Source organism: Anomaloglossus baeobatrachus, chromosome 4 (assembly GCF_048569485.1).
Source record: "Anomaloglossus baeobatrachus isolate aAnoBae1 chromosome 4, aAnoBae1.hap1, whole genome shotgun sequence".
Taxonomy (NCBI): Eukaryota; Metazoa; Chordata; class Amphibia; order Anura; family Aromobatidae; genus Anomaloglossus; species Anomaloglossus baeobatrachus.
This window is the reverse complement of record NC_134356.1, coordinates 169,153,021-169,291,437: the sequence shown is the minus strand read 5'-3', so window position 1 is coordinate 169,291,437 and position 138,417 is coordinate 169,153,021. Positions and strand designations below refer to the sequence as shown.

At 46.9% G+C, this 138,417-nt stretch overlaps 1 protein-coding gene and 1 long non-coding RNA gene across 3 annotated transcripts; both read right to left on the bottom strand.

Annotated features, from left to right (window-relative positions):
- Window positions 1–37,659: 37,659 nt before the first annotated feature.
- LOC142303315 (E3 ubiquitin-protein ligase RNF14-like) lies at window positions 37,660–90,959 on the bottom strand. Of its 2 annotated transcripts, none has more exons than XM_075344586.1 (8): window positions 90,787–90,959; window positions 82,520–82,680; window positions 79,413–79,564; window positions 75,883–76,386; window positions 71,199–71,460; window positions 46,589–46,755; window positions 43,055–43,182; window positions 37,660–37,912 (listed from the first exon to the last, which is right to left on the bottom strand). In XM_075344586.1, exons 2-8 carry the CDS (start codon window positions 82,671–82,673, stop codon window positions 37,888–37,890), a joined length of 1,392 nt encoding a protein of 463 aa, XP_075200701.1. In that variant the 5' UTR covers window positions 82,674–82,680; window positions 90,787–90,959; the 3' UTR covers window positions 37,660–37,887. The 2 variants fall into 2 exon arrangements, with proteins under 2 accessions (XP_075200701.1, XP_075200702.1); XM_075344587.1 differs by having other exon boundaries at window positions 71,232–71,460; window positions 90,787–90,958.
- Window positions 90,960–94,165: 3,206 nt separating this feature from the next.
- LOC142301339 (uncharacterized) lies at window positions 94,166–94,868 on the bottom strand. Its single transcript, XR_012752773.1, has 4 exons — window positions 94,783–94,868; window positions 94,494–94,704; window positions 94,336–94,410; window positions 94,166–94,255 (listed from the first exon to the last, which is right to left on the bottom strand). It is a non-coding gene; the product is annotated as an uncharacterized LOC142301339 (long non-coding RNA).
- Window positions 94,869–138,417: the final 43,549 nt, after the last annotated feature.

The window sequence follows — 138,417 nt, the reverse complement described above, 5'->3', positions numbered from 1 at the left end:
CGCAGTGTATCCAAGTGGAAGGCTGTGGCTATAAAAGGGATTTCTTTAAGCCACCAGGTGGTTGTGGATGGATGCTGATGGATCCAGTCTAAGCTCTTAGGAGCTGACTAGAGGATCAGGATATCTTATGGCTTCAATCTAGGGACTCCGGTCCCGGTTGGAGACCATATCCACAGTCTAGGGATTTTGACTCCGGCTGCCAGGATTGTATCATCATACCAGGACTACCTAAGGAGGACACTCAGGTTGGGACAGTTCAGTCACCTGTTACAGACATTGCAGACCTCAGACAGCTTCCTAAATCTGGCATTATTCCTTTCTCGGTGGGTGCCCACCAAAAGCAGGGTGCTGCTGGATTGGAGTAAATAGCCCTGGAACCTCTGAGGCATGGACATTCTAAATCCCTGGTGAGCCAGCGGAAGGGTGAGACTCTGTTGCCTGTTACATTTGTGCTTTGCTGGTTATGTGTTATGTGCCGTTAATTGTTTGGGGATCCAATAAAGTCTAATTATTGTGGTTCCCTCACCCTGTGTTGTCTGAGTAGTGTTACGCCCACGGTTAAGGAGGCCAGCATTCAGTTGGGATGACCCCTGAGCCACGCTGTCTTTCTAAAGGCGGCGGGTTTTAGTGGACAAGAGCACCCACTGAGCCCCGTGTCTCCACAATTGGTGGCAGCAGTGGGATACTACTCAGCCTTGTTTACCCAGGGGAGCTGCAGCGGACTGGTGTTCGTGGACACCGTCCAGGGCTCAACAACCAGGGAGGCACATAAGCATACCCAGCAGACCATAGGGGAGGCATTCAGGTTTCAGACGCTGCCATGTCCAACCCCACCAGCTCAGCCATGGGACAAGAACCAGAGAGGAGTTACGACCGCAGCAGTAAATGGATGCTACAGGATCTGTGCCAGAGGCGAAAGATTATCTACTGGAACGCTGAGACTCGGTCGGACTTGATCCAGAAATTAGTCTGTTGGGATGCCCAGAATGATGCAGAGGATGATGAGGATCCCGCCGATATTGACCCAGAGGATTTAAACTATGTGCCACATCATGGATCTAGTAACAATCGGGAATCAACTTTGTCCAAAATGGCCCAAGCCACAGCATTGTTGGATGCATTGGGGCCTAGATCCTCAAGAGAAGAGAGGGCTTGGGTTCTGGAATATGTTTATGGGATTCCAGCTGCCGTACTGCTAGCACCAGCCGCTCGAGAAGGATGGTCCTGCTACCCAGCAGAAGCTGCACCAAAACAAAGAGGCCGCATGCTTGGAGCCCATCTGCCACTCCAACCAGTCAACATATGCCGAGATGAACCAACGAGACCTGAGGAATGCTACTCCCAAGAAACACCAATAGCTGAGGAAGTGGTTTAATCAGTCCACACCCTATCTGCTGCCCGGCCCCTTTCCCTCGTGATCGGCTGCTCGTCCCCTCACCTCCGTGATGTGCTGCCAGTCCCCTCCACTCAAGATCGGCTGCCCGCTTCCTCCTCCCTTATGTGCTGCCCGGCCCCGCCCCCTCTCCTCCGTTATGTGCTGCCCGGCACCGCCCCCTCTCCTCCGTTATGTGCTGCCCGGCCCCGCCCCCTCTCCTCCGTTATGTGCTGCCCGGCCCCACCCCCTCTCCTCTGTTATGTGCTGACCGCCCCCTCCCCTCCCCTCTGTTATATGCTGCGCGCCCCCTCTCCTCCGTTATGTGCTGCTTGCCCCCTCACCTCCGTGATATGCTGCCCGCTCCCCCTCACCTCTCACCCCCGTGATCGGCTACCCGCCCCCTCCCCTGTCACCCCCGTGATGTGCGCTCCCTCCTCTGTCATCCCCGTGATGTGCGCTCCCTCCCCTGTCACCCCCGTGATCTGTGCTCCCTCACCTGTCACCCCCGTGATCTGTGCTCCCTCACCTGTCACCCCGTGATCTGTGCTCCCTCCCCTGTCACCCCGTGATCTGTGCTCCCTCACCTGTCATCCGTGATCTGTGCTCCCTCCACTGTCACCCCCGTGATCTGTGCTCCCTCACCTGTCACCCCCGTGATCTGTGCTCCCTCACCTGTCACCCCCATGATCTGTGCTCCCTCCCCTGTCACCCCCGTGATCTGTGCTCCTTCACCTGTCACCCCCGTGATCTGTGCTCCCTCACCTGTCACCCCCATGATCTGTGCTCCCTCACCTGTCACCCCCATGATCTGCTGTCCGCTCTCCCTCACCTCTCACCCCAGTGATCTGTGCTCTGCTCACCTGTCTCCTCCTTGATCTGCGCTGCGCTCCCTCTCCCACCTCTCACCCTCCCCGATCTGCCTCCCTGATCTCCTGTGATCCAGCTGCCTAGATCCATCCTGTAGGGTAACTATCCCCAATCTCACCTCCCACTCCCCTTCCCACCCATCCCCCCTTCCCCCCCATCCTCTGCCGCTCCTGCATCCACTGCGCCCTCTCCCATCCGCCCCCACCCTATCCCAGCCGCCTCCACCCTATCCAAGCCGCCTCCGTCTCACAATCACAGATGCTCCCTTTATATGCCGCTCCCCCCCATCTGCCGCTGTTCTGATCCATCCTGTAAGTATTGTTCGTGGCTCTTTTCTAACTATCCCCAATCGCATCTCCCACTCGCTCTCCCCCCCCCCCTCCTCCACCACCTGCTTGCCGCCAAGTGCTGATCAGGTACGTAATTGTTGCTCTAGTTTTTTCTTTTTTTGTGCACCCCAAATAAAAAAAAAACAAAACAAAACTTGAACAATTAGGTACCTGATCAGCAATCGTCCTGCAGTCGTACTCGACTTTGGACAGGACTTCTTTTTTCCATCCCACCTAGTCCCCCCCCCTTTTTTGTAGAACATTTGTGCGTGTGCCCTGTTTTTTTTTTCTATGCCATGGGGGGGTCTAGTTTCCAAAATGGGGTCACATGTGGGGGAGCGTTACTGTTTCGGCACCTCAGGGGCTCTCCTAACACAACATGAAATACGCTAATTATCCCAGACAATTTTTCGTTTGAAACGTCAAATGACGCTCCTTGCCTTACGAGCCCTGCTGTGCGCCCAAACATTTGATTTCCACCACATATGAGATGTCTGTGTACTCAAGAGAAATTGCACAATACATTTTATGCTGCAATTTTTCCTGATACCCTTGTGAAAAAAAAGCTACCTGGTTGAAGTAACAATTTTGTGGTAAATTTTTTTTTTTATTTTCACGGCTCAACTCTATTAACTTTTGTAAAGCCCCCAGAGGCTCAAAGTGCTCAATAAACATCTAGATAAATTCCATGAGGTTTCTAGTTTCCAAAATGGGGTCACATTTGGGAGAGCTCCACTGTTTCGGCACCTCAGGGGCTCTCCAAATGCAACATGGTGCGGCTAACGATTCCAGCTAATTTTCTGTTCAAAAAAGTCAAATGGCGCTCCTTCCCTTCCGAGTCCTGCCGTGCGCCCAAACAGTGGTTTTTCGCCACATATGAGGTATCTGCGTGCTCAGTAGATATTGCCCAACAAATTTTGGGGGTTCATTTAATCCTGCTACCCTTGTGAATATGCAATATTTGAGGCTAAATTAACATTTTTGTTGCAAAAAGTAAAATGTTCATTTTTTTGCTTCCACATTGCTTTAGTCACTGTGAAGCACCTGAAGGGTTAATCACCTTCTTGAATGTGGTTTTGAGTAGCCTGAGGGGTGCCGTTTTTGGAATGGTGTCACTTTTGGGTGTTTTGTGTCATATAGACCTTTCAAAATCACTTCAAATGTGATGTGGTCCCTAAAAAAAGTGGCTTTGTAAATTTTGTTGTAAAAATGAGAAATTGCTCATAAACTTTGAACCCCTATAACTTCCTTAAATTTTTTTTTTTCCCCCAAAATTGTTCTGATGTAAAGTAGACATGTGGGAAATGTTATTTATTAATTATTTTGTGTCATATCTCTCGTTGGTTTTAGAGCATAAAAATTAAAAGTTTGAAAATTACAAAATGTTCAAAATTTTCGCAAAATTTCTGTTTTTTTCACAAAGAAACGCAAAAAATATCGGCCTAAATTTAACACTAACATGAAGCCCAATATGTCACGAAAAAACAATCTCAGAATCACCGGGATCCGTTGAAGCGTTCCAGAGTTATAACCTCATAAAGTGACACTGGTCAAAATTGCAAAAAATGTCCTGGTCTTTAGGGTCAAAATAGGCTTGGGGCTGAAGGGGTTAACCATGGGCGTAACACTACTCAGACAACACAGGGTGAGGGAACCACAATAATTAGAATTTATTGGATCCCCAAACAATTAACGGCACATAACACATAACCAGCAAAACACAAATGTAACAAGCAACAGAGTCTCACCCTTCCGCTGGCTCACCAGGGATTTAGAATGTCCATGCCTCAGAGGTTCCAGGGCTATTTACTCCAATCCAGCAGCACCCCGCTTTTGGCGGGCACCCACCGAGAAAGGAATAATGCCAGATTTAGGAACCTGTCTGAGGTCTGCAAAGTCTGTAACAGGTGACTGAACTGTCCCAACCTGAGTGTCCTCCTTAGGTAGTCCTGGTATGATGATACAATCCTGGCAGCCGGAGTCGAAATCCCTAGACTGTGGATATGGTCTCCAACCGGGACCGGAGTCCCTAGATTGAAGCCATAAGATATCCTGATCCTCTAGTCAGCTCCTAAGAGCTTAGACTGGATCCATCAGCATCCATCCACAACCACCTGGTGGCTTAAAGAAATCCCTTTTATAGCCACAGCCTTCCACTTGGGTACACTGCGTCCTCATCGATTGGTTGGACAAGATCGCCTCTCCCATTGCATGAATCTCAAGCTGCATGGACAATGTTCATCCAAATGATGTCTACAGAAAGACTGAGGGTATACAAGTAGTCTGGAAGTCACCGACTAGACAATGGCTACTAAGGTAATTACATTAGTAATACACAACTACAATACAATGATTACTGGAAGAGTCTGGAGAAACAATACGTCTGGCTTTCAGTGGCCAACACAATTACATGAGTCAACAAGAGTCTTGTAAAAACAATGAGGGACTTATCCCCCGTCTATAAACAATCTATCATCCTGTCTGGCTGAATGTTAAGAAACTTTAACCCATGAGAGTCCATGTCGTCACAGGTGTACCATGGTTGGGCACAACTGGTGCAATTATTTACAATGATACAAGTTTGTGTTGGCTGCTGCCAGTCCTACAGCCTGGGTCCATTTGTGTATCAAAGCATTTAACTAGTAACTTTTTCAATTGTCCATTTACACAACAATCAAAAGACAGGTTGAATTAGCATTTACATTTTTACATATTTACATTTACTGTTGTACATTTTTGCTTTACTTTCTGTACTTGAGCGGAGGTTGACCTAGGTTGGTACGTGTAGACCTACGGAAACCTGGTGTGTCAATTTGCCTCTGCAGTGCTCTGGTATGCAGTGTTTGTGTCACTCTCGTGATACTAAGTGTTTGTCTGTCACTTCTCAATCTTCTGGGTTGAGTGTCTTGAAGTGTACTTTCTGTAGGCTCTTCTGAGGTTGCTACAGCTGGTTCTTCTGCAGTTGGGATTATTTTATTTGGGTTTCTTCCACTTGTTGTGGGAACGTCAACACTTGTACAAGGATTGCTCCATTATATTGAGGCCAGTTATCAGGAAAATCTCCAACTATTGTGTGTATCACCTTTTCTTTTGGTTCTTGTACTTCAGGAATACTGGGAATCTCTTCTTGACGTCTTAGCTGTTCTGGACATTTCTTTAAATGGTCTCTAGATGTAGTTTTTCCTTAATCTTTGTAAATGGCACAGGTTTTCTTGTTATCTCTGTTTGAGGGTAACACTGTGTAAGTTCTGCTTCCCATTGATCATCTAGTTTATGTATTATTCTCTTTCTTTTTAGTACTATTTCTCCTGGTACAAAGGGAGCAGCTTTTGCTTTCTTGTTAAAGCCATTTTCCTGTTTTTCTTGACTCTGGTTCAAGCTGTTCTCAACGCATTCTTGGATCTTCTTGTATTGCGCTTGGCGGATAGTATTCCAGTCATTTTCAGAGGATTCAAGTTCTGCCATTTCTAGATCAACTGGTAGCCTTCCGGGTCTTGCTCTCATGAGATAAGCTAGTGTACAGTTTGTTGAACTTATTGGGATGTTATTGTAGATATCCACTAGGTTTGGTTTGGTAGCTTCTAAGGCCACAGGTTTCTTTCCTCTAGTGGGAGAGTATTCAGTAATTCAGTAACAATCTGGTTCATGCGTTCACACATGCCATTGCTTTGTGCATGGTACGGAGTAGTGCGAATCTTCTTGCATCCGTACAGGTTGCAGATCTCCTGAAAGATCTCAGTTTCAAAAGCAGGTCCTTGGCTGTTAATACCTGTTCAGGGTATCTATGTGGTCTGCAGATATGTGCTTGAAAGGCTTTTGCTGCTGTTTTTGCCGTTAAGTTTTTAACTGGGATGACCACCATTAAGAACCTAGAGTAATGATCTACTATTGTCAAGGCATAGGTGTAGCCTGATCTACTGGGTGTCAGCTTCACGTGATCCAGGGCTACGAGTTCCAGAGATTGTTTGGTAAAAATAGAATGCAGGGGTGCTTTCTGGCTGTTGCGATCATTTCTTCTCAGTGCACAAGGACCACAGTTTCTGCACCAGTTTTCTATGGAGTATCTCATTCCAATCCAATAGAATCTGTCTCGCAGCAATGCTTCCAATTTCTTCCAGCCAAAGTGTCCTGCTCGATCATGGTAAGCTTCCAACACCATCTGGATGTGGCTTCTGGATATGACCGCTTGACACACTCTTTCATGAGTCTTTGGGTTGGTAACACTTCTGCATAGTTTACCTCTGTGAATGCATAACCTGCTTCTTTCTTTCCACAATTGTTGAGCTTCAGGTGGAGCATCAGGTCCTAGGTGTGCATCTGGTTGAGTGATAGTTCCTTGACCAACTTCACAGCAGGGTCACCATCCTGAGTCTCTTTCCAACCATGGTGAGGTAACGGGTTCAATGCAGCCTCTTGATGCTTGTTATAGACTTGTTGGTACTGGAAGGCATTAGGACGGTGGAATGCTGGTAACTCGATTTCTTCCAATTCATCCACATCTTCTCCCTTTTCTGGCATGTGAGGCATCCTGGATAATGCATCTGTGTTGGCATTCTTGTGACCAGCACGATATTTGATGGTGAAATCGTAATTTGCTAGTCGAGCTACTCACCGCTGCTCCAATGCACCCAATTTTGCTGTATTCAGGTGGGTCAGAGGGTTGTTATCCGTGAACACGGTAAACTTCGCGGCTGCCAGGTAATGTTTAAACCTCTCTGTGACAGCCCAGACGAACGCCAACTTGAAGGAACTGTAATTCTCAGGGTTCCTCTCCATAGGGCGAAGCTTCCTGCTTGCGTAGGCAATCACTCTCTCTTAACCGTTCTGCACCTGGGACAACACAGCTCCTACTCCCACGTTGCTAGCATCTGTGTATAGCACGAAGGGCAGATTGTAGTCAGGATATGCCAGGATTTCATCACCAGTCAGGGCTAACTTCATCTGTATGAAGGAATTTTCTTCTTCCTCACCCCACTTGAATGGAGGACCAGAAGTTTTCCCCTCTTTGCTTTGACCTACCAGGAGTTCCAGTAAGGGCGCTGCCATCTTCGTGTAGCCTTTGATGAATCTCCTGTAGTATCCTACCAGGCCCAGGAACTGATGGACTTCCTTGACAGTAGTTGGTCATGGCCAGTTCTTGATGTCACGTTTTCTGGGCCTGGTGCCACTCCTTCTGCACTGACAATGTGTCCAAGGTATTGGACCCTGGGTTTCAACAGGTGACACTTTGATGGTTTCAACTTCATTTCATACATGGATAGTGCCTCCAATACCTCATCCAGGTGTTCCAGGTGATCCTTGTAGGTCTTCGAGTAGACAATTACATCATCCAGGTAGAGTAGGACTGTCTCGAAGTTGCGGTGTCCCAGACAACATTCCATCAACCTTTGAAACGTTCCAGGTGCATTGTAGAGTCCAAAGGGCATGCTGTTAAACTCACACAATCCCATCGGGGTGGCAAATGCAGTTTTCTCCCAGTCCTCTTCTGCAACAAAGACTTGCCAATAGCTACTGGTGAGATCTAAGGTGGAAAAGGAGTTAGCAGACTTCAATGCAGCCAGGGATTCTACTACTGTATACGGGGTAGTGGGTAGGCATCCTTGTGAGTTATCTGGTTGATCTGCTTATAGTCCATGCACATTCTCATGGCGCCATCCTTCTTTTTCACTAGAACCAATGGAGCTACACAGGGGCTACAACTGTCTCTGATAACCCCAGTCTCCTTCATGGCCCTCAGCATATCTTTGGCACACTGGTAATGTTTAGGTGGTATAGGTCTGTACCTTTCTTTAATGGGAAGGTGATTCCCTGTGGGTATGTGATGGTGTACCCCTTTGATTCTCCCAAAGTCTAGTGGGTGTTTACTAAAGACTTGCTCATATTCCTGCTCTACCCTGTAAACCCCGTGTTTCTGGTGTGTTGGTGTGGAGTTAGTACCTACATGTAACTCTTGGCACCAATCTTCTAACTGTTGTTTGGGGTTGTCAATCTCCGCTGGCTCTGATGGTACCAGGGATTCCACTGTCTGGATGGAGTCATCTGTTAAGGCCCTCTTACACGCTACGATTTATCTGACGATCTCAGTAGCGATGTGACACGCCCAGATCGTAGTTACGATTTGCTGAGATCGCACATAGGTCGTTTAGTAGCGGTCACACGTACACATCTCACAAACGATGCTACATTGTTCAGCGATATATTGTTTACCAGGGCGGTTGTGTGGATGTTGTTCGTCGTTGGCAGGGTGTCAAACGTAGCAATATGTCTGCTGTGTTCCAAATGACGAACAATATTTTGAAACTGAACGACGTGTCAACGATCAACGATTTTAAACCTATTTGCGATCGTTCGGAGTCGCAGGTAGGTGTCACATGCAATGACGTAGCTAACGATGATGGAAGTGCATCACGGAAACCGTGACCCCGACAACATATCGTCAGGTAAATTGTAGCGTGTAACGGGGCCTTTACTGTAAACAATTTGGCAATGGTGGCATACCTGGTCAATTTGGTTTCCTCCTTGCCCCCAAAATTTAATACTCGCACGGGTACTCTTCCCCGGCGGACATCAACCATTCCCCTGGCTGTCAGAACTATGGCCCAATTTTCTGAATAGATTGGCTCCACTACTGCCTCGTAGACCTGCCCCCTTAAGCCTATGGCTCCCCGACACCAGATCATCATTTCATTTTGGGTGGTATTACAATGGGGCCAGGGTCTATTACCCGTACATTACCAATTTCTCCACCAGACAGGGTTACCTATTGTCTTTGCAGGAGGACGCAGATTTATCTCTGCAGGACCCTCTGCTGCCCAGCACCTGCAGTTTCACCAATCTGTTGGAGCAAAAACAATACTTCTAAACAGTTTTCAATGACATTGGTACCTAGAATCACCTGTGGATTTATGTGATTTACATCACTTTCGACTACTATTAGGCTTTAGCCTTTTAATTCTACCTTCCCCACTTTTATGGTGACTTCTTTAAAATTGGTAGTCCATTTACAGCATAAATAGTGGGGCCCAAGTCCAGGCGGGTAAGTTTAGTGTCTGACATAGGGTATGGTGGTTACCTGGGAACCGGTATCCAGCAATGCTGAAGTGATGATCCCATCCAAGGTGATGGACAGGATCAGTCATCCTCCTACATACTGGTCTCGCCAGTCAGCTGGGCCTTGTCTCCTTAATCCTGGGGGTTGGCCCTTGGCCCCAGGGTTTGCCGGTTTAAAGGACACCTGCGTGCAAAATGTCCGGCTTTGTGGCAACGACGGCAGATGGGTTGCCCGGATGAGTCATAGCAGTCACTGCTCCTCCCTCTGGACGACAGGTTTCTCCTACCTCTCATCCAGGGGACACCATCAGGGCAATCAGCTAACTGGATCTTTTCCAATGGCTTGGATTCCGGCTGGATCTGCTTCACTTTCAGGATCCTAGCAACGTCTTTGCTCAGCTGCTGTACCTGAGAACATAAGTCAGTTGGAGCACCAGGGGGCACAGCCTGCTCATTAGCTGATGCCACAGCTGAGGAAGGGGGTCCATCCGCACGGGTGAAGCAGTGGTTTGCCAGGACTGGGAAACAGAGTCTGTGGTGGCAGGGGACTGCAGGGCTTTTATAGCTGTCTTTTAAAATGTCAAAGTCCAAGTTTGGATGTTCTAGAGCCCACAGACGCAGTTATTTGCGGTCCTCTACAGATTGTAATCCTTGCAGGAATTGTTCAACCATCATTTTGTTTCCTGCCTGGTTATCAATGGGATCTATGTGTTTCAAAGCCCGTAGTGCAGCTTGCAATCTTAATGTGTCGCGGGCGGAGGAGGGGACGCCGCGCTCTCCCTCTGCTCGGGTCCGGCTGCCGCGGCTGCTGCGGCCTGCTGCTGCTCGGTGGCTCGAGCGATGGGCCGGATCCCGGGGACTCGAACGGCTGGAAAGACGGTTCCCACGGACGGCTGCACTTGCTTTCCCCAGTAATTGACGGTGACGGTCCCTTTTTCCTGCACCTAAGATGATGATGGTTGCGATGGGTTCCCACCGGTAACCCGCTCCCCGGCTCCCCGCTCCCTCAACAGCATCTCCAGCTTCTTCCACCCGAAGTGGCCGGCACCATCATGGTACGCCTGCAGAACAGTGGGTACATCAGCTTGGGGAATAACCAACTGGCGGATTTTCTCATGGGTCTTCGGGTTGATCAGCTCATGGTACAACCTCCCCTGGTGTAGACACAGCCGGGTCCGTTCCTTCCACAAGCGTTGGGCTTCAGCTGGGGCGGCAGGGTCCATCCCAGAAGCGCCTCGCTCCACCAGGGTCTTGACTAGGTGGACAGCGGGCGCCTGATTTTGAGCTTCCTGCCACTCCTGACTGGGCAGCGGATCCAGGTTCACCCGTTGTTGGTGGACATGTACCTTCTCAGTTGGTGGCCAGTGGAATGCAGGCAACTCGATCTCCTCGAGGTCATCATCCTCGCACCCACCTTCTGACAAGTGGGGCATCCGAGAGAGGGCATCAGCATTAATGTTGACACGACCGGCCCTGTATTTGATGATGAAGTCATAGTTGGCTAGTCTGGCCACCCACCGCTGCTCCAACGCGCCCAGCTTGGCCGTGTCCAGGTGAGTCAACGGATTGTTATCCGTGAAAGCGGTGAATTTTGCTGCGGCCAAGTAGTGGCGGAACCGCTCGGTGATAGCCCACACTAGTGCCAGGAGCTCGAGCTTGAAGGAGCTGTAGTTCTCAGGGTTCCTTTCAGTCGGCCGGAGTTTTCGACTAGCATAGGCAATCACCTTCTCCTTTCCTTCCTGGACCTGGGACAGGACTGCTCCCAAACCCACATTGCTGGCGTCTGTGTAGAGGATGAATGGGCAGCCGTAGTCAGGGTACGCTAGGACCTCTTCTCCAGTCAAGGCCGCTTTCAGCTGATGGAAGGATTCCTCATGCCTGTCCTCCCACACCAGTGGGGCTCCGATGGGTCTACCACCTTTGGTCTGTCCCAAGAGGAGGTCTTGCATGGGAGCAGCCATCTTCGTGTACCCCTTGATGAAGCGCCGGTAGTACCCCACCAGACCCAAAAACTGCCTTACTTCCCTCACGGTGGTTGGTCTTGGCCAGTCCTGGATGGCAGTGATCTTCTCAGGGTCGGGGGCAACACCTTCCGCACTCACCACATGCCCCAGGTACTGCACTCTGGGTTTCAGCAGGTGGCACTTGGAGGGCTTCAACTTCATCCCGTATTTGGCAAGGGACGCGAACACCTCGGCTAGGTGCTCCAGATGGGCTTCATACGTCTGAGAGTACACAATCACATCATCCAGGTATAACAGGATGGCCTCGAAGTTCAGATGTCCCAGACAGCACTCCATCAGCCGTTGGAAGGTTCCAGGGGCATTGCACAGCCGAAACGGCATACTATTGAATTCACAGAGCCCCATTGGGGTGGTGAAGGCGGTTTTCTCCCGGTCTTCCGGGGCCACTGCCACTTGCCAGTACCCACTGGTGAGGTCAAGGGTAGAGAAGTAATTTGCGGTTCTCAGTGCGGCCAAAGACTCTTCAATACGGGGCAGAGGGTAGGCATCTTTATGTGTTATCTGATTGATCTTCCGGTAGTCCACACACATCCGCATGGTACCATCCTTCTTCTTGACCAGTACCAACGGAGCGGCCCAGGGACTACAACTGTCCCGAATAACCCCTGCCTCCTTCATATTCCTCAACATATCTTTGGCACACTGGTAATGTGCAGGGGGAATAGGCCTGTACCTCTCTTTGATAGGGGGGTGTTCACCGGTGGGGATGTGGTGTTGGACCCCTTTGATCTGCCCAAAGTCTAGTGGATGTTTGCTGAAAACCTGTTCATATTCCCGCACCACCCTGTATACCCCTGCTTTGTGATGTGTAGGGGTATCATCAGTGCCCACGTGTAGCTGTTGGTGCCACTCATTTACCTCCCCTTGAGGCGGGGAAGTGCTGGTAGTAGGTGGGGAGACTGAGGGAATGGCTTCGTGGATGGTGTGGGGATCCAGGGTGAGCAGCTTGGCAATGGTGGCATACCGGGGAAGCCTGACTTCTTCCTCCCCACAGTTCAGCACCCTCACGGGCACTCTCCCCTTCTTTACGTCTACCACCCCTCGGGCGGCCATTACAGTGGGCCAGTGCTCGGAGGGGATGGGCTCCATCATGGCAGGGTAGTCACGCCCCTGAGGCCCTACTGCTGCCCTACACCAAATCATCATCTCACTCCTAGGGGGCACAATCAACGGAGCAACATCCATCACTCTCACTCCACCAATCTCTCCTCCTGTTGAGTTCACATGCTGGCGGTACATCAAGGCTCGGATCTCACGCTGCACAGCTCTCTGTCGGCTCCCCGCCGCCGTGGCGGCCAGCTGTTGCAGTAGGGCCAACACATCACCCATACAGTGCTCCATCACATTAGTTCCCAGCACTATCTTCGGGTTATGATCACTGGGTTCATTCATGATCACAATCATACCCTGGTGTTGCAGTTCAGCTTGCCCCACTGTCATAGCCACCTGTTTATACCCCACTTGGGTCAATGGGAGTCCATTAGCAGCAATTAGCGTTATACTAGTATCTGGGGGTGCCAGCTCGTCTATCCCCCAATACCGCTGGTACAATGTGTATGGTATGGTGGTTACCTGTGATCCAGTGTCCAAGAGAGCCATCACTGGTATGCCGTCCACAGCCACGGGGATGATGGGCCGGGCCCCGATATACCGATCCCGCCAGTCTGGGGGGCCACGGGGTTCTACTCCTGAGGATTGGCCCGGGGCCCCAGGGGTTGCTCGTTTAACGGGCACTGTCGGAAGTAATGCCCAGGCTTACGGCACTTGTAGCAGGTTGGAGGTCTGCTCCGCGGGTTGTTAGCACTTCTCCGCTGCATCCAGGGGACATCCTCAGGGCTGTCGGCAAGCTGTATCTGTGCTGAAGGCTGAGATCTGGTCAAAGGAATCTTGGCGAGGTCTCCGTCCATGCGACAGACCTGGGCTGCCAGTTCCTCCATCGTGCTGCTTGGGGCGGTAGGTGTTAGAGAGGTTGGTAGGGCAGGGGCCACCACAACGGGGGCCGTCTCAATGGGCCACGGGGCTGGCTCCAAGATTTCTGAAGCTGGGGGCTGTAGTGCTTTAATGGCCCGTTCCTTTAACACAGCAAAGTCCACATCAGGGTGTTCTAGGGCCCAGAGCCGGAGTTGTTTGCGATCCTCAGGGGATCTCATCCCCTGCACAAATTGCTCTATTAGCATCTTGTTGCTGTCCGCCTCATTGATAGGATTCACCTGCTTTAGCGTGCGGAGGGCGGTTTGCAGACGTAAAGCATAGTCCCGAATGCTATCCACAGCCCGTTGCCGGCACTGGTAAAACTGCATCCTCAGCTCAGCTTCAGTCCGGGTCTCAAAGGCAGTCTGTAGCTTCTCAAAGATGGTGGCTACAGAGAGCCGGTCCCCCTCGGCCCAGGTCTCCGCCTCCTGCTCAGCCGCACCGGTTAACTGGCCCAGCACTACCGCCGCACGTTGCTTATCGGTCAGGGGGTACAGTTCTAGCAACGGGTTAAGCTTTTTCCGGAAGACCTGTAAAGCATCAAGTTTCCCGTCATACTGCGGTAGCCAGGTAGCTCCGGACGCATAGGGCAAGGAGAACGGCATCACCTGAGCGAGCGCGGGGGGCCGCGGCACCTTCCGCCAGTGCGGCCGGGACCTGGACAGGCCCATTCCCATCCACGGGTGCCACTGCGGCTGCGACCACCGCTCCTCCAGCGGCTCCGTCGGGCGCAGACATCTTGTTTCCGTCCCCCTTAGCTTCTTTCCGGCCCCTCCTCTATTGGGGCGGGGTTTTGGCCTTCGCGCCTCTGCTACTCGAGAAGACGCTCGAGCGGGAACTTTTCGCGCCAAAGATGGCGACTTCTGAAATTTTTCAGCCGGATACCTCCGGCGGTCACAAGGCGCACCTCTACCCAACGGCAGAGCGGTAAGATCCTGTTCGTGACGCCAAGTTGTCGCGGGCAGAGGAGGGGACGCCGCGCTCTCCCACTGCTCGGGTCCGGATGCCGTGGCTGCTGCGGCCTGCTGCTGCTCGGTGGCTCGAGCGATGGGCCGGATCCCGGGGACTCGAGCGGCGCTCCTCGCCCGTGAGTGAAAGGAGGTTGGGTGTTTTGGGGATAGTTTATTGTCCGTGACGCCACCCACGGTTGTGGTGATTATGTGGACACCACCGCTGCTCTGGCTGGGGATCCCGGGAGTGATGGTATGGAGCAGCCAGTTGTTGTTTTGCCCCTCCGTGGGTAGGGGGTGGTTGTCCCGGGGCCCAGTGATGGGGTGGGTGATGAAGGGCTTGGTGGGGTGCAGGGACGCGAGGGCAGCTCTGTGCCTTGCGGCACTGTGGTACTCACTCAGCCTGAGACGATGACACAGATCTCGGTAAAACACACGGCTGGAAAGACGGTTCCCACGGACGGCTGCACTTGCTTTCCCCAGTAGTTGACGGTGACGGTCCCTTTTTCCTGCACCTAGGATGATGATGGTTGCGATGGGTTCCCACCGGTAACCCGCTCCCCGGCTTGGATATGGGCCTGAGGAGCCCTACTTTGCCCGCAGGCGCTGGCCCTGAGAAACTGGTGCCCTGGCGGTGGCGGTGTCTCTCTGTTATGGTTGGACTGTTGCCTTCAATTGGGACTTGGTTGTTGGGAGACAGTCGTCCCCTTCACTGACGGATTTGGCAAATTATGGCGACTCCTAGCCTTGCCGGGATCCGAAAGGCCCCTGCCAAGGTGCTGAGTGCTCTTCGTATACCACTCCAAACCGCCGGGCCACCACCCGTCCGCGGTCCTTCCAGCAACCTCCGAGCAGTTCCCCTGCAGACTATCACCGCCGTCTGCTGACCTTGCTGTCACTGTCCGGGGCACACACCCGGACCAACTTCAGGCTTTACAACTGTCACTTTCCACTGTCTCTACTCTCACTGTTTACTCCTTCTACCTCTTCCTCCTAAACTGCACTGCCTGGTTCTCCCGCCTCCAGGGCTGTGAACTCCTCGCTGGCCCACCCCCTGGTGTGGACATCAGCCCCTGGAGGAAGGCAACAAGGATTTTTAGTTAGCCTTGGTGTTCCTAACTGGGGTGTAGGGTGTGGTGGTGTTATGACCTGTGACCCCTGGCTTGCCCAGGGCGTCACAAATGCATAGTCTCTCATGTTATCCTGGGGCCGCTGCCTGCAATTATAAAAGTCTATCCGCAGCTCTGCTTCTGTTCGGGTTTCAAAAGCAGTCTTTAATTTTTCAAAGATGGTGGGCACAGATTCCTAATCCACATCTGACCAGGTTTCCACCTCCAGTTCTGCTGCACCCGTTAACTGTACCAGCACAACAGATGCCCGTTGCTTACCAGTCATTACATACATGTCCAACACGGTACATATTTTCTTTTTGAACCCGGGTAAGGGGTCTAGTTTGCTATCATATTGGGGCAGCCATGACACTGCGGGGACATACTGCAGGGTAATCGGCATGCTCTGTACCACCGCTCTGGCTCCGTGTGCTACCGCTTGATCTACTGGAACTGGGCCCGCTGCATTACCGTTGCGTTCCCGCTATCAAAAGCCTGCATTTTCCGTTCCCCCTTGGTGTTTCTCACCACTCTCTAGCGGGACTCGAGCACCTCTGGGAACTTCCGGGTCAAGTTTCTGCCTTCTTCCGCCCGCGCTTAATAATAAAATAATAATAAATCTTTATTTTTATATAGCGCTAACATATTCCGCAGCGCTTTACATACAGTTAGGTCCAGAAATATTTGGACAGTGACACAAGTTTTGTTATTTTAGCTGTTTACAAAAACATGTTCAGAAATACAATTATATATATAATATGGGCTGAAAGTGCACACTCCCAGCTGGAATATGAGAGTTTTCACATCCAAATCGGAGAAAGGGTTTAGGAATCATAGCTCTGTAATGCATAGCCTCCTCTTTTTCAAGGGACCAAAAGTAATTGGACAAGGGACTCTAAGGGCTGCAATTAACTCTGAAGGCGTCTCCCTCATTAACCTGTAATCAATGAAGTAGTTAAAAGGTCTGGGGTTGATTACAGGTGTGTGTTTTTGCATTTGAAAGCTGTTGCTGTGACCAGACAACATGCGGTCTAAGGAACTCTCAATTGAGGTGAAGCAGAACATCCTGAGGCTGAAAAAAAAGAAAAAATCCATCAGAGAGATAGCAGACATGCTTGGAGTAGCAAAATCAACAGTTGGGTACATTCTGAGAAAAAAGGAATTGACTGGTGAGCTTGGGAACTCAAAAAGGCCTGGGCGTCCACGGATGACAACAGTGGTGGATGATCGCCGCATACTTTCTTTGGTGAAGAAGAACCCGTTCACAACATCAACTGAAGTCCAGAACACTCTCAGTGAAGTAGGTGTATCTGTCTCTAAGTCAACAGTAAAGAGAAGACTCCATGAAAGTAAATACAAAGGGTTCACATCTAGATGCAAACCATTCATCAATTCCAAAAATAGACAGGCCAGAGTTAAATTTGCTGAAAAACACCTCATGAAGCCAGCTCAGTTCTGGAAAAGTATTCTATGGACAGATGAGACCAAGATAAACCTGTACCAGAATGATGGGAAGAAAAAAGTTTGGAGAAGAAAGGGAACGGCACATGATCCAAGGCACACCACATCCTTTGTAAAACATGGTGGAGGCAACGTGATGGCATGGGCATGCATGGCTTTCAATGGCACTGGGTCACTTGTGTTTATTGATGACATAACAGCAGACAAGAGTAGCCAGATGAATTCTGAAGTGTACCGGGATATACTTTCAGCCCAGATTCAGCCAAATGCCGCAAAGTTGATCGGACGGCGCTTCATAGTACAGATGGACAATGAACCCAAGCATACAGCCAAAGCTACCCAGGAGTTCATGAGTGCAAAAAAGTGGAACATTCTGCAATGGCCAAGTCAATCACCAGATCTTAACCCAATTGAGCATGCATTTCACTTGCTCAAATCCAGACTTAAGACGGAAAGACCCACAAACAAGCAAGACCTGAAGACTGTGGCTGTAGAGGCCTGGCAAAGCATTAAGAAGGAGGAAACCCAGCGTTTGGTGATGTCCATTGGTTCCAGACTTAAGGCAGTGATTGCCTCCAAAGGATTCGCAACAAAATATTGAAAATAAAAATATTTTGTTTGGGTTTGGTTTATTTGTCCAATTACTTTTGACCTCCAAAAATGTGGAGTGTTTGTAAAGAAATGTGTACAATTCCTACAATTTCTATCAGATATTTTTGTTCAAACCTTCAAATTAAACGTTACAATCTGCACTTGAATTCTGTTGTAGAGGTTTCATTTCAAATCCAATGTGGTGGCATGCAGAGCCCAACTCGCGAAAATTGTGTCACTGTCCAAATATTTCTGGACCTAACTGTACATCAGTAACACTGTCCCCATTGGGGCTCACAATCTAAATTCCCTATCTGTATGTCTTTGGAGTATGGGAATAAACCGGAGTACCCGGAGGAAACCCACGCAAACACGGGGAGAACATACAAACTCCTTGCAGACAATACGCTTACAGGCGTCGTGGGCGGGGTTTCTTTTTGCGCCTTTTGGTCTGCTGTGGCGCAGTTATTTTTCACAGCAAAATGGCGGCAGTTTTTCAAACAATCAAGTTCAGTCCATATAATACAATTTTTAAGGCACACATCACCCGGTTCGACCGGGTCCAGTTCAGTCCTGTTTGTGACACCAGGAAAAAGGTTGTAGCACCCAGGGATATGGGGTACTCAGTTCCGGGTAGTGTACATTCTGGAGATCTCACGATGGTGGCCGTTACCCGGTTCGTGCCCTGGCCCTTTTTGTAATGGGATTATTTACAGGGGATTTGTGAATAAAGTTATTTGTGACGCCACTTGCGTATTGCGGCTAAGTGTAGGGAACCGCCGCTGCAGTGTCTCTACTGGAGCTGATGGTATTGCAGCTAGTATGGTAGTCTCTCCGCAAGTATGGTACTGCCCCAGCGGGTGTATGGTGCGGTAGATGTCGGAAGAAGGAGTCCAGACAAGTATTCAGTGCAACTGGTTTACTCACTTTTCGGGTGTTAACTGGTTGCCCGAGGCCGGCTGGTTTCGCCTCCAGGTCCCCTTCGTCCCAGTGCCAGTCTGGTTCTCTGGTACCTTCTTCCCCTGCACCTGTCTCTGGTAAGTGGGTCCCCGTGGTATGGAACACTGGGGGTCCCCGGGTTGTGGTTTGTCCACCTCTGTCTGCCTGACGGTAGCGTGAGCCCTGTGGCGTTGGAGTCTCTGGTCCAGTCCCCAGCACTCTCTTTGCTACTAAGTCTTCGGATTCTTTAGGTCAGCAAGGTCCTTGATGGTCCCCTTTGCTGTGCAGGTTTTAACAGGTCGGCTTGAAGCTCTTTCCTGTCCTAGGGTCTTGTACCCCATCAATGCGTAGTTCCGGCAGTACTCCACCGTACTCCACCGGCAACCACCTCTCCCGGGTACCAGGTCACCGTTAATCCGAGTCAGGGTGTCACTTCTCTTCCACCTTCACACTTCTACAGTCACTACTCAACTGACTACTCTCCACAGTCTTCCCCTCCCACCTGGTCAACTAGTGGAGTGGAGTGGCTCCACCTCTAGGCGGCCATCCATGGTCCCACCCTAGCTAAGTTCCATTGTATGGGGGATTGTTGGGGAAAACTGGGATTACCTGGGTTTTTGTTGGTACTGGCACTGAGGTTCTGGGTACCTAAGGGAGTAGGTCCTGCATCCTTGTGGGGATGCAGAACCTTGTAGCACCCTGATGGTCTCAGGGGCGCTACATACACAAAATTAGAGGACCTTAAACAGATTTTAAAATGCCCAAACGTTTACTTACTCTTTAAACAAAAAATCACTGTGTTGAAGTAAAAGTTCAATTATCTCACCCATAAGATCTGGCCCCAAATTTTGACATTTTATGTTTTCACTATAAATTTTATTGCACTATTTTGTGATATGTCGCTTACATGCATGATGGTGTTAAGACTGTATGATCCATTGTATATAGCCATACAGTCTTCATGCAGCTGTGTAATCTCCATTAAGTCCCGTGTGGAGTATATTGCATAGATTTGTCAAAACTGTAAAACTGACTTTGATTCTTATAGCAACCAATCAGAGCAAAGCTTGCATTTTTTCACAGCAGTTTAACCCCCTTAAAGACAGTCTATTGTTTTAGTGCTTTTGTGTTTCCCTCCCTTATTTCCATGGCCCATAACGTTTTTTATTTCTCCTTTCTTTTTCAGGTTGAATTGTGGTTCTGAATGATACTATTAATTTTACCATAGAATGCCTTGAAAATCAGGCAAAAAACAATTCCATGTGTGATGAAAAAAATGCAAATCAGCGCTTGTTTATTTTTCAAGACTGTACAACTTACAACAAACTTACATATATATATATATATATATATATATATATATATACAGTATATTACAAAAATTAGTACACCCCTCCCATTTTTGAAAATATTATATTATACCTCAATAACAAACAGCCAATCATGTAAAAATGGCAATGGCAACAAATGTGAGTACACCCCTAAGTGAAAATGACCAAATTGTGCCCAATTAGCCATTTTACCATCCTCTCTGGATGTGACTCATTATTGTTACAAAGTCTCAGTTATGAATGGGGTGCAGGTGTGTTAAATTTGGTGTTATCGCTCACACACTCTCTCATACTGGTCACTGGAAGTTCAACATGAAACCTCATGGCAAAGAATTCTATGAGGATCTGAAAAAAGGATTGCCGCTCTACATAAGGATATAAGAAGATAGCTAACACCCTGAGGCCCCCTTCACACGTCCGTGTCTCCGGTACATACGTGTTAGGTCTGTTTCCGTATGTACCGGAGACACGGACACACGTACTCCAATGTTATTCAATGTATGGAGTTACACGTACGTTTTTCCATAAGGTGCGTGTGTCTGTGTGCGTGATACGTTTGTTTGTCCGTAAAACACGGATGCATGTCCGTTTTCTGCACGGAACACGCACACACGCACCCAATGAAAGTCTATGGGTCCGTGAGCACACGTACGTGACACGGATGCATCTCCGTATGGTCCGTGTACGTTTTGTGCTTTTTTGAAGCGATGTCGGTCAATTTTTTTTTTCTGTGTATGTCAGACAATCTCCCTCAGTCCGTCGGTCGGTCTCTCTCTCTTGTCTGTCCCTCTCTAAGTCTGTCGGTCAGTCTCCCCCCTCTCTCATACTCACCGTTCCCCGATCACCGGCGCGGGGCTGCACAGCTGTTAAAAAAACTCCGGCGGCTTTTACTATTTTGAAAAAGCCGGCCGCTCATTATTCAATCTCGTATTCCCTGCTTTCCCCGCCCACCGGCGCCTATGAGATTGACTGCAGTGAGACACGCCCCCACGCTGAGTGACAGCTGTCTCACTGCAACCAATCACAGCCGCCGGTGGGCATGTCAATATTGAGCAGTAAAAAAAATAAATAATTTTAAAAAAATGACGTGCCGTTTCCCCCCAATTTTGATACCAGCCAGGGTAAAGCCAAACGGCTGAAGGCTGGTACTGTCAGGATAGGGAGCCCCACGTTATGGGGAGCCCCCCAGCCTAACAATATCAGCCAGCAGCCGCCCGGAATTGCCGCATCCATTAGATGCGACAGTCCCGGGACTGTACCCAGTTCATCCCAATTTGCCCTGGTGCGTTGGCAATCGGGCTAATAAGGAGTTAATGGCAGCAGCCCATAGCTGCCACTAAGTCCAAGATTAATCATGACAGGTGTCTCCCCGAGATACCTTCCATGATTAACCTGTAAGTTAAAAAAAAATAAGCACACACAACGAAAAATCCTTTATTTGAAATAATAAACAAAAAAAAAACGCCCTTGTTCACCACTTTATTAAGCCCCGAAACCCCTCTAGCTCCGGCGTAATCCACCGAGGTTCCGCGACACTCTCAACTCTGCTACATGAAGGTGACAGGAGCTGCAGTAGAACACCGCTGCTCCTGTCAGCTCCACGCAGCAACTGAGGTGAGTAGCGCGATCAGCGATGATGTCACTCAGGTTACTCGCGGCCACCGCTGGATCCTCCAAATGTGACAGCAAGTCGCCCGAGTAACAGCGATCAAGTCACAGGTGAGTTGCGGTCTCGGGTGGAGGATCCAGCTAGCCGCGGGTAACCTGAGTGACAGCAGTGCTAACCGCGCTGCTCACTTAAGTCACTCAGGGGATTAGCGGTCACCGGTGAATCCTTCACGGGTGACCTCTAATCAGGACGCGACACAGACAGAGCCGCGGGATGACAACGAAGTTCACCCGAGTTCATTCTCATCGCGCGACGCTGTCTGTCTGCTGTCAGCGGGCATATAGCAACGTCATTGTGCATCACACACGGAACATTTCACATGGACAACACACGGACATTACACTTACGTATCTCATGCACACACGGACATTCCACACGCACACACGGCTGGCATACACAATCACACGGATGTCACACGTACCAGAAAAACGGACAAAAAAACGGAACACGGACCCGAAAAATGGCACGTAAGACACGCACGTGTTTTTCATGGACGTGTGAAGGGGGCCTGAAACTGAGCTGCAGCATGGTGGCAAGAAAATATAAGGATTTAACAAGGCAAGTTCAGCTCAGAATATGGCTCACCATAGTCAACCAAAGAAGTTGCATGAACGTGCTCAATGTCATATGCAGAGGATGTCTTTTCAAAATAGACATGTGAGTGCTGTCAGCATTGCTGCAGAGATTAAAGAGTGTGTGTGTGTGTGTGTGTGTGTGTGTGTGTGTGTGTGTGTGGGAAGGGGTGGGGGAGTCAGACTTTCAGTGCTCAGACCATAGGCCACACACAGCATGAATTTGGTCTGCATGGCTGTCGTCCCAGTTCTAAACATGAAGCACAAGAAAGCCAGCAAACAGTTTGCTGGAGACAAGCAGTTTAGAGATATAGATTACTGGCACCATGTCCGGTGATCTGATATGAGCAAGATAAACTTATTTAGTTCAGATGGTGTCAAGAGTGTATGACGGTAGAAGGTGAGGAGTACAAAGACAAGTGTGTATCGCCTGGAGTCAAGTATGGTGGTGGGAGTGTCATGGTTTGGGGCTGCATGAATGCTTCCATCTGTTGAGAGCTACAGTTCATTGAGTGAACCATAGATGTTAAAATGTACTCAGATTCCTTAATAACAGGGTCGGTACCACAGGACTGGCGCATAGCAAATGTGGTGCCAATATTCAAAAAGGGGACAAAAACTGAGCCGGGAAATTATAGGCCGGTAAGTTTAACCTCTACGGTTGGTAAAATCCTTGAGGGTTTCTTGAGAGATGCTATACTGGAGTATCTCAAGAAAAATAACTTTATGACAGAGTATCAACATGGGTTTATGAGGGATCGATCCTGTCAAACTAATTTGATCAGCTTCTATGAAGAGGTAAGTTCAAGCCTGGACCAGGGAAATGCAGTGGATGTTGTGTATATGGACTTTTCAAAAGCTTTTGATACGGTGCCACACAAAAGGTTGGTACATAAAATGAGAATAATGGGGATAGGGGAAAATATGTGTAACTGGGTTAAAAACTGGCTCAGTGATAGGAAACAAAGGGTGGTTATTAATGGTACGTACTCGGACTGGGTCTCAGTTCATAGTGGGGTACCACAGGGGTCAGTATTGGGCCCGCTTCTTTTCAACATATTTATAAATGACCTTGTTGGGGGCATGCGGAGTAGAATTTCAATATTTGCAGATGATACTAAACTCTGCAGGGTAATCAATACAGAGGAGGATAATTTTATATTACAGGGGGATTTATGTAAATTGGAGGATTGGGCTGAGAAGTGGCAATTGAAGTTTAATGTAGATAAATGTAAGGTCATGCACTTGGGTAGAGGAAATAACATTTATGATTATGTACTTAATTGTAGAACACTGGGTAAAACAGACACAGAAAAAGACTTGGGTGTATGGGTGGATGGTAAACTTCACTTTAGTGGACAGTGTCAGGCAGCTGCTGCCAGGGCTAATAAAATAATGGGATGTATTAAAAGAGGTATAAGTGTTCATGAAAAAAATATACTTCTACCTCTGTACAAGTCACTAGTGCGACCGCACTTAGAATACTGTGTACAATTCTGGTCACCGATATATAAGAAGGACATAGCTGAACTGGAGAGGGTGCAGAGAAGAGCCACCAAGACTATTAGAGGAATGGGTGGGCTGCAATACCAAGACAGGTTATTAAACTTGGGGTTATTTAGTTTGGAAAAACGAAGGCTTAGGGGGGATCTAATCACAATGTATAAATATATGAGGGGACAGTACAGAGACCTTTCCAAAGATCTTTTTACACCTAGGCCTGTGACTGGAACACGGGGGCATCCGCTACGTCTTGAGGAAAGAAGGTTTAATCATAATCATAGACGAGGATTCTTTACTGTACGAGCAGTGAGACTGTGGAACTCTCTGCCGCATGATGTTGTAATGAGTGATTCACTACTAACATTTAAGCAGAGCCTGGATGCCTTTCTTGAAAAATTTAATATTACCAGTTATGTATATTAGATTTTATGACAGGGTATTGATCCAGGGAACTAGTCTGATTGCTGGATGTGGAGTCAGGAAGGAAATTTTTTCCCCATTGGAACTTGTTTGCCACATTGGGTTTTTTTTTGCCTTCCTCTGGATCAACATGTTAGGCTACGGGTTGAACTAGATGGACTTAGAGTCTCCCTTCAACCTTAAAAACTATGATACTATGATAGTGAAGTAGAGCATGATCCCCTCCCTCAAATGGGCCGCTGGGCAGTATTCCAACATGATAATGACCCCAAACACAATTCCAAGATGATCACTGCCTTGCTAAAGAAACTGAGAGTAACAGTGATGGACTGGCCAAGCATGTCCTCAAACCTAAGCGCTATTAAGCATCTGTGGGGCATCCTCAAACAGAAGGTGGATTAGTGTGACACCCTGGCAAAACCAGTTAGTCACAAAAGTGTTCATCCTCCATGTCACCACCAAAAACCTACACCCAGGTACAACACACAGCCATTAAAGCCTAGCCACGCCCTCATGATAATAAGGGCACACCAGTGGGCAGGATCAGGCAGATGAGAATGCCAACCTAGGGGTCCTGAGGTGTCAGGGGCGGGAACACAGTAGATGAAGTTTGAAGTTTGAACAGTTTTGACAACAGTCAAACACAGTAGTAGTGAGTGGAAGTCAAGTGCAGACTGTGCAGTGTAGTCAGGGGTAGGGGCCCTTGGACTACCCAGCTAGGTGGCAGACGGTGAACAGGGCCACAGGCGACGGAGATCCGGTTGCGGGAAACCTTAAGTGGACCGGGTAGGGTCGTAGCTCGCCGGTGACGACAGCGGGAATCCGATCAGGAGGCCGTGCCCAGACGGGGTGCCTGGACCCTAGGACGAGGAAGGTTGCAAGCCCTTTGTTAATTAACCAGCAGAGGACGAGGTTCCAGGCCTTGTTCTCCCGAAGCCCAGAGAGCGAAACGGAAGCCCAGCGCGGGGGATAGGGTGTCTGCCAGAACCCACAGAGATCCCACAGGTCAGATTTCGTGGGCTACAGCTCCCAAATACACATAGAACCGAGAGTAGACTTCTCCATTCCATGCGAAGTCGTCCAACAGGAGAGACAAACATAACGTGCAGGAGGAAGACACACCTGTTCATTAACTCGGGTGTGGGACCCGAATGCACCCTCCAACGGCAGCCGGTCACTGGCAATTTGGTTTACCACTGGACTTGTGTGAAATTACTGAACTGGAGTACACCATTGTCCCCCGGTCCAATCCGGTGCGCCACCTCCAGCAGCCGTCACTCCTGTGTGCGGACTGCGGGCCCCGGGACTACATCTTCCCTACCCGTGGAGGGGATCCCATCTTGCTGCCCCGCTCCATCAGCAGCAGGCGCCCCATCACCAGGCAGCGGCGGTGTCACCATCCCTCACCGCAACCCACGGGTCACGTCACAACAAATCCCCTGTAAATATCCCCTTTCCGACGGTTGTGAGAACGGTCGGCCGTGCGAGCCCGGGTCCAGTGACCACTCGAGCCGCAGCAACGAACCCCGGATCCGAGCGGGCCCAGAGAAGCGGCAGTGGCCTCCGCCCGCAACATTAGCACAAGGTCCCTAACTTCCACCAGCTCTGTGATGTCATCATGAAGGAGTGTAAGATGAGTCCAGTGGCTCCTGTGAAGCTCTAGTGAACTCCAAGACCAGAAGATTTATGGCAGAGCTTGAAAAAAAATTGGTGGCCACAAAAAATATTGACACTTTGGGCACAATTTGACCATTTTCATTCAGGAGTGTACTCACTTTTGTTGCCAGCAGATTAAACATTAATGGCTGTGTGTTAAAATATTTAGAACGCACCCCAAATTTACACTGACTATTTTATATTGTATCAAATTGTCATATCTTCAGTGTTGTCCCACGAAAAGATATATTACGATCTTTACAAAAATGTGAGGTGTGTACTCACTTTTGTGATATACCATATTTCTTTTTATTTAAATGGTAAAAAATATTTTGCAATTTGTAAAAAAATGCGGTTTCTGAGACCCAGTAAGTTTTTTGCTTTCCCTTCAATGGAGCCATATGAGGGGTTTTTGTTTTATTTTGCTTGATGAGCTGACAGGTTTACTAATACAAATTTGTAGTAGATATGACATTTTGATAGATTTTTATTGCATTTTTAGCCAGGTGTGGTGACTGAAAAACTGCAATTCTGGTGTTTTGATTTTCTTTCTCTTTATGGAGTTTACCAAAAGGGTTATTCATTATTTTGATAGATCGAACGTTTATGGATGTGGCAATATCAAATCTATATATTTTTTAAAATACCTTTATTTTTAATAGGGAAAAGGAAAGTGGGTTGAATTTTTATTTTTAATATATTTTTAAAACTTTTTTTTAGTCCATTATGAGGTCTTGTGATCCTTTAATGACTTGTCCTATAAATTTCAATATTGCAGTGTTGTTGCAGTATACAGTGATCTCCCATGAAGCTGAGCCATAGGCAGGAATAAAAACAACCTCCAGTTGATGCTGTTGGAGACAATTGCCGACTGTTGAAAACAGGGCCACCATCAGGGCATTACAACCATGACTGGTGTATGGGGCCCGGTGAAGGGGGGGGACTGGGGTAATTACTTAGCTTTAATAAGCCCCGGCTGGACCCCCTCTTCTCTGGGCTCCAGTCACAGCCGCAGCAGAGGGGCCCGGTGGTGTCACTTCAGCCACTGCACACATGGATAAACTGCATGCAAAACCCTTCTAGGGTATCGCATGAAAATTAACTATGTGGCCGGAAGCAAGACAAGTGGAGCAGAGCAGGGAGGTGGCGTGTCATCCCGTGGCCCACCGTGATGAGGTCATCACTGTGAGACCTCATCACAGTGCTGCCAGCAACGCGGAGCTGGCGAGGACACGGCATCCGGCGGAGAAAGGTAGGTGCTCCTTGAGCTGAAGATCCCTGGGGGTAATGGAGGGCCCCTCCAACTTAAATGCATCGCAGCTCAGAGAGGATTCCGCATGACGTGGGAGCTGGGGAAGGTGAGTAAAATGTTTTTTTTTTCCTTTTTGCGACAGACATATAAGGAGAGACCGCGGACGGGGATATATACAAGAAGGAGGACATTTATGCCCGAAAGGGGACAAAACCAGGATGGGGACATTATACAAGAATGTGCACAGAAGGAGGATATACATACCAGGATGGGCCCAGAATGGAATATATATACCAGGATGGGGACAAATAGACCAGGATGGGGATATATATACCAGGAGGATGACATATATGCTAGGAAGTGGACAATAAATCAGGATGGGGATATACATACCAGGAAGGGCCCAAGATGGGGACATTCATATCAGAAAAGGGCCAGGATGGGGACATATATACCAGGATGGGGATATATATTCCAGGAAGGGGACATATATACCAGGAGGATATTATACAGAGGGGCAATGTGTGTGTGAGAATATATATATATATATATATATATATATATATATATATATATATATATATATATACATATCCAACAAATAGTTATAGACCAGCTAACAAGTCTGAGCTCATGCCTTGGCAATACCTGGTCTTCCTAAGTTGCACGGGTCCGGACTGGGGAAACATCCAAGTAATAGTAACTGTTACGGGGGCTGTCTGATAATAAAACCTAAAGGAATGTCAGACAGTCAGGGTCCACCGTGCAAAGACTCTGCTGCAGACTATGGCAGAGGATAAGGGGTATATAAGTGTGCCACTGTAAAAAATAATAGCACAAGTGCAGAGTGCAATACCTCTGTTAAACTCACAGAGGAATATAATTAGAAAATAAAGCAATTCCTCCCTTACTTGGAGGGTGTGTGGAATGGTCTCTGTTAAAGATCACAGAGACAAAAGCAGTGAGTGGGAAATGGCACATACCTAGGTCCGTTCCTCTAGTGGTGCCAGGAGATGGACAGCAGCGTAAGCCGCACAAAGCTCCTACCTGCGTTCGCTCCACTAGTGTGCGAGGACACGAACCACTAGATATGGCACCTGCCTAGGTCCGCTCTTCTAGTGGTGCAAAAGAGACAGACAGCAGCATAAGCCGCACAAAGCTCCTACCTCTATTCGCTCCCCTAGTGTGCGAGGATACGAACAACTGCCAGACGCAGTATAAGGAACGTTACCCTAGCGGCAACGTCCACCTACGAGTAGAATCACAAGGCCCAGCCGGACCATGTGCCTCAGGCCCCTGCCTATGTCCGCTCCACTAAGAGGTAAGGATACGGACTGCAGCCGAAGCTGTAAGGTATAAGAACGCTACCCTGCCGGTAGCGCTCACCTAACATAGACAGAGAGATGCCTAGAGGGACGTGCACAGGGCGTCTACCCTCATGCATGAACCAAGAGGACTGAGCGCCGGGCGGCGTGCGTCAGGGTCTTATATAGACTCTGTGCCTCATCCAAGATGGAGGACACCAGAGCCAATCCGCTGCCAGAATGACAGCAATGACGTCACGCTGGCCTATCACCGAGCAAAGCGTCACAAGCACATGACCAACGACCAATCGGCATAGAAGGTGTCAGAGACATGTGACCACGTGTCACAAGCACATGACCAGTGGCCAATCAGCTTAGGTGTCAGAGACATGTGACCTCGTGTCAGCGATGATGTCACCCGCACATGTGCAATGGCTCCAAGATAGGACTTAGTCTCCAGCGCTTGCACATGTGCAGTAGCAAGAAATCCGGACATAGTCTCCAGAGCCACAGCAACCGTAACAGTAACAACCTTGTAAATGGATCCAGCAAAGTGAGAAGATTCCAGGTGGCAGTAAAATTATTTTTCCAACTTTATTGAGCAATTAAAATTCCAGAGCTCATGAGAGGTAAATGCAGGAAACATGTGATAACGGACTACACGTTTCGACGGTATAAACCCGCCTTCCTCATGGTCCCAAACTAGTGTTGCAATGTGGAAAGGCTCCTAACTAAAAACCCACGTCCACAGACCACAAACTGTGAGTCATAGCAGGTGCACAAAATAAACTGATCCCATACTCCACATTATGCAAAACCAGCACGAGACTATCAGCATGACAAAAAACATAGCTTGTCAAACAAACTATATACAGATATATCAGATTCCTGAGTATAGTTAAAAATATGTGCAAAAAGTTACTAAACTAGTGCAAAGAAATATAAAAAGATACATACATACAATTGTCTGGCAAAAGCTATTAATACATGCATTATAATATGACATGAAGTAGCAGCAGGATAAACATAGGGGGCACATAATCACATATGAAACAGCTAGTAATGTACTGCAAAATCCATCCTGTTAACACCACATGGAATCCTGGTCTCCAGCACAAACATCCATTGACTTTCTCTTGCCAATTTTTTTTTAATGAAAATCCCCCCTTTCTCAGGTCTCTTCACTTGCTCTATTCCTAGAAAAGAGAAACCTTTGACATCACCTCCATGCACCTGAGAAAAATGTGATACTTCCGAGGCTCCAGATAACGGCAAATTGCAGCATCTGATAGATGTTTGCGTATTCTCACTTTTAAAGCATTCATTGTGCATTCCACATATTGTTTGCAACATATTTCACAATTTATTAAATAAATTACATTTGCAGAGTTTCAATTAATATATGTGAGCATGTCAAATTGTTTTTTGTTGTGCATGGAAGTGAATGTCTTCGATTTCTTTACATATTTGCAACATTTGCAGATGTTAGCTCCATATCCATAAAAACCTGTGGTTTTTAACCATTTATTTTCATTTGAGCTTACCAAAGTGGGATCTCTGAAAAGACTAGGTGATAATAGTGAACCAAGTGTTGGGGCACGTTTGGCTACGAAAGAAATGGCATTATTATCCATTATTTTTTAAAACATTTTGTCCCGACAAAGGACTGGTAAATATTTTTTAATAATGGATATAATTTTGTGAAATTGGGGACTATAATTGGTACTAAATACTATTTTTTAAGATATATTATTATGTTTAGTACTTTTTTTAGCTTCCAATAATTGATGTCTGTCCGTATTATCCACTAAATTTTTAACCCTTTCAAAATATCCCTTTGAGTAGCCCCTCTTCTGCAATCTGTTACAAGCTTGTTCAGACTCTTTTTTTATAAATAAGATCTTTAGTACTATTTCTCTTTAGGCGTATAAGCTCCCCTACAGGAATGCTTTTGATGGTATGTCTAGGATGATTAGAGGTAGCTGTCAAAATGCTATTACAAGACGTATTTTTTCTATAAGGGGAAATTTCTATGGTGTTTTTAGTCGGGTCTCCCAATAATTTTAAATCCAAGAAGTTAACTGTGGATTCATGCATAGAACTAAAAAAAATTGTTTAAAAGAACAGAGAGTCCTCAGTGGTTGATACCTTTTAATGGCTAACTGAAAAGATGGTAATAATTGCAAGCTTTCGAGACTACTCAGGTCTCTTCATCAGGCATGGTATAACACAATATAAATGATGATGAAGAGACCTGAGTAGTCTCGAAAACTTGCAATTATTACCATCTTTTCAGTTAGCCATTAAAAGGTATCAACCACTGAGGACTCTCTGTTCTTTTAAACAATTTTTTTTATCTCTACTGGCTAACACGGTACAAAGATATATTTTACTTGCATAGAACTAGTGAATTTTAGATTGTAGTCATTAAAATCAAGGTACAGTAATTGAAGAAATTCGATATAGTATCCTTACCAAAAGTTTCCCTGTTCCAAATAAACACCACGTCATCAATATATCTCCCTAGCCATATGATGCCATTTTTAAATGGATTCTCATCCGGGAATATATAATTTTCTTCCCATGTGGCCATCACTATGTTGGCTAGGGAGGGGGAGAAACGAGCCCCCATGCTTTATACCGCCGAAACGCGTAGTCCGTTATCGCATATTTTCTGTCATGCGCTCTGAAATTTAATCGCTCAATAAAGTTGGAATTTTTTTTTTACTGCACCTGGAATCTTCCCATTTTGCTGGATCCATTTACAAGGTTGTTTTTATATATGTGTATATATATATATATATATATATACAGTATATATACATATATATATAAAAAGAGGGGCAGCTTGCGTTGGGGGATAATATACAAAGGGGCAGCGTACTTGAGGTATATCAGACAGAGGGGCAGTGTGTGGAGGATATTATACAGAGTGGTAGTGTGTGTGGGGGGATATTATACAGAGGGGCAGTGTGTGTGTGGGGGATATTTTACTGAGGACCAGTGTGTGCGTGGGAATATTATACAGAGGAGCAGTGGGTGGGAATATTATACAGAGGAGCAGTGTGTGTGTATGGGGATACTATACAGAGGAGCAGTTTGTGGGTGGATATTGTGCAGAGGAGCAGTGTGTGTAGGGGGATTTTATACAGAGGAGCAGTGTGTGTGGGGATATTATACATTGGGGCAGTGTGTGGGGGGATATTATACAGAGGAGCAGTGTGTATGGGAGGATATTATACAGTAGAGCAGTGTGTGGGGGGGATAATATACATGGGGCAGTGTGGGAGAGATATTATGGAGAGGGGCAGTGTAGAGGGTGTATAATGGAGAGGTGTGGTGTAGAGGGTGTATGATTAATTTTCTGAGGGAAATACTTCATTTTCTGGAACAACTTCAAGGGTGCTAACAGTTTTGGCCATTACTGTTTTGTGTATATATTATATACACTGCTCAAAAAATTAAAGGGAACACTCAAATAACACATCCTAGATCTGAATGAATGAAATATTCTCATTGAATACTTTGTTCTGTAAAAAAGTTTAATGTGCTGACAACAAAATCACACAAAAATCATCAATGGAAATCAAATGTTTAATCAATGGAGGCCTGGATTTGAAGACACACACAAAATGAAAGTGGAAGCAAGTCAAAATGAAAATCAAAACAAGATACGGTAAAACAAGACAAAATGGAAGTGGAAACAAGTCAAAATGAGGCTCAGTATTGTGTGTGGCCTCCACGTGCCTGTATGACCTCACTACAATGCCTGGACATGCTCCTGATAAGTTGCGGATGGTCTCCTGAGGGATCTCCTCCCAGACCTGGACTAAAGCATCCACCAACTCCTGGACAGTCTGTGGTGCAACGTGACGTTGGTGAAAACTCTGTCACGTCTGTCACATGTGCTCAGGGTGAACCTGCTTTCATCTGTGAAGAGCACAGGGCGTCAGTGGCGAATTTGCCAATCCTGGTGTTCTGTGGCAAATGCCAAGCGTCCTGCACGGTCTTGGGCATTGAGCACAACCCCCATCTGTGGACATTGGGCCCTCATGCTATCCTCATGGAGTCAGTTTCTAACCATTTGTGCAGACACATGCACTTTTGTGGCCTGCTGGGGGTCATTTTGCAGGACTCTAGCAGTGCTCCTCCTGTTCCTCTTTGCACAAAGGCGGAGGTAGTGGTCCTGCTGCTGGGTTGTTGGCTTCCTATGGCCCCTTCCATGTCTCCTGGTGTACTGGCCTCTCTCCTGGTAGCACCTCCATCCTCTGGACACTACACTGACAGACACAGCAAACCTTCTTGCCACAACTCGCATCGATGTGCCATCCTGGATGAGCTGCACTACCTGTGCCACTTATGTGGGTTGTAGAATCCGTCTCATGCTACCATGAGTGTGAGAGCACAACCAACATTCAAAAGTGATGTGCTCTGTGGTCCTCACCTGCAGAAACACTCCTATATTGAGTGTGTCTTGATAATTGTCAATAATTTCAATCTGATGTCTATTCCATTTACACAACAGCATGTCAAATTGATTGTCAATAAGTGTTGCTTCCTAAGTGGACAGTTTAATTTCACAGAAGTTTGATTAACTAGGAGTTATATTTGGTTGGTTAAGTGTTCCCTTTTTGAGCAGTATATATATACGCACACACACACATATACACACACACACACACACACACACACACGTTTTTCCAAGAATGGCGGTGAGTGTGGAAGGTTTGTGGGGTGAAGGCGGAGCTGGGGTGGAGCCTGGGTGGAATCTCATGGGGCCCCCAAAATTTTGCCAGTATGGGGCCCTGAAATTCCTAGTGGCAGCCATGGTTGAAAACAGTTGGTATCTGCGACATTTGGAGTTGCTTCAGCTCCAGAGCCGCCTCCACACAAGCAAGCCAAGCATAGGCGTGGTGTAATACGTCGTTAAGATACTAATGTTGTGACTGATTGCTATAGGCAACGAGACAGTTTTACTGTTAGATAGATTTAATAAATATGCTTCTTTTTCTCTTTGCAGCAATGCTTTTAGGGAAGGCTGCCTTGGACATATGTATGTATATACGAGTGACACCCAAATAAAAAAATTCTGACAGAAAAACCTCAATATGCATCTGTATAAAATCAGAGTGTTAAATAGGTATAAATGAGGCACCATGGATATCCATGGAAGCTCCAATTACAGCTCTATATCCAATTAAAAAGTAAAACAGCCATATGCACAAGCCTACCGTATACTGCAGATGGTAAGTGTGTGAGTTCTACCCTGTTTCCCCAAAAATAAGACACTGTCTTATATTTTTTTTTCTCCCCCTAAAAAATTGCTAAGTCTTATTTTTGGGGGAGGGCTTATTCTCGGGGAAACATGGTTGGCTGATAGTTTACCCCCCCAAAAAATGCAGACCCTCCTTCCCAGGATCGTCTGTCTGGTTCCCATGTCCTCCTGTGATCTCTGGTGGGCACTCCCAGCATGGATGGACTGATGTGTTTTAATATGGATTAAAATAAAGGATTTTTATTTTTAATAGAACCTGGATGTGATTGTTAGACATCTTCCTTTTTCCCTGCCATGTGGGTGTTCCCAGTAGGTATGCTCCACGCCGTCCTCCCCTCTTTCTGGCCAACACTCGCACATCAGATCACACACACACTCACAATCATGACATTGCACAGACAATCGCGCGCGCACACACTAACCACATCCGCTGATACCACATGTTTCCAGCCAGCAGGGGGACTCTCTGCTTTCTAGTCTCTATGATGCGTTTCACCACTGGGTCATCCATGCGTTCCATCTGCAGGTCCTGGAAGCTTCACCGCACAGCGTCTCAGGTCCTTATGCTGCGCAGAAGCAGTCGATATCGCTGGATGTGGTGGGTGTGTGTTTGCGATCTGATGTGTGTGGGTGTCTGTTGCGCCACAGATCCTTTATGTGTTCCACTGCTCCCAGTTGGCAACTGGAGAGTATGACCGTGGGGTCTTCTGTCTTCTTTCTTTTTGGGGTGTCTGCTTTCTATAATTAAGTGTCCTGCAGTATCTGTAACTTTTTTAGCTACATAGACACTTCTTTATTGAACTGCAACTAGGTCTTATTTTCGGAGGAGGGCTTATATTTAAGCCTTGCTGAAAACTCCTGCTAGGCCTTATTTTTGGGGTTGGGCTTATTTTCAGGGAAACATAGTAGTTAGCTTACAAGCATTGCCAAATTTCTATCGATGATTACATTCACATATGTTTATCAAGATTTCTATTAATTGTTAACTTTGGAATTATGCCAATTAGGGATTTTCAATTGAATTTTTTTTGTTATTTGATGTTGATTTTTTAAGTTCTCGTTGATTTTAGAACATCATATTTGCATGATATAATTTGATTGCCATAAGAAAAAGCATTTTAAGGTTATTTATACACAATAGTGTCTTTTTCAGGCAGATTTTGCCTGAAAAAGCTCTCAATAAACATTAATAACAATGAACATATGCGATTAAAAGATGTTGTATGCAAATAAGTGAAGACTAATTTTACACAAGCGCATTATGGGTGCACTTCATTGTCTGTGTTATGCACAATTCAACAACTAACAACAGCATCACAGGGCCTTGCTGTTAGTTTTGATGATAAGCGCTGCAAACATAAGACATGCAAAGAAATCCGCTCATTTTAGTCTGATATAAAATTTGCCTAATAGACAAGGGTAGAGATTTATTCTGCATCTTCTGCTAATCATGTGCTTAAAGGGAACCTGTCACTGGGATTTTCCTATATAGAGTAGGGCCAGCATCTATAAGCTCTCATATACATCATTCTACACTGCTGTTTATACAGTGCCTTGCAAAGGTTTTCGGGCCCCCTTGAATTTTTCAACCTTTCGCAAAATTTCAGGTTTCAAACATAAAGATAAAAAAATTTAAATTTTATGGTGAAGAATCAACAACAAGTGGGACACAATTGTGAAGTTGAACGATATTTATTGCTTATTTTACATTTTTGTAAAAAAATAAAAAACTGAAAATTGGGGCGTGCAATATTATTCGGCCCCTTTACTTTCAGTGCAGCAAACTAACTCCAGAAGTTCATTGAGGATCTCTGAATGATCCAATGTTGTCCTAAATGACTGATGATGATAAATATAATCCACCTTGTGTAATCAAGTCCCCGTATAAATGCACCTGCTCTGTGATAGTCTCAGTGTTCTGTTTAAAGCGCAGAAAGCATCATAAAGACCAAGGAACACAACAGACAGATCCGTGATACTGTTGTGGAGAAGTTTAAAGCCGGATTTTGTTGCAAAAAGATTTCCAAAACTTTAAACATCCCAAGAAACACTGTGCAAGTGATCATATTGAAATGGAAGGAGTATCATATAGCTGCAAATCTACCAAGACCCGGCCGTTCCTCAAAAATTTCATGTCAAACAAGGAGAAGACTGATCAGAGATGCAGCCAAGAGGCCCATGATCAGTCTGGATGAACTGCAGAGATCTACAGCGATCAGTCGTACACTGCACAAATCTGGCCTTTATGGAAGAGTGGCAAGAAGAAAACCATTTCTAAAAGATATCCATAACATAACATAACATAACAAGTGTCGTTTAAAGTTTGCCACAAGCCACCTGGGAGAGACAACAAATATGTTTGGCGTAAAAGCAACACAGCTCATCACCCTGAACACACCATCCCGACTGTCAAACATGGTGGTTGCAGCATCATGGTTTGAGCCTGCTTTGCTTCAGCAGGGACAGGGAAGATGGTTGAAATTGATGGGAAGATGGATGGAGTCAAATACAGGACCATTCTTGAAGAAAACCTGTTGGAGTCTGCAAAAGACCTGAGACTGGGACGGAGATTTGTCTTCCAATAAGACAATGATCCCAAACACAAAGCAAAATCTACAATGGAATGGTTCACAAATAAACGTATCCAGAATGGCCAAGTCAAAGTCCAGACCTGAATCCAATTGAGAATCTGTGGAAAGAGCTGAAAACTGCCTATCACAAACGCTCTCCATCCAACCTCACTTAGCTCGAGCTGTTTGCAAAGGAAAAATGGAAAAGAATTTCAGTCTCTCGATGTGCAAAACTGATAGACACATACCCCAAGCGACTTGCAGCTGTAATCGCAGCAAAAGGTGGCGCTACAAAGTTTTAACTTAAAGGGGCCGAATAATATTGCACGCCCCACTTTTCAATTTTTTATTTTTTACAAAAATTTAATATAAAGCAATAAAAATCATTCACCTTCACAATTGTGTCCCACTTGTTGATTCTTCACCATAACATTAAAATTTTTATCTTTATCTTTGAAGCCTGAAATGTGGCAAAAGGTTGAAAAATTCAAGGGGGCCGAATACTTTCGCAAGGCACTGTATGTGCAAAGCAAAAAAAACCCTTTTTATTATACTCACCTATGGTCCGCTCCGATAGGCATCTTTGTTCTTGATCTGGTGCTTCCTCTCTTCTCGCTATCACCATTCTCATTTTTGCTTTGTGTGGTTAAAGCATCCTACATCATCCACATAGTGTCTTACATCGAGCTCCTGCACATGAGTACTTCTCTCGGCCTTGTTAATGGCTGAGCAAAGTATTGCACATGAGCCAACACTCTTTGGCCTTTCCCCGCACATGTGCAGTACGGTACTTTATTCTGCCCTTGGCAGGGCGGACAGAAGTGCGCATGCACAGAAGAATGATGTAAGGCACTGTGTGGATGAGGTAGGACATGTCATCCATATAAAGCAAGAAGGAGGACAGAAATTGTAAGAAGAGCGGAAGTACTGGGTTAAGACCAGAGACGCCCATCGGACTACACTGCCCCGTAGTTAAGTATAGTTAAAGGTCTTTTTTTTTTTGCCTTGCCAAGAGCATTGTGAAGATATATACAATGTGGTATATGAGGGCTTACAGGTGCTGGCCCTACTATAAAAATGGGAAAAACCTGGTGACAAGTTCCCTTTAAGCAGATAAAGACATCATGGACCATAATGGAAGCTTTATTAAATCCTTAAAGGCTTATACACACAGGAGAGCGCTAGGCACAAACACTGTTTGATTCCTAAGAATCCAGCACAATTAAGCAATAGTACGCCTCTGTACGAAACCAGAGATATCGATACTCATGCACCTCTATGACAGCCCTATTACACCTCAGTACTAACGACAGTGTGGCTGTGTACGGCATCCTTCACATTGTAAATGATACATTTTATTATACGTAAAAGCTTTCGAAATTAGGTTGGTACCTTTCATGTTCACAACAGTTTTCTTCTAATTATCAAAACAATTATCAAATTGTAAAAATTACATTTGTTTTTATTCTTTTACCTTTTTTCAATCAACTGACATTTCCAGTCTCCGAATACTTTAATTATACATAGATATAATATAGATTTTCATGACAAAATACATTTTAATGGTTGGGAAAATTTGAGAGGTATTCTACATGTCCTGGACATTATTATTGTGGGCATCAGCATGGTATGAATATTATTGCAAGGACCCCAGTCACAAAGGCACAAATCAATTTCCTTCTTTTTCATGCAATCTGCAAATGAATAAACAAAGAAATTCATGACATATATTATATAAAGCCACATGAATCAGCATTTGTGGAACCAGCATGGCTTGCAGAATATATAATAAATACTACATTATATGACAAAATAGAAAGTAAACTAGTGGAAGGAGAAGAATTAGTAAACAGGAATTAGTATTACAACCTAAATGTTGTTTGTACACTTTAAAAGCATATTCCACTGTGGGGCTGGATGGAAATGCTTGTGAGTACCTTCTACAAGTACTGTATATACAGATTCAGCCACAGGGCAACACCTTTTATGAGGACACTGTCACTCTTACAGTCAGCAACTTAATGTGTTACTAAAACATTTGAGTGCACCAAAATGGGTTTACAATGCAAGTGTAAAGAGCCAAAGATGATGTTGTTTCTGAAAGCATTCATAATAGTTGGTCACAAAGAAGAAATAAAACACAAATCTAATTTAAATAATTGGATTTAAGTGGGTTGTTTGTGCCCGACTATGCCTTATCAATATCTTATTTCTTTGGTGCAGTGGCATTGAAAATATTTTTTCAGGATACACTATATTTAAAGATCCCTAAAATTCCAGAATGTTTTTATCTCAACATTAGTGAAGTGCCTGAAAAAGGAGCTGTGAATGTATTGTTTTGTGTAGTGCATTTGTTTCTTTTACTAGAATTTTCTGTACTTTTCAGTTTAGAAAAGTGGTGGTTATAACTACCACATCTGATTATGATGTCTACAATGATTGTTTGAAACTAATGAAAATTGAGAGAGATGAAAGAGCTTGAGAGTGTTGTTGAAAACCCAATTGTTAATGCAGATTTTCAAGTTTTTTGCAGATCGCTCCAGGGAATTGCCATGAGAGTTTACACATGAGATATGTGGTGATCATCATGGAAGATGTGTTCATACAGGAACCACTTCTGCCCTCCTGTTCAGTGCAGGAAGCAGAGCAGAAGGCACTCGCAGTACCTTGTACAATAGCAGAAGATTGGGGAGCAAACATTTACACTGATTCCAGGTATACTTTTGAAGTGGCACATGACTATAGACCTATTTTGGCAAGAAGGGATTTCAACAAGTCCTCAAGTAGACCTATATGCTATTTGAAAGTATCAAGCAGTTTTGCCCGAACTCTGAAGCTACCTAAACAAGCGGCTGATATCAAATTTCAGGCTCACCAAAAGGAAAAACCCAGGGTTTATGCCCTGCTGGATACAGATGATAAAACATCATGCTCCTACCAGATATCTATACATGTAGTGTGCATCAGAATGTATACGAGGACTTCATTATGTTACACTGGAAAGCAAAAGGGTAACAATGTTTTGAACTTTTGATTTTCTGGCTCCATATCTCACCATCCACTGCAGCTTTGAACGTGAGAATACTATCATTTTATAGACCATAATCTTGGCTATTTCATACATAAATTTGCTTGCAGCTATTTAGCATTTGATTAGTTATGCATATTCTTGTCATGTCACTGCATTGTTCCTGTTTTGCTACTAAAAATCTAAATTTTTTTAGGTTAGTATTTTGTAAATCCACTTTTGGCTTGAACACTGCCTAAATCCTTCTGGGCATGCTCTCGATCAGATTCAAGCATGTCTCAACTGAAAACTGATCCCAGGTCTCTTCTACATATTCCCAATGTTGGTGCATACAGGTCAACAGCTTTTTCTTCAACTCTACCCAAAAGAGTTCAATTGAGTTGAGGTCTGGATACTGTGGTGGCCAATTCAACACCTAATTCATTGTCATTGAGCCATTTCTCCGCCAATCTCAACATATGCTTTGGGTTCTTGTTCTGCTGGAGCACTATGTTGTCCTTTTCATACACTAAGTACTCGAGTGTACAAATTAACTTGTCTTGTAGGATACTCATATATCTCAGCATTGAGACCACCATCTCTCCGGCTGAAGTATCCAAGGCCTTTGGCTGTGAAACAACCATTATCAATAGGCTTTCTCCACTGAACATGACAGGTCCTGCAATTTAGCCCCTCTTTCCCTTGTTTCTTTCAGATCCATTTGCACCCATCAAAGTCAAGTCTATTGACGTTCATTTCATCGCTCCAAGCCACCCATTTCCAATTTTCTACTGTCAACTTTTGGACAGTTTTGCAAACATGAGCAATGCTTCTTATGACTATATTGAAGTTGAGGCTTCTTCACCTTTATTCGGGCCACATTCCTGACTTGTGTAACATGTATCACCCAGTGCTTGCATCGACATTTGTGATCTCACTATTATGAAACATATGAGCCACCTCCGTTGTGTTGTTTGCTGCAGAAGAACTGATAGACCTTGTGATGAGCCCACTCTAATATTTTGCCTGGGCATCCACTTCTTGGCTTTTTAATGGATGGATGGACTTTATTTCATATTCTTCCAACTGTCATGGCACTCATATGATGCAGTTGGTCAATTTTCTTGGCCGAGAGACCGCAATCGATGAGCTGGATGATGCGTGTTCTCTTTTCTTGGGAAACCTTCTTCATTTGTTTCTTGATTCGAAGCACCAAGCTTTCGCTTGGAAGTCAACCTGATAACACACTGAACTATTAAAGAATGGGAGAATAGGTTTAATTTGTATTAGAGGAAGAAAAAGATTTTTCCATCACCAGGAGAAAAACAGTAACAATGCAGTGACATTACAAGAATTTGCATAACTAATCATATGCTGGATAGTTGCAAGTCATATTTATGTATGAGATAGCCAAAATAATAGTCTATAAAATGATGGTAGTCTCACTTTCAGAGCTGTAGTGGTTGGTAAGATATGGAGTGTGAAACTAAACATTTCAAAACATTGCTTGATACTCTTTTGCTTGTCAATGTATTTAAACTATAGCAGCAGTTTTCTGGCAAGAAAAAAGAAGAATGGAAGAGCCATGGAGCAACATGTATGTGTGATGTGTGCAGATTGGGTGAGAATTGTTTCCTTCCAAGGTCACTGTTTAATATTATAAAATATTTGGTGCATGAGCCAACTATTTTACTAAAAAAAAAAAAGGCATGGTATGTATGGTGAATCAACTTTGGCACCAGCATTCAATCAGGCTACTAACACATATCTTCCTGCCTGTACTGTTTGTGACTTCCACAACTCATAAAGTTCTGTCAAGGCCCTGCACGAATGCAGTACAAAGCCATTGTACCAGTTCCAACAACTGCAGATCAATTTGATACAGGTACCAAGGTAGCACTTATGAGTATGTCCTTACGGGCTCTTTTCAACTTGTGAGAGACTCACGCGTATCTCAAATTGCATTACCCGGGACAGCCTGCCTCTTTCCCGACAGGAGCGGGTCAGCTGCATGTATTTCTATGCAGCTGAGACTCTCCCATCGGGAAAGAGGCAGGCTGTCCCGGGTAATGCAATGCGAGATACGCGTGAGTCTCTCGCAAGTGGAAAAGAGCCCTATCTGTGAGGATTCTTTTTCAGGATGGCTTGAGGTCTAGCCGTTATGAAAGCAACCACAAAAGCAGTAGGCCAGCAGTTGATGTCAGAAGTGGTATGTTGATATAGGGTTTTGGAGATAATATAAAGTAGCAGGGGAGCACCTGAGTCATGAGGAAAATTTTAGACAACTTAGGAATTCAACATCATAGCACATCCCATATCATCCTTAGAGCAATGGAAAGTTTGAGAGAATGAATGGGACACTGAAGTTATCCCTTCATAAAGTGGTTGCACAAACAAGGAAGCTGTAAACCAGTGTAATACACCTTAAGCTCAGTTAAAGATATCGTGAATAAGATTCATAAGCAAATTTTTTTCCATTGTTTATATCCGGTAAAGTATATTTTATTACATTTGTTGGGCAGCTGGTAGATCTGCCCTGTTTAATAAGCCCTACCTATATTTTAGAAAAAATGCTGAACCCCCCCCCCCAGATGTGTAACAAAAGTACTAAATAATTGTCTGCTGGAAATATAGTCGATTATCTAATCTCCCTTCTTAAGTTTTGGAAATGCACTAAGGCTACTTTCACACATCCGGTTTGAGCCGTGCGGCTCAATCCGGCTGTGAAACCTATGCAACGGATGAGGTGAAAACACCGCATCCTTTGCATAAGTTTTTACATGCGGCCGGTCCGTTTTTTTCCGGTTGCGGCACGCTACTGAGCATGCGCAGTGGAAAAAACCGCATGCGGCGGCCGGATGCGTTTTTTTCCGCATCGCGCCGCATCTGGCATCCATAGGCATGCATTGAAAATGCGCAGCAGCGGCCGGATGCGGCGCGATGCGGTTTTTTTTGCCGGAGCAAAAAACGTTGCAGGGAACGTTCTATCCGGCCGCCGCATTTATTTATTTTGCCGCATCCGGAAAAAAACGGATGCACCGCAAAGCCATCAGGTACAATCCGGTTACAATGCAAGTCTATGGGGATAAACCGGATGCGATACCGGATCCGGTTTAACCTTTTTTTTCCGGATTGTACCTGATGGGAAAAAACTGATGTGTGAAAGTAGCCTTACTTAGTCATCTACTCACTGCAATTGTCCCTTGTCAAAGTTGCTCAGATCTTTAGACACGTCCTGTAATCTTCCATTAGGACAGATCCATTGGGAAAAAAGTTCTGCTGGATCCTTTTGTATTCTTTTAACATTGGACTGTGGTGGACAGATCTGTTAACAGACAACTATTTATCTTCCATGTTGTAACGGATCATTTATGAAAACAAAGGATCTGTTACAAATGCAAGTAAAGCCAATAGCTAAGTAGCAATCTGTTAACGGATCTGTCCTCCATAGACTCCAATGTTAAAAAACCACATCCGACAGACATCAGTTATTTACAAAAGACAAAAAAAGAGTTAAGCGTGCACAACAATCTCTGTAGGACCTGTTCTAACGGATGACTACAGGACATGTGAACTCAACCTTATACTGTGCTATTGCTGCCTAATAGTGTATATACCAATGCTATTATAAGAAGAAAATAATGTTCTGTATTTCACCTGTCAGTGTGTTTAATGTTATAAATGATCAGTGTGTATAATTGTAATAAGAGTGCAACAAAAAATAAGATCTAAGTTTTGCAAGAAATTACATATTATGAAAGCAGAAAACCCATTACCATTGACAGCTGTGAAGAACTGGTTGTTGAAGCTGTAATTTCTATTTACATACCTATTAAAGCAGTCTGAAGGCGAGTCAAAATGTTTATATGGGTTATCTTGAGGTAATATCTTCAGACACAGCCAGCAAAAGTTCTGCCTACACCTAGTGCAGGTCATTCTGTTACAGCCATCAATTTTCTGTATGAAAAAAAAGTATATGGAAATGAATAGTCTATTAATGTTTGGTCTCCTGACATGTCGTAGATTCACAGTCCAGAAGCTCACACCACCAGATTTCTAGAATGAATGTGATTTATACCGTCAATCCTATTCAGAACCGTTCTGACATATAAATTACTTTCTAAGCAAAGGGCCATTCAAATCAATGTTAGTTTACTAGGAATGTTGTCATCAAGGTTTTCATAGGGGCGTGGGTGCTTTGTGGTATAGAAATCAACATAGGCACAAGTTTGTCCACCCCTGAGGATTAGAACCACGGGCCCAATGCAAACATAAAACAGAGATATAGACAGTTCTTTAAGTGTGAAAGACTATCAGAAGCAAAAACATTACAGAGAACAATTCACAAAAGGCTGATTTCTTCAGTTAAGTGCAGTCTGTGCCACATTGAGATTTACTGACAAGTCTTTATGATACATAATATTAATTAGCTCGCTTCTGATAGCATCCATGGCTCTTATAATTAGCCACAAAATCATCCTGGTGGCATGATGCACGTGTCACGCTAAGACAGGTAATCAAAAGAAAACCTGAAGATGCCATCAGGTAAGAAGCTGTTCTCCCACTCTCATCAAGCAGACCCCTACCATGGCTGATGGAGTGTTACATGCCAATCAATTTGCACTAATTATATTCTTGTGTTGTGTTATTCTTGTGTTATATATTGTGTTGAATTTGATCAATAAACTTACTCATTGGGTTAAATGTTTTTTTCTGTGATTATGTTTTTTTCTTACTGCTCGGGGAGGATAAAAACAACAAAATATGCTATACCCATTTGTCCATGTATGCCTCTTTGCCATTGCCGTTGGTCTTTATTACTTGACCGCAGTGGTGAGGTCATTATTCATCTTCCACCAATTACTAGGACTCATTGGTCTCAATCTACCGATATCAAAATGACATCTGAGCTCAGTGACTGATCGTCATATGTGATGAAGCCATGATGTCACAGTCGCAATCTGTCAACGAAGACTTCTGGGAGTGGCAGAGTCACCTCTGATAAATACTTTTGAAATGCAGACTATTTTTAACCTCCTAAAGGCCATTATAAAACTAAATGTAACCACAGACACCCCTTCAAGGCACTTCTTAGGTTAAAGTGTATTTTGAATGTAATGCTTTAATCTATTTCTGCATACAGCTTACAAAGATACTTGTGTGCCTAAAAGTGATTATACACATTATATGAAATAACTTGCTGACAGTCTGACTGTTCCGAAATGATGTTCATTGATGGGAAAAAAATTGGAGTTGTTGAATGGCAACTTAGCCAATTCTTTGTTCCTTTGGAATAGGTGCCTAATGTCTGACTTCTGCTTATCTACTTCTCAAGGGTTGATTAAAATAGTGTATATTCTTGTAGGGGAGACAAATGTTGTTATCAGACAATTATCTCTATGAGTAACATTACTCTTTCTAGATGACAATATCAATTTTATAAAGCTTCTATGTGTTAAAAAAGAACTGAAATAGCATGTTTCCTCGAAAATAGGACACTGTCTTATATTATTTTTTGCCCTGAAAAATGCGCTAGGGCTTATTTATGGGATAGGGCTTATTTCTGAGGAATCATTGGTTGGGTGTAAGTTTGCCCCCCCAGAGATAGCAAACACCCCCCAAAAGAGTCATACTTGCCAGACCCCAGACATCTGTTTCACTCCAAGGTGCTCCTGCGATCCGAGCAGGTCCTTGTGTGCTCCACAGCGGTTCTCCTGTGCTTTCTTCTAGTGCACACATACACAAAGACTGTAGGAACATCATACACATACACGCACACAGACACATACACACACAGAAACATCCGATGATACCATACTGCTTCCAACTAGCAGCACTGTGGATCACAAGGACCTGCGGTGGAACACATGGAGGACCTGTAGTGGGATACATCGATGCGTTCCACTTCAGGTCCTTGATGCGTTCCACCGCATGTCCTCGTGTTCCAATTCATCCTAAGGTCCCTGGAGCAGTACGGGATCACCGTGTGTGTGTGCGCGTTCCACTGCAGGTCCTCATGTTCCAGTGCGTCCCAGGTCCCTGGAGCAGTACAGCATCACCATGTGTGTGTGCGTTCCACCGCAGGTCCTCGATGTGTTCCACAGCAGATCCTCATATTCCACAGCATCCCGTTTGGAGTCTTATGAGTATGATTGCAGGGTCTGTCTTTTCTCTTTTGGGGTGTTTGCTTTCTTTAATGAAGTCTCCTGCAGTATTCTTTCACTTTTTTAGCTACATGGAGGATTCTTTATTGAACTGCAACTAGGGCTTATTTTCAGGGTAGGGCTTATATTTAAAGGGAACCTGTCATCAGAAATTTTGCTTTAAACCTAAACGTTTCCCCCTCTACAGCTCCTGGGCTGCATTCTAGCAAGGTTCCTGTACTTTTTGTGGCCCCTTATAAACCAAATTAAATACTTTATAAACTTGTACATTTTGCTATGTAAATTTTGTAAATCGTCCATGGGGGCGGGCTCTCTGCTGACCATTGCTGTAACTCCAGCAGATTTACGCCGCTCCCCAACGCTGAATATCATATCTCAGGACGCCGCCCCTGGGCGCCCGTGGTCCCGCGCATGCGCTGTGCGACTGTAGCGGGACTGTGCACCATGTGCACGTGTGACCGCTGGTGACGTTTTGTGCAGGCACGAGGTTATGGGCGGCGCTGTGAGTGTCATCAGCAAGTGCCGCCCATAACCTCGTGACCGCACTTTCCCCTCTTCCTCCAGCGTTCTGCGCAAGCGCTTGCTGGCCAGATGACCCGACGTCACCTCTTTCCCATCTTGCCCTGCTGCAGGGTAAGATGGGAAGGAGGTGATGTCGGGTCATTTGGCCGGCGAGCGCTTGTGCAGAACGCTGGAGGCAGTGGGGGAAAGCGCGTCCACAAGATTATGGGCGGGCACTTGCGATGCAATCACAGCGCTGCCCATAATCTCATGCTTGTGACACATGTCACCAGCGATCCTGGTGTGGACGGCACCTCGGGCGCAGTGGGCGGCGTCCTGATGGATGAAATGGAGCGTGGGGGGACGGCGTCAATGTGCTGTAGGAACAGCAACGGTCACCAGAGAGCCCGCCCCCATGGACGATTTACAAAATTTACATAGCAAAAGGTACAAGTTTATAAAGTATTTAATTTGGTTTATAAGGGGCCACAAAAGGTACAGAAACCTTGCTAGAATGCAGCCCAGGAGCTGCAGAGGGGGAAACCTTTAGGTTTCAAGCTAAATGTCTGATGACAGGTTCCCTTTAAGCCTTACGCCAAAAAGGCAGAAAATTCCTGCTAGAGCTCATTTACGGGGTAAAGCTTATTTTAAGGAAAACATGGTACAAGCTTTCTTTACTGTTGCCTTTAATATTTTACCTCAGTTGGAGCTTTGCAACCAGGACAGGGTTTGGAGTACTTTCCTATCCATTCCATATTCCTCAAGCCTTCAACTGCTTTCAGAACATCTCCATATCTTTTGTCCATTTCTCTTCTTCTTTCCTCATTAGCAGCCAAATACTCTTCACTCAGTTCCAAAAATTTATCTAGGAGATATCAGGAAAATTAAACATACAAATATATTCTGCAAATATAAAAATGAAGAGATCATCAATCGTATTGTCTGTGGCTTGGAACATGTAACCCAACCATTTCTCGACGTTTCCATCACATGAAGGCAAGTATGTATGTCCCAGCTTGGGGACACCAAGACTAAGAACGCCAATTACACCGCATTAAATGCATCAGAGGATTAGATAAAACACACTGTTTCTATTTATTAATTTTAAAATAAACATTATATTTTAATATTTTTTGAGAGGTAGACCATCTATATTTGTCTATAATATACAAAGTGCAGAAAATATAAGAAAAAATTAAAATACATCAGATATTAAGACATCATTAAGTAATAAGTGGGAAACCTAGCCCAGAGAGATATGACTAAATAGAGAGGTTTTTTTCAGGATAGATGATAATGTAGGAGTCTGACCACTGAGAACCATACCAACTTACAGCATAGGGAACATTAATGACCTACAGGAGAAGTTAAGAAAACATTTGTACAACAGACTTAAAAAAAAGAAATCAACAAGAAATCTTCATCCTTAATCTTAGGTTAGCATAAACAATAATATTTTTCTGGGTCACAAATTAGAATATACACCTCTACTTCAGATCACCTAAATTCTTGGAATAAGTAGAATGGGAATTCTGGATTCCAGGTTCCAGCAATGTTTGGCAATTCCAAAACTACGCAAAAGTATGTCAGGATTAGAGATGAGTGGACTTGCTGATACTGAAACTTATCTTTTTTTAAAATTCGGATCTGGTCCGGAATCCAGTCCCCATATCAGTCTATGGGGACCAGAATCCGGAGCTTAAAAATGTTGGTAAAAGGGATAGGGAGAAAGGAGCGCGCGCTGTACTCACCAAGGATCCGTCATGGCAGCACACTACTTCCAGGACAAGCATTCATTTCCAGTGCCGCGCATTAGGCTCATCGCATATGCACTGCTTTCCCCACCCACCGGCCGGCCTAGCATCTGTGATTGGTTGCAGTCAGACATGCCCCCAGCCTGTATGACAGCATCTGACTGCAACCACTCACACAGGCGCGGTCTGTGTGTCAGTATTGTGGTATAAAATAAATAAAACAATTTGGTGAGGTGAGGTGGCAATCGGGTAATGAGGGAGTTAATGGCAGGCCACAGCAGCCACTAAGTTCTGGATTAGTAATGGCAGGCATCTATGAGACACTTCCATCACTAATCTGTAAGTGAAAGTAAATAAAAACAAATCCTTTATTTGGAATAAAATACAAAAAACACTTTTTAGAGGTTCCCACCTGTGACTGCAAATCACCTAAGTGACATCCCCGCTGATTGGCTCAGTCTCTGTCTGCAGTCACAGCAGGCAGTCATGCTCTATGGCCACTCACATGTAGCAAAGCTGAATCATTGTTTGACATCGTGTGGATTATGTCGGACCTGCAGAGGTGTTTTAGGGTTAATAAAGTGGTGAAAGAGTGTTTTTTGTATTTTATTCCAAATAAAGGATTGTTTCGGTGTTTGTGTTTATTTCAAAACCCAGCTGCTTATGAACAATTTGCAGTCATCCTTGGATCACATCTCCTCCCTCTCCTCTGCAGACTCTGCAGTGTCACATTATAATAAGACATTGCAGAGCACCCTGGATGAAGCTGCATTAGCTACATGCAGAAAAAAAAATCACACAGGCAGCAGCAGCCCTGGCACACACCACAAACATGTTTCCTCCAGCGCTGTTCAAGGTGTGTAGAGCGTCTGCGGAGAAAATTACTTTCAGCTGAAGACTTCATCCACTCAAAACCATTCATGCTCAAAACCTATAACTCTGCTCTCCATCTGGCCAAACAAGTTTACTTTACTGCCCTCATCACATCACTAGCCAGCAATCCTTAACGGCTCTTTGAAACCTTCCACTTCCTCCTGAGCCCTAAAGCACAGACCCCGGTCACCAACCTAAGCTCTGATGATCTGGCCACTTTCTTCTTACAAAAGATCAAACACATCCGTCAGAACATTTTTTAAAAATCCCACTCAGAGCCTGGATCCCCTCCCGCACCTTAGTTACATAGTTACTTAGGTTGAAAAAAGACCTAGGTCCATCTAGTTCAACCTTCCTCCACCACTTCTACATTTGGTCACAAAGTCATTTATAACCAACAATGTTTTGTGTACTGAGGAAATCATCCAGCCCTTTTTTGAAAGCTGTTATAGTATCTGCCATTACTACCTCTTGTGGTAGGGCATTCCACAGTCTTACTGCTCTAACTGTAAAGAACCCTTTACTATTTAGCTGTCGGAATCGCTTTTCTTCCACTCGCAGTGAATGCCCACTGGTCCTTAGTATTGTCTTCGGAAGAAATAAGTCATGTGCCAGTCCTTTATATTGACCACACATGTATTTATACATATAAATGAGATCTCCTCTGAGACGTCTTTTTTCTAAGCTAAACATATCTAACTTTTTCAACCTGTCATCATATGGGAGGCCTTCCATTCCTTGTAGTAGTCTAGTTGCCTGCCTTTGAACTGACTCTAACTTCTGAATGTCCTTTTTAAAATGTGGAGCCCAAAACGGAATCCCATATTCCAGATGTGGCCTTACAAGTGATTTATAGAGGGGTAACAATACGTTGGGATCACGGGATCTAATCTCTCTTTTTATACACCCTAGAATCTTGTTTGCTTTTGCAGCTGCTGCCTGACATTGAGTGCTGCTGCTCAGCTTATTTGTAATGAGAATACCCAAGTCCTTCTCCTGTTCTGTAGTCCCGAGATTACTTCCATTTAATGTATACGCAGTTTTAGGATTACTCCGTCCTAGGTGCATTACTTTACATTTATCAACATTAAATCTCATTTGCCAAGTATCTGCCCATTCTGACATCTTATCCAGATCTTTTTGTAATATTGTACTATCAAGGTCAGTTTTTAATATCCTACATAGTTTGGTGTCCTCAGCAAAGACTGACGCTTTACTATCAATCCCATCCACAAGGTCATTAATAAAGAGATTAAAAAGAATTGGTCCTAGCACAGATCCCTGCGGCACCCCACTGCTGACTATAGCCCATTTAGAGAATGTACCATTTATGACTACTCTTTGTTTCCTATCTTTTAACCAATTCCTTACCCAGTTGCATATAGTTTCCCCTAGTCCTTGCTTCTGGAGCTTTAGTATGAGGCTATTATGTGGTACAGTATGAAATGCCTTTGCAAAGTCCAAATAAATCACATCAGCTGCATTACCAATATCCAGGTTTGCACTTACCCCCTCATAGAAACCCAACAGGTTGGTTAGACACGACTTATCTTTCATGAATCCATGCTGTCTGTCAGTTATTATATTATTTTCTGCAACATATTTTTGCATGTCATCCCTTAAAATGCCCTCAAAAACTTTGCATACTACTGATGTCAGGCTTACTGGACGGTAGTTGCCTGGATCTACCCTCTTACCTTTCTTAAATATCGGTACCACATCAGCAATCCTTCAATCCTGAGGCACCCTGTTACAAGCGAGTCTAAAAAGATGAGATACAGCGGTCTGTCAATTATGGAGCTCAATTCCCTCAATATTCGTGGATGAATGCCATCTGGCCCTGGGGATTTGTCAATGTTTAATTTACTCAGACGTAGGCGTACTTCTTCTTGTGTTAAATTAATTATATCGGGTGGTGAACTTTGATTTTTCACTTGTTGAATGATGCCTGGTACAGTCAGTTCCTTGGTGAACACAGATGAGAAATGCCTATTTAATATCTCAGTCTTTTGTTTGTCCTCTATAACTAACTTGTTATTATATTTTAAGGGGCCAATACTATCCTTTGTTTTTCTTTTGGCATTAATGTATTTATAAAAGATTTTGGGATTTATTTTAATGTCATTGGCGATTTTTGTTTCAGTAGCTAGTTTTGCTTGTTTGATTTCTTTTTTGCATTGCCTATTGATATCTTTATACTCCTGAAATGCTATTTCTGTATTCTCAGCCTTCAAGATTTTAAACGCCCTTTGTTTTTGTTTTATTATACTTTGTACAGTCTTATTTATCCATAGTGGTTTATTTTTATTCCGGGACATTTTATTACCAGAGGGTATAAGTTTTTTACAGGACTCTAGCAGTATATCCTTAAACTTTCCCCATTTATGTTCAGTATCCCCAGTTAATGACTTTGTCCCAATCTACACATTTAAGCTCTTCAATTAATTTGTTGAAATCAGCTTTCCTAAAATTCCAGGTTTTAGCATTTCCCCTTTGAAATGTTCTATTGAATATTAGGTTGAAGCTTACCATATTATGATCGCTGGTGCCCAAGTGCTCCCGGACCAGTAGATCTGAAATTGTATCTGGCCTATTTGACAGGACCAGATCTAGCAAATTATCTCCCCTCATCGGTTCATCTACCATCTGAGAGAGGAAATGGTCTTGAATGGTAGATAAGAATTTACAGCTTTTAGCACAACCAGAAGATTCTATGTCCCACTGTATGTCTGGATAGTTGAAATCCCCCATAATAAGAACCCGATTATTATTATTAGCTGCCTTTTCAATTTGTTCCAGCACTTCACCCTCTATTTGTTCAGGTATGTTAGGAGGCTTATAGCAAACTCCAATTAGCATTTTTGGATTATTCCCCTCCCCATGTACATTTACCCATACTGACTCTACATTGTTGCAGTTCCCCCCAATGTCATCATTGAACACAGGTTTTAGGTTAGATTTGATAAATATACACACCCCACCACCTTTTTTGTCTTTCCTGTCCCTCCTAAATGTACTATAACCCTGTATGTTTGTCACCCAGTCATGGCTTTCATCCAGCCAGGTTTCCGTAATGCCCACCACATCATAATCCATGGTTGTCATAAGAATCTCCAATTCATTCATTTTGTTTGCAAGACTTCTTGCATTTGCCAGTAGACATTTAATCCTATTAACACCTTTATTACTCCTAGCCACCCTACGTTCCTTGCATGTCCCATCGCCCCTAATCCTTCATTGACCCCTACCATCTCACTGTCTCTATCTGCTCTATCTAGCCCCTTTTTTGCTCCACTACCCTCCCTCCACCCAGATCCTAGTTTAAAAGCTCCTCCATCCGTCTGACCATTTCTACCCCAGCACAGCTGCACCTTCCCCATTGAGGTGCAGCCCGTCCCTACCGTAGAGCCTGTAGCCGACTGAGAAGTCAGCCCAGTTCTCCATGAACCCGAACCCTTCCTTCCTGCACCAATTTCTAAGCCACGTATTTATCTCCCTAAGCTCCCGCTGTCTTTCTAGTGACGCTCGTGGCACCGGTAGTATTTCTGAAAACACCACCTTCGAGGTCCTGGACTTCAGCTTCTCTCCTAGTTCCCTGTAATCATTTTTAAGGACCTTCCACCTGCCTCTAACTTTGTCATTAGTACCAATGTGCACCATGACCGCTGGGTTTTCTCCAGCCCCACCCAGCAATCTATCTATCCGATCCGCAATATGCCGAACCCGAGCACCCGGCAGACAACACACTGTTCGGCATTCACGGTCTAGGCGACAGATGACCTTGTCTGTCCGCCTAATTATAGAGTCCCCTACCACTAACATCTGTCTGGGCTTTGCTGCACTCCTATTTCCCTCTTTCCTACAGCAGTTGTTTTCCTGGTTGCTAGGAGCAACGTCCTGCTGTAGTGACCCTAGTCTTGGGCCTTCATTCCTAATATCAGCCAAACAGGCATATTTACTAGGTTGTGCCAGATCAGGACTAGGCTCCCTGACACTTTTCCCCCTACCTCTTCTTTTAACTGTTACCCAACTACCTACCTCTGGGTCCTGATCTTCTCCACCTCCACCCTCCTCCATATCACTGGCCCCAGCCAGAGAAAGCTCAGTGAGCTCTCAAATCCTTTCCAGGTTTGCAATGCCCCTGAGTGTTGCAAGCTGCTTATTTAGATCAGTTACCTTCGCTTCCAAATACGCAACATGCTTGCATCGAGTGCAGACATATTCACCCTCGAACGGCTGCTCAAGGCATGCATACATCTGACAAGATACACACCTGGTAGCATTGTCCATGGAGCACCTATTAAATGGGGATAAACGTTAAAGTAGAAAAACAAGAAAAAAAAAAAAACAATGGGAAACGTATAAGGATAAATTCAAACTATGTTCTTGTGTTAAACTATGTAATTGTGTTTAAAATATCCCACACTTATCTTCAAACCCTGCACACTTTGCTTCAGTACCTCGCACGCTCAGCACCTCGCTTGCTCTGGCTGGTTTATATAGTTCTACAAGGACTTCCAGAAGCTGCCAGAAGCTTCTAGAAACAGGTGTGACTAATACTACTGATTAAATCCCAAGACAAACTTTTTTTTTTCTTTGCTTTTTTAACAGTATCACAGACAAACATACAAACAATTCCCTAAAGAAATTAAACAATTACAGTTATCACCACTATGTAATTGTGTTTAAACTATGCCACACTTATCTTCAAACCCTGCACACTTTGCTTCAGTTCCTCGCAGGCTAACTCAAGCTCACTTTCAGTATTCGAGCCTGTCACAGAAGAAGTGACCCAGCTCCTCGCTTCTACTCGCCCGACAACCTGCATCAGTGACCCTCTTCCCTCACATCTCCTTCAGGCTCTCTCCCCAGCTGTCACTACCTATCTAACCAAAATGTTTAACCTCTCTCTCATCAGGTAGCTTTCTTTCATCATTTAAACATGCCATCAAAGCCGCTCTACTTAAAAAATCTTCCCTCGGCCAGAACTGTGCTGCTAACTACAGACCGGTCTCTAATCTTCTCTTTATCTCTAAGCTCCTGGAGCATTTGCTCCCTCTCAATCTGGTTTCCGCTCTTTACACGCCACCGAAACAGCTCTCACCAAAGTCTACAATGATCTATTAACAGCTAAATCAAATGCCCACTACTCCCTATTGTTTCTCTTAGATCACTCAGTCGCTTTTGACACTGTGGATCACCAACTCCTCCTCACCATGCTCTGCTCTATTGGCCTCAAGGACACCACTCTCGCCTGGTTCTCCTCCTATCTCTCGACCACTCCTTCACTGTTTCCTTTGCCGGCTCTTACTCCGCTCCTCTCCCCCTCACTTTCGGGGTTCCTCACGGCTCAGTCTTGGGTCCCCTCCTTTTCTCTCAATACACCACTCCTATTGAACAAACCATCAGCAAATTTGGTTTCCAGTATCATCTCTATGCTGATGATACTCAATTATACACATCATGACCGAACATCACCCCTGCTTTATTACAAAAGCGACTGAGTGATCTAAGAGAAACAATAGGGAGTAGTGGGCATTTGATTTAGCTGTTAATAGATCATTGTAGACTTTGGTGAGAGCTGTTTCGGTGGCGTGTAAAGAGCGGAAACCAGATTGAGAGGGAGCAAATGCTCCAGAAGCTTAGAGATGCCTGCGAGGAACTGAAGCAAAGTGTGTATGTCACAAACCACCGGGGGGGTCACTCAGAAATCCCCCGCGCTGGCTACCAGTACGTCACAATCGGGGGGTAACAAGTGGGGGTCACCCCTCCTTTATACCTCCCGACCGACAGAGCACGTGATGCGCTCTCTAGCGCCCCTCTTATAGTCAGGCCAATTATGGAATTGCCCGACAATAAGCAAGGAGGCCGCTATACTACTTATGCCGATTATTGAAGGGTCCCCGGTGAGAGTAGGGTATATATTCCCCCGACCTCCGCGGGCGGAATATATAAAATCTCCCCGAATCTCACTGGCCTCCCCACAATAATCCTTGGCACAAACTCGCTGCCACCAACCGCTTCACGGTAACTATTAGCCGAACACACAGACGTGGGATTCAAGATCGAGATAACAGAACAGCCCAAGATTAATTATATAATTTAATCAGCCTAAAGCACACTAGAAACTACAATATATACAATAGGGAATCTACAGAATATACATATGTCAGAGTACAGTTACAATCAAAGCATGGGTTACAAACAGGCATACACAGTTCCAGCAGTTACCTTGTTGCGTCTGGCCACAGGGGGGCGCTGTAGGCCAGGTTTCTAGGATCCTTCCCACAGATGTTTCCTACACGTGCCCCCAGCGAAAAGACCACTGGAAAATGGCCGAAGTAGGGTTATCAACCTGGCCAAATCCAGGTCCCCTCCTACCTTCGTGACCTCACAGGGAGCACTGCTCCACCCCTGGCTTGAGTTATGGACAATATCCCAACATGGAATATGGGCCATAACTTTGCCTGGGAGCGTCGTAGGCGGACGCCAACGCTCTCATTGTGACAGCTATGAATTTAGCCACAGAACGAGGGGACTCATGACCTGTCTGCCAGTTCCCCATTGGCTGATATCACGCCTGGGGCATTTCCCAATGTCCTGCTCCCATAAAAAGGGTGTGCCGGCATCGTCCGCATGCGGAGACACCATTTTTATGGTTGCCATATTTATCGGAAATATGGCTTGCGAGATATGAACCATTTTTTACTGGAGTCGTTCTGTCTGGCTATTTCCATAGCCTTGCTAACTAGCTAGCAGCCCCCACTACAGGGTCACGGCAGGGAGTCATCCTGTGTCCATTGTCCCCACACCACCTCATCTCCATATCACAGGAGATGGCCAGGGATTTGTTGCTAAACCAGTTGTGTGAAGGAAAGGGGGGGTGACACCAGGAGTGGGCTTCCTGACATACTTGAATATCATGATTTATCGTCATATCTCCGGATTTACCTCACACCTCCCCCCTTTTGAGGGCGCTAGGGGGCAGCACACTCCGGTGTTCCCCCGTGCGCCCGTCCGCGACCTCTCCTTGTCGGGACAGCCCGTCTGCGTTACCGTGGTCACGGCCCCTTTTGTGGCGAATGGTGAAGTTGTATTGCTGGAGCGCAAGGCTCCATCGCAACAATCGCCCATTCGTCCCAGAGACGGTGTGCAACCAGCTGAGGGGATTGTGGTCCGTCTCCACGATGAAGTGGCGCCCGTATAGATAGGGTTGCAGACGCTGCAGGGCCCACACTATGGCCAGGCACTCCTTCTCCATCGTGGAATAGGCAACTTCCCTTGGTAACAGCTTCCTGCTCAGGTACAAGACTGGGTGCTCTTGGCTCGCAGAGTCCACCTGGCTGAGCACCGCACCGAGGCCGAAGTCACTGGCGTCGGTCTGTACTACAAACGGCCGCGTGAAGTCGGCTGCCTGTAGCACGGGCGGGCTGGACAGGGCGTCCTTTAGGGCCCGGAAGGCTGTCTCGCAGTCCATTGTCCAATCGACTGCAGAGGGCAGCTTCTTCTTGGTGAGGTCCGTCAAGGGCTTTGCCAGGCTACTATAGCATGGAACAAACCTCCTATAGTACCCAGCGGTCCCCAAGAAGGACATCACCTGCTTCTTGGTCCTGGGGGTGGGCCAGGATGCGATGGCTTCCACTTTCTCAGGCTCGGGCTTCAGTGTTCTCCCACCTACCCGGTGACCGAGGTACTGGACCTCGCTCATGGCCAGCTGACACTTTCCCGGCTTGATGGTCAAACCTGCCCGGTGGATCCGCCTGAGCACCTGTGCTAGATGCTCTAGGTGGTCCTCCCAGGTGGGACTGAAGACGGCAATGTCATCCAGGTACGCGGCCGCGTACCCTTCAAGTCCCTTGAGCAGGGTGTTGACCATCCGCTGGAAAGTGGCAGGGGCATTCCTCATCCCGAATGGCATCACCGTGGACTCGTACAGTCCAAATGGGGTAATAAAGGCAGAGCGTTCCCTGGCCTTGCGAGTCAGGGGGATCTGCCAATATCCCCGGCTCAGATCCATGATGGTCAGGTACTGAGCCCCGGCCAACTGATCGAGCAGGTCATCGATGCGTGGCATTGGGTACGCATCGGCGACCGTGACCGCATTGAGCCCCCTGTAGTCCACGCAGAACCGCGTGGTTCGGTCCTTCTTAGGGACGAGGACTACAGGCGAGGCCCAAGCGCTGTTGGATTCCTGGATCACCCCCAGCTTCAGCATCTCGTCAATCTCCTGGCGCATGTGTTGCTGCACCTCCAGGGAGACCCGATATGCTGAACGCCGGATCGGGGGATGATCCCCAGTGTCCACGTGATGGACAGCCAAGTCAGTCCTTCCGGGCTGGTTGGTAAACAACCCCCGGAAGGGGTGTAGGGTGGCCCACAGCTGGGACCGTTGGTCCTCCAAGAGCTGGTGGCCAACCTCCACATCCTCAATGGATCCGCCTGCCCTAACCTGGGCTAGCATATCCAAGAGGGTTTCCGCTTCTCCCTCCTCGGGCAGGTTGCACACGGGGAGCGCACATGCCTCCCGCTCATGATGTGCCTTCATCATGTTCACATGGAAGGGCTTCCGCCTTCCACGGGCAGGGTCCAGGGTGACCAGGTACGTTACAGGGTTGAGCTGCTGGTACACGAGGTATGGGCCTTCCCAGGCTGCCTGAAGCTTGTCCTGTGGTACGGGGACCAGTACCCACACCTTTTGACCCACTTGGTAGGTCCTCTCACAAGCGTTCTGGTCGTACCAACGCTTCTGATCGGCCTGGGCTTGAGCCATATTGTCGTGTACCAGTTGCGTCAAGGCCTGCATTTTGTCCCGGAAGCGCATGACATACTCGATAACCGACACTCCAGGGGTGGCCAAATCCCCTTCCCAAGCCTCTTTCACCAGAGCCAGGGGGCCCCGCACACGTCGCCCGTACAGGAGCTCAAACGGTGAGAATCCTGTTGAGGCCTGTGGAACCTCCCGGTAAGCAAATAACAGGTGTGGGAGATACCGCTCCCAGTCACGCCCATGGGAGTCGACCAACATCTTAAGCATCTGCTTTAAGGTGCCATTGAACCGCTCGCACAGGCCATTAGTCTGTGGATGGTACGGGCTGGCCACCAGATGTCGCACCTGGACTTGCTTACAGAGGGCCTCCATCAGCTGGGACATGAATTGGGTCCCCCGGTCAGTGAGCATTTCCTGGGGAAAACCCACTCGGGAGAAAATCTCCAGCAATGCGGTGGCCACCTTGTCAGCCCGAATGGACGACAAGGCCACTGCTTCTGGGTACCGGGTGGCATAGTCCACTACCGTCAGTATGAAGCGTTTCCCGGAGCTGCTGGGGATGGCCAGCGGGCCGACCAGATCCACAGCCACCCTCCTGAAAGGCTCATCGATGATTGGCAGAGATACCAGTGGGGCTTTGGGGCGTGGCCCCGCCTTCCCCACTCTCTGACAGGTTTCACACGAACGGCAGTAGGCAGCCACATCGGCCCCCATTTTTGGCCAGTAGAAATGCTGGTTTAACCTGGCCTTGGTCTTAGCGATCCCTAGGTGTCCGGCCATCGGAATCTCATGTGCGATCCGCAACAACTCCGTCCGGAACGGATAGGGTACCACCAACTGTCGGTCCCTGGGCCACGCCTCCGGTGAACCCTGCTGGACCGTGGCCCGGTACAGCCGTCCTTGGTCCCAGACCACTCGCTCCGGGTCCGAGTCCGAGGGAGGCTGTGCCGCCTGCTCCTTAAGAGCTTTCAGGCTGTCGTCAGCTTCTAACGCTGCCTGAAACCCCTGACTAGATGTGGCCAGAATCGACGAGACTGTCACATCTTCAGTCAGTACCCCGGGACCTGTGTCCTGGCCTCCACCTGACTCGGCTGCCACTTGGTCAGAAGGGGAAGAGCTATCGGACCTCCGGGAGGCCCCTTGGCTTCCAGCACTCCCACTGCGGGTGACAGCGGCCACAGCCGCTGCGACCGTGGGTCGTGCCTGCTCCTCCTCCGTTCCTGACCAAGTCGCCGGTTCAGGCAGACCTACCTGGCTTCCTGACACCCCGGTTGTGGGGGAACCATGCACCGAGATCTTACCTGGGAGCACTTCCGCTCCTGGACCGGCCCCAATCTCACCTGCCTGTTCCCCTCCTGCAGCAACAGAACCCCGCTGTGAAATCTCTGGGGACCCCACATTTGCTGTGGTAGCCCCCACCCCACACACTGGTCCTCCCCCTGCAGCACCCTGCTCTCTGCTTATCCCTGCAGAGGGCAACAGATCCCAGCTCACAGGCTGGTTACTTGTAGAGGCATTGTCACACCTTTCTCTGACCCCCTCCCCTCCTGTCACAGCTGCAGCTGCGTGTGTGTCTATGGTGTCTGTGCAAGCAGAAATATCAGAGTTCACTCCCTCCTCCCTTACATCATTCATAGATAACACATTAACATTGTCCGGAGGCATGTCAGTACTGGCTGAAGGTTCAGCCCTTCGTTGGGGCCCAAACTGGGAGGTTATCTGCCCCAAATCTGTCCCAAGTAGCACGTTTGCAGGGATCCGATCAGTTACCCCCACCTCCCTCACCCCTCGCCCTGCGCCCCAGTCCACATAAATGTCAGCAACAGGCAGCGCCGGGTCAGTGCCTCCAATCCCGGAGACAGCGAGGGTTTTTCCAGGGATCAAGTCTTGGGGGGACACCATCTCAGGCCGCACCAGAGTCACCTCCGAGGCGCTGTCTCGCAGTCCTATGGTCACAGACCGGCCGACGGTGACAGGTTGGAAGCTGTCCAGGGACCTACCACCACCCCCACCCACACAATACACCTTGGGCGGCCCTTGGGACGGGGACGGAGCCGGGGCCTTGGGACGCTGAGGGCACATGGCCTTGAAGTGTCCAGGTAGGTTGCACTGGTGGCACCGTCTTGGTTCTGCCACGGGCCTGGAGAGGGGAGTTGAGGGGGACACCCCCTGCAGTCTAGGGGCAGGTGGGGCAGTCGCAGAATTCATCTTACCCCCTCTCCAGGTGCTGCTGGTGGCCGCTCTCCTGGCCTCAGGGGCCCGGTTGTTGGTGTAGTCATCGGCAAGGGCAGCTGTAGCCGTGGACCCCTTTGGCTTCTGGTCTCGGATGAACTGGCGGAGATCCTCAGGGCAGTTCCACAAGAGTTGCTCCGTGATGAACAAGTCCAGGATCTCCGGTCCGGTGGAAAGCTGCAGGCCTTGGGTCCAGTGGTCGGCAGCTCGGGCAAGTGCCCGCCGGTGGTCAGCCCAGGAGTCCTTTGGTCCCTTCTGTAGGCTCCGGAACTTCTTGCGGTAGGACTCTGGAGTGAGGTTGTACTGTTGGATCAGGGCCCGCTTGATGGTGTCGTAGCCCTGATCTGCCTCAGCAGGCAAGTCCCCAAGGATATCCAGGGCCTTACCCCCTAAACGGGGGGTCAGGTATTTGGCCCACTGGTCCTTGTCCAGATGGTGCTGCAAGCAAGTCCGTTCAAAAGCAGTCAAGAAAGAGTCCAAGTCTCCATCCTTCTCCAGCACTGGGAAGTCCTCAACACGGACCTTTGGAAGTTTGGTGTCTCGAAGGTCACATGTGGCTGATGAGGGCCGGAGCTGAGCTAGCTGCAGCTGGTAGTCACGGTCTGCCTGTCGCTCTCGCTCTTCACGCGCTGCCTGCCGCTCTCGCTCCGCAGCCTCACGCTCTGCGTGCCGCTCCGCAGCCTCAGCGTCACGCGCTGCCTGCCGCTCTGCCCTGCGCTCTGCCAGGAGTTCCTTGTAGCCCTTCTGGTCTCCAGCCTGGAGAAGGGCCATAGCCATTTGAAGAAGGCTATCCGAGCCTCCCAGGCTCGGTGGAATGGCACGTGGTGATCTGCGGCACGCTGCAGAGCTAGGCGATTCACTGTCCCTTTCAGAGCGGAGGGCTGGCATCTGGCTCGTTGAGGAACCTTGGGTGAGCTCCTCCTCATCTTGTCCAGCAGTGCCAGGTTGCGCAATGTCCTCGGCAGAACGGTTTTCTGGCGTCGAGCTCCTGGAGGACTCGTGGGCAACCTCCTCATTGCTGTCCACAGCACCGTCCTCCCTCTCTTCGGCTCCTGCCTTAGCATTGGCCAGTTGCATAGCTCTGCTCCTGGTGCCATCAGCCATTCTTGCAGACTTTTGGTCACTGACACAGAACTGACACCTGATGCCTCCACACACCTTACAGTATCTGCACTCTGACACTCTAGTGTTGAGCTAGTCTGAAGACCCCAGCAGCCACAGCTGCTGCAGGCAGTCTTTAGTGTCTGGGAGTATGGGTCTCACACTCACACACACTATTATCTCGATCCCACCGCTATGCCACCAATATGTCACAAACCACCGGGGGGGTCACTCAGAAATCCCCCGCGCTGGCTACCAGTACGTCACAATCGGGGGGTAACAAGTGGGGGTCACCCCTCCTTTATACCTCCCGACCGACAGAGCACGTGATGCGCTCTCTAGCGCCCCTCTTATAGTCAGGCCAATTATGGAATTGCCCGACAATAAGCAAGGAGGCCGCTATACTACTTATGCCGATTATTGAAGGGTCCCCGGTGAGAGTAGGGTATATATTCCCCCGACCTCCGCGGGCGGAATATATAAAATCTCCCCGAATCTCACTGGCCTCCCCACAATAATCCTTGGCACAAACTCGCTGCCACCAACCGCTTCACGGTAACTATTAGCCGAACACACAGACGTGGGATTCAAGATCGAGATAACAGAACAGCCCAAGATTAATTATATAATTTAATCAGCCTAAAGCACACTAGAAACTACAATATATACAATAGGGAATCTACAGAATATACATATGTCAGAGTACAGTTACAATCAAAGCATGGGTTACAAACAGGCATACACAGTTCCAGCAGTTACCTTGTTGCGTCTGGCCACAGGGGGGCGCTGTAGGCCAGGTTTCTAGGATCCTTCCCACAGATGTTTCCTACACGTGCCCCCAGCGAAAAGACCACTGGAAAATGGCCGAAGTAGGGTTATCAACCTGGCCAAATCCAGGTCCCCTCCTACCTTCGTGACCTCACAGGGAGCACTGCTCCACCCCTGGCTTGAGTTATGGACAATATCCCAACATGGAATATGGGCCATAACTTTGCCTGGGAGCGTCGTAGGCGGACGCCAACGCTCTCATTGTGACAGCTATGAATTTAGCCACAGAACGAGGGGACTCATGACCTGTCTGCCAGTTCCCCATTGGCTGATATCACGCCTGGGGCATTTCCCAATGTCCTGCTCCCATAAAAAGGGTGTGCCGGCATCGTCCGCATGCGGAGACACCATTTTTATGGTTGCCATATTTATCGGAAATATGGCTTGCGAGATATGAACCATTTTTTACTGGAGTCGTTCTGTCTGGCTATTTCCATAGCCTTGCTAACTAGCTAGCAGCCCCCACTACAGGGTCACGGCAGGGAGTCATCCTGTGTCCATTGTCCCCACACCACCTCATCTCCATATCACAGGAGATGGCCAGGGATTTGTCGCTAAACCAGTTGTGTGAAGGAAAGGGGGGGTGACACCAGGAGTGGGCTTCCTGACATACTTGAATATCATGATTTATCGTCATATCTCCGGATTTACCTCACACCCGACAACCTGCATCAGTGACCCTCTTCCCTCACATCTCCTTCAGGCTCTCTCCCCAGCTGTCACTACCTATCTAACCAAAATGTTTAACCTCTCTCTCATCAGGTAGCTTTCTTTCATCATTTAAACATGCCATCAAAGCCGCTCTACTTAAAAAATCTTCCCTCGGCCAGAACTGTGCTGCTAACTACAGACCGGTCTCTAATCTTCTCTTTATCTCTAAGCTCCTGGAGCATTTGCTCCCTCTCAATCTGGTTTCCGCTCTTTACACGCCACCGAAACAGCTCTCACCAAAGTCTACAATGATCTATTAACAGCTAAATCAAATGCCCACTACTCCCTATTGTTTCTCTTAGATCACTCAGTCGCTTTTGACACTGTGGATCACCAACTCCTCCTCACCATGCTCTGCTCTATTGGCCTCAAGGACACCACTCTCGCCTGGTTCTCCTCCTATCTCTCGACCACTCCTTCACTGTTTCCTTTGCCGGCTCTTACTCCGCTCCTCTCCCCCTCACTTTCGGGGTTCCTCACGGCTCAGTCTTGGGTCCCCTCCTTTTCTCTCAATACACCACTCCTATTGGACAAACCATCAGCAAATTTGGTTTCCAGTATCATCTCTATGCTGATGATACTCAATTATACACATCATGACCGAACATCACCCCTGCTTTATTACAAAATACCAGGGATTGTCTGTCTGCTGTCTCTCAAAGCATGTCCTTCCTCTATCTGAAACTGAATGTCTCCAAAACTGAGTTTCTTGTGTTTCCTCCCTCTACTACCCAGCCTATACCCAACATCTCAATTACCTTCGATAATTTAATCATTACTCTCAAGCGGCATGCTCCCTGTCTTGGGGTTATATTTGACTCAGAACTTTCCTAAAAACATCTCCAGAATCCGACCATTTCTCACCTTCGAAACTGCAAAATCCCTTACTATCAAACTTATTAATTCTCGTCTGGACTATTGCAACTCTTTACTGATAAGTCTCCCTCTGACCAAACTTTCTCCAATCCATCCTAAATGCAGCAGCCAGGGTTATATTCCTGTCCAGCCGCTTCACTGATGCCTACACCTTGTGCCAGTCACTACACTGGCTACCTATCAGCTACAGAATACAATACAAACTCATATCTCTCACCCACAAAGCTCTCCAGTTCTGCACCACCCTATATCTCATCATTCATCTCTGTCTATCATCCTACCCTATCTTAGACTAATATCCTCCATAATATGAACCTCACACCTCCGTCTCCAAGACTTTTCTCGTGCCACGCCAGTTTTCTGGAATGCACTACCCCAAAGAATGCGCCTAATATCCACCACCCAAGTTTTTAAGCGTGCATTAAAAACACATCTCTTCAGACAAGCTAATCATCATAACTCACTAACCTAACTCTCCCCTGTCCCGCTTTCTAAATGCTTTTCATAACCTTCTCCCTCTTTTCTCTGTGCTCACATCCTCCAAAAGCACGTAAGTGCACCTAAAAGGTTACTGTCAAATGACCAGATCATTCAACTTCACATGAAATCAATAAATTATCATAATGATGGCCGGACCAGATACTACCAGCATGCTTTACTTTTTGTGTCCCCCTATTTCCCAATAGATTGTAAGCTTTCGAGCAGGGCCCTCATTCCTGCTGTAGCTGCTGAACTATGTGCTATTTTGTTTTGTTTTTGTCTGTATAAGCCCCCACCTGATTGAAAAGTGCTGCAGAATATGTTGACGCTATAAAGAAACTTTATTATTATTACTTTTTTTTTTTTATTATTATTATTATTATTATTATTTATTTTCACTTACAGATTAGTGATGGGGGTGTCTCATAGATGCTGCCATTATTAATCCAGGACTTAGGGGATTCTGTGGGCTGCCATTAAGTCCCCCATTACCCAATTTCCACCGCACCAGGGCAATCAGGAAGAGCTAGGTTTGTCGCATCTAATAGATGCAACAATCTTGGGCAGCTGCAGGCTTCTATTTTTAGGCTGGGGGGATTCCAATAAGTATGGACCTCCCCAGTCTGAGAATACCAGCTGCTGGGCTTTATCTTGACTAGGTATCAAAATTGGGAGGGACCGCATGTTGATTTTTTAAATTATTTATTTAAAAAAATAAATAAAAAAAATAATAATAATAAATAATAATAATAATAATAAAAAGCAGCATGAGGTTCCTCTTGTTTTGATACACATCCAAGATAAGTGCAGGGCTAGAGGATGCAGCCTTTATCCATGGGCTTTATCTGTACAGTGGGAACCACAATTGTTTTATTTATTTATTTATTTTATATAATGATTCTGACCTACAGACAGTGCCTGTCTGATTGCAGTCAGATGCTGTCACACAGGCTGGGAGGCACATCTGACTGTAACCAATCACAGACACCAGGATGGCCAGTGAGCGGGGAAAGCAAGGAAAGCAGTGCATATGCGATGAGCCTTATGCGCTGCACAGAAAGTGAATATGCGACCTGGAAGACGTGTGCTGCCATGACGGAACCTCGGTAAGTATGAAGCACTCGCTTCAGTCTTATTTTCTTTATTTTTTTTAATTTCTAACACCCAGAATCTCGGGCACGTTTCCCGGGTACCTTTGAAACCATGCAGATTCAGACTTTTACCGTCCGGGTCCGCGCATCACTAGTCTGGATGTCAAGCATTTATATTTCTGGAGCAATATGCACTCTCAATAGGTAACTAGTCCAATGCTCATTATAAGGAGACTATAACTTCTTGACAAAATACTAAATATTTAGTTCTCGTTGCCTATAAAAGTCCAAATTGGAAAGTGATTATTGTCTGTTGTCCAAAAAAGGGTGGCTTTTAAAGAAGATGGTAGTTGGACTAAATGCTTGCCACATGTGATGGATAGGAGATCCAGAGGCTGGCAAATGCAGTATAGAATGGCCGGAGCACTGACCCCCCCCTCCCCCCGGGCATGTGTGGAGGCCAGCATGACACTGATTGGAGTGGAGGTCATGATGTCACGGGTAGGGGAGGGGGAGTAAGTCAGGGTATAGTAAAAAGGTGAAGCTGGGGGAGGAGCGGCACTTTTCCCGCTCTGGGACACCAGTGAGAGTCCCCATCCCTGTACCTGCTATGGACGCCGGGGATCAGCTCCTGGAGCGGCTGAGAGCTGCTGCTGGGACCATCCCCCCAGGTGGCTGCAGAGCCTGATAGCAAGGATCTTCGGTGGGAGTCCGGGGGGGGGCAGGGACGGCACCCCTGCGACAGCGGCGCCCCCGGAGGTCTGGACTGGCAGAGAGGCGGTCACCTGACCTGACTCCCAGGGCCCAGCGTCGCCACAGAAGCCCCCTCCGGGGACCCTCCAGGCCGGACGCCGCGAGCTGCGAGGTCCGGCAGGCCCCGGCCTGGGAGGAATTCAGACGGGCGGCTGGGCCCGGCGGCAGTCGGCAGGCCTACGCTGGAGTTGGGGGCGGGGCCTGCTGCTGCCTTGTCGGCGAGTGACGTCGGCGGTGCGGCGGGGCGCTCTGGTGATGTACCGGCCGAGCGCCCTGAGCCTCTCCTCCCTGCAGCGATAGTATCCCGGATGGATCCCTGTGCGGTGGGCGGAGCCAGGCGGCTGCGGTCGGAACTACATCGGGCCTGGCATTCAGGGCCTGCGGCTACAGAGGCCCTGTCTGGGAGAGGGGCCACATGGAGCGGAGCAGGGGGGGCCGTGCTTGGAGAGCCCTGAGGATAATATGCAGCTCCCCCTGTTGGTCGGCGCTACTGATCGTCATGTCCAGGATATGCGGCCGGCGGGGCCTCGGGCCGCGCGGCTAAAACAGCAATGGAGCAGAGTCGGATGGGAGGAGCCAAGTCATGCTAGATCGGCAGGAGGGACGTCAGGATACAGGTGGTCCGGCTGGCGAGGTTATACCTTTGTGCAGCCTGGTGAGTATGATTACATGTTTTGTTTGTCTTCACATGCTGTTTAGGTACACAGTAAAAGGGGGGGTGATGGGTCAGCTGGGGTTCGGTTTGGGGGTGCCAGCGGGTGTTAGGGGGAATGCGTTGAGTGGGGAGTTGTCAGAATTGAAGTTGCGTTCGCCAGTTGCGGGCCCGGATTAGGGGCCAGGAAAACCCCGGCGCCAGTGGCGGCTTGGGTTAATTTGTCCGTCATTGCGGCTAGTGAGTCCAGTTGGGAGTGTCTCTTCCCCAGTATTAGTGGCAGTTCAGACTGAAAGGAGTAAGGAGGTGGCAAAAATTTATTTTGACAAAGGGGGAAAAGACGATAGCAAGAAGGGAGATGGGGAGAAGTGGCGATGGCACTTGATTCCTCAGACTTATGCTAATAGGTTTAAGGCGTTGCAGTTTGGGCAAGAGTAATTGGCGACAGGCGCCAGAGAATAGTTTTCAGTGGTTTTGCTATATGGGCTCGATTGGTGAGGCCTATAGGATTTATGGGGGGTAGACCTGGATCCGTTATGAGGAGCAGTGTCATCAGAGGATGGCGACCGTCCATCCATAAGATGGGATCAGAAGGATATAGGCTTGTGGTTGCGGGTGATGGCGGCAGCCAGATATGGGCAGTCATTTCAGGGCGGGGCAGGGTTCCCCGGCCGGTCAGGAAGTTGGGGTGCCGGTGGTCAGTACGGACAGACAGGGTCCTAGAAGTCAAGTTCGTGTTGGTAAGTTAATGAGGGGGAAGGCAAGTCAGTGACACTTGTCGTTGTTTGGACATCTCCGCACCTATTGTAACGGAGCATCCCATGGGATGTCCAAGGGTCAGACACCGGTGAGCTTAGTTGCGATGCTGCCGTACTTAAATAGGGATCCTGTTAGGGCCAAAGCTGAGGTTTGAGGTTGGGTTTTGGGGAGGGTTTCAGGATTCCTTCCCCTGTTTTTGAAGTTCCAGGGACAACCAGGAATCTCCCTCGGTGTATCAGCATTTGGCGCTGGTAGGTGGAAAGTTAGGAAAGGAGGTGGCGTTGGGGAGAATGGGGGGCACAGTTAGTCACCCCCCTACCTTTTCTTATTTTGTGGTTTCGTCATTCGGGGGGGGGGCCAAGGAGGAGCCAGGTAAAGTTCGGCTAATCCACCATTTGTCTCATCCCAGGGGTAGGTCAGCGAATGATGGTATACTGGCTGAGCTTCGTTAGGTGTTGTATACGTCGTTTGATGAGGCTACAAAGTAGGTAAAGAGTTGTGGGAGGGGTATGTTGATGGCAATAGATGGATATTGAGGCAGCTGTCCGGCTCTTACCAGTTCATCCAAAATTGTGTTCGTTATTAGTTTGTTTTTGGAAGGGAAATTGTTTTGGAGACCCCTGCTTGCCAATGGGTAGTGCAGTATCGTGCACATTTGTTGAAACCTTTTGTTCTTTTTTAGAATGGGGGGGGCGTGATGTTTCTGGTTTGGCATCACTGGTACCTTACCGGGATGAATTGTCAGTGTGTGGGATTGGCTGTTTCGGCACAGGCACAAGAATTCTAGCAGCAATGGAATGGATAGCGAGAGGCTTTGGGGTGCCTTTGGCACCTGGGGAAGAACTGTTCGGCCAAATACCTGTATTTAGTTTATGGCCATTGTTGACTCAGTGATTTGGGAGGTTCGGCTTCCTGATGACAGGTTGCCACGCTTAAGGTTGAGGTAGCAAGGGCATGCCGGGTGAGGAAGTTACAATTAAAGGAGGTTTAATCGCTATTGGGGGAAACTTAATTTTGCGTGTCGGGTAAGGTCAATGGGCCGAGTTTTCACGTCGGCTAGCTTGCGCGACAGCTGGAGTGCTTGCTCTTCACCCCTACATAAGTTTGTCGGAGGAACATTGAGCGGCCTTGTTGGTTTGGGGAGAATTTTTTGGGGAGCAGGACAATGGTGGTTCGTTGCTTAAGGATGAGGTAGTGGTTAATTTCAAATTGGATTGGTGACCAGAAAGTTGGATGGCGGAGGGGTTGACAAGGAATGTGTCGCTATTGGAAATTTTTTCCGATGATGGTCGCACCCCATTTGGGGAGTGACCAGTTGTGGAATAAGTAGATCCGGTTCAACTGGGACAATATGGGGGTGGTGCTAGTGATTAATAACGGCTCGGCATATTTTACCCAAGTTGTTCGGGTGTTGCGGCGGTTGGTTTTTATTTGTTGGGAAATTAATACGGGTCACAGCAGCTCAGGTACCAGGTATAGAGGACCTAATAGCGGATTTCCTTTCCTGTTTCAGTGAGATTGTTTCCGGGATTTTGCGGTAGTGGCGGACGGCAGCAGCTTGTAGTCCCCTGTGCAGCTTTGGAGCGTGGTCTTCAAGCAGCAAGACCACGGATTCAGGCAGTTTGACTGGTACCACGTGGGCGGCGTATTAGGCCACATGGGTTCCTGGGAGTGGTGGTTGGGTGGTGGCATGATGAATGAGGATTCCCAGTTAGGACTGTTCCTGGGAAATCGGGGGAGTGGCGATAACAGGTTGGTTTTCCACGAAGTTGAGTCATTTGATTACAGGGTTGGCATTTGGTTTCTGGTTGCGAGGTGTACAGGATTGGGAACAAATTTTTGGGTTGTTCAGGCGTTGAAGGGTGTGCATAGGGGCCATAGGTAGACGGCCTGTGTGATTTAGCTTATTGGAATGTTTGGGTAGGGAATTAAGGTATCATTGTTGCGGTTGGCTTTTCGTTGGCGCTTTTTCGGGGCTTGGTGTATTGGCGAATTGGTATTTCCCAGGGTGACGTGCCCCGGGGGCTTGGGTAATAGTGACGTCCTATTTTTGGAGCATGGGGATCGAATTTTGGATCCAGAAATCAAAAATGGATAAAGTGGGGGCAGGCGGGTTTGTTTAGGGAAGGTTATGGCATCAGGTATGTGCCATTGGCAGTGCGTTTTGAGCTTTGCAAAGGTCCACCCGAGTCAGGATGGCCCATTGTTATGTTTCGAGGACGGGCTTTTTGTCCAGATATTAGTTCATTAGTGTTTTGTGGGCATGTTTGAAATCATTGGGTCTGGTTGGCGAGGTTTGCGTTGCATTCTTTTCGTCTTGGGACGGCAGTGGAAACGTGGAAACCTCTGGGTGTGGTCTCCCTGCTAAGACAGTTAAACAGATTGGTCGATGGAAGTCTCAGCGTTGTAAGTCGTGGGTTCGCAATGTTTCAGGGGCAATTGATCGGAAGACTGGTTCTGATGGAGGGGGGGTGGGGGGGTGTCATTCTTTGGGGTGGTATTGGAGCTACTTGGTAATTTTGTTAGTGCTTTGTTTTTCAGACACCCCCCCCCCCCCGTTTTTCCAGCCTGGTCTGGATCTTGGGCCATTCTAATGTGTGCTGGGGAACACAGAGAGCGGATACGAGAAGGAACAGGAGACAGCTAAATTTTGTCGGAGGGATAGGGCTCCTGTCGGATGGGTTGGAATCAGGAGTATGGGGTGGAATACGGTGTTGCAGGGGGTGCATAACTATGCTCATTTGGGCAGGCCCCCTGACATTTTGGTTTTACGCGTCGAGGGACCTATTTGGGTGAGCGGCTTTCTCGGACTTTGCTAAAGATACTAAGCATGACTTGTTGCGGTTATGGGTGTCTTTTCCAGGCGTGATAATTGTGTGGTGGGACATTGTTCCAAGAAGGGTTTGGGCGGAAAGCATGGTCTGTGGAGAAGCTGAATAAGGTGCGGGTGAAAGTTAATAGGATTATCTCCAAAAATTTGGGGGCTGCAACGTGGGATTCGCAGCTCGGCTTTTTGAGCTGGAGCGAGAGGATGACGAATTTTGGTAGGCGGATGGGGTGCATTTGAATGCAGTACGGATTGATTGTGGGCACTTGGATTGCAGGAAGGTATTGAGCGAGCTTTGCTATTGAGGGGGGGTCTCAGGCACTTGAAGGTTATCAAGGTGCCCTCGTTGTGGCAGGTTTTTGGTGGGTCCTTGAAGTTGGTTCTAAATTGGTTCGGGGAACCCATCCGGGTATGGATCCCCTCATTGGCAGAATGGTTGGTCACCTGGTGATTTTTGGGGGATCCCGACGGGGTATGTCGGGGCCCCCGTGGGTGTTTTTGGTGGTTAATGAAGGAATAACCCTTACACTTTGGTGCTCCTGAGCCAGTGTGGGTAACGGCTGGGAGCAATTTGGTTATATGGCTTGGTTATGGGAATCACCAGGGTTTTAGCTTCAAGGACCTTACCACAATGCAAAATTTTACATGTTATGTATTTGTTTAATAAATGGCTGCTATGGCCAAAATTATCCAAAGATAAATTGGTGTCTGAGTGGTTATTAGCAGATAAGGGGGAATTGGAAAAGGGGTGTGTGTGCCTAATTATTATTGGCCGGAATCTACAATTCCAGGGTCAAGAATGGCCGGAGCACTGACCCCCCCCCTCCCCCCGGGCATGTGTGGAGGCCAGCATGACACTGATTGGAGTGGAGGTCATGATGTCACGGGTAGGGGAGGGGGAGTAAGTCAGGGTATAGTAAAAAGGTGAAGCTGGGGGAGGAGCGGCACTTTTCCCGCTCTGGGACACCAGTGAGAGTCCCACCCGCCCTCCCTAAAGACTTTGAGTTCGCAATGGGCTGCAAGTTTTGTGGGAGGCGATATGGAAGTTTATCGGGTCGTAGTGGCCTGGTGGCAGGTTTTTGGTGGGTCCTTGAAGTTGGTTCTAAATTGGTTCGGGGAACCCATCCGGGTATGGATCCCCTCATTGGCAGAATGGTTGGTCACCTGGTGATTTTTGGGGGATCCCGACGGGGTATGTCGGGGCCCCCGTGGGTGTTTTTGGTGGTTAATGAAGGAATAACCCTTACACTTTGGTGCTCCTGAGCCAGTGTGGGTAACGGCTGGGAGCAATTTGGTTATATGGCTTGGTTATGGGAATCACCAGGGTTTTAGCTTCAAGGACCTTACCACAATGCAAAATTTTACATGTTATGTATTTGTTTAATAAATGGCTGCTATGGCCAAAATTATCCAAAGATAAATTGGTGTCTGAGTGGTTATTAGCAGATAAGGGGGAATTGGAAAAGGGGTGTGTGTGCCTAATTATTATTGGCCGGAATCTACAATTCCAGGGTCATGCTATAGTAATGCAGGAAACCAGTCATTCATATATTGCAGCAATTAACAAAGAGCGACAAGGAGGACAAAAATAATATAGAACTTACAAAAACAACAGAGACAACACCTTCTGAACATACCATCAGGTATTTTGCAAGGAGAGATTCCGTGGAAGGTCATATTACACAGGATACAAAAAGCAAATTCGCAGCCAGAGCAGACGCCCATTGTACCCTCTGGCTCCTGCATAACTGGGGTCTGACAGCCTGGACGTGGGCAATAAACAACATCCGCCATTAAATCCAAGCTTGATTGCAGGAGGAGACGATCATAGCGGCTAAAGAGCTGCTCCTCTACCAGATTCTTTACCTAGAAGACAACAAGGACATGAACTATTAAATATCCATCATCATGGACTCCAGAGCAGCTGATGTCACGCAATAATATTATTTACTTTTATCTTTCTGCATTGACTATGGCAGCAAAAAAGTGGATCAAATTTGAATAAAACTCAGACACATTGCTGTCCAAAAATGCTGTAACATATACCTGCGGTACAGATGTCTACATTGCTTTACGATATATTGCAGATGGTTTTTGGATTTGTTTCAAACATTTTCTGAAGTATAAATGTAAAAAAACTCAGTTGTAGATTTTTCTGTGGATCACTACCCTCAGAGATACAGTACCCACAAATCTAATATATAAATCTTAGGGCGGCTTTGCACATTGCAACATCGCACATGCGATGTCGGTGGGGTCAAATCGAAAGTGATGCACATCCGGCGTCACTTTCGACATCGTAGTATGTAAATCCTAGATGATACGATTAACGAGCGCAAAAGCGTCGTTATCGTATCATCGGTGTAGGCTCCGACTTTTTCAAAATTATGCTGCCGCGACAGGTACAATGTTGTTCCTCGTTCCTGTGCAGCACACATCGCTGTGTATGAAACCGCAGGAGCGAGGAACATCACCTTACCTGCCGCCAGCGGCTATACAGAAGGAAGGAGGTGGGCGGGATGTTTACATCCTGCTCATCTCCGCCCTTCCGCTTTGATTGGCTGCCTGCCATGTGACATCGCTCTGACGTTGTACGACCCGCCCCCTTAGGAAGGAGGCGGGACGCCGGCCAGAGCGACACGTCGCAGGACATGTGAGTGCATGTGAAGCTGGCGTAGCGATAATGTTCGCTACGCCAGGAATCACAAGATATCGCTGCTGCGACGGGGGTGGGGACTATCGCGTGGGACATCGCAGCATCGGCTTGCGATGTCGCAACGTGCAAAGCCCGCCTAAGTGTATGTATATATGTATGTGTGTGTGTGTGTATGTGTGTGTGTGTATGTCCGCCAAAGGAATCCGCACCGTCGAATTTACAATCACAAAATTTTGCACAGACACCTTATGTGACTCGGGGAACTTCACAGACTATGTTTTGAGGGGAATTTTTAACCCTGCGCTTTACAGTTATTCACTGAAAAACTGGCAATGGCTATGTGCGCACTAGAAAATGGACTTTTCTTAAGAAAAATCCTCACCCTCTGGCAGAATACTGCACCTGCAGCAAAAACTGCGGTAAAACCGCACCTGCATTTTTTCCGCGGTTTGCCGCGGTTTTGCCACGGTTTTTCTGTGGGTTGGTCCCTGCAGTTTTTTACCATTATCTATGGCAAAAAACGCAGGTACCTGCAGAAAAGAAGTGACATGCTCATTCTTTTTGCTGCAGAAATTCTGCAGCAAAACCTGCAGGGGAAAAAAACGCAATGTGCGCACAACATTTTTTTTTTTACCATAGATTTTGCTTGGGAATGAATGCAGAAAGGTTATGAACATTTTCTGCAGCAGTTCATGCAGCAAAACCGTGGCAAATCCGCGACAAAAACTGCAGCGTGTGCACATGGCCTTACATTAAAGTCAATGCAGCTGGGAGCCACAGGTCATTAATAGCAGCTGTGATTGGTTGTTATAGGCTACGAAGGATATTCTTAGCATAAGAGCTTATGTGTGAGGTAATATGATATCGGTAGAGACAGACACACAGAGACAAACAAAGACAGAGACACACAGAGACTGTCATAGACACACACACACACACAGAGACTCACACAGAGACTGATACAGAGACACACACACACACATACAGACACAGAGACACAGTCAGAGACACAGACAGAGGCACAGAGACAGACAGACACATACACACGCACACAGAGACAGACACACACACAAAGAGACAGAAACACACACTGACACACACATAGACAGACACACAGAGACACATAGAGACACATACACACAGAGACAGACTCAGATACACACAGAGACAGCGACACAGAGGGGCACACACAGACACACACAAAGAGACCCACAGACACACAGAGACCCACAGAGACAGATATAAACAAAGAGGGACAAGCAGAGACGCACACACATACAAACACACACACACACACACACAAAGGCACACAGAGACTGATACAGAGGAACACATGTAACACCCTGGGGTCAAGGGTTTTTTGGGGGTTTTCACCCGACACGTCGCCGGGATGGGGGTACAGTTGCTCTGCATCCTCACAGGCTGACCTAGCCCGGTTTCGTGACCCCGAGATGTACAGGAGGGGTAAAAATGGTGGTGTACGGAAGGCAGGACAGAGGATGGGGGTTGGTAGTGATGATTAGAAAAGTCTTTTATGATCGTGACGCCACTAGTGGTACTCAGCCAGGGATGGGGCCACCACTGCAGGTGCTGTTCTCTAGGGCTGATGGTGAGGGTTGCAGCCGGGATGGTGTCGCTTCCCATAGGCGGAGTGGGATTACCCCGAGGAGGATGACGGAGGAAGGCCGGGGGTGGTGGTAGTCCCTATTGGCGCCAGAGTGTTGGTCAACGGTGACGGTAAAGGAGAGGCAGAGGCTGCAGTTCCAGGTCTCTTTACTCACGAGTAGTTCAGGCGCTGCCCCATAGTACCGATCTCTGCCACGATAGGCTCCAGCCGATCCTGGATAGTCGGCAGTCATCACCGGTGCCCGTGAAAGTCTTTTAGTGAAGTGTCCCTCGGTTGCTATTCGGAACCTGGGCTGCGCCTCCTTGTCCAAGCCACGGGCCCATGAAGGAAAGAGGAACACTAACTCCCATTGTTAGTGCTAGTTGTTATCCCAAGCTGTGCCCTGAAAGGTCTGCTCTAGTGTGATGGTTGCACCTACTTCTACCCTAAGTGGCGCCGCCCCCCAGTGGTTGTCCTAGCGATGAGTGACGTCCATGCTTCGTGATGGCTAAGTACCCTGTCTGCCCTAGTCCAACCCCCTGTGGGAAGGCCACTTACTGTTGTTTGTGTGTGTTTTGTGAAGGCACCGACAGTTAACCCCCTCCTGACCGGGGATAGCTATTACCCCTAAAAAGTGGTATAATACCCTGTGGCGCGTGAAGCCCGGGGGCACCACACACACAGATACAAAAAGACACAGAGACACAGACAGACACACAGAGACAGACACACAGAGACAGAGAGACAGAGAGACACAGACTGAGACAGACACAGAGAGACAGACACAGAGAGACAGACACACAGAGACAGACACACAGAGACAGACACACAGAAAGACAATGATACAGAGACAGAAACACAGACAGACACAGACAGACACATAGAGACAGAGACACATAGAAACAGACACACACACAGATGCAGAGAGAGAGGCAGACAGACAGACAGACAGAGAGGGAGACAGACAGACAGAGAGTGAGTGGGAGAGAGGGAGAGTAAGGCTGCTTTCACACCTCCGGTTTCTGCAATGCGGCACACTCCGGCACTTTGCAGGAAAATCGCAACCGTTTTTTTTTTGCTGCCGGTTGCGTTTTTTCTGCATAGACTTTAATTAGTGCCGCATTGTGCCGCATGGCCTTGCGTTCCATCCGGTTTTTGCCGCATGCGGCAGATTTAGCCGATGCGGCGGCCGGATGGAACGTTGCCTAGCAAGTTTTTTCGTGCGGCAAAAAAAAACGCATCGCGCCGCATTCGGCCGATGCGGCGCATTTTTCAATGCATGCCTATGGCGGCCGGATGCGGCAAAAACCGCATCCGGCCGCCGCATGCGGTTTTTGCCACTGCGCATGCTCAGTAGCATGCCGCAAGCGGCAAAAACCGGACGGGCCGCAAGGGAAGAACTTATGCAAAGGATGCGGTGTTTTCACCGCATCCGTTGCATAGCTTGCACAGCCGGATTGAGCCGCAGAGCTCAAGCCGGATGTGTGAAAGCAGCCTAAGAGAGACACTTAGTTACTGTCCCGGGCAATGTCGGGTACTACAGCTAGTACAAAATTTAAAAAAAATGTTATTTCTATAGAAAACATTAGCTGATCCATCATTGGCATCTGGAGACTCAGCAGTGGTTACATGTTACGAGAGGTTGTTGTTATTATGAACACACCATTGAATGTGAGTATTGTAGTTTTTATTTTAAGCAGTCTACTGCAAAAATCTGCAAATTTGCTTTTGTGGATTTGCATGCAGCTTCCTCCAGAAATCTTTGACAGCAAATACACTACATGTAAATATCACCTAACACTAGTCACATTCACCCAACAGAAATGTTCACAGAAAAACAGTGTAGATGATCAGAAAGGTCCTATCATGATGAAGAGAATTCTGTTTTAGCTTGTGTTGTATGTCTAAATTTTATGTTGTAACTGAAATGTCTATTTTCTGTATGATTGTTAGGAGAAATTGTTTATCTACACCAAATTTAAAAAACAAATCATTTGCTCAAAAGCTCTAGTGAGCCCTCACTTACCTGAGCTGGAGTTGCAGTAGACGTGCACTTTGGTTCTGGACAGTTTAGTGCATGGACTTGTCCGTCCTTAATCTGGACTTCAAAGTAGTCTTTGAGACAGGTGTTACAATACACATGCTGGCAGTCCTTAAAGTGGGTGCAGTCACTGCCCAGCTTCTCCATAAAACAGATATCGCACAAGAACGGTTTGCCATCAAAAACCTTCTTCTCCTGAGCTTCACTGAAGACCAAGATGTATTTGACCAGGGCAGACACTGACTGCACGTCCTGTATGGCACGTTTATCAAATGATCCTCTTTCCAGTAAGACCCCATCCGCAGGGGTCTTTTCAGGGGGCTGCATCCAGTTCTGTAAACCATTGCTAGACACCTCAATTTCATATGGAGATTTTATATCCAAGACATTAAGTGTCTCCTCCTTTAGAAACTGAATCCACGGGAACAAGACAACACATCCCTTGTTCTCCTCCCACAGGACATCTAAATGGTGACACAGCAGAGTGAGCTAAAAAAAAAAGAAGAATTAAATAAAATTAACACTTTGGGTATATACCAAGGAGTTTACATTGAGCGCCATTCTCATACAGCCTTCCATGATCAATCACTTTTTCAGAATAGGATGTAATCGGCAAGTCACAGCCTTATGCGGGCGTCACACGGGACGATAAATCGTGCGATCACATAAGCGATCGTACCCACCCCTGTCGTGTTTGCGTCACGGGCAATTAGTTGCCCGTGGCGCACAAAGTCGTTAACCCCCGTCACAAGTACTTACCTGCCGGACGACCTCGCTGTGGGCGGCAAACATCCCCTTCCTGAAGGGGGAGGGACGTTCAGCGTCACAGCGACATCACACAGCAGCCGGCCAATAGAAGCGGAGGGGCGGAGATGAGCGGGACGTAAACATCCCGCCCACCTCCTTCCTTCCACATAGCCGGCGGGGCGCAGGTAAGCTGTGTTCGTCGCTCCCGGGGTGTCACACACAGCGATGTGTGCTGCCACGGGAGTGACGAACAAACGGAGCACAGAAGGAGGAACGGCATTATGAAAATGAACGACGTGTCAACGAGCAACGATAAGATGAGTATTTTTGCTCGTTCCCAGTCGTTCCGAGGTGTCACACAGTACGATATCTCTGACGATGCCGGATGTGCGTCAATAACGACATGACCCCGACGACATATCGCCAGATATATCGTACCGTGTGACGCCCGCATTTGGCTGGAGTCAAATTGACCGACAACGAATAGGAAAAATAAGACGTATAATTATAAGGACCAAAATCAACAAAAAAGCTCTTAAAACAATAAACCTTTATTAAATAAATATATATTAAAATCCCAGGGAAACAACAAAAGTGGTGTGTACAATATACACCAGAGTAACTTATAGGCAAGCAACAGCAAGGATAGAGAAAAGTGGTTACCTGTGAGGATCAGGGTATAGGCAGTCCAATAAGTTGTTAGGGTAATGGGCCTTGCCCTGCATTTATCGCTGCCTACCAACGGAGGTTATACCACCCTAATTTGTACGGCGCCTCCATTCCTTTGCGGCTATCCCTATTAATCCCTACTCTGCCACTAGGTATGTACCCTCCACCAAAAACCTCAGTAAAGTGCAAGTGCAAACAACAAACCATGTAGCACATTCATCGGTAAAGCCATGAATAAGTCCTCCCACTGATATATAAAATGTATACACAGCTATTCAAAATATCCCCAACAGACTATAAAAAAACTTGGGTAGTAAATAAACAAACATAATGATAGGTAAGGAATAAATGGCCCTTAGCAGGGGATACTTAGCATAACAATGGTAGTTCCTTGAGGGTCTATAAGGAGTGCCAAAAATAATCCCCTCCATATATTCAACATTCCCTACCCTGCAACAGTTGTAGCCCATGTGCTGGATACGTCTGAGTTTGGTGGCTCTTGAAGCACTGACTCCAGCAGCAGTCCAATCCTTGTGAATCTCCCCGAAAATTTTGAATGGCCTTTTCTTAACAATCCTATCAAGGCTGGGGTTATCCTGGTTGTTTGTCCACCTTTTTCTACCATACTTTCCTTCCACTCAACTTTCCATTAATATGCTTGGATATAGCACTCTATGAACAGCCAGCTTCTTTAGCAATGACCTTTTGTAGCTTACCCTCTTTGTGGAGCGTGTCAATGACTGCCTTCTGGACATCTGTCTAGTCAGCAGTCTTCCTCATGATTGTGTAGTCTACCGAACCATACTAAGGGACCATTTTAAACGCTTAGGAAGACTTTGCAGGTATTTTGTAGTAATTATTCCAATTTTCTGACATAATTACATTTGGTTTTTATTGGCTGTAAGCCATAATCATCAACATTAACAGAAATAAACACGTGAAATAGATTACTCTGTGTTTAATGACTATATAAGCTAAAAGAAAAAGGTTTTGGTACCGTGTTAGCCAGCTGAAAAATGATTGATTGCTCTCAGTGAGAAAAACAAAATTAAAATATTGTAGTTGTGATACCTTTTAATGGCTAACTAAAATAAAATAAAATGATGTTACAAAGCAAGCTTTCGAGACATCTCAGGTCCCTTCATCAGGCATGGTTTTAGTTTCAAAGAATGTACCGCACAACTATGAAACTAAAGCGGGCTTTACACGCTACGACATCGCTAATGCGGAGTCGTTGGGGTCACGGAATTCGTGACGCACATCCGGCCGCATTAGCGATGCCGTTGCGTGTGACATCGATTAGCGATTTTGCATCGTTGCAAAACAGTGCAAAATCGCTAATCGGCGACACGGGGGTCCATTCCCAATTATCGTTACTTCAGCAGTAACGAGGTTGTTCGTCGTTCCTGCGGCAGCACACATCGCTGCGTGTGACGCCGCAGGAGCGAGGAAGCTCTCCCTACCTGCCTCCCGGCCGCTATGCGGAAGGAAGGAGGTGGGCGGGATGTTACGTCCCGCTCATCTCCGCCCCTCCGCTGCGATTGGGCGGCGGTTCAGTGACGTTTCAGTGACGTCGCTGTGACGCCGCATGGACCGCCCCCTTAGAAAGGAGGCGGTTCGCCCGTCACAGCGATGTCGCCGGACAGGTAAGTATGTGTGACGGGTCTGGGCGATGTTGTGCGGCACGGGCAGCGATATGCCCGTGTCGCGCAACAGATGGGGGCGGGTACCCACACTAGCGATATCGGGACCGATATCGCAGTGTGTAAAGTAGCCTTAAAACCATGCCTGATGAAGGGACCTGAGATGTCTCGAAAGCTTTATGCTGCATTATGGTTTCATGTTATACGGGCCCATAATACAATGCCCATAGACTGCTATGGATCAATAGTGTACCATGTACTTGGAGCTAAACTGCGGTTTATACAGAATCCATAAAAGTATTCATGGAATGTTACAATGCATGCTGTCCGTATTTTCCCATAGCAAAAAAGTGTTTTAAAAGCCTGAGAGGCAATGATGAGACCCACCCAATTATATAAACTTGTATAAGGAATTCTGTCAGTAAATAAGAAATTTCATAAGAAATTAAAAGTAACCTGTTTTTGTGAAAGCCACTTGCAGCTTAGTGTGAAGTCCGGGGGGGCAGCGGATGGGTAATCTGGGGGAAGCTCAAAATTCAGCACAATCGGTGGCAGGAAGGACACAGTGTCCTCAAAGTTCTCCGCAAAGGAGTTTGTTGCACAGTTGCCTTGGGGAAAAAATAACAAAAACCATTAGCACTTAAATTACTGAACATACAGTATGACAACAGGATATTTAATTCACGTTCCATAAAGTAATATGTATAGTATATATAACACAAATACTGTGTATATATATTATATATATATATATATATATATATATATATATATATATATATATATATATATATACACACATACACATAGGGTGAATATGGCAGTAAAGGAGCCCATATTAGTGTTATGGGGATATTATGAGAGGTGGCCAAATGTGACAACGCTATAGAAGCAGACACCGGTATTATAAATGGCACATGATAGGTAACATCCTGCTACAGATTGGGCTTTGTAGCCCTAGAGTTTGAAGATACGCCGTTAGCACTAGTGCTGTCATTGTGACTGGCATAAATTACATTGTGGCATCCATTCAGAGGTATGCAATATATACTTAAGATGAGGCAAAGATTGTACAATCCACACCTAAAGGCCCCGTCACACTAAGCAACATCGCTAGCAACATCGCTGCTAACGAACAACTTTTGTGACGTTGCTAGCGATGTTGCTGTGTGTGACATCCAGCAACAACCTGGCCCCTGCTGTGAGGTCGTTGGTTGTTGCTGAATGTCCTGGGCCATTTTTTGTTGTTGCTGTCCTGCTGTGAAGCACAGATCGCTGTGTGTGACAGCGAGACAGCAACAACTAAATGTGCAGGCAGCAGGAGCCGGCTTCTGCAGAGGCTGGTAACCAATGTAAACATCGGGTAACCAAGAAGCCCTGTCCTTGGTTACCCGATATTTACCTTCGATACCAGCCTCCGCCGCTCTCACTGCCTGTGCTACTGGCTCCTGCTCTGTGCACATGTAGCTAGCTGCAGGACACATCGGGTTAATTAACCTGATGTGTGCTGTAAGTAGGAGAGCAGGGAGCCAGCGCTAAGCATTGTGCGCTGCTCCCTGCTCTGTGCACATGTAGCTGCAGTACACATCAGGTAATTAACCCGATGTGTGCTGTACTAGGAGAGCAGGGAGCCAGCGCTCAGTGTGCGCTGCTCCCTGCTCTCTGCACGTGTAGCTCCGTGCGGTGGTAACCAAGGTAAATATCGGGTTGGTTACCGATATTTACCTTAGTTACCAAGCGCAGCATCTTCCATGCTGTGCTGGGGGCTGGTCACTGGTTGCTGGTGAGCTCACCAGCAACTCGTGTAGCCACGCTCCAGCGATCCCTGCCAGGTCAGGTTGCTGGTGGGATCGCTGGAGCGTCGCAGTGTGACAGCTCACCAGCAACCTCCTAGCAACTTACCAGCGATCCCTATCGTTGTTGGGATCGCTGGTAAGTTGCTTAGTGTGACGGTACCTTTAGTTAAAGGGGTTGTTCTTGACTGTAAAATTGATGACCTATCCTTAGGATAGGTCGTCACTGTCTGATAGGTTAGGGTGGTTCAACACCCCTCACCCCCACTGATCAGCTGTTCCTGGTGACCAGCATGCCAAGACTACCCAGCTACAGAGCTAAACAACATAGCTCTGTCGTGCCCTGGGGCAGCCGGGCTGCTCGGATCCAGACGATCCGTGGCTTGAGGGATTCCAGGGACACCGTCGACCAGTTTCAACTGAAAAATCAAAGAAAAAGAAAAATGAAGTCCGACTACGCCACTCGCGGTTTGCGGCCAGGGGTACTAGAGCCGCCGCTGCGGGTTCCCGCTGGGGAAGAGGGATGGGGCAGCATGAATGGTGGAGCGCAGGGCTTTTCCCCAGGGGTAGGTGAAGGGTTAACGTGGAGGCGCAGCGCAACGAAGCAGTCCAGACAGAGAGTGCAGTTTGATTGTCTTTACTTACTGGATTCACGCCCTAGGGGTTGTACTGGATCCCAGGTGCGCCCGTGTCCTAGATAGCTGTGCCAGCCAACCTGGTGCCACTCTCCCACCTTTGCACTCTGGTTTATGTTGGTCCTCCCTGGCGTGGAGCACTTGGAGGTCCTCCTGGTGTCTGGGTCCTGCCGCAGGCAGCTTGGACCATTTGAGGGAATATATCCCGGTCCTCCCTTTGCTGCTGATGCTTCGGACGTTAGTGGTGGCAGATGAGTCCTGGAAACCCACCCGCCTGGCAGAGTTAACAGATGGCTTGAAGTCCTGGTCTGTACTGGGAGCTCTGGATGTCCACCCCACAGGATCCCGCTGTCCTTGGAGCTTGCTCTCTTGCCTTTTCTCCTCTGAGTGGCTGATCTTTCTACTCAGGTCTTTGTGGAGTCTTTGCTATTTTCTCTGTGTCTCAAGATTCCTTTGTCTGTCTTGACACACAGGGAATACGAGATTGTTTAATAAGCGGCCGGCTTTTTCAAATTAGAAAAAGCCGCCGGAGCAGTGTGGACGCCGTGCAGCGCCGGTGATCGGGGATCGGTGAGTATGAGAGAGGGGGGGGACACTTCAGTCACTCGGGGGATTAGCGGTCACCGGTGAATCCTTCACAGGTGACCGCTAATCAGTACACGGCACACAGACTGAGCCGCGGCATGACAATGAAGTCGGGTGAAGTTCACCCGAGTTCATTCTCATCGCGCTACTCTGTCTGCTGTCTGCCGACATGTAGTAAACGACATTTTGCATCACACACGGATATTCCACACGGACAACACAAACACATGTCAGTTAAGTTTCACACGCACACACGGACATTTCACACGCACATACGGCTAGCATACGGGATACATACGCAGGCCACACATACCATAAAAACGGACCTAAAAAACGGAAAACGGACCCGAAAAACGGCCCGTTTTACACGGACGTGGTTTTAACGGATGTGTGTTTTCGGCCTTAAAAATGATCTTCTCCAAATGGTCAAAAGCAAAATTTAGTTCTGTCAAATACAGTAGATGAACAACTGCACTATAAAAGCCGGCAAAGCACACACTGATTTGTGACCCTGCTTATTTCTAAATGCTGACACCATCAATATACTGACTTTTTATGGATATTATAAAATCTGAAGGTAGCTCTAGACACAAGCTAATTTCCCCTCCTGGAGCAGCATCTTTCCTTTTAAATTCTTCCTCAGGGTATATACTCGTAAGGGCTAATAGTTCATCCTCTTGTGCCTCTTGGTCTTCTCTTGACATTGGATATCTGTGAAAATAAAAATAAAAAAAATTATATACTGTTCTAAGGGTTGTACTGTCAGCAGCAAAAATGAAGATACAATCCAAAAACTTTAAGATAAATTAAACAATATTGTTTGTAGCATTGGTAAGTCGAACATTTTATTTGTTTTTTTTTCCCTGTATTTGCCTATGAATATATTATTATTTATTTATTAAACACTGATTTCTTATATTTATTTGAAATTCCTCAAAAAATGCTAGTTCAAAACAATAATAAAAAAGACATCAGTTGAAACATACATATTCATTAATTTTTTAACATGACTGTCACACCGGAATGTGTCCGGATGGCATAGCAACTGGAAAGGGGGGCTACTGCCGCTTACCCTCAAGCTAAAGGGGGCCCTAGGCTGACCCTCATCCCAGAAGTATGCTTAAGGATAGTGACATCAGAGCCTCCGGCATCTCCCTGCCTCCTGTCCGTATTAACCGTGCACTCAGGGAACAACCTGAGGAGTGGGAAAATATGTTCTGCCCCTCTCCGATTTAGTCCACAGGTCCCAAAGAGAAGGAGACCGGATGGAAGGAGGAAAAATACACACCCGGATGACCTTCCTCCATGCTGGCTGGGAGGACGCAGTTTTCCAGAAGAATAAAGAAAAATCTGACTTCAAATATGGTATGGGCTGGTTATTATGTCACGTCAACAGATGGGAGAGCAACTGGAAGGGGGGCTCCTGTCACTTACCCTCAAGCTAAGGAGGGCCCTTGGCTGATCTTCAGAATTACACTTAACTCCTTCACCCTCGAGCGATTTTCTGTTTTCCTGTTTTTTTTGCTCCCCTTTTTCTGAGAGCCGTAACTTTTTTATTTTTCCATCAATCTTGCCATATGAGGGCTTATTTTTTTGCGGGATGAATTGTACTTTTAAATTAAACCATGAGTTTTGCCATATAGTGTACTGGAAAATGGCAAAAAAATTTCAAGTGTGGAAAAATTGCAAAAAAGTGCGATTGCACAATTGTTTTGGGTATGTGTTCACTATATGGTAGAACTGATGTGTCGATGTGATGCCTCAGGTTGGTGCGAGTTCATAGACACCAAACATGTATAGGTTTACTCTTATCTAAGGGGTTAAAAAAATTCACAAGTTTGTTAAAAAAAAAGTGGCGCACTTTTTACGCCATTTTCCAAAACCTGTAGCGTTCTCCTTTTTTGGAATCTGGAGCTCTTTGATGGCTTATTTTTTGTGTCTCAAGCTAACGCTTTTAACGGTACTATTTTTGCACACATGCTATTTTTGATCGCCTGTTTTTGTATTTTTCACAAAATTTGCAGAGACCAAAAAACTTAATTTTGGCATTTGGAATTTGTTTGCTGCTACGCCCTTTACCAATCAAATTAATTGATTTTATATTTTGATCGGGCATTTTTGAACTTGGCGATACCAAGTATGTGTATATTTTTTATTTTTTTAACCCTTTAATTTTCAATGGGACTAATAGGGGGTGATTTTAAGTTTTAGCTTTTATAATTTTTTTTTATTTTACTAGCCTCCCTAGGGGGCTATAAGGATCAGCAGTCTGATTGCTTCTTCATTTCTGTAGATCACAGCTGCAGAGCTCTGATCTACAGAAATTCTGCATTTCTATTACAGGTTTTCTCAGTTCTACAGTACAGTACAGTTTCTCTTCCAGGTTTAGGCGAAAGTGAGTCATGATAGATACAGGAGTAATCACATAACCCTGTGCTACCATTGCAACCATTGGCTCCATGTGATCACGTCACGTGACTTCTGATGGCGGCTGGTGAGTGTGTGTTTACAGAGGTGAGCATTTACATCATGCTGTCACATTTTGACACCGCAATCTTAGAGGTTAACAGGCACGGGTGGATCTCGCATCCACCAGAACCTGTGAGGCACACATGTCTGCTGTACAAATCAGCTGACATGTGCGGGCCTCACCGCTGGCTTAGCTCTGCAGCCGGCGATAATTCCCCCGACACGAGCCATGACGTACCTACTACGTCATATGTCATGAAGAGGTTAATGGTAGCGACATTTGAGCCTTCCAGCTGTAATGCCTGCCTGGATCCACAGACTCAGACAGGCTGTACTGGACAGGCTAGAGGGAAGACACTCACCAAGCAGGACCCCTAGAACCCTGAAACCCTTCAACTCCTATACAGGGATTTTGAATTACACAGGGCCAAAGGTGATCACTACATGTATGTGTCCGATGAGAGTAGTAGTCATGCAGGGTCGAACCGGGAAATGCAAAACAGGGACAGAATCATGCAGGCAGGGACATAATCAGAAAACAAAGCAGAGGTCAAATCTGGATCGGGCAGTGAGGTACATAAACAGCAGGCAGGAGAGTAGTCAGGAAATAAGCAGAAGTCGGAACACCAGAATCACTAAACAGAACAGGGTGGAACAGGAACCACGAATACAGAACTATCTCTGGCAGTGCTCAGCAGACAAGAGGGGAAAAAAGAAGGGTGTGGTGTCTTCCCATTGGTCGTAGTCGAATGATGGCAACTTGAGCTGGAAGACACATGCCACCTACAGTCAGCCAGTGGTACTGCAGATTCCAAGGAAACCCAGCCCAATTGATGAGCGGAGCCTGCGCCCACTGGCGCCGCTGGCATCGACTCCTCTCCCATCACCATCACTATCCATGGCAGGAGCACGGCATCGCCTGGTGATCGAAGTAGAAGTCGCTGGACTTTTGTGGTGATGTAACACCAGCCTCTCCCTGTCTCCTGTCTTGGCCCTGATGGTAAGGTCCCCGCCACACCAATAACCAAAGGGGACAGACCAGAAAGGAGATCCCCAAAACACCCATCAACCACAAACAACAGTCAGGGGAGGTAAACAACACACAGACACCCATAAACAAAGAGCAGGGGAACACATTCGGCGGTGAACTGGAACCGACATCAGAAGGAGGGAAGTAACTACACCAGGGAACTTTCACACAAGCCATCACCAGACACCAGCAGCTGAAGCAGCAGCAGCAACAGCAACATGAATACATCTGTACATGAATACACCTCCGGGCCAATCACCAGAATGATCTGAATAACCGGCACCCCCTGTTGGAAGCAGAGGGTATTTATCCAGGCTGGAAGTTGCCATCAGCAGGAACAGCTGAGCTGCATTGAGAAGTCTGCTGCTGCAACAGAAACTGACATTAACCCCTAGAGTGTGTAAAAAAAGAAGCACGTTTAATCAATACAGTAACAAAGGCACAAAGACAACAGTCCTGAGCACGTCATAAGTCACATGACACATAGTGACTAACATGACAGTGACTCTGTCCTCCCAAAAACTTTCAATAAACCACTTAAATATTAATATAGAGGACTATGAAAATCATACCTGCATTATAGATTTCACTACTTTTGTATTACATAAATATCATGTTATTACATTTGTAAATGAGCAACCTCGTGCACTTTTGGCATGGCCAAGGGCTCAGTGCACCATTCTACTCTCTCTATTGGGGCAGTCAGTCTTTGCACCTCCTATTATACTGATTGACAGCATTCACTTTGGATTGCTGCCTGAATTGAAGTGCTGCACTGTTGTGAATGTCATCCGAGTGGGTGCTGGTGTGGAGCTCCCTCTGGTGGCCAGGAATGGTAATGAAGCTGAGTCTGAATCTGTGACTCAAACAGGTGATGGAATTAATTAGGAATCCAGGAAGCCCTATTGAGGATCAGCCTAGTGTATTTAGGAGAGCATTTTCTGACTGGCGGCCGCCAGTGGCGAGTGTTTCCTGCTGCCTCTGAAGATGGCTGGGAGTTTTCCCTTCAGTTTCTCCCATTTATTCTATGCCTGAATCTACTCCAGATACATTTACTAGTTTCTGTGCTTAATTGCTGGAATTGCACTTAAGGGTGTTTCTGCTTATTCCATTTTGGTCTGTGTTTTTGGTTTCTTGTTTGTGAGGATCTGTCTCTGCTTTTGTGAGCAGGGCAGTTCCTCCAACAAGAAAGGGAGCTTGATCCCTGTTCATGTTTTGATTATTTGCACTTTAGAATATTATTTGTTCTGTGATTTTGTTTCTTTCCATTATATCTGCAGTTCTGTTTAAAGTGTCTGGCACAAGAGTACCTGATATAGTGGGGGAGATACCATGTGGTCTCAGATCTTTTTTCTATCAGGAGTTTGGTATTTTTTTGCAGGGTTATTTGCTGGTCACAATCACATCAGTTATCTTTCCTGTCCTGTTGTATCTAGAAAGTCGGGCCTCACCTTTGCTAATCTATATTTTCTATCTGTGTATTGTGTTTTCTTACATCACCGTCGTTGAATGTTGGGGGATTGCTATTTCTTTGGGGACTGCTCTGAGGCAAGTTAGGGTTCCTCATTTCTATCTTTGAGGTGAAGCAAGTTTCTCTGGCAGTGACGAGGTGTCTAGGTGTGTCCACTGCTACTTCTAGTGTTGTCCGATAGGGGATTACGGTCAGCTTAGTTTCCAACTACTCTTATGGTTTTGTTGTTTCTTAATTAATGGGATTTTTTGTGATCATCCACGGTTACCAGTTCATAACACTGCACGCAGTGAGACTGCAGGAGTTAATATCACACAGGTTCTCTGCAGGTCACTCTCATTCATTTCCTTGGTGTGCAACAGATGCTTTCTGTACACGGGATCATACAGTAACGGGCGGCCAATGCTAACAAGAGTGGGGGATGAGAGAGCACCTTTGCTGACACTGCCAATATGGAGCATACACATAATGTCAGTGCAGGCCCGCTTTCCTTCTTCTCTCTTGTTAGCATCGGCTATCTCCTACAGTATGACCCTCTCTGCTGAGAGTGGCCGCTGCCAATAGGAGAAAGGGATGACAGCATCCCCACACTATGTCCTGTAGTGTCAGTGTGTGCATGGTTGGTAATTCAATTCAGGTTGCGCTCCAAAGCAAGCATGGTCAAACATTTTAAGGGGAGGAGCAGAGGATGCTAATTGAGGAAACGGATCAATGCAGTGAGCCCTTAGCTACACTAAGAGTGCACCAAGCACCCCTCATTTACAAATGGAATAAAATGTTGTGTTTTTTTATAATAGAAAATGTAGTAAAATCTGTGGAACAAGTAAGATTTTTATTGTAGTAACATTCCCTATCTGATTGTATAAGTGGTTTAACTTCAGTTCTTGGGAATGACAGCCTCTTTAACCCTGGAAATGAGAGAAAGCTGTAGCTTTGGGATGATGCAGACTGTGTGACTCTTTCAGTGAGACCTTATCCAGATGTAGAGTGTGTTATCACAGCACAGTGTTTTTTCCACATCCAAACACATTGTATTCTGTGGGGTTATCTATGTGCCATTTTTGGGCTCCCTGTAGTGATGTTCTACTTACGAGGCCTCTGCCACACTCACGTGAAAATTACGCATGTGCCGAGAGACACGTATTTCCCCTGCGTGTTGCGTGCAGGTAAGTACGTGTCTCTGGTACGTGCGGGCCACGGGTGTTCTACGTGTGCTATCCGCGATAGCACACGTAGAACCGGTAATTTACATACTCACCTGGTCTTTCCTGCTGTCCGCGCTGCTGTCTGTGGTGCTGATCTTCGGTCTCCAGCCCTGCCGTCTCCCCGCTGCTGCCAGGCAGTGAAGTGAATATTAAATGAGAATAATGAGCGGCGGTCGGCAGCAAGTGGCAGCAGCGGCAGAGACAGGAGGGCTGGAGAAGGTGAGTTAATGTTTTGGGTTTTTTTTCACTGACACGTGTGTTTTCTCCGGCGCGTGTCACACGGGACCGCATCCACACTACACCCGTGTGGTACGGGTGCGGGCCGTGTGACACCCGTGCTGCGGGAGAAAACACTGACATGTCAGCGCTTTGAAAAACGCACACACGTACAAACGCACACGGACACACGTTCCATGTGGTTTTACGTGTGTGTGCCTGCTACAATAGGGTAGCATTGCTTAACGTGTCTCCGTGCCGCCGGTACGTGCAAAAAATGACAAACACGTGCCGGCGGCACCGATGTGTGTCGTAGGCCTAAAACAGATACATTTCCTACTCTGCTCCATTGTGTGGACAAAACTTACCAATTCAAGTGAGTCTGGGGAAAATGTGCATCTGTTAATTTTTTACATAAGAATAAATGGATGGTAAAAAAGAGTCAAACAGATAAAAAAACACATAGGGGCCAATTCATCTAAAAGTGTTTACATCAGTTCTCTCATATAAAACCCTTTGAAAAGACACATTTTCAACATGAAATTGCTCAAAAATGTTGTGACTTTTGACATTTTCACACAAGTTCCAGCCAGTTCCACCAAAGTGGGCAAAGCATAGGCCTATTTAGTGGTATTACTTAAAGGGGACCACCCACCAGGATTTTCATATATAAGCTAAAGCCAGTGCTATACTGGCGGTATCATGCTGATTCTATACATACCTTTAGTTATGAATTGGATGTATACCTTCTGAAATACAGGAAAGTAAAGTTTGTGAAATGCATTGTTATTTGATTGGTAGCAGCTACAGAATATCTAATAGGTGGGTTGGGTTTTGCTAGTTATTCCCACCCCTGTCTGCCTCATTGGCCTTCCTCCCCCTTGTCTTTCCTCCCTCACTCCTCCCACTGTACTAACAGAGACAGGGGGAGGAAGGCCAGGGAGGCAGATAGGGGCGGAAATAACGAACAAAACCCGAACTACCTATTAGATATTCTGTAGCTGCTATCAATCAAATAACAGTGCAATTCACAAACTTTACTTGCCTGTATTTCAGAAACTATACATCCGATCTCACAACTATAGGTATGCTTAGAATCAGCCTGATAGCACCAGTATAGCACTGGCTTTAGTTTATATATGAAAATCCTGGTTGTTGGTCCTCTTTAAGCCAGAAATGCTACTCAGTAGACTTTCTAGCCATGTGCAAAAAAGCGCGTACCATTGAGAGGATGCGCCAAATTCATTTTACCTCATCACACCCTTTCATTAAGACTGGCAAAACAGTCTGGTTTATGAGGATGCAAAGGATACATACAGATATACAAGACTTTACATGGCGTATTACTACTGAGTGCCCTTATCACATCAAGAAATAGAATATGGTTCAGGTTGAATATTGTTAAAATTAGAATGATAGCCTGGTCTGCCACAACCACTCGTGTTCAGGTACAGGACCCAAGGGCACACAGCCGGTGACGCAGCACTTTCTTCCTCTGAGGCTGCTGTGAACAGTCATGAACTTGGAATGTGTCTCTGGGGTTTTCCAGATTTACGTCATTCTAGGATGAAAAGGTCTGTAAAGTTCTAGCCTACATTTACCTAGAGTGTAAAAATAATTGGAAAAAAAGTGTATTTGGTGCATTTCACAACATATCTGAGACATTTGTGGCACCTCAAGGCTTTCATGTACACATGCATTTAATACAAAATAAAGGCGCAACCATTAAAATTAGAGCAAAATATGGCAAATGTCTCCCCAGAGGCATATTACCAGCAACGTCAAATGTGATTTGAGCAGCATGTTAACAACACATAATATATACAGACATATACACAATTATTACCAAAATGTTGCAGAATTCTACCAAGATAGCATAAGTAATGATATAACAAGTCCTATTTTTGGGGTTTTAGATAATTTTTGGCATCTTCTGCAACATTTCTATCTAGAAAAGAGTTATGAATGGTCAAATTTACTAACATTGTGAGGGACATTTTGAAACAAAATATTGTAGCAAGTAGTGATTCCGCCATGAGGTGAAGAAGCAATGTCTCACGTCTAATAAAATGCTCTGAATTGATCATGCCCCTTGTGAGACATTTTATGAACTCACCTTATACCAATATTGATGAATATACCCTATTACGCTATATTTCTGCGGGATTTTATTTGAGAACTTTATCTTTCCCGCTGTCAGCTCTCCTAAGTGTTAGTAAATAGGAACTGTGGGTATTTCCACAGACAAACCCAATTGCACTTAAGCCTTGTTACATTGCTGAGTTTGTTACATTTGTATCACATACACAATTGTGCGGTAAAGATGACGGACGATCGTAGGTAGGTCGATAGTAGGTCGATGCTATGGTTCGGTAGTGTGAGTAAGCCGGCAGTTCCCTTTAAATTAATGTTAATAAATTACTTACAGCGCTTTATAAGATGTCCTCGTGGATGTCAGATTGTGCTGTATCCTCTCACGCTATGTCTTGAAGTGTGCGTGTGTCTGAATAGGGAGGAAGACTCTGGGTCTGTACAGAAGAGGCTTTACATTAGACAGCCTGTAATAGCAATCCGCAGGGCGAAGCCCAACTAACGCACGTGACCAAAGGCTGGCTCAGGTTTAAAGTGATAGTACTATGTAATTCTGTATAACAAATGAGCTCATCTGGACACGTCACTGGCTGCTTTACCTGTTTACTCAGTCATTTCAGGAAGTCACCGCACATGATGGAGACAGATGGAAGGCGGCGCAGTATCTCCTGTCACAGAGTTACGCTTCTAGCAGGGGTTGACACTGACAGAAGAGGGCTCCTGTGCAAGACCAGTGTGTGAGCCCTCCACAGGCTAACAATGTGTCTAATACAGAAGCGGTTTGCTGCTTTGGAGGTGATAGTGGACCCCACTATCTCTTGGGCCCCTGTGTGGGACATCATGACATCACCAAATCTGCTGATATTAATGTAACACCCTTTTAATACACAGCTGGGGCAGGGTGTTCAGTAGTTCTCACCCTGAAATGACGCAGTGCCTCCACCCGAATCTTGCTAGGAGCTCTAGAGGATTGCAGAAAGGTCTTAGGCTAGGGCCCCACTTTGCATTCTATTCTGCAGCGTGTAAGTCACTGCGTGTGCGTCTCAGAACGCAGTCGAAAAAGCTGCGTTCTGAGACGCATTCGGCAGAACGCAAAGTGCGGACATTCCTGGAGAGAATTCATGCGTTCTGGATGCTTTCTCTGCCATAGACAGAATGGGAAAAGCATCCAGAACGCACATTTTTCTCAGTACGCACCCACTCGGCTCTGCAGCATCCCCATAGACTTGCAGCAGAGCCGAGTGGGACCGCACTGTCACTGTCATGGCTGGCTGCGGACAGTGCCGGGCGATCAGAATGAACTCGGATGAAGTTCACCCGACTTCATTGTGATGGCAACACCTCTGGAATAACGCTGGCACCAGAGGGGAATATAGGTGTTAAGAGCAGACATAACATTATTGCAACCTTTGCAGCCACAGAGGGGCTCAAGAGGTAAAAGGGCTGACTTTCAATGCAACAAGCAGCTTCTGTCACAGTCACATTATTGGACTGAAAAGGGACCATAAACTGTTCTTGCATAGAAACCCTCCTCAATGTGTCGGCCCTTGATAGGTGTTGTTAATTTAATAGGGGGAACGTAGGGATTGAGAAGGGGTTCTACTGGACAACCTCTTAAATCTGCAGATAAATAGCATTAAAATCCTATGTAGCTGACTGACTTGAAGTGCAGCTACAATGAGAAAATGAATATTTAATCACGGCATAATGTCTCTCTCCAAGTTACCAAAGACGCTGCTAGGGAGTGATTACGTCACTCACGGCTGGCATCATGCCACATCACTTTAAGTGACAGCCTTTATATAAAGTCTATGCTATATGTACCGGTACTGGATAAGCTATAAATGCATGTAAGTCCCGGGTCAACGCAAAAGCATTTATGGCATCATAACAGCTTTTGTTAATTTCTAGCTGCTGAATTTTCCATTAAGGATGAATTGCCCTCTTGTTGAATGGACTTACTTAAAAGCATTAACCATAAATCCTGTAGATTAGAGTTGGTGCAAATTAATTCACCGGACCAACTCTATCGGCAATGTCAGTAATTTGTGGTTGTTGGACGGGAGCCATGAGTCGCACATGTGAAGTTGTGGCCGGTCAGATCTAAAGAAGAGCCACGAATGATGAGCGATAGGAGGCAGGTCTCAGAACTCCAGTCCAAAGAACACAGAATGCTGATGTGGCCCCTAGACCGGGTCCTGAGAATGAAGTTGTACAATCTCTGCTGCAAAGTTTAATGTTTTGTTCTCATAAGTGGAAATCATTTTTAGCACTAATTTGCTGAAAGAAAATTCTGAACATTCATTTCATTGATATAATGCATATATTAATTTAACTCAGCCATTTCAACACCTTACCAACATACACCCTATATCTATATGGTTAACGCTAGAAATTAATTTTGTTTTCCTACACACTGTAGAAAAGCATCAGGTGAAGTCATAAATAGAAGCCATTTGTCACCAAGGTAGCTAGCCTAAAGGCTACTTTACACACTGCGATATCGGTCCCGATATCGCTAGTGTGGGTACCCGCCCCCATCTGTTGCGCGACACGGGCAAATCGCTGCCCGTGTCGCACAGCAGCCGTCACACATACATACCTGTCCGGCGACGTCGCTGTGACGGGCGAACCGCCTCTTTTCTAAGGGGGCGGTCCGTGCGGCGTCACAGCAACGTCACTGAACCGCCGCCCAATAGAAGCGGAGGGGCGGAGCTGAGCGGCACGTAACATCCCGCCCACCTCCTTCCTTCCGCATAGCGGCCGGGAGGCAGGTAAGGGGAGCTTCCTTGTTCCTGCGGCGTCACACGCAGCAATGTGTGCTGCCGCAGGAACGAGGAACAACCTCGTTACTGCTGCAGTAACGATATTTGAGAATGGACCCCCATGTCACCGATGAGCGATTTTGCACGTTTTTGCAACGATGCAAAATCGCTTATCGGTGTCACACGCAACGGCATCGCTAATGCGGCCGGATGTGCGTCACGAATTCCGTGACCCCAACGACTCCGCATTAGCGATGTCGCAGCGTGTAAAGCCCCCTTTAGTGATGTAAGCAGGGCCGGACTGGAACTAAAATTCAGCCCTGGCATTTGGGGCTGCACAGGCCCACGTTTCGCGTGTTGAATGTGTAATATCTTTGTGCACTTGTAGATTGTGTAACACGACCATATAACATGCAGTAAAGATATGTATGGTGTGAACACTGCACTATTAAGGGTGGTATTGAGGTGCTAGTGAGAGGACCAAGGTCCGGACTCTAAACTGTAAATTCAAAACACTGCACTCTCATCAGCATAAGGTAATAGTAAAAGAAAGTCAACAGATTCGTTTTTATCGTGCAAAAAAAGTGTCTTTATTTATGAATAAAGTAGGTGGGAGGGACTAAGGGACGTTTCGGCCCAGACTGGGCCTTCTTCATACCAAGTCACACTGGGAAAGGGTAAAGAAAAAGAAATCACTATTTACATATATCACAGAAAAAAACAGAAAAAAACATATCAACAGATCATATACATATATACATAATTACATGGAAAATCATGTCCTAGTTGTTGTAAACGGCACAGTAATAGCATCTCAGCAGTTGAAGTGACTCTCCAGTCCTCACAGCAAATAATGAAAAATGAAAAGGCAAGATCTGACAATGCATGAAAGGTTTGCATACCTCCAATCATAGATGAAGTAATATCACAGAGGGAATTTTTTTCTCTCTCTCTCCTTTTTAGGGTTTTTTTTTGATATGGAAATGGTGAGGAACTCCACCCAGGATAAAATGAATGTGGTAGTTGCAAAATGCAAGCCCTGCAGATAAAGGCATGATTATGAAAGGATAGTATTTCTATAAGGGGAGTGACACTATGGGGGAGGGGATAACGGATTACCTTGCTCGTACTAGCAAATGAATAATTATTGGAGTTTGTCCTTTTATATTGGGAGAGTTTAATGACTCGTGGTCCCTAAAGGATGAGAAAGTCTGCAGTCAGCAGGTAACACATGATATGTGACACCCCCACGTAGTGCATCCCCTGCATATCATTACCTTAGGTTTACAGTAGGTGGATATGGTCACGTATAATGCACCTATGTCTACAAGCATAGGGGGCTTATTTGCATCTGTAATTACGGGGGATAAGTCTTAGTAACGACATTACATGCAAAAGGAGAATACAGCGGTGCGTAGAAGTTCATGAAGTGACACATATTACCTGTAGGCTTTAGGATAAGAATGTAGCAGTGGGTAATGGAGTCCTCTGAAAAGCAGAAGGAGGAGTGAAGCGTTATCAGATTGGAGGTAGAAAGGATTAGGGACAGATAAGATTATCGCATACCTTTGCAGCCGTCTTCCCAGACTGTGGCTTAGAGCAATGAGTTAACAGGTTTGGGAGCTATTTAACTCCCAAACCCGGAAGTGCCTGGACACGCCGGCGCCTGCGCAGTGGCGATCTGCGCTACTATTAGTGTATTGATGGTACCGTTAAGCCGTGAATAGAGGCGCCCGCGCATGCGCGGTAGGGTTAAACTCGTACATAGACGTGGGAGGATGTTTATCCTCAGCGCGTCGTTAGAGATCAATGTAGGGATAGGAGGCGGACACTGAATATGACAGTCTGTTGGTAGTGAATGACTGTTGGTACCAGAGGGGAAATTATCTATCCAGTCACTGTATAGGGCAGTAATGTATAGAACATTTGGAGGTATAGGGACATAAAGACAACTGCAATGTAATACACAGGCATATATATAAAATATAATAACTTCCTCATTTTGTCAAAGACCAGTGGTGATTAGTTTACATATAAATATTTTGAGGTATGACCTAGGAAAAAAACACATAAAAAAAGGAAGGGTCCCAATATACTAGTAGAGTGAACTATCATTACCATCTATATATGACTAAAAATAGAAAGTGCTGATTTTATACGTTACCATCTAATAGTGAGTGAACGATGGAAGAAGGAAAGGTGAGGATGGTATTTCTCAAGTTTTCTGTAAAAAATGTACCATAACATAGTTAATACGGTTTAGGGCAAATACATAGGTTCAGTACCATCATTATACTAGCCAATCTAGTTCTCTATTAAGACCTTTAGGTGCTAGGGTTTGTAGCTTATGGATCCAAAAGCTCTCTCTTTTTTTGAGAAGCTCAATATGATTTCCTCCGCGCCTGGGCCTATAAACTTTATCAATGACCTGAAACCGCAACTGCGCTACATTATGCTTAGCTTCGTGAAAATGGTGTGGAATAGGTAGCCATAATTTTCCACACCTAATGGTGGATTTATGGCTAGCAATGCGGTCACCGACATGTTGAATCGTTTCCCCGACATACAATAGTCCACAGGGACATTTGATGATGTATACAACAAAATTGCTCAAGCAGGTAAAGTATTCTTTTATTCGAAAGCTTTTGCCAGACCTGGGGTGTGTAAAGTGGTCTCCTTTGATCACGTTCGAACACGATGGACAATTTAGACAAGGGAAAGTACCCGTACGTTTTGGTGCCAGCAAGGTTTGTACATTTGTCTTGTCGCTGCCAATATCCGCTCTGACCAGGGAATCCTTTATGTTTTGGGGTCTTTTCTTGCACATGATAGGGGGGAGTATAAATGGCCCTATCTCTGGATATGCTTTTTTTAGGAGCGGCCAGTGGCGATTAATGATATTGTATATTTTAGGCATAGACGGGTGATATGTGTGGACAAATGGTATCCTTTCCACTGTCGCTGTGTCTATCCCTAAAGGGGTGGTAGAAGATAGTCTTTCTCTTTCTGTCTTAAGCAGTGTTACTGGGTAGTTACGTTCTATGAACCGATTGGACATTTCTTCTAGTCTCTGCTCTCTTGTGTTCTCGTCCGATACTATCCTTGTGACTCTTGCAAATTGAGATCTAGGTAGACTATTCTTAGTTGATTTAGGATGACAGCTACTGTATAGGAGCATACAATTCCGATCGGTCGGTTTCCGGTAAAGATCTGAAGATAGATTGCCCATTGTGTCTTTTTTGATATACGTGTCCAAGAAACTAATTTCTTCCTGATGATGACTCAGCGTAAATTTGAGCTCAGGCCACACTTTGTTAATATGATCATCAAATAAAAGCAGGCTTTCCAAGTCACCCTGCCAGATGCAGAATATATCGTCTATGTAGCGAGCCCATAGAAACGCCAGTTCATCAAAGGCTGGATATGAATACACAAAGCGCCCCTCAAAATAGTCCATAAACAAATTTGCATACGCTGGGGCTACATTCGAGCCCATCGCGGTCCCGTGTTTCTGGACGTAAAAATCGTCCTTAAAAAGGAAGTAATTTTCATTGAGGACTATCTCGAGGAGGCCTATAGTGAAGTCAATCGAGTCCTGGCTCAGGTTAGTCTTATTGAGCGCGATTTTGGTGGCCCTGATGCCTTTATGATGGGAAATTGAAGTATATAGACTACCTACGTCCCAGGTGCAGAGGAAGCTGTTAGGGGGAACCTGTTTTAGGTCTCTGATCTTTTGTAAAAAGTTGTTGGTATCTAAGATAAAAGACTTGGTATTTTCAGCCAAGGGGGTAAGGACTTTCTCTAGATAAATTGACAGGGGAGAAAGAACAGACTCTGTCGATGCTACAATGGGCCGGCCAGGAGGATTAATGAGAGATTTATGGATTTTAGGTAATGAGTAGAATACCGGTGTTATGGGATGTAATTTAGTGAGAAAAGTACGGGTGGATTGATCAATGGAACCCTTGTCAAAGTGGATAGATAGAAATTTTTGGATTTTCTGTTGAATTTTGAATATCGGGTCTGAGGGTATTTTCTGATAAGTCATAGTATCATTAAGTTGGCGTTTAATTTCATTAATGTAGTCATGTGTATTTTGGACCACGATTGCTCCACCTTTGTCAGCGGGTTTTATAGTTATGGCCTTGTTTTCCCTTAAAGAAGATATAGCCAATTTTTCTGAAGTATTGATATTACTTCGTGTCGGGTAAAAGCCCAATTCATGTTCATGTATATTGTCTTTAATGTCACGGTCCACTAGAGCTATAAATGTTTCTACAGCATGATGAGTTCTAGGTGGCATAAAGTGACTGCGATTGTGAAGACCCAACGTCTTGATGTTGGTTTCTTTGAGAAGTGGTTGTTGGTCTATGCTATGGGGTGTAGTAGAACCAAAGTGAGTTTTGAGCCTAACTGACCTATAAAACCGTTGCATGTCATTTTTAAGGGTGAAGGAATCCCATTTAGGTGTAGGGCAAAAGGTCAAGCCTTTGTTAAGTAAGGACAGTTCATTAGGTGCCAAAGTATAGTCAGAGATGTTGACGACTAAATTGGGACCCTTACCTGTGAGCGCAACGTCATCCCCCAGTCTCCTCCTCCTCCTCGACCTCCTCGTTGGTTTGTTCTTCTTTTTATAGGTCCTAAAAAAGAGTTTGAATAGCTGCCACTGGACTCGCTTCCTGAGGAAGCGGATTGATTGTGAGTAGGTGGTCTTCTCCATTGTCTTGTATTGCTGGTTTGCCAGTCGTTCCATCTGTACACTCGGTTTGATAGATAGTCGTCTGTGTCCCTCTGGAACTTCTGTCTTTTCTTCTCCTCCAAGTTCCTTTTAAATTCCTTTAATGTATCCTCAGCTTTTTTCTTATAGGCAGCCAAGTCCGCAGGGGTCAATGCGTCTGCCAGTTGTGTTTCTATGGTTAGATTTGTTTCTTTAGATTCCCTTATCGCTGTTTGTAGATGTTCAACCGTGAGTACGATCAGATCCAGGGAGCACTTATTCAGAATCTGTTGAAATCTTTTACAATATTCCTCGTTGCTAGAAAAAAGAGTGGATCTTAAATTACACCTGAGGCCCCTTGGAATGCGGCTCTGCCGATAATATTCAGCTAGGGTAGTACAATGGAGATCCAAGGAAATAAATGTCCGGTTCTCCTTCTCCCAATCCCTAGTCCTAACCTCTCTGATGGGAGTTTTCAAAAACTCAGTAGAGTTAGTCACTTGTGCCAAAATGCTATTACTAGTTGTGTCATCGTAGGCAAAGGTATCAGATGACATGAGTAGGCAGGTTCAGTCACCAAGAAAAGCTATAGTAAAGATATGTATGGTGTGAACACTGCACTATTAAGGGTGGTATTGAGGTGCTAGTGAGAGGACCAAGGTCCGGACTCTAAACTGTAAATTCAAAATACTGCACTCTCATCAGCATAAGGTAATAGTAAAAGAAAGTCAACAGATTCGTTTTTATCGTGCAAAAAAAGTGTCTTTATTTATGAATAAAGTAGGTGGGAGGGACTAAGGGACGTTTCGGCCCAGACTGGGCCTTCTTCATACCAAGTCACACTGGGAAAGGGTAAAGAAAAAGAAATCACTATTTACATATATCACAGAAAAAAACAGAGGTTTGCAAACCTTTCATGCATTGTCAGATCTTGCCTTTTCATTTTTCATTATTTGCTGTGAGGACTGGAGAGTCACTTCAACTGCTGAGATGCTATTACTGTGCCGTTTACAACAACTAGGACATGATTTTCCATGTAATTATGTATATATGTATATGATCTGTTGATATGTTTTTTTCTGTTTTTTTTCTGTGATATATGTAAATAGTGATTTCTTTTTCTTTACCCTTTCCCAGTGTGACTTGGTATGAAGAAGGCCCAGTCTGGGCCGAAACGTCCCTTAGTCCCTCCCACCTACTTTATTCATAAATAAAGACACTTTTTTTGCACGATAAAAACGAATCTGTTGACTTTCTTTTACTATTACCTTATGCTGATGAGAGTGCAGTGTTTTGAATTTACATATAACATGCAGTCACGGCTGCGTCCAGTATTACAGCTCAGGCCTATTTATTGCTCTTAGGAGCAGGACCTGGTGAAGCCGCTATTTTCCCTACAGAGCCGGGTCTCGCAGATAATGAAGAGGATGCAGCTCTCCATATAATGCTGCAGTCCAGTGGCGTAACTAGAGTTTGAAGGGCCCCGGTGCAAAGTTTGGACCTGGGCCCCCCTAACCGTACACGACACTCGGGGTATGGGATAGTGTCGTTGACACTTGGCTCTTTCCTTCAGCACCCAGGTTTCCCATGATCTGAAATCTCTTTCTATCAGCAGCTTTCCTATGTTCTGCTTTACATCTTGTCCTCATCATGTACCTTCCCCATGCTCTGCTATACATCTTTCCCTCAGCACCCAGCTTTCCCATGCTCTGCTATACATCTTTCCCTCAGCACCCAGCTTTCCCATTCTCTGCTATACATCTTTCCCTCAGCACCCAGCTTTCCCATGCTCTGCTATACATCTTTCCCTCAGCACCCAGCTTTCCCATGCTCTGCTATACATCTTTCCCTCAGCACCCAGCTTTCCCATGCTCTGCTATACATCTTTCCCTCAGCACCCAGCTTTCCCATATCAGAGCATGAGAAAGCTGGATGCTGAAGTGCTGAGGGAAAGAGCTTCTTTTCCTCAGCACAAAACTTTCCCATGCCATGCTTTATCTTTGTCCCCTTCGTATATAGTTATCCAAATACTATAATGACCCCCACATACCCTTCCATATTGTATAAAGGGCCCCACATAAACCTTCATATATTAGAATGCCCATAGTCCTCCAAGTATTATAATACACTTCATATAGTCCTCCATATAATACACATCCCACAGTCCTCGATTTAAGATAATACACATCCCTTAGTCCTCCATATAAGGCACACCCCATAATCCTCCATATAGTATAATGCACACACCATAATCCTCCATATAGTATAATGCACACACCATAATCCTCCATATAGTATAATGCACACTCCATAATCCTCCATATAGAATAATACACACACCATAATCCTCCATATAGTATAATGCACACTCCATAATCCTCCATATAGTATAATGCACACGCCATAATCCTCCATATAGTATAATGCACACTCCATAATTCTCCATATAGTATAATGAACACCCCATAATCCTCCATATAAATGCACACCCCATAATCCTCCATATAAATGCACACACCATAATCCTCCATATAAATGCACACCCCATAATCCTCCATATAAATGCACACCCCATAATCCTCCATATAGTATAATGCACACTCCATAATCCTCCATATAGTATAATGCACACTCCATAATCCTCCATATAGTATAATGCACACTCCATAATCCTCCATATAGTATAATGCACACACCATAATCCTCCATATAGTATAATGCACACACCATAATCCTCCATATAGTATAATGCACCCCCATAATCCTCCATATAGTATAATGCACATTCCATAATCCTCCATATAGTATGGCTCAGTGATGACTTAATTTTTGCGTCTTGAGCTGATGTTTTAAGTGATACCATTGTTGGGCAGATGCTATATTTTTATCATCAATGAAATAGGCTGGCAGCATGCACCGATAAAATGCTGCTTTATTCATGCTTCATTCGTGCATATAAAAGGCAGGCAAAAGGGGGGAGGGAGCACGCTGGACAATGGCACCGTTTCACACCACTAGGGGTGCTTCCACGGGTCTGTCACACACACTACACCCCCATATGTCACACATCCTGCTCCCCATAGAGCCTGCACCCCCCATATCACACACACTGCACCTCCATATCTCACACACCCTGCTCCCCATACAGCCTGCACCCCCATTATCACACACACTACACCCCCATATCTCACACACCCTACACACCCATATGTCACACACCCTGCTCCATATACAGCCTGCACCCCCTATATCACACACACTACACCCCCATATATCACACACCCTGCTCCTCATACAGCCTGTACCCCCCATATCACACACACTACACCCCCATATGTCACACACCCTGTTCCCCATACAGCCTGCACCCCCCATATCACACACACTGCACCCCCATGTCACACACCCTGCTCCCCATACAGCCTGCACCCCCATATCATAATCACACACACTGCACCGCCCATATCACACACACTACACCCCCCATATTACACACCCTGCTCCCCATACAGCCTGCACCACCATATCACACACACTACACCCCCATATCCCACACACCCTGACCCACATACCTCACCCTGCATGTTATCCAATTTACCCCTCTCAAAAACTCTGCACCCCTTCACATGCTTCTGTCACAGTCTGCAGCCCTCATATGCCCCTCACCCTGCACTGCCCAGGACAGAGTACTCTATAGCCCTGGGCGACACACTTACATGGCAGGCCAGCGAGCAGCACATAACGAGCCAGTGAGCAATACGTGACAGGCCAGTGAACCTCACATCATAGGCCACCAAGCTGCAGGTCTGCAACCCCTGGTCTACACAAACTACCTTACTCTACAAGTGCCCCTGCCTCATAGAGGTCAATAGGTATGGTTTGTTGGACAGCCATGCTCCCATAGGGTGTTCCACACATGGTGAGGGTTATCGCTCACTTGTGAGGTGAGTACCCCGCTTGTGACAGGACACAATACGCAGTGACGGGCAGGCGGCCACAACACATGCATTGCCCGCGCCGCTCACACTGTGCACTGCACTACAGTACACGCAGCCTGAAGCTGGCAGCCTCCGTCACCAGGCGCCATTGTGAAGTCTCGCGAGACCCTGAGTCAGCGGCCGGCGTCCACCATTGTTGTGCTGCTGTTCTGTGGAGAGACCGGCCATGCTGCGGCTCCGCTGTAAGACCCGGGAGGGCACCCACCTGCTGCAGGGGCTGTGTGACGCCTCCAGTGTCCGGGAGCTGCAGGCCCAGATAGCTGGGGTGACGGGCATCTCGAGGCCGGCCGGCGGGTGGCGGCAGCCACAAAATAATTTTAAACAGCAGGCAGTGCGGGAGAGGCGGGGGGCGGCCCCCCATCCCTCCACCGGCCAGCCCACCGGGAGAAGTCCCGCCCCTCCCGCCTGTCAGTCCGGGCCTGGATGTAAGTCCCGGAGGTGAAAGCTCCAGCAACAGTAGGTTGTTGAGTGGTTTTTATTGGGGCCAGATTAAAGGTCCAGTCTTAAGCCAGCTTTTCACCTTACAATTAGGTGTGCCATCTTGTATGCGATGTGACACGCCCAGGTCACATATGCGATTTAATGAGATCGCACGTAGGTCGTTCATTTGCTGCCACACGTGCGTTAGTAGTCTATGTTAAATTGATCAATTTTGTGTGCGATCCTTTAGATCATGTGTTCTGTGACGTATGTGTGGCGCCCTGGACAAGCCAGGGGCCACAGGTAACTACACCACCACACCCTACACCCCGGTTAGGCACATCTAAGCCAGACACAAAACCCTTGTTGCCTTCCCCAGGGGCTGATGTCCACACCAGGGGGTGGAGTCAGGCAGTTGGTCTCCACCCACCAAGGTGTTCACAGTCCTGGAGGCAGGAAAAGGAAGTTCAGTTAAGCTAGGGAAGTGAAGGAGTGAGGAGTTTGGACAGTGAAAGTGGAAGGAGAGAAAGTGAGCAGTAGTGAAGTGGCAAGAGAGCAGACTGAAGTGAGTCCGGGTGTGTGGCCCAGACGGAGCAGCAAGGTTGGCAGACGGTGGTGACCGTCTGCAGGAGTGGCCTATTGGAGTTTGCCGTAAGGACCGTGGACGGGCGGTGGCCCGGCGGTACCGGACCGGTACACAAGGAGAAGCCAGCACCATTGGCAGGGGCTTTTCGGACCCCAGCAAGGCTAGGAGTCGCCGTGAATTTGCCGAATCCGTTAGTGAAGGGGACCTCCTGGGTTTCCAAACAGTCAAGTCCCGACAGAAGGCAACCGTCCAACCGTGAAGGGGAGACACCGCCACCGCCAAGGGCAACCGTTTCCCAGGGCCAGCGCCTGCGGGCAAAAGGGGCTCCTCCGGCCCACTTCCAAGTCGGGGAGCGGATTACCGGTGGGAACCCATCGGAATCAACATAGAACATAGGTGCAGGGAGACACAGTCATCACTAATCTACGGGGAAGAAACAACCGCAGCCGTCTGGGGGACCCGTCCATCCAGCCATGTGTTTTACCGAGAACTGTGTCATCGTCTCAGGCTGAGTGAGTACCCCCCGTGCCGTACGGCACAGCGCTGCCCCTGCGACCCTGCACCTCACCAGGCCCCGCAACCCACCTGCCATCATCCCTACCTACCCTCCACGGGCCCCGGGACCACCAACCGCCCTACCCACAGAGGGGACATAACAACTCAGCTGCTCCCTGTCACCGCTCCCGGGATCCCCGTTCAGAGCAGCGGTGGTGTCATCAAAATCACCACAACCGTGGGTGGCGTCATGGACAATATCCATAATCAAAACCCCCACAACCAATCATCCCCCTTTTCATTCACGGGCGAGGAGCGCCGCTCGAGTCCCCGGGATCCGGTCCACCGCTCGAGCCACCACCGAGCAGCAGCAGCGGCCGCAGCAGCAGCGGCAGCCAGACCCGAGCAGTGGGAGAGCGCAGCATCCCCTCCTCCGCCCGCGACAACTTGGCGTCACGAACAGGATCTTACCGCTCTGCCGTCTGGTAGAGGTGCGCCTTGTTACCGCCGGAGGTGTCCGGCCGGAAAATTTCAGAAGCCACCATCTTTGGCGTGAAAAGTTCCCGCTCGAGCGTCTCCTCGAGTAGTGGAGGCGCGAAGACCAAAACCCCGCCCCTGTAGAGGAGGAGCCGGAAAGAGGCTAAGGGGGACGAAATGGCGTCTGGCCGCATGTAGCTCGCGGCTGTACAGATAGGGACGCCGTAACCCCACGATCCGCTGACCCTTGCAAAGAATGTCCGCTCCACCTAGCTATGCGGAGGCTACCGAGCCGGTGCCCGGGACAGCGGCCTGGCTGAAGGCCCAAACGGCAGGGATCTGCCAACAGTACCGGAGCCAGATCTGTAGGCTGATGGAGCAGTGGACCGCGGAGGTGGAGGAGGTAGCCGCAGTCGCACGGGTGTATGGAATGGAGGCCATGATGGAGGAGCTGGTGAGTGACCCACGCCCCTGTGTCCCCGAGGGACCGGCCGTTGCGGCTGAGGGACCCGGTCTGCCGCTGGCCCTCATGCCGCCTCCGTCCTCCTTGCCCGTGCACCACGCTACGTCTGGCCCGTCGGGCGTACACCCCTTCGTAACAGTGGCCGAGAGAGTGGCGAGCCTGGAAGCTGCGGCAGCTGACGGCAACCCGCCTGGCGCAGGGACGGACGATAGTGATTCCGGGCCTGACACCGAGCACGTTTCGGAAGAAGATGAAGGAGTCGTCGCCCTGCATGACATGGAGGCCACTTACATCCTCTGGAGTGGAAACAACGGGTATCGGGCGGCCCTTCCTCGCCGCGCCTGCTATGCGCTGGAGGGGCTGGTGCCCGTGTTCTTCCACCCAGAGACGGGTGGGGAGGACGAAGATGCACCATAAGGGCAGCGGAATGCCGTTGTCACCGTCCCCGTTGGGACCACCACTGTTTTAAAGTTTTGAAAAATAATGATAAGTAAATTATTAAAACTGAAGATTTACCTGATTTACTGTTGATTTGGAACCGGTCGTAGCCGGCAGCTGGTCCCCGTTGGGACCCCCTTCACCACTTTACATAGAAACTACTATGAACATGCCTGAGAACTTGCAAGGCAACCACAAACTTGTGGCCTGTAAATAATTATGTTGTTACAGCTCCCACCGTTACCGCCTCCGGAGAGGCAGATTGGAGGAAGGACCCGCAGTGGAGTAGGCTAAGGCCCAGCCACCACCGGAACCGGTGGCAATCCTCTGGGGGTTTCAGGGGTTCCCCATGGACGTGGGTCCCCTGAAACGGACAGAACCCGCTCGGGCAACTTGTGCAGGACTGGGGTCAAGGGGTGCTGCCTGTTTGCTTAGGGGCAGCATCAGGGCCAGGTTGCAAATAATGTATGAGTCCCAAAAGAACCACATACACATAGGAGTGTAAATTTCCAAAAATACATCAATTTTTATTAAAGATTTACATATACAAAAATCTAAAAACACATGATTCATTAATCAGAAGGTATAAGGAGGACCTCTACCAAACATCCACCCCCCACAAAAGTGGAGCAGTGTGTCTAGCTAGCATAGAAATATAGGACAAATAGTAGATTAAGCCCCATATCTTAGTTACAGCTCCCAGAGGTGTACGCTGTCACTAGACATAATGTAGCTCCCAGCTACTGCAGGGAAACTGCTGTCTAACAGGATCAAACAATTAGTATAAGATAAGATTCACGGCTTAAGGTCCAGTCACACATAACGAGATCGTGAACGAGATCGCTACTACGTCACACTTTCTGGATCGTTTATGAGTCGTTGTTGAAATCGCATGTTGGGTGTCACACATAACGAGTTTATGAACGAGCATGCGTCCCTTATAACGATCTTTCAAATCGCTGGGACCCTGTCACACAGCAACTATGTTAACGATTCTAATCCCATTAGGGGCGTAGTAAAATGCAGTGAGTCACGTAGGCGTGCATTTGCGTCGCCTTTTCCATACCCCCCCTCCGCTTTCATTGGCGGCCAATACTGCGTTCTGATTGGGGGCGTATCTAGCGGTTAAATTTTGGATTGCGTCACCCTTTGTCACTTCTTTTGCGCTTTGCTTTGAGATAGAACCTGCGTCTCCACCCTGATTCCTTCGTCCATTGTACCCGGTCGCTTTGTTGGTGTGTTTTTCGGATCGAAGCCGCACCTGCACCTGGAGCTAACCAATCGGTGCAGAGAGGGGCGCGGAAACGGGGACGCAACAACACGCCTTCGTGCATCTCATCTAGGTCGTCAACGAAATCGTTAATAGGGTGTCAAACATACAGATTCATGCAGCCCAGCAGGACTCCAACGAGCCAGAAATGGCCCAAGCTGTTCGGCATCGATCAGCGATTTCGCAGCAGGGGGTGAATCGTTGGTACGTGTCAAACGTGACGAGATCGCAATTGAAGTCGTTCTTGCGTCACAGAAACTGTGACGTAGTAACGATCTCGTTTACGATCTCGTTATGTGTGAAGTGGCCTTTACCCATAGAGTAAACAATAGTAGGAGCTCCTGACACACAGCAGAGGGGGGAAGGAATGCAGCTCTCAACCCGGACGCGTGTCGCTTAATGCTTCTTCAGCAGGATGAAGGCAGGGGCGGAAGTGTTGCTTGGGTGGGAGAGAGCGGAAGCCGTAACCGTTTACCGTTGCAACGTTTAAGTAAGAGTACCTCCCGATGTGGGAAGATGTTATTTTAATTGTATGTCTGTTACCGTTATTTATGTCTTTTTCAGTTGGTGAAAATAAAACCGGTGATGGACGGGCAGCCCGCGGACGGTCTGCATTTTGCTAAGGGGGAATGTGGCGCCCTGGACAAGCCAGGGGCCACAGGTAACTACACCACCACACCCTACACCCCGGTTAGGCACATCTAAGCCAGACACAAAACCCTTGTTGCCTTCCCCAGGGGCTGATGTCCACACCAGGGGGTGGAGCCAGGCGGTTGGTCTCCACCCACCAAGGAGTTCACAGTCCTGGAGGCAGGAAAAGGAAGTTCAGTTAAGCTAGGGAAGTGAAGGAGTGAGGAGTTTGGACAGTGAAAGTGGAAGGAGAGAAAGTGAGCAGTAGTGAAGTGGCAAGAGAGCAGACTGAAGTGAGTCCGGGTGTGTGGCCCGGACGGAGCAGCAAGGTTGGCAGACGGTGGTGACCGTCTGCAGGAGTGGCCTATCGGAGTTTGCCGTAAGGACCGTGGATGGGCGGTGGCCCGGCGGTACCGGACCGGTACACAAGGAGAAGCCAGCACCATTGGCAGGGGCTTTTCGGACCCCGGCAAGGCTAGGAGTCGCCATGAATTTGCCGAATCCGTTAGTGAAGGGGACCTCCTGGGTTTCCAAACAGTCAAGTCCCGACAGAAGGCAACCGTCCAACCGTGAAGGGGAGACACCGCCACCGCCAAGGGCAACCGTTTCCCAGGGCCAGCGCCTGCGGGCAAAAAGGGGCTCCCCCGGCCCACATCCAAGTCGGGGAGCGGGTTACCGGTGGGAACCCATCGGAATCAACATAGAACATAGGTGCAGGGAGAGACAGTCATCACTAACCTACAGGGAAGAAACAACCGCAGCCTTCTGGGGGACCCGTCCATCCAGCCGTGTGTTTTACCGAGAACTGTGTCATCGTCTCAGGCTGAGTGAGTACCCCCCGTGCCGTACGGCACAGCGCTACCCCTGCGACCCTGCACCTCACCAGGCCCCGCAACCCGCCTGCCATCATCCCTACCTACCCTCCACGGGCCCCGGGACCACCAACCCCCCTACCCATGGAGGGGACATAACAACTCAGCTGCTCCCTGTCACCGCTCCCGGGATCCCCGTTCAGAGCAGCGGTGGTGTCATCAAAATCATCACAACCGTGGGTGGCGTCACGGACATTATCCATAATCAAAACCCCCACAACCAATCATCCCCCTTTTCACTCACGGGCGAGGAGCGCCGCTCGAGTCCCCGGGATCCGGTCCACCGCTCGAGCCACCACCGAGCAGCAGCAGCGGCCGCAGCGGCAGCCGGACCCGAGCAGTGGGAGAGCGCAGCGTACCCTCCTCCACCCGCAACATATGCATTGGGCACCCTTTTTTTTTTTATTTATTTATTGACTTGTCAAGCGTGTGTAATGTGTAGGAAGGCATTTTTACTATGTCATCTGCCATTCAGCTCTGCTACATGGCCGCTAACAAAAGACACAGACAGCCATGTAGCAGAGCTGCATGGCAGATGACGGCAGAAACAGAAAGAGCCGCACGATCAGAATGAACTCGGGTTAACTTCACCCGACTTCATTGTCATGCTGCGGCTCTGTCTGTGTCGCGTCCTGATTAGCGGTCACCAGTGAAGGACTCACCGGTGACCGCTAAACTCCTGAGTAACTGAATTGAGCAGCCCTCTCTCATATACTCACCGATCCCCGATCTCCGGCGCGGCGCTGCACGGCTGTTACGGGGGGCTGTCTGATAATAAAACCTAAAGGAATATCAGACAGTCAGGGTCCACCGTGCAAAGACTCTGCTGCAGACTATGGCAGAGGATAAGGGGTATATAAGTGTGCCACTGTAAAAAATAATAGCACATGTGCAGAGTGCAATACCTCTGTTAAACTCACAGAGGAATATAATTAGAAAATAAAGCAATTCCTCCCTTACTTGGAGGGTGTGTGGAATGGTCTCTGTTAAAGATCACAGAGACAAAAGCAGTGAGTGTGAAATGGCACCTACCTAGGTCCGTTCCTCTAGCGGTGCCAGGAGACGGACAGCAGCGTAAGCCGCACAAAGCTCCTACCTGCGTTCGCTCCACTAGTGTGCGAGGACACGAACCACTAGATATGGCACCTGCCTAGGTCTGCTCTTCTAGTGGTGCAAAAGAGACGGACAGCAGCGTAAGCCGCACAAAGCTCCTACCTGCGTTCGCTCCACTAGTGTGCGAGGACACGAACCACTAGAAATGGCACCTGCCTAGGTGCGCTCTTCTAGTGGTGCAAAAGAGACGGACAGCAGCATAAGCCGCACAAAGCTCCTACCTCTGTTCGCTCCCCTAGTGTGCGAGGATACGAACAACTGCCAGACGCAGTATAAGGAACGTTACCCTAGCGGCAACGTCCACCTACGAGTAGAATCACAAGGCCCAGCCAGACCATGTGCCTCAGGCACCTGCCTATGTCCGCTCCACTAAGAGGTAAGGATACGGACTGCAGCCGAAGCTGTAAGGTATAAGAACGCTACCCTGCCGGTAGCGCTCACCTAACATAGACAGAGAGATGCCTAGAGGGACGTGCACAGGGCGTCTACCCTCATGCATGAACCAAGAGGACTGAGCGGCGGGCGGCGTGCGTCAGGGTCTTATATAGACTCTGTGCCTCATCCAAGATGGAGGACACCAGAATCAATCCTCTGCCAGAATGACAGCAATGACGTCACGCTGGCCTATCACCGAGCAAAGCGTCACAAGCACATGACCAGCGACCAATCGGCATAGAAGGTGTCAGAGACATGTGACCACGTGTCACAAGCACATGACCAGTGGCCAATCAGCTTAGAAGGTGTCAGAGACATGTGACCTCGTGTCAGCGATGATGTCACCTGCACATGTGCAATGGCTCCAAGATAGGACTTAGTCTCCAGCGCTTGCACATGTGCAGTAGCAAGAAATCCGGACATAGTCTCCAGAGCCACAGCAACCGTAACAGTACCTCCCCTCAAGGGCCCCCCTCCCGGCGACGCAGGTAATCAGCAACTAAGTCGGGAGCATGGACAGCCTCCTCAGGCTCCCAAGAGCGATGTTCCGGGCCATAGCCCTCCCAATCTATCAAGAAGAACCTGCGCCCTCTAACCATCTTAGAACCAACTATGGCTCGTACCTCATAGCTAGAGCGAGAGGAATCAGAGGCAGGAGAGTGCACTTCACGAGCGTGAGGTAAAATAGCCGGCTTTAGCAGTGAAACATGGAATTTGTCATGGATCCTAAGATGGACGGGTAACTTCAATTGGTAGACTACAGGATTTACCTGTCGAAGAACCTCATAAGGACCCAGGAAGCGAGGAGCAAATTTGACAGAGCTCACTCTAAGTTTCACGTGTTTTGCAGAGAGCCACACAAAATCCCCTGGAGAAAAGACAGGAGCCGGGCGACGAAACCGATCGGACACCGTCTTCATACGGTCCTTAGCTGCTTGGATCGACTCTTGAGTCCGATCCCAAACCTCTCTGGCATTAGTTGCCCAGTCGGCCACAAGAGGAGAAGGTGCAGCAGCGGGAAACGGTACCGGTACCCTAGGGTGTTGCCCATTGTTGAGTACGAATGGTGTCTGCCCAGTGGCCTCAGCCAGCAAATTGTTAAGGGCAAATTCTGCCCAGGGTAGGAGAGAGGACCAGTTATCGTGGTTCTCAGCAACAAAGTGTTGAAGGTATATAATCATGGATTGATTGGTACGCTCAACCAAACCATTGGTCTCCGGATGGTATGCCGAAGAGAGATTCAACTCAATTTGCAGAAGGCTACAAAGATCTCGCCAGAAACGGGAAGCAAATTGCGGGCCTCTATCACAAATGATACGATCTGGCATCCCGTGAAGCCTAAAGACACGCTTGAGGAATAGTTTGGCTAGTACCCTGGAAGATGGGATTCTCAATAACGGTACGAGATGAACCATCCGGGAGAAATGGTCCGTAATGACCCACACAAATCTATGTCCCTGTGAACACGGAAGATCACCCACAAAGTCCATGCCTACCACCTCCCATGGTCTATCTGGCACTGGTAAAGGATGCAAGAGCCCAGCCGGTCTCTGCCGTAATGGACGGTTGCGAGCACACGAGTAGCAGGAACCGACATATCTCTTGACATGGCTGGCTAAGTGTGGCCACCAATACCACCTCTCCAGTAACTCTCGTGTCCGCCTAATACCAAAATGCCCACCCACCTTTGAGGTGTGGGCCCACGACAGTATATCATTCTGTCGATCAGGCGGCACAAAGGTCTTGCCCGGTGGGATTTGGTCTAACGTCACAGGGGAGAGCGAATGAAAAACCCTGGAGGGAAGGATAAGACGAGGTTCGTCAATCTCTTCCTGGGTAGAAACCATAGAGCGAGACAGAGCGTCTGCCTTGTTATTCTTACTCCCAGACAGATAGTTGATGGAGAAGTGAAAGCGGGAGAAAAACAAGGACCAGCGGGCTTGGCGAGGATTCAGACGCTGAGCGGTTTGTAAGTACGTAAGATTCTTATGGTCTGTATAGACCTGGAAAGGATGTTTCGCTCCTTCCAGCAAGTGACGCCACTCCTCCAAGGCTAATCTCAGGGCGAGCAGTTCCCTATCCCCAATGGTATAGTTTCTCTCTGCCGGTGAAAAGGTTTTAGCAAAGAAGAAACACGGCCTTTTTCTACCTGCATCGTTCTTTTGATACAAGACCGCACCAGCACCCACTGAAGAGGCATCAACCTCCAAGAGGAAGGGCTTATTCTCATCGGGTCTTTGAAGAACGGGAGCAGTTGAAAAGTGTCTTTTTACTGCCTCAAAAGCCTGGGATGTCTCAGTAGACCAGACTTTTGGATTAGCACCTTTCTTAGTCAAGGCCACCAAAGGGGCCACCAAAGTAGAGAAATGGGGTATTAACTGCCAGTAATAATTTATGAATCCTAAGAAGCGTTGCACCGCCTTCAAGGAATGAGGTTCGGACCATTCCAGGACAGCAGAGAGCTTCGCAGGATCCATAGCCAGACCCTGTTGTGAGATAATGTAGCCCAAAAAAGGCAAGGATGACTGCTCGAATACAGATTTTTCGAGTTTAGCAAACAAAGAGTGCTCCCTTAAACGGGAAAGGACACGAACGACATCCTGACGATGAGTCTCCAGATCAGGAGAAAAAATCAGGATGTCGTCCAGATACACCACGACATAGGATAACAGTAAATCCCTGAACACATCGTTTACGAAGTCCTGAAATACTGCGGGTGCATTACATAAACCAAAAGGCATGACGAGGTATTCATAGTGACCGTCTCGGGTGTTAAAAGCGGTCTTTCATTCGTCACCCTCTCGAATTCGTACCAAGTTATACGCACCCCGCAGATCCAACTTCGTAAAAACCTGAGCTCCCCTCAGTGTGTCAAAGAGCTCCGAAATTAAAGGTAACGGGTATTTGTTCTTTATTGTGATTGCGTTGAGACCCCTGTAATCTATGCAGGGACGCAAATCACCCTCTTTCTTCCGAACAAAGAAAAACCCAGCTCCCACGGGAGAGACAGACTTACGAATGAACCCCTTCTCTAAACTCTCTCTTATATAGGTCGACATGGCCTCCGACTCAGGTATCGACAGGGGGTAAACCCTGCCCTTAGGTGGAACCGAACCTGGGATAAGGTCTATGGCACAGTCATACGGCCTATGGTGTGGAAGAACCTCAGCACCCTGTTTGGAGAACACGTCAGCAAAATCCAAATAGGATGTAGGTATGGGAGAGAGATCAGTTGATGCAACCGCAACGACCTTAGGTGGTAAGGGAAGACATCGGGACTGACATTTCGAACCCCAACTAATAATGCTATCGGACTCCCAGTCAATGTGAGGAGCATGAGTTTGAAGCCATGGGAGACCCAGAAGGATGTCGTCTATACTCTCAGGCAAAACAAGAAAAGAAATCTCCTCTATGTGACCCTGAGGCAGGGAAAGGCGCAAGGGAACTGTCCTCAATGTAATGGAGTCAGACAACATAGTCCCATTGTCAACACGGACAGGAATAGGCACCTCTAACATGATAGAGGGAATATTGTGTCTCTTTACAAATCCTGAGGACACAAAAGTCCCGTCAGCTCCGGAATCCACTAAAGCCATAATAGGCCATGTATTCTCAGAGAATGAGAGCTGATCTGGGATACTACACTTAGAGGGTGCAGAAGACGTCTCTAGTAACCCCCCTCTAATGGTTACTAGGCCTGGGAGTTTCCCTGATGACTAGAACACTTGTTGGCATAGTGCCCAGCCTGACAACATACGTAACATATAGGAGAACCAGACTTGTGTAGTCTGGAGGACGTATGACCTAACTCCATAGGAGTGGGAGATGTTTCAGATGCTGAGGAAGATGGTAGTGGACCCTCAACAACTGGAATAGCCCGATGCTTAGGGCGTGAGGAAGAGACCTCGAGCCTACGTTCCCTATGGCGTACGTCGATCCTCGTTGCTACTGTGATCAAGTCCTCCAGAGAAGCAGGGACCTCACGAGTAGCAAGGGCATCCTTGACATAGCCTGCCAACCCTCTCCAGAAGATAGGAATCAACACCTTCTCTGGCCAATCTAGGTCTGCCACCAGAGTTCTAAAAGCAATGGCATAAGAACTAGTGGATAACGAACCCTGAGATAGATCTAAGAGTCTCAGGGCCGCATCATGGGTAACCTGCGGACCCATGAATACCGCTTTAAGAGCATCAAGAAAGTCTTGATGTCTCAGAGTAACCACATCAGAGCGCTCCCATAAGGGAGTCGCCCATTCTAAGGCTTTGTCCTGAAGTAAGGAGATGATAAAGCCTACTCTGGACCTCTCCGTAGAGAAGCGAGAAGAGTTGACCTCTAGGTGTATCTGACACTGACTAATGAAACCACGACATGATCTGGCATCGCCAGAATATCTGTTTGGCAGAGCAAGTCGAGGATCATGTGCAGATGTCACCATGGTCTGAGGTTTATCCTCTATACTCTTGAGCCGCGACTCAAGTACTTGTATGTAACGATGTAACTGCTGATATTCTGCCATAACTGCCAGACCCTTGGCTCAGTCCTAATGTTACGGGGGGCTGTCTGATAATAAAACCTAAAGGAATGTCAGACAGTCAGTGTCCACCGTGCAAAGACTCTGCTGCAGACTATGGCAGAGGATAAGGGGTATATAAGTGTGCCACTGTAAAAAATAATAGCACAAGTGCAGAGTGCAATACCTCTGTTAAACTCACAGAGGAATATATTTAGAAAATAAAGCAATTCCTCCCTTACTTGGAGGGTGTGTGGAATGGTCTCTGTTAAAGATCACAGAGACAAAAGCAGTGAGTGTGAAATGGCACCTACCTAGCTCCGTTCCTCTAGTGGTGCCAGGAGACGGACAGCAGCGTAAGCCGCACAAAGCTCCTACCTGCGTTCGCTCCACTAGTGTGCGAGGACACGAACCACTAGATATGGCACCTGCCTAGGTTCGCTCTTCTAGTGGTGCAAAAGAGACGGACAGCAGCATAAGCCGCACAAAGCTCCTACCTCTGTTCGCTCCCTTAGTGTGCGAGGTTACGAACAACTGCCAGACGCAGTATCAGGAACGTTACCCTAGCGGCAACATCCACCTACGAGTAGAATCACAAGGCCCAGCCGGACCATGTGCCTCAGGCACCTGCCTATGTCCGCTCCACTAAGAGGTAAGGATACGGACTGCAGCCGAAGCTGTAAGGTATAAGAACGCTACCCTGCCGGTAGCACTCACCTAACATAGACAGAGAGATGTCTAGAGGGACGTGCACAGGGCGTCTACCCTCATGCATGAACCAAGAGGACTGAGCGCCGGGCGGCGTGCGTCAGGGTCTTATATAGACTCTGTGCCTCATCCAAGATGGAGGACACCTGAGCCAATCCTCTGCCAGAATGACAGCAATGACGTCACTCTGGCCTATCACCGAGCAAAGCGTCACAAGCACATGACCAGCGACCAATCGGCATAGAAGGTGTCAGAGACATGTGACCACGTGTCACAAGCACATGACCAGTGGCCAATCAGCTTAGAAGGTGTCAGAGACATGTGACCTCGTGTCAGCGATAATGTCACCCGCACATGTGCAATGGCTCCAAGATAGGACTTAGTCTCCAGCACTTGCACATGTGCAGTAGCAAGAAATCCGGACATAGTCTCCAGAGCCACAGCAACCGTAACAACGTCGTTCACACTGCTCCGGCGGCTTTTACTATTTTGAAAAAGCCGGCCGCTCATTAAACAATCTCATATTCCCTGCTTTCCATGCCCACCGGCGCCTATGATTGGTTGCAGTGAGACACGCCCCCACGCTGAGTGACAGGTGTCTCACTGCACCCAACCACCGGCGTGTCTATACTGTGCAGTGAAATAAATAATTAAATAATTAAAAAAAACGACGTGCGGTCCCCCCCAATTTTAAAACCAGCCAGATAAAGCCATACGGCTGAAGGCTGGTATTCTCAGGATGGGGAGCTCCACATTATGGGGAGCCCCCCAGCCTAACAATATCAGCCAGCAGCCGCCCAGAATTGCCGCATACATTAGATGCGATAGTTCTGGAACTGTACCCGGCTCTTCCCGATTTGCCCTGGTGCGTTGGAAAATCGGGGTAATAAGGAGTTATTGGCAGCCCATAGCTGCCACTAAATCCTAGATTAATCATGTCAGGCGTCTCCCCGAGATACCTTCCATGATTAATCTGTAAGTGACAGTAAATAAACACACACACCCGAACAATCCTTTATTAGAAATAAAAAACACAAACATATACCCTGGTTCACCACTTTAATAAGCCCGAAAAAGCCCTCCATGTCTGGCGTAATCCACGGACCTCCAGCGTCGCATCCAGCTGTGCTGCATGAAGGTGACCGGAGCTGCAGAAGACACCGCCGCTCCTGTCAGCTCCACGCAGCAACTGAGGTGAGTAGAGCGATCAGCTGAGCTGTCACTGAGGTTACCCGCTGTTGCTGGATCCAGTGGTGGCCGCGGGTAACCTCAGTGACAGCTCAGCTGATCGCGCGGCTGTCTTCATTAGCTGTGTGGAGCTGACAGGAGCGGCGATGTATTCTGCAGCTCCGGTCACCCCCATGCAGCAGAGCTGGAAGCGACGCTGGACCATCCTGGATTACGCCGGACATGGAGGGCTTTTTCGGGCTTATTAAAGTGGTGAACCAGGGTATATGTTTGTGTTTTTTATTTCTAATAAAGGATTTTTTCGGGTGTGTGTGTTTATTTACTGTCACTTACAGATTAATCATGGAAGGTATCTCGGGGAGACACCTGACATGATTAATCTAGGAGTTATTGGCAGCTATGGGCTGTCAATAACTCCTTATTACCCCGATTTGCCAACGCACCAGGGCAAATCGGGAAGAGCCGGGTACAGTCCCAGAACTGTCGCATCTAATGTATGCGGCAATTCTGGGCGGCTGCTGGCTGATATTGTTAGGCTGGGGGGCTCCCCATAACGTGGAGCTCCCCATCCTGAGAATACCAGCCTTCAGCCGTATGGCTTTATCTGGCTGGTTTTAAAATTGGGGGGGACCGCACGTCGTTTTTTTTAATTATTTAATTATTTATTTCACTGCACAGTATAGACACGCCCACCGGCTGCTATGATTGGGTGCAGTGAAACACCTGTCACTGAGCGTGGGGGCGTGTCTCACTGCAACCAATCATAGGCGCCGGTGGGTGTGGAAAGCAGGGAATACGAGATTGTTTAATGAGCGGCCGGCTTTTTCAAAATAGTAAAAACCGCCGGAGCAGTGTGAATGCCGTGCAGCGCCGCGCCGGAGATCGGGGATCGGTGAGTATGAGAGAGAGGGTAAGAGGGATAGACTGACATGTACAGAGAGAGAGGGACATAGATAGTGACCGACTGACAGAGATTAGTGAATGACAGACATTGTGAGGCGCTTCAGAACGCAGCTTTTCAGCTGCGCTCTGAAGCGGACCTTTTTTAAGCTGCGATGCAGAGCGCACACCTGCGCACATAGCCTCAGACATAAAAATCGTATGAGGGATGTCACACGTTTCAATTGACTAGGTTCGTACAACAAAACGTCAAATGTATGAGGAATAAACGACGTGTATGCGATCACCGTATTTGCGTTCAATCTTGATCGCACGTAGGTGTCACATGCAAATACGTCACGAACGATGCCGGATGTGCGTCACTTACAACTTGACCCCAACGACGGATTGTGAGATATATTAAAGCGTGTAAGGCGGGCTTTAGGAGCAACCAGAAGAGCTTAGTTGGGAATGGTTACTCCCATACCTTCAGTCCGGAATTTGCAGGTCCTATTTAAAGCAGCTGAGCTGTCTCAAAGGTGTCTATGTGAGGATGAAAAGATCTGTTAGCGCTGGTCAGTCTCTTACAGAATCTCAGAGAGCTGAATGTTTATCTGAACAGATGAATCCATACTGGTGTATAAAATGTGTAATGCCTGCACCACACTGTCATCTTCCTCCTCCCAGCAGGAACCCAGGCGCGCTCACCTTCTCGGTCGCTAAGTGGTAGATTCTACCTCGGTCACTGCCACCGGCTCCTGGTGCCTGCACACACCACAAAGGCCTCCCAGGAGCGCTCTTAGGGCGCGCAAGCCTCCCTGCTCTGAAAAAGGCCAGCATGCCCTAGCCCAGAAGTGCTTCTCAGCCTATTACTGGGAGAAACTAGGTATTTACGGCATCCAACCAATATGGGAGGTGCCTAAGCAACATTATCTTACGGCTAGAGACACACTTGCTAGATGTCAGGTACCATTGCATGTTCCCTGTATCCTGTGTCCATTACCTGTGCCTGTTAACCAGTACCTGTGTTCTATTACCTGCTGTACCTGCTATACCTGCTTTACCTGCCATACTTGCTGCAACCTAAGGTTGAGACTAAGGGCCACTTTGGGCCAGAAAAGTGTTACTTATACCTGTCTTGTATCAGTTATTTCTTTTTTAATCCCCCTACCATCTTGTTTTTATGCATTTTTGCACTGAATAAAAAAACTAGTTGAAAAACTAAATTTTTACGACTCCATCAAATCTTCTTGGTCTGCTACCCGCCTATTGTTCCTACATGGACGTCTTTGACAAAGAGAAAGCAAAGACATTACCACCAAATAGGATTTATGATTGTCCTATTGTTCTACTTCTGGGCTCCTCACCTCCTCATGATCAAATTTATGCTCTGTCCCAGGTGGAGACCCAGGCCATGTTAGAGTATATAAAGATATCTGGCAAGAGTTTTTCTCCAGAAGTTCTCCTCTTCGGCCGGGGCAGGGTTCTTCTTTGTGAAAAAAAGATTGCTCCCTCCAGCCGTGTTTAGACTATAAAGATCTCAATCAAATTACAGTCATGAATAAATATCCGCTGGCACTTTTATCGGAATTGTTTGACCGTATCCGAGGTTCCAGAATCTCCTCAAAATGTGACCTCCGTGGAGCGTAAAATCTTGTATGTATACGGTCGGGGGAAGAATGGAAGACTGCTTTTAACACCCGCGACGGCTACTTTGAGTTTCAAGTAATGCCATTCGGGTTCAGCAATGCTCCTCTGATCTTCCAAGAGTTTTTAAACAATATTTTCCAAGACCTTCTCTACTTGTGTGTGCTTGTGTACCTGGATGACATCCTTGTTTTCTCCCCTGACCTGCCAACAAACAGGAGAAATGTTCATCAGGTCCTGAAGTGACTGAGGGAGAACTGTCTGTAAGCCAAGTTTGAGAAGTGTGCTTTTGAACAGACCTCCTTTCCTGGAATACATTATCTCTGACAACGGATTGAAGATGGATCCGTAGAAGGAGTTAACATTTCTGAAATGGCCTTGTCCTGATGGCAACTCAGCGATTTCTAGACTTCAGCAATTACTGCCGCCAATTTATTCCACATTTCTCCTCCTGAACCATTCCTATCACTGCCTTGATCCGCAAGGGGGAGAATCCTAAGATGTTGGATTCCTGAGGTTGAGAGCGCACTTATCTCCCTTAAGCAAGTCTTCTCATCGGCTCTGGCGCTGCATAGACTGGAGACCAAGAAACAATTTTTCTTAGAAGTGGAAGCTTCTTCCTCCGGTGCCAGGTTCTGTGGTTCTCAACCAGAATCTTCTACTGGTCAGATGGTAACCTGTGGCTTCCTTTCCAAGGCCTTCTTTGCCCTTGAGCGCAACTACTTGTTTGGCGATTGAGAATTGTTGGTGATTAAGATGGCTCTGTAGCAGTGGATTTCCTAATGAAGGAGGCTGTGCATCCCACTGTCATCTAGACCAACCACTAGAACTTGGCACTTCTGCAGTTGGCACAGAGGCTGAATCCTCACCAAGCTCGGTGGTCTCTGTTCTTCACCTGTTTCGACTTTGTTCGCCATTTCCTGCTGGCTGAAAACAACATCAAGGTGGAAGCACTCCCCAGGTCCTTTTCATCTGCAGAGGAAGAGGAGGAGCATCACAAAATCATCGAGCCCTCTAAAATGCTCTCGCTAGCTCTGGTAAACCTGTCTCAAGTTCCACCCGGAAAGACTTGTGTCGCTGAAGCGGAGAGTAGATTAGTGCTGCACTGGGGTCAATCCTCTAAGATTGCAGGTCACACAGGGCATAAGAAGATGACTCTTCTAATCTCGCAGCATTACTAGTGACCAAACCTGCACAAAGAAGTTGTGAACTTCGTTTCTGCCTGTTTTTCATGAGCACACAATAAGACCCCTAAGAAGCTTCCATTTGGGTGATTACTACATTTACCTGTGCCATCCGCCCCCTAGCAGCACATCTCAATGGACTTCATAATGGATCTCCAAGTGTCCTCCAGTTGTTCCATCATCTGGGTAGTAGTAGACAGAGTCTCAAAAATAACTCACTTCACTCCTTGGTCCAAACTTCCTTCTAGAAACTCTATAAGTTCACATCTAGATTCCACCTGCAAGCTGCTGAATATCACCCTGGAGTTCTCTTCACAATACCATCTTCGATCTAACGGTCAAGGGTAGCTGGTAAATCAAATATTGATGAATTTGCTGCAGCACTTCATCAAAGCACATCCCAGCGATTGGGTTAAATTTTTACCTTGTACTGAATTCTTCTACAACAATCATGTGAGTGAGTTCTCTGAAAAGTCTCCATTCTACATTGTATATGAGCATCAGCCCAGTATTCCTTGCCCTGTGGCTACCACCTACGGCAACCTTGATGCCTATACTAGAGCGGTCTTCAGTATGAATGAAAAGGCATGCTGATAAAAGATGCCTAGATCCTTCCTCGTTCCGGCCTGGAGACAAGGTATGGCTCTTTTCCATACATGTTCATCTTAAGATGCCTTCGTACAAGTTGAGTCCCTGCTTTATTGGACCCTTGAGGTTCTCCAGCAGATAAATGCCGTATTCTACAACTTAAGCTTCCGGCTTCCTTACATATCCCCAATTCCTTTCATGTGTCTCTCCTCAAGCTGGTGGTCCTGAGCAGCTACTTGAAGTATCCTGGTACTCCACCTTCACCAATCAGTTTGGAGGATGTCTTTGAGGTAAAAAACATCCTAGTCATGAAAAAGGGGAAAGGAAAAATCCTTTTCCTAGTGGAGTGAAGGAGTTTTGGCCCTGAGGAGATGTCGTCGGAGCCTAAAGACAATATTAATGCCCCTAGTCTCCTGAAGAGATTCTTTTCAGGCTTGGAAAAGAAGGGGCGTAAAGGAGGGTACTGTAATGCCTGTGCCGGCATCCCCACAGTGTCCCGCTTCCTTCTCCTGGCAGGGATACCAGTGCATTCAGCTTCCTATCTGTTCAGGGGTAGCTTCTGCCTCTGTGACTACCTTTGGCTCCTGGGGCCTGCACATCCTGCACATCTCCCGGGAGCGCACTTATTGCGTGCACATGCATCCCTGTTCTTTAATGACCAATGTGTGTAACCTAATCTGGAAGTGCCTCTTAGCCTACAGCGGAGAGGTACTAGCTATTTAAGGCATCCTCCCCCTATGGGAAGGGCCTAAACAATGTGGTGTTACTGCTAGAGACATGCTTGCTAGTTGTCAAGTCTCGTTCCCTGTTCTCTATATTCTGTGTCCATTACCTGTGGCTGCTAACCTGTAACTCTTTTCTTGTACCTGTCATGCATACTGTACTTACTGTACCTGTCTGATCCAGCCGTCCGGTTTGTTCCAGCCATTCTCCTGCACCTTAATCCATCCCTACATCCTTGACCTCTAGAATCAGCTGCCACAGTGCCAAAAGATCTTCAGGAGTAGCACCTGGCGACTACCTACCTGCACAAGCCTAACCTCATCATCAGAGGCTCTAGTGAAGACGACTCACCCCCACACCCACTAGAGTAACATTAACATTTCCGTTCTTTTGTTTACCTTTGTGCCAGGAAAAGGCTGTTTCTTGGAGTCCTCTGGTTGTTTATGAAAACAGACCGTATTGCCTTTGTGAACGACACCGACTGCTAAACAGCGTGAAAGCCCTACAATGCCTAGATTATTGTTTTAAGGGTGTCATTTACATATTCTGCAGTTTCAAAATGAAACCTAATTATGCCGGAGCAGAGGGGGAACAGGCAGGTAGGTATCAGGGACATTTGCAAGGGCAGGCACCGAAACGTGTGGCCACTGTAAATGCTCCAGCTCAAGGAAGAGTGGATGTGGAATCTACTGATTCCACAAAAAGAACCACAGATGACAACCCCATAGTGGCAGTATGTATGTCACAGGTACTTACTGAGAATTTTGTCAACCTCGATTGACAAGTAGGGATCCCTAAAGAGCTGGCGCCAGTATATCCTGTCATATAGGATTCTTCTGGGAAACCCCACATAAAGCCAAAAATAAAAGTTCAGGACATGAAAATTATGCTTAAAACTGGTGCGGAAATCTCCATCACCAATATCAAACATGTTTTACATCTCAACAGCCCTCAGTGTGTGGTGATCAGATTTGATCACCAACAAGGGAAAGTGAATACCCAAAAAACTGAGGAAGTGATTGTCTAGATTGCCAAACACTTAACCTTCAAAATCCCAATGTCGTATTACCCCAGTTCTAATAACATCATCAGAACTGATGTAATAACCCAAAATGGATGACTCCTGGATTTGGCAAACTGCATTGTATGGAAGGGACCCAGAAAATCCAAAGTGTGTGTCATACAGCGCCAATGCCTTGGAACACCTTTATCAGCAATGGAAAGTTCAACACATGTACTCGAACACATATAGCCAGAGGTCTCACACAACTTAAGGGTACTTTATACGCTGCGATCTCACTAGCGAGATCACTAGCGAGCGTACCCGCCCCCGTCGGTTGTGCGTCATGGGCACATCGCTGCCCGTGGCGCACAACATCGCTAGAAACAGTCACACATACTTACCTGCCTAGCGACGTCGCTGTGACCGGCGAGCCGCCTCCTTTCTAAGGCGCCGGTTCGTTCAGCGTCATAGCGACGTCACTAAGCGGCCACCCAATAGAAGCGGAGGGGTGGAGATGAGCGGGCCGAAAATCCCGCCCACCTCCTTTCTTCCTCATTGCCGGCGGCTGCAGGTAAGTAGATGTTCCTCGTTCCTGCGGTGCCACGCATATCGATGTGTGCTGCCGCAGGAACGACGACCCACCTCGCTACTGACCAGACAATGATTTTTGGTAATTGAACGACCTCTCACAGACCACCGATTTTTACCTCTTTTGCGATTGTTTAAGGTCGCACGTAGGTGTCACACGCTGCAATGTCGCTAACAACGCCGGATGTGCGTCACAAACACCGTGACCCCAACGATATATCGTTAGCGATGTCGCATCGTGTAAATGGCCCTTTAGACCTTGAACCCATTGTGTACGAACATCTTGATCTATGGGGCCAGAATAAAAATGACTGTGGCAGACTGATTGCTGTCCAGGTGGACATACAGTGGCCAGACCCAGCACCTCAATGTCAATATTGCTTCCCACCAGAAGCGACCCAGTCAATAGTCATCACTGTCCAGGAATTGGAGACAGGCGTGTAGTCAAGGGAAATTCAAAGTCTGAGAGACTAGTGATATCCTCTATTGCTGGTGAAAAAAAGGGATACCAATACGTGGCATCTCACGACCTACGTGTCCTTAATAAGTACACCCCGATGTCTGCCCCTGTAGTTGTACAGACTCCAGACATAATAGCAAGGATAAGTGGCAAAAGCCGCATATTCTCGACTATTGATGTCGCCAATGGGTTCTTTTCTATCAAACCTACGGAAAACTGTAGGTACAAATTTGTCTTTACAGTGGAAAACAAACAGTAAATGTTTGGTGTACTTTCTCACGTGAGTTCTACATATTTTCATCAGGCATTGGCGGCTATACTGAGCATGTTTTCACGGCCGGAATGTCTCCTACAATATGTAGATGACTTGCTCCTGCACACAGAAACCATGGAAGAACACTTTGTTCTGTTAAGGGAGCTGTTGGGACTCCTAGCCAGATCAGGATTCAATCTGAATCTTCAGGTAAAGTTGGCCAGGGCAGAGATGATATTCCTTGGGGTTTAAAATTATTTTGGAGCCAAAGGAATTGTGGTGGCCCAAGTGGAAGCCATGGTCAACTTACCTCAGCCTGGCGCCCTGCAGGACTTGCGAAAGTTCCTGGGATGGCCAACTTCATGAGGAAATTCATAGAGGATTTTGCTGCCAAAGCGAAACCCCTCTATGAACTCCTCAGAAGAGAAGAACCCTCAATCGAAGGATGGTCAGAAGCACAGGATGAGGCCTTTTCAACCCTGAAAAGAGACCTCTCTTCTGCCCCTGTGTTGTTCACCCCCTTCTCAGAGCGGGAAATAGCCATCCAGGCCCATGCTGGGACTGATGAGACAAAACTTGAACAGCACATGTCCTATAGAAAACTGTGGTGCTCATAGAAAATGAACATAGAAATAAGGAAAGTTCCCGGCACTCCCTTGATGCTGATATATTTTTTTTTAAACCAACTTCTGTCTGGACATTTCAACCTCACACGGGTTTTCCATAGCAGTACATTTCATCAATGTTTGACAGCCATATAAACTAACAAACCAGAAAATGACATCAGAACTATCATACAATTAACTGAACATCACCTGGCTACAAAACAGCAGTTCATGTACATAACTGCATACATTGAATGAATTTACAATTGTGACAGCATTGATATAGTACATACTTATAATACAAAGTAGAAAAAAACGGCAAACAAAACAATGGCATCATGAATACAAAAGGGCCAGGATATCCATCAAATACAATATGAATAGCCAGGGTCATATTTGATGATGCCTCTCTATTCTGTCTGGATAACACCTACACTGGAGATCAAAATTAGAGAACAACACACAATTTCCTAAATGTTAATGTCATTGCCTAGTCGTGTGTGATTATATCCTAACATGAGTAAACTAGCAGTATTTTAAGCTTATTTCAAAAATTGAATTTTTTTCAAAAGCACATAATTAAAATGTAAATGAGATAAATGAAAAAGAGTGCAGACCAAAATTAGAGAACACTTTCAGATACCTGCAAGGTATTAGTGTTAATCTGGCACCTGGTGCCAATTTCCTTATCTGACAAACTCTATTTAAGGCTGGAGTCACACTTGTGAGTGACTAGCCCCTAACTCACACGAGTCTCACATCTCGTCACACGGCATGGCCTGCTGCTCTCTGGACAGGAGGGGGTCTAGCTGCATGCATTCCCCTATCCAGAGAGCGGCAGGCCATGCCAGGTGACATAATGTGAGACTCGTGCGAGTTACTGGTGTGTCACTCACAAGTGTTACTCCAGCCTTACTGGCAGCCTAACTTTCCAGTTTCCACTGACTTTTCAAAAATGGTGTGCCATTCCAAAGTTACTGAAACCCTCCGGCAGCAGGTGTCCAGGTGAAGTCCAAATGGGTGACCATATCAGCCATAGCAAGAGAAGTTGGTCGTTCCAAGTCTGTGATTTTGAGAATATTGCATCTTTACAACATCACAAACTCTTTCAACCACCTCAAAGACAAATAAAAGAGAGGACAAAATCTCCATGGGTAATTGTCTCACCACTGCAGCTGGAATTGCTCACCAGTTCAGCACTGAACAGGGTAAGAATCTGTCTCGTCATACAGTGTCACAATGTTTAAGAGCATTTGAACTGAAAGTTCACTCTGCAGTAACCAAACCTCTCATTAGCAAAAATCAAAAGGCTAGACTCACTTTTGGTGAGGAGAATTTTGTGTGGGCAGAGGAGAATTGGTCCATAGTTAATTTTAGTGATGAAATCAAATTTAATTTACTTGGGTCTGATCCTTGGTGACAAAGGAATGGCCAATAAACCCACAACAGCCAAATAATTGTGGAAGAGACTGGAAGACGAGTGGACCAAATAACACACCATCGCAGTGTGAGAGACTAGTGATGTCCTGTGGCCGCAGATGTGCTGAAGTCATATAAAGCAAAGGCCTGGACACTTCCTACTGATTGGTGACTGTTGTTACCTTCAGAAAATTTAGTTATAATCTTTCTCTGTGCTGCAGTCATTGCTGTTCCCTAATTATCTTCATCACGTTTTAGGCAAACTAAAGGTTTTATGTTGATAAACTTTGGATCTTTTGTAAAACACTGTTCTAGTGGCATGGCGTACCCCTTACAAAAAACCTTCAAATGTTGAACAATGTTGATTACATTATTTCTGAAAAAAGCAAGTGATCATACATTGTTCTCTCATTTTGATCTCCAGTGTATGTGACAGGATTTGCGATGCTGGCTGAGACCACAGGCACCCAGAGTGCATCGGGTTGCCAAGTCACATGTCAGCACAACGGGCTCTCCTCTTTGAACCTCCAGGGAATCGAACTATATATAGTGACAGTTCGTATTTACTTTGATCCCTCACCCTGCACCTGGACACATGGAAGAAACAAGAATTTGTAGACAGCCAGAACAAACCTCTGGCCCACGTTATGGTCCTGAAGGAATTATGGAGTGGGGTATGGCACATTCGGCAGAGGCAGCAATCATCAAAATCCCAGCACATCAGAGAGGAGAACAGCCTCTGACTTTAGGAAACTAGAAGGCAGACAAATTGGCCAAGTTTGCAGCAGTAACTTTCCAAGTTGCAGTGAGGCAAGTAAATCTCAAAGATGGCCCTGTGTCATTTGACGAGGAACAGTCAAAAGCTCCTCTTCTAAGGAATCAATCAAAAAGATTTGCATATTTTGGTGCCATTTTGCTTCCCATTGCAGTCCCAGTCTCCTGTAGATATAGGTTACTGTCAAATGCAAAGTAATTATGGGTAAGGATGAATTTTGTAAGTTTTACCACAGAATCGGCATCAATTCCTGTATTTTCCAGGAAACCTTTGCAAGCATTTAATCCATCCTGGTGTGGAATATTCGAGTACAAGGATTCCACATCCATGGTAGCAAGGATGGTTCCATCTGGTAGAGGACCTATTGCTGATAGTTTTTTTCAATAGGTCAGTAGTGTCCTGGATGTAGCTGGTTGTATCCTTTACCAAGGGTTTAAGGATACCCTCTACCCATCCAGAGACTTGTTCAGTGAGGGTGCCCACACATGAAATGGTGGGTCTTCCTGGGTTTCCAGATTTGTGAATTTTGGAAAGCATGTAGAATGTGCCTATTCTTGGACTCACTGGTATCAGTTCATCAGTTCTTATTGATATGTCAGGCAGACAAGAGGCCAACTTCTTAAGTTCCTTGTAATAGTCCTGTGTAGGGTCAGACTCCAATTTTTTATAGTAGCGTGTGTCCATCAGTTGTCTGTGTGCTTCCTTCATGTAATAAAACTTTCACACTGCTTACCTATGAACCACAACAATATTTATGGCCACAACAGTTTGCCCCCTTGCCATAGTGATAGTTCCGCTTCACAGGACTTGTTTTTTTTTGTTTTGTTTTTTTTTCACTGCACTATTCTATATCCTGTTGTGTATAAATATGTGACTCTTCAGATTCTGTGTTATACCATGCCTGATGAAGAGACCTGAGTAGTCTCGAAAGCTTGCTATTATTACCATCTTTTTAGTTAGCCATTAAAAGGTATCAACTACTGAGGATTCTCAGTTCTTTTAAACAATCTTTTTTTATCTCTACTGGCTAACATGGTACAAAGATATATTTTACTTGTATCAAAATGGAGGATACCAGAATGTACCGCATCTTTATGGAACTAAAGACACTTCTGAAGAAACGCGCACAACTGGACAGCGACATATTTTTCTTATCCAAATGCAAAAAGGAGAATCTGATCCCCAAAGGACTCTGGATTACAAACCCAATTCTACATACCTACAATACCCATTATGCACAAAACCTTTGTCACGGGACTTCTGAGAGACTGGGGAACCACCTTTTGCATGTCTTCTACAGCATCCAGAGTAAAACCCAGAGGGAATTTGAAACACAAAGGAAGACACTTCCAGAAAGCACAGAGCAAAAAGTACAACAATACTACTACAGACTACGAACCCTTCTGATCCACAACAAGGAAAAGAAGCTACACAGACTGCGCCTCAATTCAGGACTTAATACAAACAGGTTGAAAACAAAGCCAAAACCTAACAACTTGGACAACCACTCCATTCAAGACACAAAAGTGTGACACTCTGGACTAGTCAGGTCGTCCCAGGTAGTCCCATGCACACACCCCCCCTCCCTGAAAAGGTGACAGCAGCCAACCAAGAGACCCTTGTCACCACCCTCCAGGTTTGATGTTTACACCAGGGGGTGGAGCCAGGCGGTTGGCTCCACCCACCGAGGAGTTCACAGGCCTGGAGGCGGGAAAGACACAAGTTCTAGGACACACAAGTAGATGAGTCTTGACAGTGAAGGAGAGAGGTCGAGTTCAAGGGCAGACCTGTGATCAGGCCTGCCAATAGTCTACTCAGGGGGATGGGTTGGAGCCCAGTCACCTCTGGCAAGGAGGCAAACGGTGGTGGCCGCCTGCAGGAGCTGGGATTACAGCCGGTGGAACCGTAGGGACCGGGGTCAGGCGGTGGACCTCCGGTACTGAACCGGGGAGCCGATTGGAAACCGGAGCACCAGGAGGGGTACTCAGACCCAGTACAAAGCCCCGAACCAACAGGGCCAAGTCAAATCAACTGATTGAGGACTGGACTTTAGGACCTATCCCACACAAGACCCATTAGAAGACAACAGCCCAACCATACAGGGCAAAGCCACCGCCATGGCATAGAGACCCAAAGGGCCAGCATCTACGGGCAAACAGGGCTCTTCCGACAACCAGCAAGCCAGGGAGCGGACTACCGTTGCTTAGGCATAGGAGTCAAACATTCATACAAAAAGGTGCAGGAGAAAGGCGGAAACCACCAACCCGTTCAGGGAGAAGCTGCAGCCGGCTGCGGGCCCCGTTCATCATCAAGTTTGGTTTACCAGAGACTCCAGTGTATTGTGTCATAGTGAGTACACCAGTGCCTTCGGGCCGCGCACCGCGCTGCACTGCACCAGCATACGCTCGCGCCCGCTCCCCTGCCTCAGCACTTCCCTCGGGCCCCCGGGACCATCATTCCCCTACCCACGTGAGGGGTTAACACCAAGCTGCGCAACACCATCCCCGGGAGGCCTAGTTAACGGCAGTGGTGGTGTCCATTTATTCACCACAACCCGTGGGTGGCGTCACAAACTTACATCCCTTCCAAACCACCGCGGCCCCCAGCCGTGGAACTCCCCACCGAAGTCCTTGCGTGTAGCGCCAACCCCCTTGCAGAGCAACGTGATCCCGGGTCCGTGAGGAGCTCGACCCACCACCCATCGTATGAGCATGGATCCGAGCGGCTCGGCGGTCGCAGCCAAGCCCGCGGGGAGGTACAAAAGCATCTAACTGTGTTATCAATCTATCGCATTATAAACCCAACAAAGTGGAACTTGCTGTGCTTTCTAGGGGACTTTCATTTTGCCCTACTAAAGCTATAGACAAAACTGAACTCTGCAGCGACATGGAAGATTACTTCAGGAGACTACGCCTGAGGGAATATTTTAATGATGCAAATGATTCGGAATCCACCCAGACTGAAGGAAGATGGATCTTGACAAACAAGAAAGGATCAGATTGGACACCTGCACTTGGACGCAACCCTCATTTGGATACATATATAGACACTTTCAGACATTTGGTAAAATCCAGTATCCTAGACACACACACAGGAGGCAACCATCCAACATCAGTGCCCAGAAGAGAAGGGCCATAAAATCTTTGAAAACCAACAAAGAAATCATCATTAAACCTGCAGACAAGGGGGGTGCAATAGTCATGATGAAAAAATCAGAGCACACAGACAATTGATGGACACACGTTACTATAAAAAATTGGAGTCTGACCCTACACAGGACTATTACAAGGAACTTAACAAGTTGGCCTCTTGTCTGCCTGACATATCCATAAGAACTGATGAACTGATACCAGTGAGTCCAAGAATAGGCACATTCTACATGCTTCCCAAAATTCACAAATCTGTAAACCCAGGAAGACCCATTATTTCATGTATGGGCACCCTCACTGAACAAGTCTCTATAGATGGGTAGAGGGTATACTTAAACCCTTGGTAAGGGATACAACCAGCTACATCCAGGACACTACTGACCTATTGAAAAAACTATCAGCAATAGGTCCTCTACCAGAGGGAACCATCCTTGCCACCATGGATGCGGAATCCTTGTACTCGAATATTCCACACCAGGATGGATTAAATGCTTGCAAAGGTTTCCTGGAAAATACAGGAATTGATGCGGATTCTGTGGTGAAACTTACAAAATTCATCCTCACCCATAATTACTTTGCATTTGACAATAACATATATCTACAGGAGACTGGGACTGCAATGGGAAGCAAAATGGCACCAAAATATGCAAATCTTTTCATGGCCAAGCTTGAGAATGGCTTTTTATCCTCTTGTCCTATCAGGCCTTTGGCCTACTACCGTTACATTGATGATATTTTAATCATCTGGACAGAGTCTTAAGGCCCCGTCACACTAAGCAACATCGCTAGCAACATCGCTGGTAACGAACAACTTTTGTGACGTTGCTAGCGATGTTGCTGTGTGTGACATCCAGCAACAACCTGGCCCCTGCTGTGAGGTCGTTGGTTGTTGCTGAATGTCCTGGGCCATTTTTTAGTTGTTGCTGTCCTGCTGTGAAGCACAGATCGCTGTGTGTGACAGCGAGACAGCAACAACTAATGTGCAGTGAGCAGGGAGCCAGCTTCTGCTGAGGCTGGTAACTAATGTAAACATCGGGTAACCAAGAAGCCCTGTCCTTGGTTACCCGATATTTACCTTTGATACCAGCCTCCTCCGCTCTCACTGCCTGTGCTGCCGGCTCCAGCTCTGTGCACATGTAGCTGCAGCACACATCAGGTAATTAACCCGATGTGTGCTGTAACTAGGAGAGCAAGGAGCCAGCACTAAGCATTGTGCGCTGCTCCCTGCTCTGTGCACATTTAGCTGCAGCACACATCAGGCAATTAACCCGATGTGTGCTGTAACTAGGAGAGCAAGGAGCCAGCGCTAAGCATTGTGCGCTGCTCCCTGCTCTGTGCACATTTAGCTGCAGCACACATCGGGTTAATTAACCTGATGTGTGCTGTAACTAGGAGACTGGGGGCTGGTCACTGGTTGCTGGTGAGCTCACCAGCAACTCGTGTAGCCACGCTCCAGCGATCCCTGCCAGGTCAGGTTGCTGGTGGGATCGCTGGAGTGTCGCAGTGTGACAGCTCACCAGCAACCTCCTAGCAACTTACCAGCGATCCCTATCGTTGTTGGGATCGCTGGTAAGTTGCTTAGTGTGACTGGACCTTAAGGAGCAGCTGAAGACCTTCCATGAACACTTTAATCAGTTTGATCCCACCATCAACCTTAAGGCCCCGTCACACTAAGCAACATCGCTAGCAACATCGCTGGTAACGAACAACTTTTGTGACGTTGCTAGCGATGTTGCTGTGTGTGACATCCAGCAACAACCTGGCCCCTGCTGTGAGGTCGTTGGTTGTTGCTGAATGTCCTGGGCCATTTTTTAGTTGTTGCTGTCCCGCTGTGAGGCACAGATCGCTGTGTGTGACAGCGAGACAGCAACAACTAATGTGCAGTGAGCAGGGAGCCAGCTTCTGCTGAGGCTGGTAACCAATGTAAACATCGGGTAACCAAGAAGCCCTGTCCTTGGTTACCCGATATTTACCTTTGATACCAGCCTCCTCCGCTCTCACTGTCAGTGCCGGCTCCTGCTCTGTGCACATGTAGCTGCAGCACACATCAGGTAATTAACCTGATGTGTGCTGCAGCTAGGAGAGCAAGGAGCCAGCACTAAGCAGTGTGCGCTGCTCCCTGCTCTGTGCACATTTAGCTGCAGCACACATCGGGTTAATTAACCTGATGTGTGCTGTAACTAGGAGACTGGGGGCTGGTCACTGGTTGCTGGTGAGCTCACCAGCAACTCGTGTAGCCACGCTCCAGCGATCCCTGCCAGGTCAGGTTGCTGGTGGGATCGCTGGAGCGTCGCAGTGTGACAGCTCACCAGCAACCTCCTAGCAACTTACCAGCGATCCCTATCGTTGTTGGGATCGCTGGTAAGTTGCTTAGTGTGACTGGACCTTAACACTCAACTACTCCTGCACTGAAATCAACTTTTTGGACACCATCATTAAACTACGGAACAATGAAATAGAGACATCCCTGTACAAGAAGCCAATTGACCGTCCAACATACCTGAAATGGGACAGTTTTCATCCAAAACACATAAAAAACTCTATAGTGTACAGTCAGGCCATCAGGTACAATCGGATATGTTCCAACACTACAGATAGAGACAATCACCTTGAGGGCCTCAGAAAGACCTTTCTGAATCAAGGCTACCACCCAAGAACAATTGAAAACCAGATTGCAAGAGCCACCAGAATATCAAGAAACCATCTCCTACATTATAAAACTAAAGAAGAAAACAACCGGGTACCTTTTGTAATCACCTACAATCCACATCTGGAGGTGTTAAGAGCAGCTGCACGGAAACTACAACCATTACTGCACAAAGATGCCCGATTAAAATCTATTTTTCCAGACCCCCCACTTCTGTGTTTTAGGCAGCCCCCGAATGTAAGAAGCATCATTGTCAGAAGCTCCCTATTCTCTCCAAAAACAACAGGAACATTTCCCTGCAACCAGAAAAAATGTAAGACCTGTCCATTTATATTGACAATGGACTAGATAAAGATTCCCAGATCACTTCAGGACTACAAGATCCCAGGTACCTTCAGCTGCACCACAACCAATGTGGTGTACTGAATTATATGTACCAAATGTCCAACTGGGGGTCTGTATGTAGGGGAGACCGGACAACAGCTCAGGACAAGGATGAATTCTCACCGCCACACAATTAGAGAAAAAAGGATGGATCTACCTGTGGCCAATATTTTTGTAACTCAGACCACAGCATCATGGACATGAAATTGCTGGTATTGAAAGGGAATTTCAAGTCCCAAAGAGACAAGAGAGTCTGGGAGTACAAACTTATGATGACCTTTGACACATTCAGAGCAGGAATGAATGTGTCTCACGGATTTATGTCTTTTTACATCAATTAAGAAATGTGCTCTTCAGAGCATCCGGGGATATCACAGCCCGGACCAGACCCCAATCAGAGGACAATAAAACTTTCACACTGCTTACCTATGAACCACAACAATATTTCTGGCCACAACAGTTTGCCCCCTTGCCATAGTGATGATGCTTCACAGGACTTGTTTGTTTTTTTGTTTTTTTTTTCACTGCACTATTCTATGTCCTGTTGTGTATAAATATGTGACTCTTCAGATTTTGTGTTACACCATGCCTGATGAAGAGACCTGCGTAGTCTCGAAAGCTTGCTATTATTACCATCTTTTCAGTTAGCCATTGAAAGGTATCAACTACTGAGGACTCTCAGTTCTTTTAAACAAACGTTTTTTTATCTCTACTGGCCAACACGGTACAAAGATATATTTTACATGTTATCATGAAGATCATGATAATTGATAAGACCTCTTTGGATATCAGGAGATTGTGGCAACCTTTTGAGATGTGAGACACGTTGGATATATAACCTGTGTAGCTTGGCCCCTGCAGGCCTAAATGAGGAAATGCTATTTAGTGGGTACTATAAGAAGTGAACAACTGAGGGGCCAAAAGTGACTACCCTGTTTTATATTCTCTTTATTTGTGACTATTGGTACGTAAGGATTAATGACATCGATTTACGGTTAATAGTCCTTTGTATATATCGTTGGGATCTATATATATATTTAAAGAAACAAAGAAACGCTGAAGTAAGAGGTGCATATTTATTCTTAAGCCTGCATTTTTTATTTTAATTTACATGATATTCAGGTTTATATGCAATTATTGATTGGGGATCGTGTTTCCGTTTAAAATGGGTCATTTTGCCTATGTGGCCATGACTGTGATGGTGGCCCCGAAGTGGCAGCAGGATTGCTGCCATTTTGGGGTCCTCATACAGTAGTTTTGTCTCTCTGATATATTGGGGTGGTAACTTTGTTGAGGACGCTATTGATTAATCTACATGGTAAAAACTAAGCTGTACAACTTACTATATTGATTCTTAGGTAATATAGCATTGAGCACTGATTTACCAAATGTGTAATGATGTTAATCCTAGTGAGGTCTTTCTATATGTGCTGAAAAAGCTAAGAATTGCACATCATTTCTAACAGGGCTAGTAAATGCGCAACTATTAGAAGGCTAAAGGGAACCTGTCACCACTTTTTCGGCCTATAAGCTGCGGCTACCACCACTGGGCTCTTATATACAGCATTCTAACATGCTGTATGTAAGAGCCCAGGCTGCTGTGTATAACATAAAAAACACTTTATAATTCTCACCTAGAAGGTCGCTCCTGTGCACAACGGTCGGATGGGTGTCACCGTTCTCCGGGACCGGCGCCTCCCCTTTTGGCCATCTTAGCCTTCCTTATTCTGAAGCCGTGGTGCATGACGCCTCTACGTCATACACACGTGTCGGCATTGAAGTCCTGCACAGGAGCACTTTGACATGCCCTGCTCAGGTTAATCAATGACCTCAATTCCCATGCGTGTGTATGACATAGACGCGTCATGCACCAAGGCTTCACAATAAGGAAGACCAAGATGGTCGAAAAGGGAGGCGCCCGTCCCGGAGAACGGCGCCACCCATCCGACTGTTGTGCACCGGAGCGATCTTCTAGGTGAGTATTATAAAGTGTTTTTTATGTTATACCCAGTGGTCTGGGCTCTTATATCAACATGTTAGAATGCTGTATATAAGAGCCCAGTAGTGGTGGCCGCAGGTTATAGAGCAAAAAAACAGTGACAGGTTCCCCTTAACGGTAATGAAGATACTTTACAACGCGTTCACTATTCCTTTGTGCTTTATGTTCACTGTGGAAACACAAGGCTGTCAGCCACTACACTGCGCGTGCGCATTAAAAGCAGGGACACTCTGGATGACATCAGCGGTCACGTTGTATTGATTACAGGAAGTATTGAGTTCCCCTGCTTTCCATGCTGAATTCCCGCACCGGTCTCCAAATGCGGTAATTACAAAACTTAATTATTATTTAAGTATAACGCTATATAAGGACGCTATGTTTGACACTAATCCAATCCCCTCCCTGAAGAAGCCACCTAACAAGGCGGAATGAGTGGGATCACGAGCCTTCTACTTGCCTCTTCTTTTAATCTAATCACGGTGGTATTGAGACACTGGTTTCTATGTGTTAACTATTTAGATCCAGCAGTAGGCTATGACCTTGGATTCTTGTGATACCGTTTCTATGTGTTAATTATTTGGTCAGTGAGCACGGTATGGGCAGATTCAGTTCTTAGAAGCGATATTAGTACAGTGGTACCTCGGTTTTCGTTGAGCACAGTTATCGTTGGTTTCGGTTTTCCTTGATTTTTTCCACTAAAAATTTGCCTCGGTTTTCGTTTGTGTTTGTCTGCATACCCATGTGACTATGCAGCTATTTTTGCAACAACAAAGGGTGATCCATGCATTCTCCGACTCTGTGTGGGATTATGTGAGTGTCAGGAACAAGGTAAAGTGCATTCAGCTTACCAGGATAATGAGTCCCCAGGCAGATAGAAGGTGCACGGATTCTCCAGGGCAGCCCGATCTGGAATCCAAGATAAATCAATGGAGGAAAAAGTGGGGGCATAAAAAATGCTGTGCTGAGATTTATTCCTATCCTGCATCAGGATCCTATCACTGCCAAGATTCTTTCAGAAGGAGTGAGAGTAGTTGCAAAACGTTTAAAAAATATAAAAAATTTTATTTCACCTTCTTTGTTTAAATCGCAGCAACAGGTACATACATAGCTTAACCTTTCAGGTTCCTTTAAATGCGGTTCCTCAAGATGTCATCTTTGTCAATACATGACCAATTGCCATACCTTTAAAGATTCCAATGGGCATTCCTATAACATCAGATCCTTCATAAATTGTTCAACTACTTTTGCAATTGACAAGGCGGACTGTACACTATGTGACAAATCATATATTGGATGCACCTCAAGACCTTTGCGCAAACGGATATCTGAACATACTAATGTCACTTCTGTTCCTTTGCCTTCAACATCCAATCCAACTACCACCAAAAGAAATAAATCTTTTCTGGTCTCAGCAGACATTTCATGGAAATGCATAATAGTGACTTTTCAAGCCTAAAAATCACTGCCATTGAAAAAGTCAATAAACCGCTTAGAGGTGGTGACGGGTTCCAGGAACTTCTTTATTGTGAAGCCAAATGGATTATGAAGTTGGACGTACGACACCCGAATGGTTTGGACTTCAGATCTGACTTGCGTTATATTATTTAATAACGTTATCCTATCTGCATACCGTCCTTCACTGTTTTCCCTTTTTTCTTTTTCTTCCTTTCTCCCCCTCCCTTTCTATTTCTATATATTTTTCTCACGACTCCATATACATATTACATACATTAAAGCGCGTACATTTACAACTTTATCCTTTTTCATTTACATTCATATAATCTTACATTTATAATACAATGCAACGTGCAATAATCATCCTTATTTATAGGATTTATATTTATTGATTTACCGGTATACATGAGAAATATGGAATAAGCTATTATATGCTGAAAAACTAAAGAATTTTCTATACATAATAATCTATATACATATATATCTCCATTAGCATATTTTTACATATGTACATTCATATATGTATACTCTATGTTGTCTCACTTTACCAAAATATTCCTTTGCATTTACATATTCCCATATAAGCATACAGTTATGGCCAAAAGTTTTGAGAATGAAACCAAAATTATATTTTCACATGATCTGTTGCGCTCTGGTTTTTAATTTTGTTTGTCTGATGTTTACATCACATACAGAAATATAATTGCAATCATATTATGAGTACCAAAAGGTTATATTGACAGAATGAGTTAATGCAGCAAGTCAATATTTGCAGTGTTGACCCTTCTTCTTCAGGACCTCTGCAATTCTCCCTGGCATGCACTCAATCAACTTCTGGACCAAATCCTGACTGATAGCTGTCCATTCTTGCATAAGCAATGCTTGCATTTTGCCAGAATTTGTTGGTTTTTGTTTGTCCACCCATCTCTTGATGATTGCCCACAAGTTCTCAATGGGATTAAGATCTGGGGAGCTTCCAGGCCATGGACCCAAAATCTCTATGTTTTGTTCCATGAGCCATTTAGTGATCACCTTTGCTTTATGGCAAGGTGCTCCATCATGCTGGAAAAGGCGTTGTTGGGCGCCAAACTGCTCTTGGACAGTTGGGAGAAGTTGCTCTTGGAGGACATTCTGGTACCATTCTTTATTCATGGCTGTGTTTTTAGGCAAGACTGTGAGTGAGCCGATTCCCTTGGCTGAGAAGCAACCCCACACATGAATCGTTTCAGGATGCTTAACAGTTGGCATGAGACAAGACTGGTGGTAGCGCTCACCTCTTCTTCTCCTAATAAGCTGTTTTCCAGATGTCCCAAACAATCGAAAAGGGGATTCATCTGAGAAAATGACTTTACCCCAGTCCTCAGCAGTCCACTCCCTGTACGTTTTGCAGAATATCAGTCGGTCCCTGATGTTTTTTCTGGAGAGAAGTGGCTTCTTTGCTGCCCTCCTTGAAACCAGGCCTTGCTCAAGCAGTCTCCGCCTCACAGTGCGTGCAGAAGCACTCACACCAGCCTGCTGCCATTGCTGAGCTAGCTCGGCACTGCTGGTAGTCCGATCCCGCAGCTGAAACAGTTTTAAGATACGGTCCTGGCGTTTGCTGGTCCTTCTTGGGCGCCCTGGAGCCTTTTTGGCAACAATGAAAGCTCTCTCCTTGAAGTTCTTGATGATGCGATAGATTGTTGACTGAGGTGCAATCTTTGTAGCTGTGATACTCTTCCCTGTTAGGCCATTTACATGCAGAGCAATGATGGCTGCACGTGTTTCTTTAGAGATAACCATGGTTAACTGAAGAGAAACAATGATACCAAGCACCAGCCTCCTTTTAAAGTGTCTGGTGGTGTCATTCTTACTTAATCATGACTGATTGATCGCCAGCCCTGTCCTCATCAATACCCACACCTGTGTTAATGGAACAATCACTAAAAGGCTATGTGCACACAGTGCGTTTTTCTCGGCGTTTTTGCGCATTTTTCGGGTGCGTTTTTGGCCTCAAAACTGCATGACTTTGCTTCCCCAGCAAAGTCTATGAGTTTTCATTTTTGCTGTCCCCACACATCTGTTTTTTTTCAGCTGCGTTTTTGTGGTGCCACAAAAACGCAGCATGTCAATTATTCCCGCGTTTTTCACTGCGCTTTTCATCCATTGAGTTCAATGGGATGTTGAAAGACGCAATGAGAAACGCAAATAGCTGCGTTTTGGTGCGTTTTGGTGCATTTCTAAGACCAAAAACGCAGCTATAAATGCAGGAGGTGGGTAGTAAAGTGACGTGTACAGGAAGAGGATTCCTTCTGCCAGTATATACAGAAGCGTGAATCCTCCCGGTACCGTCACCGTCGCTTCCACCACCCGTCCTGTGCATGTATGCTGCCGTGCGGCGCCATGTACAGGCAGGAGGTGGAAGCGGCTGCGAAAACAAAAGTTAACAGTAGAAAAAAAAAAAAAAGTTATACTCACCTGTCTGCAGACTCCCGGTGCCATGCCCGCTTCCATCTCCTCTCACGGTATCGCCACCCCCGCTTTGGCTGTGTGCAGACGGCCGGGAAACCTCCGATGGATGCAGGACCTGGCGATGGATCACCTGATGCGGTCACTTGACGCATCAGGTGATCGTAAGTATCGCGGTGACGCGGGCGCCCGGCCGGTATCAGCGGATGCGTCAGGAGACTTCATCCCTGATTACCGGCAGCTGCTGCAGCGATCGGACGGGATCAGACTCCCGCCCATCGCTGCAGGAGCTGCCGGTAATCAGCACATAAGTATTATTTTTTTTTTATTTTTTTTTTGCACCGATGCATCAGCTGATTGTATAATCGGCTTTTATACAATCAGCTGATGTGTGATGGGATTCAGGCACTTGAACCTGACACATCATCTGATCGCTTTGCCTTCCAGCAAACCGATCAGATGATATTGGATCCGGATTGGACGGCGTGGGACCCTGACCCAGGATTACTGCGGAGGGGGGGTTCTTTATTTCAATAAAGATGGAGTCACTAATTGTGTTGTGTTTTATTTCTAATAAAAATATTTTTCTGTGTGTTGTGTTTTTTTTTTATCTTTACTAGAAATTCATGGTGGCCATGTCTAATATTGGCGTGACACCATGAATTTCGGGCTTAGGGC

Excerpts from the sequence above, each read along its gene's own strand:
- LOC142303315 (XM_075344586.1), bottom strand. The coding sequence starts at position 82,673 with ATGTCAAGAGAAGACCAAGAGGCACAAGAGGATGAACTATTAGCCCTT. Across the intron at positions 43,183-46,588 it reads GTTGCAAAGCTCCAACTGAG|AAAATTGATGGCTGTAACAG; the intron begins GTAAAATATTAA and ends TTTTTCATACAG. Across the intron at positions 37,913-43,054 it reads CCTTCAGACTGCTTTAATAG|ATTGCATGAAAAAGAAGGAA; the intron begins GTATGTAAATAG and ends ATTCATTTGCAG.